We start from the raw sequence: 144,179 nt of genomic DNA on the forward strand, positions 1-144,179 counted from the left end.
GATTCTTAGAAACATCTTTTATACATATGCCTTTATATCCTTTATTACATGCACCACCATGTGGTGAGCACATTCTTTCACTGAACTAACCCAGTCCTTATTCACATATATAACTAGCATTCTAAAAGCAAAAGTAGACATGTGGGACTACATCAAACTAAAAAGCTTCTGCACAACAAAGAAAACAATCAACAGACTGAAAAGGCAGCCTAGGGAATAGAAGAAAATATTTGCAAACGGTATATCTGATGAGGAATTAATACCCAAAATATATAAGAAATCCATACAACAAAACAGCAAAAATAAATAAATAAATAACCAAATGTTTCAAAGAGGCAAAGGGCTTGAATAGACAGTTCTCCAAAGACCTACAAATAGACAACAGGTATATGAAAAGATATTCAATATCTTTTTTCATCATCAGGGAAATGCAAATCAAAACCACAATGAGACATCAGGAGGGAGGGGGGAGAGGGGCAGAGGAAAGTAGTGAGGGGAAGGCGGAGACAAACGTATTTGAAAAAATAAATTAGTTAATTAAAAAAAATTATAATTGTTGGCAAAGATGTGCAAAAATCGGAACCCTTGTGCACTGTTGGTGGGAACAGAAAAGTGTGCAGCCACTATGGAAAACAGTATGAAGGGTCCTCAAAAAAGTAAAAGTAGAACTACCATCTGTTCTGGTAATACTGTGAAAGAATTGAACATCCTTGAAGAAATATCTTCACTCCTATATTCACCTCAGCAATAGTCACAAGATTAGGAAACAACCTAAATATCAATGGATAAATGGATAAAGAAAATGTGGTAAATACATAAAATATTATTCAGCCTTAAAAAAGAAAGAAACCCTGCCATATGTGGCAGTCTAGATGAACCTGAAAGACATTATGGTAAGTGAACTAAGCCAGTTACAGAAGGATAAATACTGCATGATTCCTTTTATATGAGGTATTGAAAATAGTCAAACTCATAGAAAGAGTAGAATGGTGGTTGGCAGATGCTAGGGGGAAAGGGAAATGGGGAGTTGCTGTTCAATATGTATCAGTTTTCAGTTATGTAAAAAGAAAAAATTCTATAGATCTGTTGTATTACATTGTGCCTACAGTTAATAACACCATCCTATACATCTAAATTTCTGTTAAGAGGGCAGATGTCATGTTGTGTTCTTACCACCGTAAAAATTTTTAATTTTAAAAAAAGTTTCTAAGAATGTTAATTATATATGTGAATAGGGACAGCCTTCGTTCAGTGAAAGAATACATTCACCACACTGTGATGAATAGAATAAGACATTTTTTGGACTATATATAATTAATAAACTATATTGTATATTTAATAAAATATTTTTACTGTCAATAATCACAAAATGTGATTTTGTATACTCTAAACTGCAGCGCTCTTACAAATTCTTCAATGGTTTCTATTGCACTTAGAACAAAATTCACCTTTCTACCATGGTCTATATGTTCCGCATTATGTGGGTTCAGCTCATTTCTCCAGGTCCCTCTGCTAGACTCCACCCCATCTCACCCGCCCCCGCTCTGCTCTGGTTTTAGTTCCCTGCAGAAATCAGCTCTTCTCCTACCGTAGGCCATTTGCACATGCTGTTCCCTCTGCCTGGAGTATTTGTCCTCCCCACTCTTCACTGACATTGGCACTTTTCTCTACCTGAATTCTCTGCCTGAGCCCTTAATTCATTTACTCATAGCTTTTTAATCTCACAATTATTTTACAGTTGATTTTGTGTCTTCCTGTGACCCAGAAGTTAATCTGCACAGGACCGGAGCTCTGCCTCTGTGTTCCTAACTATTTCAGCGCCACCTAGGACAGTGTGTGTAGGCAGCCAAAGTATATCTAAAGAATGAATGAAACTTGCAAAAGGTATGTCTTATTTTTTTCCTTACTGTATAAACTCACAAGACTATATTATTTTGCCGTGTATAATGCACACTTTTTTGCTCAAATTTTTGAGGGAAAAATAAGGACGTTCATTATACATGAGTAGTACTAATTCTGATCTATATATATATATATATAAATGTTTTTAATTCTTTTATTTGTGCTTATGTATTAAAAGTGTAAGTCAAGAAAGCAATAATAATATCCATATGCAATATCATATCCTGGAATACAGTAATCGGTCTTGTTTCTAAATAAGTAAGAATTGAATTAAAAAATCAAAATGAAAACTTTTTTCCTAAAAGTTTGGGCCAAAAACATGGGTGTGCATTATATACAGCAAAATACCATATTTTTAAAATTGTATGTTCTAATAGTAGTCAGACTCCATCCATAAAAACCAATGACCACATATTCTTTTCCACAAAATAAAGGTGCAAACACACCCTCACTCTCCCTGTCCCCCTTCTTTATCTTTCTTCTTCCTCTTCTTCTTTGAGGAACAGGAAAATCTTAAGTTTGTAAAGAGCAACAACCCTTTTCATGAGCATGTGACAGGTACATTTACATATACACTTCATCTCATGTATGACATTTTTTATATTGTCTATCCCATAATAGCAGCTTTTTCTAATCCCAGATATTTGGACCATGATCCTTACAATGGGGACCAGATAAGAGTGTGAAGCAGGTTGTGCAAATCAATCCTCTGTACGAACAGTACAAAGGAGGGGTGTTGTCTTGCTGATTTGATAGAGAGCCAAGAATTATCCCAAGGTATATCAAGTCTGTAATTAGAAATTTTATCTTTAGAAATCTTCAATTCAATCTTCTAAACTTCAAATGGCATTCTACTTCAGCAAACTCCTTCACTGGCATAAAGGAATGTTTTTATATTTATCTAAAAAGATATACCCTAGTTTACAAGCTCTATTCAAGATTATATCTTTCTGATTCTGAACTAGACACTTTAGAAGAATTCTTTTAATGATAAATGCTTAATTACACAGCTAACATCCTAATAAATTTCCATAACAATATTTGAAATAAGTAAACCAAATTAATTTTTCCACCAACCTATACCTTGTCTTCTCTAACCATTTTTACGCCTGTGATACATGTATTTAGGAATGCATTTTTTGTATTTTACTGCAATACTTTGTATTTTCAGCTTGCTTTTTTCATATTATATCTTGCAAATCAGTCTGTGACAGAATGTCATATTTTGTAACTCTTCCTCATCATAACAATATGGTTGTTCCTAAGTTAATTTTTCATGTCCTACTGCTGGGCATATAGGTTAATATCATAAAAAAGAGTGGCAATGTCATAAAGCATGCATGTTTAAAATTTAATCAATGCTACTAAGTGTTCCCTCAATAGTGGTTGTATACCAATTACTAACCCCACTAGGACTCAAAATAGACAGTACATGCCTTTACCCACATGCAATATTAGCAATTTTTTTAATTGTTCATTTTGTGGGGATAAAATTCAATTAATTTTTATGATAAAATATATTACTGAAACCTATGCATCTGTTTGTTGACCTTTGGTGTTTCATCTTTTGTGAACTGTCTTTTCCTATCCTCTGTCCATTTTTACTGGATTACTGAAATTCCTGCTAAATATTTGAAACATTTCATTTTAGAAATCCTAGATTTCTATCTGTCAACATAATAAAAATATTTTCTGCATTATCACTTATATTTAACTCTGTTGGACTGCTTGTTCACATATTGTTTATCTTAATAGAATCAAATTTCTTATAAAGAAACTGCCTGTCAAATTCTATTTAAACACCTATTAGATCTTTTATTGGAACCACAATAAAATTATATATTAATTTACAGACACATAATATACTTTTAAAAGATTAGTCTTCCAGTCAAAATGGTATATCCTTACATTTTGGGCACGTTTATATGTCCTCCAGCAATTTTTGAAAATCACAACAATGTTTATGTGATGGTACACCACCAAAATAATGCAATATACAAATAAAGCTAAGTGCAGAATGGTTACATTTGTTTCTTTAAGAAGCAACAATTCTCATTTCTAGTAAAAACAGACATGACCTGAGCACAGAGAAACAGGTTGGTCATTAGTTTAACAATTTTTCCCCAAAATGACCTATGGGTGCATTCTTTTCTGATCATTCATAAAGTCTAAAAAGACAGCTAAAGAAAAACTTTACCTTCCGGTTCTTACTGTTTGAAAGATGTTGTAGTGTATTGTAACAGGGCCAATATATGGAACAATGCCTATTTTTAAAGGTTATTTCAAAAATGAAGCAGTAATGAGAATCTTCTTGTTAAAGTCTCACTACATGAGACTAATAAATTCAAAATGATAAAAAAAAATACTGTTATAAAAACCCTCTCAGAATATTTTATAAATATAGATTTTTTCCCTTTATTTTGTGCATTTTTAAACAAGATGTCTCAAAAAATAAAAGCAACTGTCAGGCTAAATTACATTACTGTATGTGTTACACTGACTTACAGTGTATTTGAATTACAATTATCCTAAAAAATATCAGATTGCACCACAGCTAGGGAAATGTATCCTGAACTAAAATATTCTGGCATACTTTTGTTTTGGAATATCATGCAAAAAGCCAAATCATCAAAACACAATTGTAAGTTGTAGAGTAAAATGTGCTTTTGTATTCAATTAAAGCCAATTGTTAATTTAAAAATAAAAAGAAAGGAAAAGTAAGAAAGGTAATTAGTATTGCTTTCTTAGTTCACAGCACTCTACAACCTTCGAGATACCTTGTTCTCCTTATGAACAACATCGAACACAATAATAAATTCATTCTTAAAAGAAAAAAAAAGGGAAGGAAACCCTGCTGTGTGTGATGACACAGGTGGGCCTGGAGGACATGGTGCTAAGTGAGATTAGCCAGGCACAGGGGACAAATACTGCACGATTCCACTTACGCGAGAGAGCTAAGCTACGAAGTCATACACACAGGAACAGAGGGTGTAGTCCTGGCTGCCAGGGGTTGTGGAGGAGAGGAGACAGGAGGCTGCTACTCAACAGGTAGGGAGTTTCAGGCATGTAGTATAAATGAGCTCTGGAGACCTGCTGCTGCACTGCATTGTGCCTATACTTAGCAATGCTGTATTGTGCACTTAAAATTTTGTTAGGTGTCCTTACTACAATTTTTAAAAATATAATTTTTGTAAATCAAAGGAATAATAATAATAACCTATTTATTACCCATTAGATCAGCACAAAGTTTAAATGGCAACAACACTCATAGCTAATGAGGAAAAGCCATCCTCAGATTTCATTCATTTAAATGAATTGCTAAAAATTAGGGAAAATGATCTAGAAATGTGTGTTAAAATTTTAAATATACATAATTTTTAATTAACAATACTGCTTTCGGGACTCTATCTTCATAAAAATGCATGTATCTAAAATAAATGTCTAAAAATAGGTTTTTTAGAAAAGAGTTTTGAAATTCATTGTGACTGGGTTGTGTTGGCAGTATTTTCATTCCTTTATCAGCTTCTCAAAAAACAGATAAACTGGGGGTCAGTATGGGCCAGTATAGACACATTGAGAGAAAGCCTGGGTACTATTAGAAAGGAGAGACACGGTTGCATAAAGAAGCAACAAATATGCACTATGACACCAATAGGCCCTTTCAAAACATTAAGAGCAGAGGGAAAGGTACTATTTAACCCTCCAGCGGAGCCTGAGTCTAACAGGACCTTTCCAGTGGAGAGTTAAGGAATGCTTTCTCTCACTTGGATTATGCAACTCCTATGTACCTGCATATTTACATTTAACATATTTAAACTTAATGCTTGAAAAACTATCCAGATATATTACACCTTCCACTCAAATTATTACAGGTTGAGAAACATAAGTTTAGAGATTTGGCCTAAGATCTCAAGCTCTGAAAAGGGCAGACCTGAGATTTAAAAGTTGTGGCACAGAGAGAGAGAGAGAGAGAGAGAGAGCGTGCGCTGAGGTAACTTTACTTCCTGTGCGAGGGCAGAGTACGAGCACCACTGCTGGATGTCAGGAGCTGACTACGCCCTCCTCCACTTACAGGTTCCCTGAAAGACAAGCTCACACAAAAACACCGCTAGACAACGTGTCACTTATTATATACCTAGACAGGGAGATAAATGAGAATATTCACTGAAAATAATCCACAAGCCTTTCTGTCTTCTTTTTCCCCACCTGTGCCCTGTTTCATGAGTTTCACCTGGCTTCCTGTCAGCTTTCCTCTCTGAAAACCATATTTTTTACATTATTCATGCAAAATGGCATTATTGCGCCTGGGAGACCTGGGTGTGGGTGGATCTCAGCCCTGGAAGCTCATTCTCTTCCTCCAGGGATCCTTGCTGAAGCTGCTCTGAACACAGGAACAGCTCTCCTACAAGGAATTCTCCTTCTAGCTGGCAAGAAAATAAAACTGTCTCCTTAAGGTTGCTTTCATTCTATGTTCACCAAAAAGTAATTTTACAAGAAACACTGTGACCTTAAAAAACAGAGGGGGGGATCTTGAGAGTGAAGAAAGAGGGATATAGCAATTATTGAAAACCAATCTATTCTTCCAGACTATAATAAAGATATAAAAATAAAATAAAACATCCTAAAACTCCATATGAGACAGAAAAGAAACCTGCCTCAAAGGGGCTATTAAAATTGGTTCCTTATTTCACTTAGGGTAAGCTTTACTGTTAAAGTATTTCAGTCAGTATTTCAGCTTTTTCCCACTAGATTACTTCAAGCATCATTTATAGAAAACTTATTAAGTGCAGGACAATCTAATGTTTGAGGGAAACAACTAAGTACATGCAAGTTATAGTCCATAGTTCAGTAATAACTCAACTCACTAAAGATAATTCCAAAATGAATGTTAAGGGTAGAAAACACTCAATAAATATTAGTTATTACTGTTATTGTCATTATTAGCATCTCTCTTACTGTTCTTAGCCTTCATATTCAAAATTTAATACCATAGCAGTGGTTTATATCCAAGGCTACAGACTAATAATATATAAGTAACACATAAGTATTATAATCATCCTACAAGTGAAAAGTAATATAGTTGTGGGTATCTCAAGGCACTCCATAAACATTTGGCAAAAAAAATGCTTACAGTCTTGATATGCTTTCTGAGGTCAAACAATTGACATTTGACTTTGTCTCAAATTGTGAATTAATTTTAAATTAACAGAAATTAACCATGTCATATGTGCTTTAGAGATATTTCTGAACTTTCCTTTTCTTTTATTCATTTTATCACTCGTTCACGCCCTGTCTCATTACCAGCTCTTTTGGAAACTTGTTTTCCAGTATAAAGTACACCAAACTCTGTTTTCCTTGCTGTGGATATACTCTATTTCTCAGGAAATATGAAGTCCCCTGAGAAACCCTTTCTGAAGCCCCTGTCTGATTTTGATGTCTTTGTTGTTGTTGCTCACGGTATCTCCTGGATACAAGGATGTTGACATTTTCCAAACCATGGATTTGGACTACTTAGTGGGTTATGAAATCAATTTTCTGGATTTTAACCAGAATTCAATTTTTAATGGAAATAAAACAGTATGGTGTAGAAAATGTCCGAGAATATCACATGCGTAAGAGCGAATGTACTTGTGTGAAATTTTTGTTTAAATTGCTTACAACTATATATTCTCATATATGTATGTATGATGGGGGCTTTAAAGTAAAATACATGTCTTTCTATATGTCATGATCAAAATAAAATTTTAAACACTGATGCATATTTAGTAAGTTTTACTTTTCCCTATTGGTAAGGCTTCTTAAAGAAGCAGACCTCTGGTTCCTATAACCAACAATGAATGACATCTGCCCTTAATCGAGTTATGACTCTGTGGACCATGACATATGTTTTAATTTACAACATAATTAGCACATAGCCCAAAACTGTCCACACCCTCCCAACCCCCCTTTCCCTCAAAGGAGGAAGAATGGTGCTACAGGTTGGTCAGGTGCGAGCCTATTTTTACTACAGCCCTACAGTACGGAGCTTTCACCATTCTGGAGAAATGGAGATCACAACTTAGGATCTGCACAGAGGTGGGCTCTTGTGTGATTCTTCCTTCGGTTGAGAGGGAGACAAAGTTTCATGAGTTTGAGGAACAGAGTGAAGGCCTGGAGAACAGAATAATGGGAGGAGTGAAAAGAAGAGGTGTTGGTAAGAACTAGATCATCTAAAGTTTGTTTTTATTCTGGTTGCAATGGGAAGATCTCAAATGGTTTTAAGCAGGAGAGTCATGTAAGGTAAGAATATCTTTAGAACACTATCTGCTGGTTGGAAACTAAGTTGCAGGACAGCAAGATTGGAAAGTACTTAGACAATTGGTATAGTGGTCCACGTGACTGAGGATGGCGGCTTAGACTAGAGTTATTATACAGAAGATGACGAAAGGTTATCATATCTCAAACATATTTTGAAGATATCTAAGCTTACTCCTGAATAATCAAGGATGATTTGTAAATGTACCAAGTCACAAGTGAATGGTGGTGGTATTTGCTGAGACAGGGAGACATATGGATAGAGAATGTCAGTTTGGAGGGGATATGCAGTAGTTCACTGTGAGCCATATCAAATATGGCATATCCAAATGGAGACTCAGCAACCTACAGCTGGGTTGGGATGAGATAACCTACAAAAAGAGTAGGTGGAGAGGAACGCTGAAGACAGATGACAGGTCCTCCCATTTCAGGCTGGATGAGTAAGAGTAGGACATTAAGAAGGAGCAGCAGGTGAGATAGAAAGAAAACTGCTAAGTGAGTGTGATATTACAGAAGTCACTCAGAAGAGGATTTCAAGAGTGAAGGTGAAGTCAGCTATGCAGAACCTTGAACAGAATCATTACAATGAGAACTCAGTATTGGCTACACATTTTGCCAAGACTTGCATGATCTTGTAAAATGATTTCATTACAGTGGTGGGCAGCAGAAAGCTTGATAAACGTGGGTTAAACAACATGCAATTAGAGTCCATTGGATCCAATTTTCACTTCTGAATTTCTTTTTTGCACAGTTCTGTTGTAAGGATTCATATTTCATATTTTAGTCTTTCTTTGAGGCCTTCCAAAAAAGAAACAAAAAGTTTACTATTTTTAATAGAATAAACCCATTCTATATGAATTACAATATGAATCTATTGAATCCTTTTATATACCTAAGGTATATGGTGGGATCTTACTGATCTTATGTTTCCTGCCTCTTGAAACACTTCACTACTTCATAATTCTAGAATTTACTTCACCACTATTCATCAATTATTTATATATATTTTTTAAAGACTAAACTATAAAAATGGAAGAATACTAAGCTCATTTAAAACAATAATGCAATAATGAAGTAAGTCATCATTTTTCAATTTTCTAATTGTTTTTCCAAGTATTGCATCATCATTTTAGAAAGTTATTTCAAAAAGCCTGGAAAAACTGTCTTTGTAGACTGTTTTTATTTCTCATTGAACACAGTTAAGAATTTAGATTTTTTTTCCTGCCCATAATGGCAAAGAAAATATACTAGACATTTCACAATTTTTAGAAAAATGAAAAGTTGAATATATAGAGACAGCAACACTCTGGATATAATGATGATGATGAAATTGATCATTTAAGTGAAATATCAAACTAAGCCTTCAGATGGTATCTTATAGATGATCTTCTCAAACTCAAGAATCAACATATGAACAATGTTCTCTTTATGGACAAAAAGGAAATACTGTATTCTCCTCCAGTTAGTCATTTAATAGGGAGGACGTTAACAAACAAATTTTTTTGTGACAAAAACCTGGACCATCCCTTTTTGCTTCAAGAGTATATGACAATTTTTATCGTTTATCGAGATGCAGGTACCAAAAATTATTTGACATAAAGAGGTTTCTATGTTTAAATATTTTGCAATTTTAAATAGTTATCCTTCACTCTTCCTTTCCTCTTCTTGCTTTAAATTATTTGTAAAAATAACTAGCAAATATTTTAAATAGATAATAAATAGTTCATTAGATCCCGACCGTAAATGCTGACAATGCTTTTTATTGGTATACTAAGAAAAAAAGTGAAATGAAGAAATGAAGATTATAAGTATACATTTTAAGCAATATTTGCAGAGATATTGCTGTAAGAAATTACAGAGAAATAGGCAGTAGTTGGAAAGAGATGCGGATTTAAGAAATATTGAAAAATGCTATCACTCAACTAATAATGTTGGGTAATGCCAAAACTCAGCATTGGAAAATGACCTATGCCCTGACCCAACAAGGCCTCTTGACTATTAAAATACAAATGGAGGCTGAAGTGGCCATGGAGCAATGGCCCTCAGTCCTAGCTGCTGTGTCCCAAGGGTGCACCTGTGGAAATCTGATGGCCCTCCATACATATGGAAGTTCTCTGAGGGCTCCTGTGATTGACCCTGATACACTACAATTGCTCTCACTACCTGAATAGGTCAAAATAAATCATATCCTGTGATATAGGTAGTAGGGATAGGAACTATTCTAAACACCGCTTATCCCCTCTCCTTAGGCAGAAGGTGGGCCCTGCTACATAACAACACACAAGGGAAACCGGTCTCAGTACAAACCTGTAAGATGAGGCAGAGTGAGTGGCTTTGTCCCATTAATTTATAACTCAGAAATAAAGATGTCATGGCCAATTGTAATGATTCCTATCCTTGATGGTATCTTGTATATACGTGCAATGGTGGGTTCTGTTGGGAAGACAAAGCAAATACCTCTGACTCTCCCTGATTTGTTCTGTAAGGAAACTGAATGGTGCTCTGATCACACTGTGATATGGCACTGTGGTTAAGACTCAACCACCTCATGATTTACACGTCTTATGGTAATGGTGACACTGAATGAATTGGGAGAATGACTTGGAGCCTCCTCAGGAGGTACTGTCTATGGAAAATGTCTGGCCTGAGGAAAAACTGAGTCTGGCTCACCATCAGCTGATTTTCTATGCTAAGTGCTTCTGAATAAGCTTATCATGAAGTATAAATAGCAGTAGACCAAGGAGAGGAGGAAAAATAATCAAACTGCAAAAAAAAATATAAAGAGGTACGTAATGGCATTATAAGACAAATTAGCTGTATTTTTAAATCTTCTATAGCCCGCATTGGCTTCTCCAAATGTTAGACATATTTTGATGGTAGTATTGTTATATGCGTTCTATAAATACTACACCAAATGAAAATGCTCTGAAAAAAATGATCATTTTGCTGTAACAGGGCCAAGGTCTGAGACCAGAGGATGCACTGTGACATACTAAGAAATATACAGTTGGTCTCTGTCCAGGCACAGAACTCCTGAGACCTTGTAATTTCTGAGTAGTTGGGGTGCTAGGAGCATCTTTTTTTTTTTTCAACATTTGATATTTGACTCTGGTTCCTGACACAGAGCTCCTAAAACCCTTGTAACTTCTTGACTGATGGGGATGACAGGAGCATTTTACACAGAGTTCCGAAATCCCTTAGAATTACCTGTGATAGGGATATGTTTGTTCTAAGGCAATTTTTGCTGAGCTCCTGGAGGGAGCTGGTCACCAGAAAGGCCATGCAGGATTAGAAGTTTGGAACTTTCAGTCCACCATCTCCCATCCTCTGAGGAGGGAGGGGAGGGGGGAGGTTAAGTTAGTAATCAATGCTGCCTGAGTTTATCCAAGGGGAAAAACACCCCTGTGCTTGGGGCCCTTCCAGACTTTGCCTTATGTACATCTTTATCCTGCTGCTTATCTGTATTCTTTTTTATATCCTTTATAATGAAACTATAAATGTAAATAAGTGTTTCCCTGACTTCTGTGAGCCATTATAGATTAGGCAATATGAGGAGAGGATTATGAGAACTCCCAATTTACAGCCAGTGGGTCAGAAATACAGGTGACAACCTGGGACCTGGGACTGGCATCCAAAGTTGGGGTGGTCTCATACTACTGAGCCCTTCCCTTAACCTGTGGGTTCTGCATTAATTCCAGCTGGTTAGTATCATAGCTGAATTGTAGGATACCCAGTTGGAGTCCAGAGAGTTGGAGAGTTGGTTAGTGTGGGAAAACCACACACACATTTGGTGTGAGAGTGCTATGAGTATAGGAAAACGTTTTTTCCCTGAAGGTAGACATGCACTTCCATGAATTTATAAGTAGAAAAAAGAGGTGGAGCTTATCTGATCGCATCTCCCTTACTAAGACTTATGGAGCAATTCACAGTAAGGAATTTATCAAAGGTCACACAGATAAATCAACGGTTAAGAAAAGACTTGAAGGTAATCTGGCTGCAGAGTTCAAATGCTTCAATAGTGCACCATGACTAAGTAAATGTAACTGCTTATCTTTAATATAGTTAATTGTGTGCTCAAGGTCTCTTTCATATTTTTGTTATAGCAGTCACCATATTATTTTGTGACTTGTTCATTTATTGTGTGTCTTTTTAAAATTGCTTCTCAGTGCCCACTGTGGCAACTAATGTACCTGCCAAACACAATGTGTTCATCTAAAATTTGGTGAATGAAATTAAGAAAGAAGGGAGGGAGGGGAGAAAGAAGCAGGGATTAGTGGAAGGAAGGGAAGTGAAGATGGATAACAATTATAGAAATAAATACCTGGTCCTGATTCTGCTATACTGGCTTGTAAATGAGGAGATCATGTCCCAGTTCCAGCATGTATAAATTGAAAGTTTTGTACCAAGTCAACATTTTTCAAACTCTATTTTTCTACGTAAACTCCCTTTAAATAATACCTGATCCAGACTGTAAACAAATAAAAGACTTAAATGCTGTTGTGATTGATAGGATATGAAGAAAGTCTAGTTATTCCCCTCTGCCCTCAACTCACCAGAGTGACTGTACCAAGCCTCAGATCTCCTAGAACTACCACAAGAGCATTGGAAAAATGCTGAACAAGGTGGTTTCCATCTTTAAAGATTGGTCAAGCCCCGAGGAGGGGGGTGGCAACCCTAAGAATGGCAGGGGGCAGGGGTGATTCTTTTCCCATAAGATGCTTACTTCTCTAGCACCACCACCATTTACCTGAATAGCTTATTTAAAAGTGAGACAAAAAGACATTTTGTTTCATTCATCAAAACACTTCTATTAATGTAAAAAACCATCAGCTTCATTACAGTAATTCATAAATTAACCTCTACCTCTCATGAGGCATATGTTCAAGGTATAGTTTGCACAAATGTTGGTGTGGCAAGAAAAGCACAAAGAAATTTCATTTAAAATTTTGTAAGCCATATGATTACATTTTTTAGAGCATGTAAAACCATGCTATACTAGAGCTTTATTTGTATTGGGTTTTTTTTTTAATCTTTTTGTCTATTTCCATATTCTTCTATGTATTCTATATACAGATAACTATTTTATGAGTAACTAAAATTTACTGTTTTGTATTCTTTTTAAGCAAGAGAAAATTATGAGCACTTTATCATTATCTTTCTTTTATTCTTTTATCAGTGTTACTCTATTAAGGGTTTTGAGGATTACTTTCTGTTATAGCATCAAATCAAATTAATTACTCTAAGGCAGTTTAAAGTTAAAGATAAACTGAACAGCTCCAAAGATAAAAAGTGCACCCACATTCTCCTGAGAAACTTCTGTTCATCAAATTTGGACTGGCTCTTAGCAATAACAAAACCGCATCTTGAAATAGCAACAGACAAGAGTACAAAAGAGAGCAGGTCATTCACGGAAGGGTCTTCCTTTGAGATTGCTCTAAATTTATTTCCAAAGCTTTAGGCAACAATAAACCTCTGTTCCTCCCCACATTTGCAGTAGTATTAACCCTGTGTTTCCATCATAATAGGATGGTGTTGCAACTACAAATTCTTGTCATTAAAAAGCTCCGATTCAACTTTGCTGCGGAACACACACTGCATATAAAAGCTCACTTCGCAAGTCTATCCCAAAAGAAATACATCAGGTTCCAAGGGCTTTTCCTGGATTCACTGGCCTGTATAGTTACAAAAATTTGCTCTATTCACCCACCTAAAGAGTTAGGTAACAGGAAACAGTATTATATTGAAAATGTATATTCATAATCATCACTACGTTTGGGTGAGCCACAGGACCATGATTGGCAATGATATGTAACTTCGTTGAGTTGTGTGCCCTCTGAATATGAAGGAACAGGTCTTCCTCTTTCCATCACTGGACACATAAAGTGTTCCTTGGAAAATAACCACAGTAAGAAAAAGAACCAAAGGAAACACTTTGAAGTAGTTATTTGTGAAGCAAAGATTATATAGAGAAAATTCACAAATCTCAGCTACACCTAGGATTCAAGCTAGAAGCAGGAACTTGTAAAATTATTTTCATATTTATGAAGTCTAAAGATCCTGTTTTGTATTCCTCACCAGTGTGAAATTTTGATTCCAAATATGCTTATTATTTTTTATCTGTGTATTGGAGATATGAAATTGTAGCGATTTTTCTGAAATATTTTCACCCAAAAAAAGCCCCCTTAAGCTTTCAACTGTCAAGAGACTCAAACTATACATTGTGTTATGGTTTTACCTATATATTCCCTATCAAGCTTTATGTAGGTTCTTCTATTTTTAGTAATGACTATTCCTATATCAAGTACTGAATTTGTTTTCTTATAATTTGCACTTTAATACAAAATGGAACTGTGTGTATGCACACATACATACATACATATATATGTATATATGCCATATTTTTATATATATGTGTGTGTGTGTGTGTGTGTATGTCTTGAGATATATACATATATCGAGACACATTTAGTTGTGGCAGGAAAAATACACATACACTTGAGACAAACAGACTTGGTTCAAATTCTGACTCTCTAATTCTTATATTGCGACTAATTTTTGAATTGTGATGATATGCAAATCAAAAGCTACTTTTTCACTCAGGCCAGGTTGCTCAGTTGGTTACACCATCATCCTGATAGGCCAAGATTTCAAATCCCATCCCCAGTCAGGGCACATACAAGGATCAGCCAATGAAAGCATAAAGAAGTAGAACAACAGATAGATGTTTCTCTCTTTGTTTCTCTCTCTGAAATTTAAAGAAAAAAATACATTTTCAATGGATATTTTTGGTCTTTTGGTGACATCTTATTTATGGCAAGAGAGAAGACAGGTGAAAGCAGATTCAAAGTATTTTGCAGATTTACAAAATGCCTGCCCATAAATCCTAATCAAATGTGATCTTTATTCTTTAAATCTACTGGGAACATGACTGTTTGCTAGTGGAGTAAATGAATTTAATGCAAAACAAAGGTCTCAGCTCTATCAAATGCCTCTCCCCACTTTACACACAAATCTGGTAATTTTCCTTGCTTGATACAATCTTCAGTACAAATTTTGTACCCTCGATACTTTATAAATTTATGAAAAAAGTGTGAACATTACAGTATAATAAATATATTTAATTTTAGCTTTAATTTACTATCCCTGTCTCAATAATAAGATACTTAGTGCAAATGCAGGTAATATGTGACTGGTAGCTACTGACAAAAACAAAAAACAAACAAACAAAAAAAACACCTTTTAAAAAAAGCCATCTTTACTTTTAAAAAGAAAAAACTGGGTCTTGGAGACTTTGTAATTTCTTAAATTTCTACTGTGTTGCTTCACCAACTACAACGTAATTACAAAGTGTTGATTCAAACATTAATGTTGATCTAACCACTTATTAAAAGATAGTTGACATACAATATTATACTAGTTTCAGGTGTACAACATAGTGATTCTACATTTACATACCTTATGATGTGATCACCACGATCGTCTAGTCACCATCTGTCAACATGCAAAGTTATTACGATTTTTAGGTGCATTTTTAATGGCAAGCGCAGTGATATAAACCATCTTTAGTGACTCAGCCCTTTGTATTATTTTCTGAAGCATTCATGTTGCAAGTGGCTCAGTGAGTCCCTATGATTCTATCTGCCCTATAGTTGAGAAGAAGCATTTCAGGCTTGAATCCATTTCCAATTAGGGAAAATGAGGCAATGGGCAAGGTTGAAGAAAGTTTTGTGTGAGGAATACGTAGAATCTCTTAATGAACCTTAGCTGTTTACACAGTTGCTGATCTCAGTGTGGAATGGCAGGTGTTCTGAGTTCATGCTGCAGGAAGCACAGGAAAGTTTGTCTTCTAATAACTATTAATAATATATGTTTATGACTCAACTTTCTATAAAACATCCAGAGTACAGCTTAGAAAGTAACCCCGTCCTTTGCTTACCAAGCACCTAAACAAATGGACATGGTTCTGTGTCTACAGCTCGGTGGACAAGCACTGTTGAGAAAGAATGTAATGCCCTGGACTTTCCCTAATTCTAATGTATACATTTTCTTATCTATCAAAACATTTTGACTTATGCTCCTCACAACTGATTTTTCTTGCCTCCTATTTCATTAAGAAAAATGAAAGTGAACATACATGAATACACTCAATTTTCTACCAACAAATCTATGTGCCTCCCTATCCTTGAATCCATTTCCTTCTTCCTTTCTCTCACAAGGGAGTAAGTGCCCCATATACTCACAGGATATCTAATACTTTCCACAATCTAATACCTAACACCTTAGATTCCATCTCCTGACCCATTCCAAACCTGTCCCACATGTGGTTATTCTCTCTCTCTCTCTCTTTAAATTGGACTCTTTATTTCAACAAACTCATTTAAGCTTTTATTATCTAATAATAAATACAACTAAATTAAAATAATATCTATATAACCACATACTCCTATAGCTTATGTCTCATTTCTTTGTTCCCCATTATAGCAAGACATCTCAATAGAGTTATCTCTATGAATTCCTTAATTCCTAATCTTCAACGCCCCCCCCCTCCCCAGTTCTCAACACACACCATTCTTGTTGGGCTCACCAGTGACCTCTATATTTCTTAAACCCAGTGTACATTTCTCCCTCCTCACCATAGTTGATATTTCAGCAGAATTAAAATGAGTATATTAATCTCTTATTGCTGTAAATTCTCCCCTGAATTTTGTGATACCTCTTACCTGATTGTGCTCTTATATGGTAAGTTATCCTTTCTTAGCATCCAGTCTATCCTTTTCTCTCTTATCTTGAATGTTGGAATTACTCAGGGGTCACTGCTGAATCCTCTTTTCTTCTCTCCCTAGTTTAAGTCATTCGTTCCCAGGGATTTAATATCATCCACTATGTGGTGAGTCTCATAGCCCTATCCACACCTCATGTATATATTTCTCTGAGGTCTAGACTTGCACATCCAGGAGTACAACTGATTCCTCAACATGGGAGTCTCACAGCTCTCTCAAACTTAATACCTGCTCTTTCATCAGTTAGTTTTGGAGTTACATCTGAGTGACAATAATCCAAATAAAAGTTTCTTTAAAATGACAGAATATTATCTTTTTCTCATATCCATGAAGTATATAGAGACAATAGAAACAGAGGCATGGATACATGGAACAGACTGACAGCTGGCAGAAGGAGTTGGGGGACTGGATGAGAGAAGGTAGGGGATTAAACAAAAAATTTTAGAAATATATGTGCATTACACAGACACAGACAACAGTGTGGTAATAGCCAGACGGAAAGAAGGGTGGGGGTAGGTGGAGGTGGCCAAAGGGGGAATGGGAATGGAAAGAGACTTGGCCTGGAGAAATGGGTGCATGATGCAATGTGCAAATGATGTTTTATTGAGTTGTACACTTGAAACCTGTATGGTTTTGCAAACTAATATCACCTCCAATAACTTCAATTAAATATACAATTAAAAAATGAAATTAAATGAAATATAAAATAAAATAAAAGTATAGAGTCAAGCAGTTCAGGCTAGTGTTCCAATACCCTTTAGCTTGATGCTCCCGTACACTTAACAGATGATTTCCACGTCGTGATCCAATGTGACGGCTAGAGCTCCAGTCATTCTACCCATATTTCAGCAAATACAAAAGAATAACAGAAATCTCCCTTTTAAGAAGACTTAACACAAATTTTCACATATCACCCCCAAGTTTCATTGTCCAAAAAATAGTAATCTGGCCAGATCTAGCCTCTAAAAATTTGAAAAATGTAAGCTCTATTTTGGTTGGCCATGTGCCAAGCTAGGATTAGAGCTTTCTACTCTTATGGCCCCTAGACTTTGGGGAACCGTTAACAGTTGTATCACACTTCCCAGGTCTGTTTGTCTTCTCATCTTCCCTGGGAGAGTGACCACTATCACTATCCAATCATTTGCCCAAGCCAGGAACCTCCCCAGTAAGCCTAACATTTCTGCAAGTAGAGTTTATTCTACTGTCAGAACATACTTTGAATCCCTGTACCGGAATCTCCATCTTCACAGCCACCACCCGAGCTTGCCTGAACTGCTGCAATACTCTCCTGAGTTGTATTTCTGCTTCTACTCTTGCTCCCTCCAATCTATTTTCTACACCTTAGCAAAAATAATCTTAAAGACAATCCCTTAATTGCTTCCTGTTTTGCTAGGATATAAACTCCTTACTATGGACAACAGGGTCTGTATAACTTAGTCTCTTACTGTCCTCTAACATCACCTTATATTATTATCATCCTCACTACAGTACATGCTGTAACACACTCATCTTCAATTACCTTGAATGCCCAACAATGTTTATAGCAGGCCTCTTGTATATGTTATTTTTCTCTATCTGAAATGTCCTTCTACTGACTCACACACAGATTTCATCCTTTTCATTCTTTATCTTTTATCTCAAATATAGCCTACGTAAAGTTTTTCCAGCTCACCTCATTTAATGCAGGCTTATTTCACAAATCCGTTCTCTGTTTTAGTCATTTGCTTCCTTTATAGCACTTAGCAGCTATCACAATTATTTGTCTCCCCCACTAGAACATAAGCTCCATGAAAGTGGGGATAGCATGGGGGTGCCTGACACAATAGATGCTCAAACTATTTTGTTGCATGGATTAATGACGGAAAGATCTGAAGTATTTGTAAGCATATCCCCAGTCTGACAAACTGGGGTGATACGAGAGGGATACACTAACCAAAAAACGCCACCCTTACTGAAGCCTAACCTTGGTCCTGGAGTTGTACAACTCCACCATCAGGCTGATCTTGAGGATTCGACATGGCCCAGTTCCTCTGACATGGAAAGAGGAGCAAAGTAGGAAGCAGTCGATCTACTACTTTAGCATGAATCTACTACTATAGCATTCCTGAAGCACAGCAAATAAGAACTTATTGGTGTTGTCTTCTGTACTCAATTTTAATCCCCATGTGAAACCAAAGCACATTAGAAAACAGTGGTGATGTTTTCATGGTTGCTGAAACAGAAGGTTGCAGCAACAGAAGTTGCTGAATCTTTTTTCTGACCAATGATGCAATTTTTTTTTAAAAAAAGTGAATAGATGAAATACTATGGAATGGTGCACTTGAAACCTACATAATTTTATTAACCAATGTCACCCCAATAAATTCAATAAAAAATGTTTAAGTGTGAAGACAAAGCGGGGACAACTGTAATAGCATAAACAATTAAAATAAAATAAAATAAGCTTAATTAAAAAATTGTTTAAGTGTGAAGGCTACCATATGGTGTGTGTAGCAGGCACTTGCCCACAGGGCTCTTCGCAACTGTTGGTGCTGCTCACTTCGCCCTGCAGGTGGTCAGCTCGTACACAAGATAACCAGCTAGGGTTGAGGAGAACCAAAGGTAAGTGTCCCAAGGAAGTCGAAGTCCCGCTTCAGCCTGACAAGCTACAAGTGTTACTGGAAACCTCATGCTTTTGTTGCCCAGCTGACCATTCATAGTAGCCCTCCAAAAAAGAAGAGCTGAATAATGGTTCAGATTCCTAAGTTACTCTGCAGCTGAAATGAAAGAGACTGGCTCAGAACCAGACAAGAAGTTAGGAGGGAGTAAATAGAAAATGAAGGTAAATACAAGGCCCCAAGCAAAGCCAGGAACATAATCAGGAAGGCATAAACATAGAATGTGCCAAAGACAAGCAAGATTTGCAATGATAACAAGATTAAATCCACTGACTCATTCTCCAAAGCCCAGGAGCATTTTGAACATGGACATAGAAGTCAATTAGTTGTAAGAATCTTTACAAGGTGGGGAAAAAGTAGGTTCACAATTGTCTGTATGGAAAATAATACAATGATAAACAATAATACAAGAATAAGCTCTGTGTTTTGTGTACTTAAAACCATAAGCCTACTTTTGCCCCATCCTGTATATTAGACTTTTTTGAAAGGATATAATCTTCTACAAATTTATCAACTCTCTGCAATAATTGCTTCTATATACTTCTATATATATAATTCTATTTTAAACACTGTTTATTTTCAAATACACATACAAATGAGGCCATTGAAATTACAGTATTAAAATAATAAATTTTGGTGCACTTGTGTCTGTCTACATAAAAATTAGATATTTTGTATAAATAAATATAGCTCTATCTACAATTTGCAAAAATGCCGCATTTTCTACCGTTGGCACTGTTCTGTTTTGTGTCAAGCCCATCTGCTGCAATTATCCAACTGTCTATTTTTATTATTCAATTTCCCAATAACATGTGTCTGCCTTCCTTGTCCCATTAACTCTCTTTTATGTGCTTCCTATAGAATAATCAGCTCTATTCACTATTTTCTACTGCCAAAAAAAAAAACAAAAAAAACATTTTAGGAAAGAAAGAGTATATGGATAAAGGGCAACTTTATATCAAGGTCTTTGATAAACAGTACCTATTCACCCTTCAAACAAGACTGACCCAAGCAAAATAATCTTATCCTAAATTGGTATGTAGTAGCAGTAGAAAATCAAAAGTAATTGTATTTACCATTGCACCTAATTTGGTTAAATTAGGTTGTATAACATAACACCCTCAAAATTTAAAAAACAGATGAATAGAAAGACTTAACTTAAATATGGGACTACGGTTGTCACAGATCTCCCCTCCAGATAGAATGCATGCTCCTTCTTCCTCAGGTGCCTGTCTTTGTGTATTGAAGGGTCTTTGCACCTGCTAATGAGCAAACACATGAACACTTTTCCAGGCTCTTCCTTATTTTCAGAGTAGGAAACAAAGTATCATATTCCCCATCATCCTCTCTACCCAGGTAGAGATCCCAGACTCATTTCTGGTTTTAGAAAACAGAGCTGAGAAATCTCATAACTGGGTGGAGCCCCCAACTGACTTTTTTTTGTGCTACATTTGACAATCCTCCCCAATGGTACAGCTCTATAACCAGGGCACAGGCTTTCATCTGACCTACAAAATATGCCAGAAAAATGTGAAGGATCAAATGGCCTCCTTTAAATAGTCTCTTCAAAGAATAAATGTTCCTGAAAACAAATCTATCAAGAAAACATGTTTTATTTTGACCTTATTTACCTTAGTTCTAAAGTCAAACAGCTTATGAATAACAATATAAAGTAACAGAAAACTACACTTGGTGTCTACTTCTGGTTCAGATACTAACTATAGTAGTTCTCCCTTAGGGAAGAGATTTAACCTCCATTGATTTAAAATGTAGTTATTGACCAGCGACTGTATGAATATATATCAGGTCGAGTCATAGGCCTTCCTGGTTTTTAGGACCCTCAACTGATTAAACTTTTTATTTTTATTCAATTGTAAAATTCTATGCAGTTTATTATATGTTACAAGATCTTGAGTCAAGGTAGAGTCTGTCTTGTGCATTGACAGCAGGTGCAGGAAGGTGAAGACACATTCCATGTGTCCTTTTAGCCAAGCAACCACCGAAAGTAACATTCTTTAGAACATAAAAATAACATCTCTCAAGCTACCTTTTATTTTTCTAATAAACAAAAAAAAATAGTTTTATTTTCCACAGGAACAGAGAGAATATAGTTTTAGGCCTCCTCAAGCACTTATTTTAAAAACTTTGCAATTTTTGTTCAAAGTGTATTAAAAAGATATCATAATACCCCTCTTTGGGACAAGCTACAATCAAGCACAGGTCAGGACCTTCTTTCTACTGGTACAGAAATAATTTCACAGGAGAAAATTCCTCTTAAAATAAAGTGAACAGTTTACCATCAGATCATATCAGTGCTAATAAAAGCATAAAAAGGATATATAAATAGTATGTGGTTTTTGTAGGTGACAAACATATTCTCTCTCAAACCCTTCTTATAACTTATCCCTTCAGCCAATTATCCTGGCTCACTCACCAAAGATGATCTGATAAGCTAAAGAAATCTTTATCCTCATTCCATGAGACATAATTTTTAAACCACTTTACTTGAGGTATAACTGTCATACAAAAAGCCGAAGATAAGTATACACCTGCAAAACCACGGTGAAACATAATTTTGAAAATAATTGTTTCCTGAATCATGGGGCATCTCCTCATCTTTTATCTTTCAGTTCAAAGAAAACGTAAATCTTAGGTTATAAAATATAAGTATTTGCTCTAAAAGTACTAATACCTGCTCTACAAATGTATTTTGATGTCACTTCTTGAATTATTTGCATAATTAAATATGAGAAGTACAGAAATAATGCTCTTTAAGTTACCAACTAGCAAATAAATTTCCAAAGCAAAATATAAATTCCTCCAAATTACACGGTGCTGCAAAAACAATGCAGAGAAAACAGTCCCTCTGGACAAGTAATGCACATGGCATTGAGAACAAAGACTTTCTACACTAGCTATCAAGAGGAAGAAGAAATAGGATCAAGGCAAATGAATAACAAGGCTATAAGGTAAAATTATTCAGCATTTTGTTTATGAGATGTATGTATCTTGTTGCCCTGTAGAGAGCATTAGAAGGTGTGGAGATACCACAGTGTGTTTTCTGTTCATTTTACGATTGATATAATTTGATACACATTTGGCTTGTTTCTCTAGTTTGGACTTTTAAGGTAGTGTGCTCTTAACATTTTCAAATGTGTCCGTGTGTGAGACACACATAAGCATTTTGGTTGAATATTGAACTACTAACAAAAATTTTAGATAGTTGGGTATGCTTATGTTCAAATTTGGTAGAAATGAACAGATGAGTGCTTTTCAAAGTGGTTTATGTCCATTTAGATCCCCATCTCTCCATCAGAAGTAAAGATTAAATTAATCCGCATACTCTTAAGCATTTAGTATTTTTTTTTATTTTAGCCATTTTGATGAGTATGCAATGATGGTATTGCACTGTGGTTTAAATTTACGTTTCCCTGATGACTAATAAAGCTAAGAACTTTTGCTTGTGTTAATTGTCACTGAGGTATCTTTTCATTGAAAGTGATTATTCAATTTTCTTTGCCATTTTTTCATATTATCTGTCTTTTTATTGATTTGTAGTTCTTTACATAGTCTGGATATGCAAATTTTTTAAATTATATGTGTTATAAATAACTCTCCCTACTCTGTGACTTTACTTTTGCTATTTTTTATTATATCATTGGCTAAACAAAAGTTTTTTCTTTTAATGTACTTTTATTTCCTTTTGGATTAGTGCCTTTGTATAATTACAAATAAACTTTTTATATCCAAGTTCAAAAAGGTATTTTCATATAATCTATTCCAGAGACATTACTGTTTCCACTGTCATCTTAAGATCCATGAACTATTTAAAATTGTTTGGGATTATGATGTAACAGAGGAGTCAATTTTTTTTTCCCATTTGGGCATCTAACTGGCCCAGGACTATCTTTTGAAAATAATTTCCTTTGTCACTGCAAAAGTACACTTCATCTTTAGCCCCTATACCGTGGGCTCATTTTTGGACTCTATTTTATCCCAATGATCCAGCTGTCTATACTAACACCAATACCACACTGTACGATGTAGAGTAGCTTTATCACAACTATCATAATTTGATAGATTGATCCTTCCAACTTTGTTCTTCAAGACTTTCTTGGCTGTACATGGTTCTTCAATCGGGCTATATTTTAAAATGAACTTGTGAAATTTTGGCAACAATTTTGAGGCTGAATTAATGAAATCTATAAATATTTGTAGGTGAATACTATTATATAATATTGAAACTTCCTTGCCATGCTATATTTCAGCTTTCTATAATTACTCTCATAAATGTTTTATAATTTTATTTTAGATGTTATATTTTTGCTTTAGTAGACCTATTCTGGTGCTTGGTATATTCTTATTTTATTACCAATGGTATTTTTGACCACGATATTTAACATTTAAAATACAATTTGTTTGACTTAATTTGTTCACAAATCATAAATGTTCCCTATTTTTTTACTAATAATTTGTCTAATGTGTGTACTGAGTGGAAAAAATCATAGCTATGGGCACAAAGATATTTGGCATAAAAATGTTTTGTTATTCATCTTTGTCTTGTTATGAAGGAAGAATGGAATGTTGAGATTCATCACAAGACAGATGGATACTCAGGGAGCTTTGAGCCATTATGTGAATTCAAAGGAGAAAATACTGTGTACGGGGGATCAGACACTGAAATTTTGGTAAATGTAATTATATAAGTTCTATCACTAATTTCACAAAAGGAAATTTTCTAAAATCTACCTCCAGGAAAATTCTCACTAAGTGTAACTGAGTGTCTACCCAGAGGGCAGTCCATGGCTCACTGCTGGTAGAGAAGTAGCTTTCTTGTCTCAAACTTAAGATCTATAGACAGATTAATCTTTCTTTGTCACTGAACAGATTCTAGGCAAACCCAGATTCAATTCTTTGCTTTGTCCCACATTCACCTCCAAGTAAGAGCAGCCAGAGTTGAATTGAGGGGAGTGCAAGACACAAACTGAGTAGCTGAATCTCTCAACACACATTTATAGCTTCTATCTGGTAATCCCACATTGCATGTTCCCCCAGTCATCAGAAAAGAAGCATTCATTGGTTATATCAATATCTAAGGTCATAGCCACTTGGAACTTCAGTATGTTTGGATTCATCTGTAGAATAGGCCTCAGCTGGGGCCCTACCTAGTTCCTTGATCTTGGTAAATCAATTCTTCTATCTGGCAAGTGAGCCTGGCATCACTCTTCTCAGAGACCAAAGAGCAGAAAAGGCATGATAAATTCTCCCCATTGAGCTCCTTCTGCAGTAACCTGATGCACTGGAGGCACCAGACATATCCACATTTCAAGTACATGGGATTTTTCAAGTAAATTAGACGAGATATCTACTTGTTTCTTTTTTTGTCTTCGGCCATGACAATGGTCTCATCTCTTCTGGTCTCCAGCTGCTTCCTACCAATTCTGGTGTTGGATAAACCTACAAGGGGCTTTCATCAGAGAGGGCCTCTCCTTTTTAATCTAATCAGATTTTTATTTAATTCTGGTATAAGTGAGATTATTTTTTAACTAATGTCATAGAGAGAAGAAATGTTAAACCAAGAAAATAGTTGTATCTAGAGAATGCTATTTTTCTATAATTAGTGTAGACAAAATATTACCCTATTGTTATTCTGGATTAGATCTTGAATATTATGTCTGTTGGTAACAAGGGGTAGAATTAGAATGGAAATTAATTATTTGGCACATTATTAACCCTTATAAAATGAATGAAGCTCATTTAAATAGTTTTTTACCATAAAAGTAAAAAAAAGGTCATACTTTGATCAAGGAAATTAAACCTACTAAGAAGTCTTTGCTAAAGTCACATTCAGTAGACCACAGTCACTTCTTCAAAGGGGCTTTTCCCCAGAATTGTGAATATCCTCATTTATAAGTTTGGTAAATAAACCCCTAGCTGTTCCCTGACAATCAGCCAGCCAGTCAAGATCCTGGTTTTGTTGTTGTTAGTTAGTAAATTAGTTAGATAGTTACTATATCAAAAATAAGAGATATTTTTGTAATCTTACACCCTTTACATCACAACATATATGAGATATTTTTTCAATGTTCAAAAATGTTCCTTGTGGACTCATGACTCACAGATGGAGTTTGAGGAATAAGAATGAAAATTTGAGGGATGGAGATTTGGGTTAGGGATAGAAGGGGGACTGGTTTACCTTTCAGTGATTAAATTCAATAATCTTGCTAGTGTTTGCTGGAGACTCTTATCATTTTATCAATACATCCAAATTAAAGGCACATTCCAATCTGTCAGGTCATACCACATAAATGGAAACAGAAAAAATACACAAGGCAAAATATGAATCGTGGTCCACGTTTTATTAGACATACTTTACACTGCATTTCTTCACTTATTCGGAGGTACCATAATATGTACATAAATATGTATATATGTGTTTATATTTCTTAATATTTTAATAAGCTTCCATTAACTTATTTTATAAGTCCCTTTAGAATGTTCTCACATTTTTGGAACTATTTTCAGGTTTGTAGTTTAATGAACTTGCTCATGGAGGATTGTTCCCTAATGTGTGTGTGTGTGTTTTAATTGTGGTAAGAAGCCTTAACATGAGATATACCCTCAACAATTTTTTTTTAATCTTCACCTGAGGAACTGTTTTTATTGATTTTAGAGAGGAAGTGGGGAGAGACAGACAGACAGACAGGCATCAATGTTAGGAACATCGATCACTTGCCTCCCATATACACCCTGATCAGAGATCAAATCTGCTACCTAGATAGGTGCCCTGAACAGGAATTGAACCGACAACCTTTTGGTGTGCAGGATGATGCTCCAACCAACTGAGCCACATGGCCAGGACTTAACAAATTTTTTTAAATTTTAACAATACTAGCATTCTTTTTATTTTCATATGTGTTTCTGTGTGATATTGTAATTCAGTATCTGTATACAAAAGGATCACCTCAAAAAGTCTTGTTACGACCCATCACCATACAATTAACCTCCTTCACCCCTTTTCTCCCACCCCAAACCCTCTCCCACTTTGGTAACCTCTGATCTTTTAGCTCTAAATAAGAATTTATTTTTGTTTGAAATATTTTTCAATTTGTTTGGATTTTTTAAATTGTTCTATATATGAGTAAAACCACATGGTGTTTGTCTTTCTCTTTGTGACTTATTTCATTTAGCATTATACCCTCAAGGTCAATCCATATTGTCACAAATGGCAAGATATTATTCATTTTATGGCTGTGTAATACTCCACTGTACATATATTTCACATCTTTATCCCCTTATCCACTGATGGATACAGGTTATTTCCCTATCTTGGCTATTGTAAATAATGCTGCAATGAAATAGGGGTGCATATATCTTTTTGAATTAGTGGTTTTAAACTACTCATATAAATAGCCAGAAGTAGAATAGCTAAATCATATGATAGTTCTAATCTTAATTTTTTGAGTAATCTCCAAACTATTTTCCATAGTGGTTGTACCAATTTACAATCCCACTGACATTGTATGAAGAATCCCTTTTCTCCACATTATAACACTTAATCCTTGTCATTTTTAATTATAGCCATTCTATCATTTATGAGGTAATATTGTGGTTTTGATTTGCATTTCTCTAATAATCAGTGATGGTAAACATTTTTTCATGTGCCTGTTAGCCATCTGTATGTCCTCTTTGGAAAAATGTCCATAGAGATCCTCTGCCCATTTTTTACTTGGGTTGTTTGGGGATTTTGTAGTTGTTGAGCTACATAAGTTCTCTATACATTAACCCATTATTGGACAGGTCATTGGCAAATATCTCCTTCCATTCAATAAGTTGTCTTTTTGTTTTGATGATGGTTTCCTTTGCTGTGCAAAAGAATCTTTTTAGTTTAATGTAGTCCCATTTGTTTATATTTGCTTTTATTTCCCTTACCTTTGGAGTAAGATCCACGAAAACATTGGTAAGACCAATGTCAAGGACTTTACTATGTCTTCTTCTAGAATTTTTATGGTTTCATATCCTGCCTTCAAGTCTTTAATCCACTTTGAGGTAATTTTTGTGTATGGTATAAGACAGTGGTCTATCTTTCATTCTTTTGCATGTGGCTGTCCAGTTTTCCCAACACCATTTATTGAAGACACTGTCAAAGCTCCATTATATATTCTTGGCTCCTCTGGTGTAAATTATTGTCCATATATTAAGTGTGGGTTTATTTCTGGGCTCTAAATTCTATTTCATCTTAATAAATTTTTAAGTACACAACTCAGTATTAATCATAGACACAATATTGTACTACAGTTTTCTCTATAACTTACTCATCTTACATAACTGAAACTCTATAGCTGTTGAACAGCAACTCCATATCCCCCCCTCCAGCCCCTGGCAACCACCATTCTATTCTCTTGTTTATATGAGCTTGACTATTTTAGATACCCCATATAAGTGGAATCATGCAGTATTTGTCCTTCTATGACTGGCTTATTTCAATTAGTATAATGTCCTCAAAGTTCATCCATGTTATCTTGTATAGCAGAATTTTCTTCTCTTTTAAGTCTCTATTGTATGCATATACCACATTTTGCTTATTCATTTATTCATCAAAGGATATTTTTAGGTTTCTTCCATTGGCTATTACGAATAATGCTGCAGTGATCATGGGAGTTCATATATCTCATCAAGATCTTGACTTCAAATCTTTTGGATACATACCTAGAGGTAGAAATGTTGGATCAACAGTTCTATTTTTAATTTTTTAAGAAACCTCCATAATGTTTTTCATAGTGGGGGCACAATTTTGCATTCCTACCAACAGTGTACAAGGGTTCCTGTTTCTTCATGTTTTTACCATTATTTGTTAATCTCTTTTGTTTTTTTCGTGGTTTTTTTTATGGCAGGGGAGATTTATAATGCAATCCCAACTAACAAGTTGAGGTGATATTTCATTGTGGTTTTGATTTGAATTTCCCTTATAATTAGAAATTATTGAGTATATATTTTCATATACCTGCTGTATGTCTTCTTTGGAGAAATGTTCATTTGACTCCTTTGTCCACTTTTTAAATGGGTTATGTGTTTGTTAATTTTTTGCTCTTAAGTTCTAGATATTCATTATATATTTTGGAGATTAACCCCTTAGCAGATAATGGTTTGCAAATAACTGCTACCATTCTATAGGTTGCCTTTTCTCTCATTTAATTATTTCTTTTGCTGTGCAGAAACTTCTTCATTTGATGTAGTCCCATTTGTCTGCTCTTGCTTTTGCTTGTGCTTTTGATGTCACATCCAAGAAACGATTGCCAAAACAAAAGTATGAAGCTTTTCCCATTTTCTTCTCAGAGTTTTAGAGTTTCACATCTTATGTTTAAATCTTTAACACATTTTGAGTTGATGGTTGTGTATGATGTAAGATAAAGGTCCAATTTCATTCTCTGATACGTGTATGCAGTTTTCCCAAAACCATTTATTGAAGAAAGTATCCTTTCCCCATTGTGTATTCTTGGCACACTGTGCCATATCATTTGGCCATATATGCGCGGGTTTATTTTGGAGCTCTCTATTCTGTTCCACTGCTCTGAATGTCTTTTTTCTGTACCAGTATCACACTACATTAATTACTGTAGCTTTCCAATAAGGAAGTATGACGGCTTTGGCTTTGTTCTTCTATCTCAAGATTGGTTAGGCTATTCTGAATCTTTTGTGGACCCTTATACATTTTACGACTTTGTTTTCTATTTCTGTGTTGGTAAATGCCCCACCTTGTTTCAGCGACTGTAGCTTCCTGACATGTAAGAGGGCCCTAAGGCTGGAAATAATCACAGAGGCCTTGGGAGAACAGGCCACTGAGGAGACAAAACCTGTCCCCCTGGCAGGGGCTCACATCACCCTGCTGGGCCCTGTGATAGTCGGTTGTTGATGACGGATAAGTTCTCTCACAAGGAGGGACAACCTAAGCTAGACACAGCCAGTATGGGCAGCAGACAAGGACTTGGGGGACAAGGAGAAAGGGCACAAAGGCCTTCACCCCTCGGCTAAGCTTGGAAGTGGCAGGAGTCCTCATTCTATCTGAAAGGAGTTTCCTTAACTCTTGGTGGCTCTGCCCCGCCCGCCTGGCTCAGGCTTGAAACAATACTAAATTGGATTGGGCAGTTCCTGGGGACAATCAGGCCTAGAAGTAAGTTCCTCTAAGCATGCTTTGTTCTTCCCTCAAAAGGGATAACCTACTCTTACTGGGAAGGAGAAATACATTATTCATAAAACCGGACCTGAGGCAGATCTCTTGTGTTCCTCCAATTGCTATCTATGATCTCTGTTTTCTGTAAACATAGCCTTTTGTCATTGATTGATGAGATTTGCATCCATACCCCTGTGCATATGGTTCTCAATAAAAGGCTTTGGACACAAGGGTTTGTGGCCTTCCTTCTCCACTAGAGAGAAGTTGCCATGTCCCTTCTCTTGGCAAACGGAGAAGTGTTTGCAACGACTTGTATTTCTTCCCCCAATCCATGACAACCCCAGGACGGGCTCTGTGGGATTCGGAGCCCCGCTCCCTCCTCAGCTGGCTCCAGACAGTAACCCTCAGACCCAGGAGCGCCCGCACCCCTCGCTCCCCACAGCGTGTCGCCTCCCACACATTTCTGTAAAAATGGCATTGGGTCTTTGATAGGAATTGCATTGAATCTGTAATATCACTTAAATAGTGTGGACATTTTAACAATATTAAACCTTCCTATCCATGAACATGAAATGTGTTTTAATTTATTTATATCCACTTTAACTTTGTTCATCAGTGTTTTATACCTTTCAGTGTACAAGTACTTCACCTCTTTGGTTAAGTTTATTCTATAGCAGATCTATGACCCATTTTGAGTTAATTTTTGTGTAAGATGTGAAGGAGTCCAAATTCATTCTTATGTATATGGATATCAATTGCCCCAGCACCATTTGTGAAAAGATTTTTATGTCCCCATTGATTTTTTTCTATCCTCACCTGAGGATATGCTTATTTATTTTAGAGAGAGGGGAAAGAAGGGAGAAAGCGAGGGAGAGAAACAACAATGCAAGAGAGAACTATAGATCCATTGCCTCTCATACACACCCCAACCAGGGACAGAATACGCAATCTATGCATGTGCCCTGACCAGTCATTGAACCCATGACCTTCGAGTTTATGGGAAGATGCTCTTATGAACTGAGAAGAATATGAACCATCCAGGGCCTGCCCACTCAATTTTTAATTTGTTATTAATTTCATTTGTTTCAAATTAAATAGAATTCTAAATACCAGGGAAACTTGTAGAAAGGTGGACTGTGGCATACCAGAAACACTGAAAATTTATGAAAAGCCAAATGATAACCTTAATAGGAATTACATAAAACTTTTGTTTTCTCATTTTATTTTAGGCAACTGACTGTCTTAGACTCCAACCACCAAGGGTAATGTGGACTCAATATAGCAGTGAAATCAGTTTTCAAGTAATAGTTTATTTCACTGGGTTTCAAAAGCACTTTAAAGCAACCCCTTTTATCTGGACAGTCCACATAGAAAAGATGGTGCGCCACCACTCAAAATAACAAATCAGTTGGCTATATCTACTTCTACACTGTCTACTGACTAAGTCCCTTCAGAAAAGGAAATGTGCCGCATTATAATTTCAAAAATAGCCAGAGACTGAAAATTAATGCACCACAGAGCATGTTGTTTTGGTCTTTTGTCTAAAGGGCAAATGCAGACAAATCAGAGTATAAAGCTGTGTGCCATATATAGGGATTTGTTTCCTGCACAAAACTCCAAAGAAAACAGTGCATTCAAATGGTAATGAAGAGAGGGCCTGGGTGCAGATAATGGTATATTAAACTTGGATGAGCTAACTGTGCATTTTCATGTGAATCAGCCTCCTGCTAAGACTCATTAGGAATGCACATTAAAGATATAGACAAGTGTGCCTCCTTTTAATCAAGTGTCTTATTTCGAACAACACTATTAGTATTGTGAGCATTGTGGTAAGTGGAATTTTTGACTGAAATTGAATGGTAGAGCCTGGGAATTTGATTCCATTTCAAAGCTATAAGAATATCTTCACATGAGGGTAGAATGGGAAGAAGTGGGAGGAAAAAGAGAATGGCCTAGAATAGGAATTCATTGATTACTTTCTTTTCTCCTAAAAACTAAATATGCTGACCTGTTGAGCTGAATTCTTACTTGGAATCCATACAAATTTGCACAAAATATCAGTCTACAGATGGTGCTGAGAAAATGACAGTCGAGACCATAGCAACAATACTTAGGGAAAAGGAGAACCATTTCTGCCAGAGAGTGAGAGAACACACGGGGAGCTTCAGATGGAGAGACGTTATGTACAGGGCAATCTGCAACCAGAAGAGCAGAAAAATACTCATATGATTATGGTTAGGCATGTAGCAGGAGAGCGAAACATAATTTAGCTGATTAAGAATTTGAAATTCAAGTGGGTCAGCCTGAAATTCTAAATTTCCATGCAGAAGAAATGTTCACCTTCTTTCCTATTCATATTATACCATATTTGTAAGAGGCAAATACTTAAAATTTGGTTGCGTTTGATTCCAAAGTGTGTGAAAAGGAGATTTAAAAAAAAAAGACCACCACAAAAGATTTATCTTACAATAATATGTCTAAATATTGAAGTCATTTCTCTAGGACTCTAGGATAATAGCATGCTGATCACAGGTCACTACCCTCCTCCTACACCCAGCCGCCTCTCCAGAGACGGTGATAGACCCAGGAAAGCATGCTGCTTGTAGACCATGAAGAGTGCATCAGAAATCAAGTCCTGCCAGCCTTTCCAAGGAAGGAAATCAAGGCATGGCTTCCTTCTCCAAGGGACCTAAAGTTACAGATGCTGTTCATATGTGGTCCCAAGTGGCTGAATCCTTGAGATCTCTGGAGGATAGGCAGCACATGTTCATCTACTTTCTGCAATGCTGACAGCAGCTACTCAATGATATGAACACTAATGGTCCCTGGTGGAAGGAAGTAGCACTTACGACCAAGGCCTTCATCTGGGACATGGGTGCCAACCCTTTGGAAAAAGAGAGCAGAAAGGCATCCTCCCCAGACCATATCAAAGGGGTTATAATCTACCCGGGTCATTCACTCTGAGCCCACACAATAACTACCATGCCTTACATCACCAGCTAATTTGCCACAGTAGAGAAGAATATAGTATGTCAAGGTATACAGATAAAGAAATATACATAACTTTGTCTACGTTTAGGAAATGCTTACATAATCTTTTTTTATCCCATGACTTTTTAAAAGGAGAGAAATTGAAGATACAAGAAATTGAAGTTAAGCTTATGAAAAATATAAAATCTCAGAAGAAATTTAGATATAAGGACAATTGTGAGATAACAATTAAAATCTTGGGGGAAAAACATGAAATTTGATCCAAGAGACAAATAATCTCAACAGACACATAATTATAGAATGAACCATTAATTAAACTTCTACCTTTAAAATGATCTCATTCTAGGTTGTTTTATAGCTGAATTCTATCTTATTTTGAGTTCTAATTTTATTTTTTAAGATTTTATTTATTAATTTTAAGAGAGAGGGGAATGGAGGAAGAAAGAGGAGAGAAACTGATCATCTGCCTCTCACACACCCCATCCAGGGACACAAAACCCAGGCATGTGCCCCAGCTGGGAATCAAACCAGCAGCTTTCGCTCTGTGGGACAATGCCCAACCAAGTGAGCCATGCCAGTCAGGGTACTACCTAATTTTAAATAATATTTTATTATTTCTGTCCAGGTCATAGGAAAATATGGAAAAAATTTCAACTCATCATGGAAAGCTAGCATTTTTTTTTTTTTTTTTTGCTAATGCTATTAAAGAAAACTCCAATCTCACACAAGCATAAAAATAAATTTCGTGGTAAAAGTTATAAAATTTTTTCTAGAGAAAAAATTTTTTCTCTAGAAAATTTTTCTAGAGAAAAAATTTTATAACACTCTGTATTAATCAGGGTTCTCCAGAAAAACAGAACCAACAAGAAATCTATATAATAATTAATATATAATATAATGTATGAATATATTATTTATAATTATAAATTTTATAAATTATATAGTTATATATAAATTACATATTCTAAATTATATATAATTATATAAATTATAATTATTAATATTTATAATTATAAATGTTAATATATTATCACATATAGAAATATAGACATAGATATATATGAAGAGATTTATTATAGGAATTTGTTCAAGCAGTTATGGGGGTCAAGAAATCCCATGATCTGCCATTCACAAGCTAGTGAACCAGGAAAGCTAGTGGTGTTAATTCAGTGCAAGAGGCCTGAGAACCAATCAGGGTTGATGGTATATGTCCCAGTCAGAGTCCAAATGCCAAAAAGAAAAAAAAAATCCAAGGGCAAGAGAAAATGGATGTCTCAGCCAATGCAAAGGTGGAACTCTCCTCTTTTCTGTCTTTTTGCCCTTCATCTTCTTCTATTCAGCCCTTCAACGGATTGAATGAGGCCCATCCACGATGGGGAGGGTGATCTTTATTCACAGAAGAGAATATGTCAATTCAAATGCTAACGTCTTCTGGAGTCACCCTAATGCCCAGAAAAATGTTTTGGGCGTTATCCTTTAGCCCTGTTAAATTGACAAATAAAATCAACCATCACACATACCAAGGGGACCTTCTTAAGATAACCCTATTTTATTATATAAAATAACCATTTTGTCAGTATATCTGCCAATATATAAACAAAAGCAAAGGTTAAGCAATAAACTGGGGAGAACACTTAGAATGAATATCACAAGCAAGGTAATATTTCTAATTAGTAAGTAACTAAGTCTTTCTAATTAGTAAGAATAGATTTTAAAAAGCAATAGAAAGTATAGCAATGGATACTAGAAGGCAAGCCATGAAGAAGGACATACAAATGGTCATTAAACACAAAAGGATTTTCACTATCATTAGGCATCCAAATTGCATCATGAATAAAGAACACTTTTTCACTCATAAGATTAACTAAAGTTTTAAAAATTTATGGTACCCTGTGACAGAAAGAATTTGGGAAGAAAGGGCATGTCCACCATTGTTTTAAAAGTGTGGCTTGTAAAAATTTTTTGCAAACTAATCATGCAATATGTAAAAATTTAAAAGACACCTATCATTGGCACAAGCTATCACATTTTGGAAATTCTAGCAATTTCAGGCTTTCAACTTTTTGTTAAAAAACAAAAGGGAAAAAAGAAATGAATATGTGAGCACAGAGAAAGCTTTGTATGAATATTTTGCAAATTGTTAAAAGGCTTCATGCCCCTCAGCTCAGGGTCCCAGTGCCAAGAAGAGAAATCCCTGTAACTTCTGGCTGTGAAAACTGGCAGGGATTTTGGCTGAGGAAACAGAGGGCTGCTTGCTGGAATCCCAGGTTCCCCTTAAGGGGCCAGTGCACCTGTTTCCTCACTGACAGACTCACTTGCTCTGAGCTCCAGCATTGCCGCAGGAGCTTGAAGCAGCAGGGACATGCAGAAGGAACTGCATTGTCTGGCTTCAGAGAGAGGACTGTAGGAACAGCTTTCTCCCAGACAGAAGTACAGACAGAAGCCACTGTTTTGTCCTTGACCCTCCCCCGACCCAGCCTCCAAACCTATCAATAATTCCTTTAAATGTAAATGCTTTAAATGCTCCAATCAAAACATTAGTCTCCATTGATACACAAATAGCTAAAGAAAAAATGGTACATGTATACTATGGAATATTACTCAGCCATAAAAAAGAATGAAATCTTGCCCTTTGTGACAACATGGGTAGATAAACCTAGAGGGTATTATGCTAAGTGGCATAAATCAGACAGAGAAAAACAAGTACCATACAATTTACTTATATGTGGAATCTAAAATACAAAATAAATGAACAAACAAAACAGAACTAAATTCATACATACAGAGAACTAATTGATGACTACCAGGTGGGAGGGGGGTTGCATAGATGAGTTAAAAAGGTGCAAGGGATTAAGAAGTACAAACTGCCAATTATAAAAAATAGTCAGGGAATGTAAAGTACAGCATAGGGCATAGAGTCAATATTATTGTAATAACTACGGTGTCAAGTGGTTATTACACTTATCAGGGTGAACACTTCATAAGGTGTATAAATGTCTAATCACTATGTTGTATATCTGAAATTAATATGTCAACTGTAATTTAAAATAATAGTGATATAAAAATAAAACTTTCCTCAAAATTACACTCTCTAAGAGAGGATCAAATGGTTATTTCCACAATCCAAAGATAACTGTTTTAAAAGGGCAGAGTTTGAAAACTGGTACATTTGCTTGCAATTTATATACTGGTGGGCAGAACAGTAAAACAACACAGGATTTACAGTCAGATCTGACTCTGGATTAGGTTGGGCCCTTTTATGAAGGTCACAGCTTCCCTATCAACTGCCAAACTTCAAAAATAATAGTAATTACCTTGCTGGTTGCACAAATGCACTAGTCTTGTTGGTTACATATATGCATTAGAAACAATGTAAGTTAAACTCCTAGTCTACGGTCTTGTGGTTGTTGATTCATTCAATACATGGTAGTTACTATTACTCCTGTTAAGACAATAACTGGTCATGTATAGTGGGAGTGTCTGAGAATGTCTCCCCACCTAAGACTAAAAATTGACAATATTTTTCCTGGTTTTATGGTATTTGTATTAACTATTTAAAGAAATGTTAGATAGGAGAAAGATTTTACATGTCACATGATGGCTCTGGAGGGTAAATTAGGAATAGTGTGACAGTTACCAACCTGATTCGAATTTAGTAAAAGAAAAATTTACAGTTGCCTAAGGATGGAGGAGTAAGTGATGCTAGAACACAGGAGTTTTCTTTAATAGACGATATGGAATCAGGTGAGGTAAGCCTGGTTATTTCCTTTCCTGAGATTCTGATTCTATGCCTTGCACTCTGCTGGAATATTCAGTTAGGGAGACTGCTAAGGCAGAGAGTGTAGTGTATGAACAAGACAGATATAAGACAATGCTCCTAAATCAAAAGAAGATTATACCCTCAGAGAATATCTGGACAACAATTAAATAAAGTTGGTTATTAGCTGCCATATTGGATTACACAGCATTCATGTGCTAGGATATAATTAAATTCCATAGCCTCATATAAAAATCTGTTATAGATTTTTGTTTATACTTTCCTTAGCAGTTTTTTAAATTATATTTTATTGATTATGCTATTACAGTTGTCCTGATTTTTCCCCATTTACCACCCTCCACCCAGCACCCCCCACTCCCTCAGGCAACCCCCACACCATTGTTCATGTCCATGGGTCATGCATGTAAGTTCTTTGGCTACTCCATTTACAGTATTGTACTTTACAGCTCCATGGCTATTCTGTAACTACCTATTTCTACTTCTCAATCCCCTCACATCTTCCCATTTCTGCACACACCCTTCCCATCTGGCAATTATCAAAATGTTCTCCATATCCATGATCCTGTCTCTGTTTTTCTTGTTTGCTTAGTTTGTTTTTTAGATTCAGTTATTGATAGATATGTATTTTTTGCCATTTTATTTTCATAGTTTTGATCTTCTTTCTCTTAAATAAGTCCTTTTAACATTCGATATAATAATGATTTGGGGGTGATTAACTCCTTTAGTTTTTTGTTTGTTTTTTGTTTTTTTGTTTTTGTTTTTTTTGTCTGCCCTTAGATTCTAAAGTATAGCTTTGCTGGGTAGAGCAACCTTCACTGTAGGTCCCTGCTTTTCATGACTTTGAGTATTTCTTGCCAATCTGTTCTAGCCTGCAAACTTTCTTTTGAGAAATCAGCTGACAGTCTTATGGGAACTCCCCTGTAGGAAACTAACTGCTTTCTACTGCTGCTTCTAAGACTATCTCTTTACCTTTAATCTTTGGCATTTTAATTATGTGTCTTGGAATGAGTCTCTTTGCATCCATCTTCTCTGGGTCATTCTGTGCTTCCTGGACTTGCATATCTATTTCCTTCACCAAACTAAGGAAGTTTTCTTTCATTGTTTTTTAAAGTAGATTTCCAATTTCTTGTACTTTCTCTTCTCCTTCTGGCATTGGACTTCTTGAAGTTGTCCTAGAGACTGCTTATACTATCCTCATTTTTTTTTTGGATTCTTTTTTCTTCCTGTTATTCTCATTGGTTGTTTTTTACTTCCTTATGTTCCAAATCATTTATTTGATTCTCAGCTTCATCCACTTTACTGTTGTTTCCTTATAAATATTTCTTGATTTCAAATAGTGTACTTTTCGTTTCTGACTGGATCTTATTTCTGCTGTTGAGGTCCTCATTAAGTTCCTTCAGCATCCTTATAACCAGTGTTTTGAACTGCATCTGATAGATTCCTTATCTCCATTTCACTTAGTTCTTTTCCTGGAGTTTTGATTTGTTCTTTCATATGGGCCATGTTTCTTTGTCTCCTTGTTTTGGTAGTCTCGCTGTGTTTGTTTCCATGAATTAGGTAGAGCTGCTTTGACTCCATGTCTTGGTACTGTGGCCTAATGTAGTAGGTGTCTTGCACGGTCCCATGGCACAGACTCCCCTATCACCCATGCTGGGTACTCAAAGTGGGCCCTTCGTGTAGGCTAAGTACACCATCCTCCTGTAGTTGAGCCTTGGTTGTTGTTGCAGATCAATGGGAGGAATTTACCCAGTCAGCTGCAAGGACTGGCTGTAACCACTTCCCAACAATCTCCACCCTCTTTGGAGGGTCAGCTGTGCAGAGACACGGTGGTGGTGCTCCAGTGTGGTCTATAGCCGTCCACTGGGTACACTGGCCCTGGGGTTTCCCAGGAGCTGCAAGCCAAGGTCAACACCCCCCTGTGTTTTCCCCAGGGCCACCATGTCTGAGCTATAAAGTAACCTAAGATGGCTGCTACTTGCACTGGGCTTGGAGATTCCCAGGAGAAGCCAAACTGTGAGTCTAGGCTGGCTGCTGCTAGTGCCGGGCCTGGGGCTGACTGAGGCCAGCTGTTGCTAGTTTGATAGGATTGAGGAAGTTGTAAAGCATGAGCCAACACCAGCCATTCATATGGAAAGTAGCTTGGGTAGGCCAGAGTGTCTGGGGATCTTTAAGGTGGGTCAAATGGTGTTAGCCAGGGTGATGGAGTCTGAGATACAGAACCAGCTTGCTGTCTCTGCGGTGGAAGGGTTTTAAGAAAGGGACAATGGCCTCTGCTCACCTTAATACCCAACATTTAAGTTCCTCCCTGTATGTCACTGGTGTCTTTCAAGCTGCTACTCTGGTCCTGGAGCTCAGAGCCCTAGAGGTTTCTTTCACCAACTCAATCCCTGCTGGGCTTTGCAGCCAGAGGTTGTAGGGACTTATCTTCCTGGCACTGGAATTCTGGGCTTGGGGGACCTGGTATAGGGCTCAGACACCTCACTCCTGATATATCCCTCCCAAATTTTTATCCACCACATGTGAATGTGGGACCAGCCTATTCCATGTCTGTGCCCCTCCCACCTGTCTGGATGGATGTGGTTTCTTTAATTCTGTGGTTGTCAGACTTCCATTCAATTTGATTTCTGATGATTTTTAATGGTGGTTGTTCTATAATTTAGTTGTAATTTTGATGTGGTTGTGCAAAGAGGCGAGCCATGTCTGCCTGCCACCATCTTAACCAGAAATCTCTTCAGCAGTTTTATCCCTTTAAATGGGATTTACTAAAAGAAGCTCAGCCAGTTGTTTTTTGAAATCCCTCTATGTTAGTCTAGACTTTTATGAACACTTATTTCACAATACTTACAACCATAAAAGCTAAAATTATGGTTTATTTCCTATCTTGAGATATAGATTTACCTGCACATTTTTAGCTTGACTTTCACATTTTTAAGAACTCAAGTCAGCTTTGCTGATTCTTCCCAGAAGACACTTGTGTTTTAATAGAAAATATGAACTGCACAAATGAGATTGGAATGCTCATTGTTCTTCATAATGGATTTCATTCCCATAAAGCTTGTTCATGCTCTAGTCTGCTCAGTAAAGACAAGGCAAGGCTATCATCTTTGCTTAACTCACACGGTGCCAGATTAGAATATCACACAGAGACTCAAGTACCTAGATACTAAGAAATGGAAAATCTCTGGTTAATCCTGACTCATTAATTTAGAAGGTCTCTACTGAATGGGACATGAATACAATATAATTTTTAAAAAAAGAAGAAGGAAATTAGGACCTCTAATTCAAGGAAGCAAGTATAACTAATTATGTTTTATCATTAAAATTGTTCCTTAACTTCTTGGAAGTCTGGATAGAAGTCTCAATTTTAAAACTGAGAAAGCACAAAAACTCCCTAATGAGAGTTTTATCTCGGTACTAAATTTTCATAGAAATGCTCACATAGGACATAAGTGTTTTAGAAAAGGTACATCCCTGACACTATCTTCAATAGCAGATTCATAATAACCATTTAAACTTTTAAAAATTATGTTTCTTTCATTTTTGTTTCTATTCATTTGTTTTTATTTGAGTTCTAGCAGTAGTCTTGCTCCTTTGTCAATTTTGGAGAACTCAGGCATTCCTGAGGAGAGCCTGCTTCACAGTGAACAATAGAATGCAGACAGAGTAGATAAAATGCATTGATTATGCAGGTACTTACAAAGAGAGAAAATCCTGTTTGTATTTGTGTTTATACCCTCATGCAAGAAACATTACAATTTTCACAAAAGTATTCTTTAGTAAGAATAGGAATGAAAGAATAAAGCGGTGGCTTTTAATGATCATGGACATAGGCAATGAGATTATAATTTATAGTGAATATAATGTAACCCTGCCATCAGTAAAATAAAGAGCCCATGATCAGGAAGAAGAGATAGGAGACTGCTATATAATTTTAGTTCCTGATTTAAATACTAGTCTTTCATTAATGATAAAATAAATTCCAACTCACCATGTACCAAAAAAAAAGCCTCATTCTATCATACTTCTAAGTACATAAACCTTGCTATAGTGGACTTTATGTCACTGTTTCATGCAGTGAGATTACATTGATCTCTGTTAAGAATTTATATGGATTTGTGCTTATTTGCTTAATGTCTGGCTCCCATTAGGTGGTAATGGCTAGGGCTATTTTTATTCATTTTAGTAGCCACAATACCTGACATCCAAAAATACCTAATATTTATTGCTTTAAGCGAATGAATTAATACATCTTGTGTACCCATCACCTTTTTTGATTACCACTTTCACTTTCTGTATATTTCATGTTACAAAAGCTCAATAATCTTTAGTTTCACATTCCTCAAACTGTTCCGAACACTGTTGTCAGTTAAGTTTTCCCAAAATATAGCTGTATCATGTCACAATTTAACTCACATTTTCCGTGGTTCTTCATGATGCAGAGTCTAGACCAGCCTTTCTCAATCGGGGCTCCCAGAGAGCATTAAACCCAAATGCCCTGAGCACCCATTGTGTGTAATGAATTAACTTCTCTCCTATGCATCTAGATGGGTGATCGCTATGTAGTAACTTTTGGAGGACTGAGAAAATAATTACTCAATTTATTTTATGTAAGCCTTAATTCTCTAGTGGAAGCCCAGATGAGAAAGCCTAATTCCAGGAAAACAATTTGGACCTGACTTAATTTTCTGGTCTATTCTCCCACAACTCCTCTTCACACTTCCTTGGTGTTATCCAAATTGGACTCTGCACAGTAACCATCAGGCACTTCTGTCTCCCATTAACATTCCCACTTCCTCGTGTATCCATTATGCATCTCTTTAGATGAAACCTTATCCAGTTTTTAAGACTAATAAAAAATACCACAAGATTTATTTTACTGCCCCAGTGTTTTCCCCACTTTGGGCTTCCTGAGTAGCGTGGTACTTGTTAGATTTAAACTTAGCATTACAGATATTTTGTGTATTTTGACCTCTATTACAAGTTTCTTGAAAGTTGAACTTCTGTCCACAAAAAAAAAGCATCCTGTCCTTTGCAAAGTAGATTCTAGGTTCAGAGGGCAGACCATCTTGCTGCTGAGGGAAAAGATCTAAGAACTGGAGAATTATGGAAAAATACAGGAGAAGGTACAAGTGTGCTCTGATACAAAATGTCAGCTTTCCACCACTGCCTGGCATGAAGAACCAGAGCTCACCAAGAGCAGCAGCGTGGCAAGGAATTAAACATCAGGAGAAAATATCGGGAAATTATCAGGCACCTTGTCTTTGCAGATTTATGTTTTCAGTAAAAATGCAAGAATCACACACACACACACAGATGGACAGATGGACAAACTTTCTAATTATAGAGAGAAAAATGCTCTACACTTAATCACTATTCCTGAGAAAGTGAGTGGCCTAAGTGCATAACTGAAAAGAAGGTGAGGAAGTTTGTTTCAAGATTTGATAGTAACACTGTCCTTCAAAATTCAGGATATTCTCTCTGATTTTGGTTGAGACTCACTTTCTTGAGAACGTTGTCCCTTTATTATACAAATATTGTAGTCTTTTGAACAACAGTTTACTAGTATTATATGACTATACTGTTCTAAAATGTTGACACTGACTCTTTCCCTAAATATATATACTACATGTGTGTGTGCAGGTATGTGTGTATATATATACATACACACATGTATATATGTAACTTCGAATTGACAGCCAATTTCAATTTCCTATATTTAATTGTTAACTTTGTGAAGTTCACTGTAATATACATCCCATGTCTGCAAAGCTAACTATAATACTTTTTTTTATAAATGTCTTCTGACCATTTTTTATTTGTGATATTTAATACATTAATGTTGCAATATGCTAAATGGCCCCCTAATGAATATTTTTTTTAGTGAATATGCATTTTTAAGTAACTACATGACAGTCAATGTTTTATTACAAAATTCTGCTGTTAGCTTAGAGGTTGGTTATTAACCATATTTAGAAAGGCATCTATTTTTTGGAAATCAATTTAATTAAAAGCTTTCTATTTTCAAACGTGAGCCTAACAGAAACAAAATATTCAGGAAAACTTGAAAAGTGTGTTTTAAGAAGTCATTCTGAAAATCATCTCTGCTGGTGCAGGTCATTCCAGCAGCAAGTCGGCTGCAGGCCTTCATTTTGCCTAGAGTGTCATGTCTGCCTATAAAGCTGATAAACTGGAGGCCACAATGTAATGTTGGCCCTACGACTTCCTTTCATTTAAAGTTAAAACAAATATTAATAAGGAAAAATATAAAGGTAGGTATATGGGTGTGTGCAGTCATAATTTAACATTACAGCAGCCAACATTGAAATAATTAAAAATATATTCCCTAAATCTTAAAAAGTGTTATAAATGAATGAATAAAACAAAGAAAACAAAAAATATATAGCATAAGATGTCAAACAAAAGAAATATAAAAACAGAAGTTATAGAGTTTTATAAAGTTAAAAAGCTGAAAAAGTGATATATCACAGTAAATGGAAATAAGATAAATTCCATATTAAACCTCTGAGAAACAGATAACACAAAAAGTTAATTCACACACATAGGCAGCTTAATACTAAGACCTTTTCTAACAGAAACACCTTACAGTTGTATCAAGAACAACTCAGGTTCGCCCCAACAGAACAATAAACCCTATTTTCAAGGGAAAATTGAATTATATTAGAAAATGGGTAAATTTTCAAGACACTCTGTATGTGGAGACCCTAAGGCTGTGGTACAGACCATCTTGTTTTTAAAAAATAGGCCAGAAAACAGGATGCTACATGGAGGAAAAAAATGCAGCATAAAAATATCTTGCAGTTTTGTAATATTACCAAGGTCCTAGCTCTTGAGAAAACTGAAAAACTAGAAAATAGATATTAGAAACAAGTTAGAAACCAAAAAGACTCTTCTTACAAAGAATAAGAAGTAGCATGGCACAAATACTAAGCTGAACTAGCTATATGACTTGCGGACATTTAACTTCCAGTATTCAATCATTTCACTGTAAATATAATAAAACCATTTTTAATATTACCTTACCAACTTGTGTCTCTTTAGACTATTACACATTCTAAGCCAGTTGGCATACAACACTCACATACACGCAAACACATACACAGTGAGGTGGAAGTAATGAATAAGGTCTATTGTTTCCTTGGCTTTTTTTGGTAGGGATTTTTTTTTGAAGATTGAAACATTCTTTTTTAATTATATTTTATTGATTATGCTATTACAGTTGTCCTACTTTCCCCCTCATTGTCCCCTCTGTCTAGCACTCCCTTCTCCCTCAAGCAGTCCCCACACCATTGTTCATGTCCATGGAACATACATATAAGTTCTTTGGCTACTCCATTTCCTATACTGTACTTTACAGCCTCATGGCTATTCTGTAACTACCTATTTGTACTTCTTAATCCCCTCACCTCTTCACCTATTCTCCCCCTTCCTCCTCCCATCTGGCAACCATCAAAACGCTCTCCATGATTCTGTCTCTGTTCTTGTTTGCTTAGTTTGTTTTTTAGATTCAGTTGTTGATAGATATGTATTATTGCCATTTTATTATTCATAGTTTTGATCTTCTTTTCCTTAAGTCCCTTAACATTTCATATAATAATGACTTGGTGATGATGAACTCCTTAAATTTTTCTTGTCTGGGAAGTTCTGTACCTGCCCTTCAATTCTAAATGATAGCTTTGCTGGGTAGAATAATCTTGGCTGTAGAAAAACCCTGCTTTTCATGGCTTTGAATATTTCTTATTTTTACAAGTCCATCTATACATATATACCTGGAAAACTGGACTAAAATGCAGAACCTACAGAATTGTGCAGATCAAATGAGATTACAATATAAAACATTTAGCATTGTACCTTGCATGCTTAGTAAATAATAAATGGTGGTCATTATTATCACCATTGACTCCTAACGCCATCCATGGTCGGCCATGAAAAATGCTAAGGGTAATGCTTGAGCTATGCAAAGAACAGTGGAATGCTATCATTTGTACATTTGATTTATGTAAATTCAAGTGTAGCTGCTTGAGGAAAAGAAGAGAACCAAGAGCAAGTATTGTCAATCTACTCTACATTCCTCTCAATGAACATATGCCACAGCGCAAGTGGGACCCCAGCAACAGAATCAGCTGTTTTTTCAGTCAACCCATCTGCCTCCAATATTGTATCTCAGCTCACAGAGCATGATCCTGGGTTAAACGTACGTATTTTTCTATTGCATGATGTCAAAACACAAGCCAAAACTTCATCTGATACTCAGCTGAAGAAATGATGATTGGATCAATACTGCAAGAAAAGCTGTCTGGCTGTTCATTTTTTTGGTTATCCATATCTATGTGTTTTACATTTTGAGTGATTTGTGGGAACTTTCAAAAGGAACATTATTACTATATTCCAGTTCCACCTTATAAAAAAATCTTTAGAAGCCTCCTCTGTGTAGAATGTTGTTCCACTTTATAAATATGGAAGGGAAAAATACCCACAGGGAAAAGACAAGAAATATTTTTAATGATCCCACTAAATCTGGGGTTTGCAAGAAAACTCAAATCCAATCTAGGAACATAAACACTGAAGATGGTTTGATCAGAGTGAGCCAGATGAAAGCTTACTTAGTTAATTGTTACAACATATTTTAAGAGAACAGAGCAAAGGTGTTATGGGCATCAAAAGCAAACTTAATCCTTGCCAGAAGGGTGATGCAGGGAGGAATCCTGAGAAATGCAAACACCAACCCACAGACTGGAGAAATGGCTAAAAGCTCAGGAGGCAGAAAAAACCTAGGAAGCACAGGTGGTTATTTTGCAGACAAATGCCTTTTCATGTATGTTGAGGGGCGGGGTGGTTGGTGGTATACACATGTACATATGTTCCAGGTCACAAGAGAAATAGTAATGAAAGTGAGGATAACAGGAAGACTGGAAAAGACTACTGGAAGCTACTGCCAGATAATATAGCACTGAACACTTAGGGCTCTGCCACCCGGCAATGGCAATCTGGGCTATATGGTGTCCTGATGCAGGAAAGGAATCTTGAACGTTTCTTTGGCTGGGCTCTCACTGGTCTGGAGGGCAGGGGAGGTTCACTAGGTAATTCTCTCAGGCAGTTAGGGTTCATCAGTGTTATGACTATTAAATTAGCGTTTGTTAAGTAGAGCCCTAGGATATCAGATGGTGAACCAGATGGTTCAGCAAAAGACCACAGGGGAATTAAAATAGAGGAGTTTATTACTGACAGGTTGTAGAAGAAGTACAAGGCATGTCTTGAGGGCCCACAAGGGAAGGTCAAGGTAGGATGCAAGCAAAGAGAGCTGCAGAACCCGGGCACATGCTCCCTTACAGTCCACAGTCCATGTGTGGAGTGCTTGGCGGTTCCCAGGCTAAGGCCAAATTGGCCAATTCTAACAAAAAAGACTGGGGTTTTGGTAAACTGGGGATGGGGTCTTATCTAAGGAGAGCCCAAAGGGAAGGCCCTGGGAGGGAGGGGAGAATGTTTACCTCAAGGGTAAGTGATATCAGGAGCTTACCTTTATTGTGACCCTGTGGACTCTTATCTAGGGCATGTGCAGGGCGGGGGAGGGGGAAGGTGGGGGTGAGGCTTCCTTTCAGTTCAAGGCCCCTGCAGGCTGCTTGGCCACACAACACCGACACCAAGGCAGCGGTGTTATGGGGTAGTTTAGCTAAACCCTCAGCATCCAGGAATGACTAACCTGTCAAGAATGGAAAAGTAAGATACCAAACTAATACAACCCTTCCTCCCTAGTCACCTGGTTTAAAAGTATGCCTTGCTCTCAATGACAGGCATGGCGTCCAGGGCAATTTTCCAGCCAGGCGGTCATGAGAAGGGGTAACTGTGCACCCTGGATGCCCAAGATGTTTCTTTACAGGAATCTGTGATGACTACCAGCCCTTGGCTGTGCTGTTCAATATAGATTTAATCTCTTTCTGGAAAGAGATTAAAATCTGCCCGATAGTTGCTGTTGCTCTGCTGAGGGTGGGGTGAGGGAAAGTCGGGTGTGAGGCCCTATGACTCACACTCTATTTACAAGCATTTGCTGTGAAGATGAGGAGCTGGCACAGAGACAGAGATTTCTGATGAACCTCCATCGGTCCTACTTCAACAAAGGATTCAGGCTTAAAGCAAGAGAGAAATTGACAGTTACAAAGTCAATTTGGTGAAACCAGCTGCATCTTCATGAAAACGGTTAACTCTGTGTATCATGGATGCAACTTTCTTGTCATCAGTTTTTGTAACAACACAGGTTGGGAACACTGCCAGTAATCCTGATCCTACATTAAAAGGACAGCAATTATATCAAAAGAAGAATATATTGTCCATCTGCAACTAATATTGACTGCTTGCTATCCATTGCTGGCAAAAAGATACAGCAGAAAATATTCTGTAAGACAGAGAATTGCTAAGCAGCTGGCTAATCATGGACTATGCAATTATTATATTTTCATTCTGGCTCTGAAAGAGGAAGGCTTAAGATGAGTGAAATGTGCATCAGTGCCTTTAGCAATGAAATTAAGCCACCTTATTAACTGTACGATTTTTACAAAGGTTTCGAGTAATGCTCATTAGGCCTTTTGTTCGAATTGAATTTCATCTCCTGCCTCATCTTATTTCCTAGAATATAAAGAAACTCTGACTTGAACACCTTGGTTTTTATTGAGAGATGGCAAATAAAATACTTGGTCATTTTGGAAATAGAATATGTATTTTTATAAAGTCAGCATTAATTGTTTCATATGGTATTTAGATTATTCCTTATAGTGATTACCTTGTTACTACTATTATTTACTATTATCATCACTATACTCAAACCATTATGCTGGGTACTTACATAATATATCATGAATACATTTTAAAAAATAAGACAAGACAGGAACTACCACTGTCATTTACTAGGTAAGGAAAGAGTTTCAGAGTACAGTTAGCTTCCTGAAACCCTCACTGCCAGTAAGTACCAAAGCCTCTATTAAAACTCAGATTGGAATAATTCCAAAGTCTACAAGTATCCAGCCCATCAGTCTTGTTTCCATATAAAAACTTGTCAAGGATCAATGAGAAAATGCATAATTTATATTTTACTATTATATCAGTCAATCTAATAATACTAATGTAATGAGGTATTTTCATTAAATGTTAGCTATGTTACCCATAAAAGTTTTATAAATATTAATCTCAAGTTATTAAAGTCTCTAAATACTTAATATTAAATGCCTACACATGATTATCGCTTCCTCATCTTTAGAAAATCATCCAAGGAAATAATCATAAAAAGAGAATATTATTGGAAATTCTTTTATCACCAAGTTTTCAATCACTTTGAAATGATACTTGGAGTCCTCAACTAGAATTGTGCTATACATTCAATGAAGAGATATTGACTAAAAGGATTTACAGTAAACTCACAGGAAAGGAAGCAACTACCTTGAAAGTGTGTTTGATCCCTGGAATTTTTCTAGCTCCCTCCCACATCCTACAACCCCACCAGGCAAAAATAGAAGGAAAAATCAAATAGGTATAAAACAGCTACCTGTGCAATTAAAATCAAACTCCTACTATAAATAAGTATTAATTTGTCTACTTTATACTATACATACCTTTATAAAAAACCTTCTAAACCAGCAGACATCCTCCATGCCCACAAAGAGTCTGCAAGCAGACAGATAAAATCAAGGCTTCTTAACTGCAGCACCACTAAAGTGACTGAACTTCAGTCAGCTACAGGTGGACAACATCCTACCTGTGGACATACCATCAGCTCAGTTAATCTTTTGCTTAAAAGTCTCAAACCTATAGAACACAATAAAATTATTTATAAAGCCCATACTAATTATTAAAATATTAAGCACAGAATGTGCATGATGGAATTCACCCCACTCAAGCACTCATAGTTTAGATAGTGGAAAAGAAGCAAAAGGAAGTGAATCACCCAAGTAATGGGTGTCAATAATATTTAAGAGGTAATCGAAGATACTCTGGATTAGGAACTAAAAGATTATTATTATTATAGTCTTGGCTTTGACACAAACTATTTTTGTGATCTGAGATTGTTTCCCCACTTTGGGTCTCTATTTTCTCATCTCTGAGAAGAATTCTGAAATAGGAAGCCTGATGAATTAGGTTTAGAGTTCCTTGAAGTTCAAGTTCAGAAATCCCCAAATGACAGATACGCAAAATAAATTGTTTCCATGAGCTCTTCCTTTGAGCCAAAGTTTCAGTGGCCTGGGTGCAAAATATGGAGGAACACCACAGCACCACTCCCCATGACAATGTGCTGGCCTTATTGAAACCCTCATTCTCAACAAACAAGCCAAGGTGGGTTGATGTTATGTCTACACATTCCATTTGCCATTGTGTATTGGTTACACAAAAATGGAGATGGAGGGCGTATGCCAGGTTATACAGACATAAACACCACAGGCGGTAGTCCAGCTGATGACCTGCACAGCTTCTTCAGTTGTCCTGGGCTGAATATGATTGGAACATGCAGTATACTAGTCAGGATTGGATGTGGGGTGAATGGTCATGAAATTAAAACCTAATACATAAAATAAAAGGACAAAAAAAGGCACTGAGTAGAGTTCCAGTCAGGATGGCAGCATAAGTAAATGTGATACTAGCATCCCCCCACAACCACATCAAAATTACAACTTAACTATAGACAACGATCATTAAGAACCACCTGAAGTTGAGCTGAACATAAATCCTACAACAAAGGACACAAATAAGTCACATCAAGACTGGTAGGAGAGGCCTATTTGCAAAATTGTCTGACCCTACACTTTCTTGTGGTGAATAAAAAGCGGGAAGGAGATGCAACTTCTGGTCAAGATGGCAGCATAGGCAGACATGGCTCATCTCTTCGCACATCCACATCAAAATTACAACTAAATTATAGAACAACCATCACTCAGAACTGTCAGGAATCAAATTGAATGGAAGTCTGACAACTACAGAATTAAAGAAACCATATCCATCCAGACCGGTAGGAGGGGCTCAAACACAGAATGGGCTGGTCCCATACTCACATGTGGTGGATAAAAATTCAGGAGGGATACATCAGGAGTAAGGATCTCAGCCCCACACCAGGACCTCAAGCCTAGGATTCCAGAACCAAGAAGATGAGCCCCCACAACTTCTTGTTGCAAAAACCAGCAGGGATTGAGTTGGTGAAAGAAACTTTTAGACACCCAGGCAGTTCCTCTTAAAGGACCCATACACGGACTCACCTACTCAGACTCACTCCCTCTGAGCTTCAGCACCAGAGTAGCAGTTTGAAAGGTACCAGTGGTATACAGGGAGGAACTCAAGTGTCAGGCATCTAGGAGAGCAGGGGTCATTGTCCCTTTTCTAAACCCTTCCCTCACAGAACCGGCAAGCTGGTGCTATATCTCAGAGAATATATAATCTTATGTGTAGGTATGTGAATGTGTGTGCATATGTGCACTTCCTTTTTTTTTTTTTTAATTAATTTATTTACTTTTAAAGTACATTTGTCTCTGCCTTCCCCCCACCTCTTTCCCTTGCCCCCTCCCACCTTCCCTCCCTCAGCTCTTCCCCTTTGGTTTTGTCCATGAGTCCTTGCTATATGTTCCTTGACTTTCCCCTTCCCTTCCCTTTCCCTGCCCCACCCCCTTCCCTCTTGTCTCTGTCGATTTCTTTTCCTTTCAGTGTTGCTGGTCATATTTTCCTTGCTTCTTTGCATTGTTGGTTGGGAGAGCTGGATGGCTACATGCAAAAAATTGAAATTCGATCATCAGCTGACACCATACACAAAAATAAACTCAAGATGGATAAAAGACTTAAATATAAGTCGCAACACCATCAAAGTCCTCGAGGAGAACATTGGCAGGAAACTCTCAGATATCCCACGCAGCAATTTTTTCACTGATATGTCTCCTAAAGCAAGGGACATAAAGGAAAGAATAAACAAGTGGGACCTCATCAAAATAAGAAGCTTCTGCACGGCTAAAGAAAACATGTGCACTTCCTAATATATTTTTATACAATGTGCAAATCACTTAAAGGTCATGTATATGTCTATAGCCAGAACCACACATAAGTCTTCAGCTTCATAGAAATGTTTTTCCCACTGAATAATGAATTATGCCTGTGCACACAAGTAAGAATTTATTCTTGGTGATTTATGGAAGTAATTTAAACAAAACATGAAAAGACTTGGGTATTTTACCATATACATGTATATGACAATTTTTAACAGCTTTGATATGGACCTAGATATACAAAGAACAAATAAACACTGATCTCATAAAGAAAAAAATAGATAATATAACTGTACTTTATTTTTACGTAAAATGTTTTTCATTGTTTTTTATTTTATACAAATACATAACTCATAAATAAATCAAATCAATATAGTCCAAAAGTCAAAATAATACAAAAGGCAAATGATTTGCATTATTTTGTGAAGATTAAATGCTTTTAGAAATGACAAAATTATTATAGTGAGTAGTAGGGTGGCAATGATGCAGCTCTAATTTTTCAATGGTTATTGGGAAATTAGGCAGTTAGATGTTAATGTTCACACTAAATCCATAATGAGGAAGCGAACGATCACATTAACACACACCATATGTTTACAATCATTTCGCTACGGTTACTCTGCCTTCTCTAAAGGGACAGGAAAAGTTCAATTTAAATTGGGAGGAGAAATACGCGTGCATTCAACACTCAAGCCAGAGATACAAACAATTCTACCTTTTCCCTTCCACTGGGAATCTTGAAGCCTCTCTATTTTGCTTATTTTTTTCTTACTGAGCCATCAAATTCTCTTTATTTCTACAGCTTATCCACTCTTCTCTCTGTCCCCCAACAAGCGATCAGCTCTTTTCTCTCATTCTTATTGTTCTCTCTTCCTTGTCCTCAATTCACCCATCCCATACTTGCCCTTTCATCTTTATGGCTTAGCTTTAGCAATGTAACTCCGCCATGCCTCTCCACCATGCCTCTCTCCTGTTTTTTTGAAATGAATGGGACTTATTACACTATTACTCACAAGTCACACCCCACCCTCTATAACTATCTCACACTCACATGTTTAAATTCAAGAATAGCACAATCATGAAATAGTTGTTTTCCATTTAATTACCACCCCCCAACATGAACTACCAGAAATCTACATAATCTATACACATGTTGAAGGAGACATATAAGCAACCATCTCTGAGTTTTTAAACTTAGTTTGGGAACATACGCTCAGTATGTCCCTATGAAACATGACATGTAAATGACATAAGAATAGTTATTATTTATTAATATCCTTTCTATTGATGATAGCTGCTTTGGGCTGAATTTCTGTCATGTGACACACAGATTTATGTTGTCTCTAATACTCAGAGCAATTCTAGGAGGCCTCTGGTATCATTTTACAGATTAGGGAACACAGAATCAAGCTAATGAAGCATCTGCAGACCTGCGATTCCCACAGGGAAGCCTGATATTGATACCAGTGCTTTATTAACTTTTATTAACTATGGCACCAACAATGCTATCCCACTTTAAAAGTCAGCAGACTAGTCACACTTGATTGTACCATCCCTCTGTTTTTTGTGGTTGTTATTGTTATTCGGTTTGTGCTTATTTGTTTTTTTGGGAGGAGTGGAGGTGAGGAGGTTTGCTTATTTGTTTTTAATACCTATAACCATTAATATGGTATAAAGCTATCATGGGCATGTCCTTAATGTAGAAGTTGTGGGGATCGTGTGCATATTAGGGAACAAAAGGTGGGAAAAATCCCTTTTACCAGCCTCAAACTGATAACATTTTTAATGTTGTTAATGTATCCATCTCACTTTGAACAAGCATCAAAGAGAGACTGAATAGGTGACATCAGTGAAAATGACAGAGTAAAAACCTCCAAAATTCTCTCCTCCATGAAAGACATGAAAAAAAATTTTTCCAAAAAAAAAAGATCAGGATTAACATTTCAGAACTCTGGAATTAACCAATGGCTTGCAGCAATCTGCAGAGTGTTTATTAAAGAAAAATTGTTAAATTTAAGGAAAAACAAAGTTTTGTGGCACTTTTCACTCGCTCTGTTCTCATTCCCTCCATGCCAGCTTAATGACAGCCTTAAAAACAACAGCTTCACAATAATGTGAAATCAACTGCTTGGCAGCCATTGGAGAAACAACAGGATTGGAGGTCCTTCAATGCCCAATTCAAGACAATTTTCATTATTTAACCAGCCTGATAGTTCCCTGAAAGATTCTGCTTGCAAAGCTGTTTCTATTTTAACTGACTCAGTCCATTCAGGCTCTATAACAAAAATACCATAGACTGGGTGGCTTAAACAACAAAGATTTATTTCTCAAGGTTCTAGAGGTTGGAAAGTCCAAGGTCAAGGCACAAGCAGATTGGTTTGTGGTGAGAGCCCACCCCTGTGTTCACAGACCAAGGTCTTTTTGCTGTGTCTTCACATGGTGCAAGGAATGAGGAAGTCTAAAGAGTGTCTTTTATAGGTGCACTAATCTCATTCATGATGGCTCTGCCTTTATGACCTAACTACTTCTCAAAGCCCCCACCTGCAAATACCATCAAATTCAACATATAAATATAGGTAGGACACAGACAGCCAGTCTATAGCACTGACTCAGGGCTCACTCAGTGCAAAAAAAAAAAAAAAACTCTTTGGGAGGTGGGGAAGGATTGAGAGGAGAGAAATTTGTGGGGGGGGGAAAAACAGCAATTTTTGTCTGTTTTTGTTAACTGAATTTATTGGGGTGACAATGGTTAATAATATCATACAGGTTCAAGTGTACAACTCTATTACATATCATCTGCATACAGCATCATGTGCTTACCACCCAAAATCAAGTCGCTTTCTGCCGCCATTTGCCCTATTCCACTTCAACCCACTGCCCTTTCTCTCTGGTAATCTCCATACGATTGTCTGTACCTGTTTTTTTCTTAATCCCTTTTTTTTTTTTTTTTTTTTTTGCCCAAATCCCCAACCCTCCTCCACTCTGAGCATTGTCACTCTGTTCTATGTATCTATTATTTTATTTCTATTTTGTTTGTTAATTATTTTTCATTAGATTCCATATATACATAATATACAGTATTTGTCTTTCTCTGACTGTCTTATTTCAGTTAGCATACTACTACCCAGGTCTATCCATTGTGTCATAAACGGTAAGATTTCCTCTGTTTTACAGCTAAGGAGTATTCCAGTGTGTAAATGTACCACAGCTATTTATCCACTCATCTACTAATGGGCACTTGGGCTGCTTCCAAATCTTGGCAATTGGAAATAACGCTGCAATGAAAATAGAGGGTGCAAAGGTATCCAGCTATGTAATAGGAAAAATAGATACATTTATTAACAACATAACAAGATACAAGAAACATTATACATAGGATAATGACCCTCCAGTCCCCTTCAAAGTAGGCACCTTGGGATTTCACACAGTTCTCCCAATTGCCACCAGCTGCTCCTTCATATTTTCCTAAATTTCATCAACAGTCTGAAATCTCTTCCCTTTCAAAGGTGATTTTAATTTTGCGAAAAGCCAGAAGTCTTAGGGCACCAAGTCTGGGCAGTAGAGGAACTGAGTCACCTGTGTGATTTGATGTTTTGACAAAAAACTGCATGAAATATGACGCATAAGTGGGCGTGTTGTCATGATGAAGCTGCCAATTGCCAGTTGCCCATAGCTGCAGCTTTCTGAATCATCCTAATAGTTTTCATGGAAGAATGTTAGAGCTTAACACAAAATTTGATGCAGATTCATTGCTCTACTTGCTCAGTCATTTTGAACACGATGGCCACACAGTACACATGCTCACTCAACAAAGTCTACCACCCCCACTGACTAGTAGAGTGAGTCGTCATTGTTCACGCATTTGCATTTGGTCCACTCTCTTTGGCTGCCAGGTTACATCAATGTCGTACAAACTGTTCTCCCTATATTTACAATGGCTGGACTTTTTCCAGACAGACCTCATATACTTTCAAATCAGTGTTTTGGGTTTCTTCATATATATTCCCAGAAGTGGAATCACTGGGTTATATGGCATTTTGGTTTTTAATTTTTTGAGGAAACTTCATATGTTTTCCACAGTGGTTGTACCAATCTGCATGCCCACCAACAGTGCACAATTGTTCCGTTTTCTCCACATTCTCACCAACACTTGTTGTTTGTAGATTTATTGATGATAACCATTCTGACAGGCATGAGGTGATATTGCATTGTGGTTTTAATTTGCACTTCTCTGATGATTGGTAACAATGAGCATCTTTTCATATGTCTATTGGCCATCTGCATGTACCCTTTAAAGAAGTGTATATTCAGATCCTTTGTCCATTTTTTCATTGGATTGTTTATTTTATTGGTGTTGAATTGTATAAGCTCTTCATAAATTTTGGAAATTAACCCCTTATCAGATGTATCATTAGCAAGTATGTTCTACCATGTCAGTGAATTGTCTTTTCATTGTGTTGTTTCCTTTGTTGTGCAAAAGCTTTTTAGTTTGATGTAGTCCCATTTGTTTATTTTTTCTTTTGTTACCTTTGCCTGAGGGTATATATCAGAAAAAATATTGCTACAAAAAATGTCTGAGATTTTACTGATTCTTCCTGACTCAATTTTGAAAGATTGTACATTGCTAGGAATTTATCCAATTCACCCAGGTGGTACAATTTATTGGCATGTAGTTGTTTGTAATATTTTTTTACAATCCTTTGTATTTCTGCTGTGTCAGTTGTTACTTCTCCTCTTCCATTTCTGACTTTATTTATTTGGGTCCTCTCTCTCTGGTCTTTTTTTTTTTATAAGTCTGGTCAAAGGTTTGTCAAACATGTTTACCTTTTCATAGAACCAGCTCTTGGTTTCACTGATATTTTGTGTTGTTTTTTTTAGTCTTTATGTCATTTATTTCTGCTCTGATCTTTATTTCTTTCCTTGTGCTTACTCTGGCTTGTTCTTTTTTTTAGTCCCTTTAGGTGTGGGGTTAGATTGCTTATTTAAGACTTTTCTTGCTTCTTGATGTAGGCCAGTAATGCCATGAATTTCCCTCTTAGGACTGCTTTCACTGTGTCCCACAGATTTGGAGTTGTTGTGTGTTCTTTTTCATTTGTCTCAAAGTAACTTCTGATTTCTTCATTGATGTCTTGCTAACCCATTCATTGTTTAGTAACATGTTATTTAGCCTCCATGTATTTGAGCGTTTTTCCATTGTTGTTGTGGTTTTTTGTAATTGATTTCCAGTTTCATACCTTTGTGGTCAGAGAAGATGTTTGATATGATTTCAGTCTTCCTAAATTTATTAAGGCTTGTTTTGTTGTCTATCCTAGAGAATGTTCCATGTGCACTTGAAAAGGATGGATATTCTGCTGTTTGGAAATGAAAGGTTCTGTAAATATGAATTAAATCCATCTGATCCCTCTAAATGTGTGTCACTTAAGGTCACTGTTGCCTTGTTTATTTCTTGTCTAGAAGTTCTATCCATTGATATCAATGGAGTGTTTAAATCCCCTAATATGAGTGTATTACTGCTGATCTCTCCTTTTATGTCCACCAGGATTTTCTTTATACATTTAGGTGCTCCTATGTAGGGTGTATATGTTTATAAGGGTTATAAGTTCTTGTTGGATTGATCCCTTTAGTATTATATAACGTCCTTCTTTGTCTCTTTTTATGGCCTTTGTTTTGAAGTCTATTTTGTCTGAGATAAGTATTGCTACCCCAATTTTTTTGTTTCTTTCATTCCATTTGAATGGAATACTTTTTCCATCCCTCCATTTTAAGTCTATGTGTATCTTTTGTTCTGAGGTGGGTCTCTTGCAGACAGTATATATATATGGGTCATGTTTTCTTATCCATTCAACTACCCTATATCTTCTCATGGGAGCATTTAATCTGCTCTCATTTAAAGTTACTATTGATAGGTACTTATTTATTGCTATTTTATTCTTTATATCTATATTCCTCTGTTCTTTTTTCTCCTTCTTAAAGAAAGCCCTTTAACATTCCTTGCAATACTGGTTTGGTGGCAATAAACTCCTTAGCTTTTTTTTGTCTGAAAAGTTCTTTATTTTGTTTTACATTTTAAATGGTAGCCTTGTTGGATAGAGTAGTCTTGGATGTAGGTCTTTGCTTTTCATCACTTTGAATACTTTATGCCAATCCTTCTGACCTGAAGAGTTCGTTGGTTTTCTTTACTTTTTTATTGTTCAAATACATTTGTCTCCATTTTCCCACCACCACTTTCCCCTGCCGCCGCCAATCCTTTCCCACTTTGGCTTTGTCCATGGGTCCTTGACTTGACCTTTCCCTTCCCTTTCCCCGCCCCCCCTTCCCTCTTGATTCTGTTGGTTTTCTTTCAATGTTGCTGGTTATATTTTCCTTGCTTATTTGTTTTGTTGGTTAGGTTCCACTTACAGGTGAGATCATATGGTATTAGTCATTTGCCCCCTGGCTTATCTCACTTAGCATAATGCTCTCCAGTTCCATCCATGCTGTTGCAAAGAGTAGTAGCTATTTCTTTCTTTCTGGTGTGTAGTATTCCATTGTGTAAATGTACCATAGTTTTTTGATCCACTCATTTACTGATGGGCAGTTAGGTTGTTTCCAGCACTTGGCTAATGTAAACTGTGCTGCTATGAACACTGGGATGCATAGGTGCTTTTGAATTGGTGTTTTGGGATTCTTAGGGTATAATCCCAGCAGTGGAATCACTGGGTCAAAAGGCAGTTCCATTTTTAGCTTTTTGAGGAAATTCCAAACTGTTTTCCACAGTGGCTGCACCAGTCTGCATTCCCACCAACAGTGGACTAGGGTTCCCTTTTCTCCACAGCCTTACCAGCACCCATTGCTAGTTGATCTGTTTATGTGGCCATTCTGACCCATGTGAAATGGTACCTCATTGTGGTTTTAATCTGCGTTTCTCCGATGGCTAATGATGCTGAGCACCCTTTCATATGTCTCTGTGCCCTCTGTATCTCTTCCTTGGAGAAGTGTCTGTTCATGACTTGAAGAGTTTCTGTTGAGAGATCTGCTACGGCCTATGGGAGCTTCCTTGTATGTAACTAGCTCTTTCTCTTGAGGCACTTAAGATTCCCCTTTTTATCTTAACCCTTGCCATTTTAGTTAAGATGTGTCTTGGTGTGAGCCTCTTTGGGTTCCTCTTGTTTGGGACTCTCTATCCTTCTTGGACTTGTGTGTCTTTTTCCTTTACTAAGTTACGGAAGTTTTCAATCATTATTTCTTCAACTAGATTCTCAGTTCCTTGCTCACTCTCTTCTCCTTGTTATGCTTGATGTTGTTCCAGAGGTCCCTTAGACCACATTCATTTTTTTTTTAATTCGTTTTTCTTTTTGTTGCTCTGCTTGGTTTAGATGCAATTGTTTAATATCTTGAATGCCTGGGTATTATAGTTCAGACAAACAATAGGCTAATCATTAAAAGGAAAAGCTGGGGAATGATATCCAAAGAAAGGATTAAAAAACTCCAACACATTTCTGGAAATCTAGATGATCATACACATTTTGTAGGTCTGTACACAAGCCCAGGGCTCTACACATGCTCAGGAAACACCTGAGAATACCCTATGTTCTCACTTCTGGCTAACCTGGAGACCCTGCACAAGCAAGCAGTGAAGGCTAGGAAGTGTTATAAAATGACTGCTGGGTGTTGAAGGTATGACTTATGACATTCCTACATAAATAAATCTGAAAGAGTTCATTGCTAGAAGATCTGTCCTACAAGAAATACTAAATGGAGTTCTTCAGACTGAAATGAAAGGACACTAGACAGTAACTCAAATCCATATGAAAAAATAAAGGGCAGAAGTAAAAGTGACACTTTAAATCTACACAAGAGTTTTGGTCACCTGACCTTTGACACTTCACAGTTGAGATAAAGTTATCTACACTGTTTTTTTTAAATAAATAATTACACTACCTTTTATAAATAATTATGCTACCTTTATGGAAGAGTTTTTCAAGAAAATTGAAAATAATTATGAAAATACTACAATAATTTTAGAAAAATATATTGCATAATAAGTTTAGCAAAATCACACATTATATATGTATTTATATTTAAGTTAGTAAGTATATATGCTTAAAATAGCAGATAAAATAAATTGAGATGATTTTAAAGAGTTGATTTTCTTTTAAATTTCCATCTGATAGAAATCAATGAATTTCCATTTCATAAAAATATACTCAAGTAATGAAACATCTGACACTTTAGAATATTTCCCTAGGCAATAATGTTCAGGGACATAGTTTGTGAAACGACTTCTTTTGTCAATTTAGAGGTAAGTTCACTTGTGTTCTTTATTATTTGGAGATAGATGCTTTACATGATAATGTTTTATTTGTATCTTGTACCCATTTTGAAAGTATGTACTTTTAAAATTATTAGTTCTAGGTTAGAGATATGGCATAAGTTTAAAATAAAGCATTCCTGTGTGTATGTCATGCTAATATCAAATGCTGAGAAACAGGGAGCTATAAGGGGATATGAAGAGTCAGGAAAGAGAGAAATGTCATCCTGGATATTTCCATGATACAGTTCTTCACCCTTGGTAAGGATAAAGATTATGAATTGACTGGTAAATAACATCATCTATGGTCAAAAGTGTTGGACAACGTTAGTGTAGGCTTAAATAAGATGGACAATTACAGTGAAGCATGATTGAGATTTTGCCAGGCAAACCTCGAGAAAGGATACCTGCATGAAAAACTGAACAATATTTCTAAGAACTGAAGTTGAACCGAAGAAGAACAACTTAGAGCCAGGTATGAAAGGAAGTGGAGCAATAGGGACCTGATAAAATAACAAATATTCCCACATGTGCATAATCACTCTTGTGACAGCTTATCTATTTTATCCATGAAAATATGAAATTATATGCGCTTTGTATCCTAAATCCCAAAGCAGTTCCTCAGAGTTTCCAGCTCTGTTATTGGACAGACATATGTTCTTATCAAGTCATTAAATCAGAACAATAATCCTCAGGATTATGTTTACACAAAAGCATTCTATAAACTGTCACTGCTATTGCTTTGAAGGAAAAATACAGAAATGTATGACAATGTTACAAAGATACTAAACAACATAATTCCCTTTCCTTTGGAAGGATCAGGATGAGACAAGAACAGCTTAAAGAATTACAAACCTTTCCACAGAATTTAGGATCAAGCTAAATGGACTTTAGTCATGTAAAGTGGCAGTAAATTCTACATTATCATATAACTCATTATAAATTGCTTCTCAGACTATCAAACATTTCAGCTTAGTATTTATTTTTTATTTAGGGGCCTGAACATATATGTATTGGTTTATATACGTTTCTTACTTGATACATCATCTCTTAAATAATAAATATCATTTTGTATCATCTTCATCCTGCTGCATAGGGAAATGGAGCTTTGTGATAAGTGTGTTATAGCAATTCAAATAATTTCATCTGTCATAATTCAAGGTTTAAGTTATACATTCAAGAATTTTCAACAAAACAAAATGTATCTCTCTGTAACTAAGAATAAATACACAGATGACAACACAAAATTCAAACACGCAATTTAACTTAGAATACAACAACAGATGAACTAAACTCATATACCCTATTGCTTACTCATTTTACCTAAGCTGTTTCAATGTCTTGCCTTGGGGGACTAGAAAAACAGAAACACAAAGATCCAATGGACATATGTCTTGCAGAATAAAAATATTAAAATTTATTATCATAAAAGTTATTTCTCTGTTTTAAAGAAAATTTGGGTTCTAGCTTGAAAAGCAGAAACAGATTAATCTATGGTACTCTTTTAAACAAACTCAGTATTATAATCTTAATATAATACTAAGATATTAAAATACCTGTTAGTTAAATTGTAGAGAGTAGTAGAAGTAGATGACACTTTTGTTAGAAAGTGTCGATGCCACCAGACATTTTCTTCCTCGTGTATCAACACAAGCCAAAGCACTTATTAAAGCTTGCTCTGGTGTGTATGTAAACTTCCATGTGGACAAGCCAATGGAAAGGAGGTTTGTACCCATTTATACCAAAAGACCTGCTTCCAGCGTTGAATGCCTAGGTAGTAGGAAAAATATATTTTCCAATATACCAAAATGGCAATTTTTTAGTGATAATACCCAATGTTGGACATTTCTTATCAGCAGATGTTTTGCCTAGTTTAATTCAAAGGCTCTGTGTTTTGAATCTTAAAGATTTCTATGTCAATTTTAAAGTCATGACCCACCAGGAGTCATCATCACCATTTCCAATCAGTCCTGAGGAACCTCAATATCAAGACACTGGTTTTCATACCCAAGCAGTATTAGTACATGTGTATGCAGTTGTTGCTAAAGTTTCAATGACTAAAGTGAAGATCCTATAACACACTCTCATAGAAAATACAATAGCGTCATAAAATTTACTCCTATTATAACACAACACATTTCAAACAGCTCTGTAAAACCAGTTCAATGATGGCACTGGTATAAACACTTGACATTGAACTGCCCCACAATGCCGAGTATGAGGAACAAAATTGTCCTTAAAGAAGGGTGCCCTTCGTGTGTCTAGCTGCTGCAACAGAAGTCACAGGGGAGTATGTTGGTGCATGAAATGTCAGTTCAGGAGAACAAATAGTTGCCTCTACTAAGTGAATTCCTCCATGAAATAAGCTAGACATTGACTGTAATTCAGGATAGATGATCCTCTTCTATTGCTAAAAGGCAGTACTGTTTAAAAGAAGGGGGCAGTATGACTACAATTGTGAATACCTTAGCACAGTGAAGAAAGTTGTCAAACCTAAATGAAATACCAACAGCAATCGGGATTAAGTGCTCACAAAATGGGAAAGACTGTTGGTGAAACAAATATATTCAGAATATCAAAATAAGCAAGAAACATGTTATCAATAAAATGATCCTCAGGAAAATTAATAAGAGTGATACTCTTATAAATTGTTATTTTTTTCAGTGTCTGGTAGTCATCTACACTTGTCTAATTATTCTATATATTTATCTTTCATATTTTCCATAATCAAGCATGCCAGATGTTTTACTTTTTCTAAAGACCCATATTTGGGGGTATATTTATTCTTTTGACAACATACTTTTTCTATTTCTTTAATTTTATCTTTTATCTCACTAATTATTACTACCTTCATTCTTTCAGTAGGTTTTATCTTGCTTTTTATAATTTAAGTAGTCATTATATTTATTATAATGCTTTCTTTTAATAGAAATAATACTTTTCTCTGAATAAAGCAATGGCTGTCACAAGTTACAATGTAAGCTCATCTTTTGGCATTTGCTTATCTAGATAATTTATATTTTAAAGTTCTTCTTTAATTGAGGACTTGTGTTTATAATTACAAGTAGTTAAGATTTTATAGTAATTGTATTGTTGGTTTCTAGTTTTATGGGCCCTAATTAGAAATGTAACCTGTAAAATCTCCAAATTTTTAATGCTATGGTCTTATTCACTTTTCACCATTATACATGCCTGTGAACCAAAAAATAATGCTTGCTCTATGCACATAGGCTAAAATGTTTCTTTAGTACATATTGCCTTGATCTTTTAATTATAAAAATAAAACACCAGGTAGTCTGCCTCTTTTGTTAAACTGATCACTAATATTTTTCTAACAAGTTACATTAAGACCTACTAGTATGATTTTACTTGATCCAAGTCATACTTATTTTTTTAGACTTTTGTGATATGTTTGATGCATTTAAATAATACTATCTTGTTCATACCAATAATTATTCTATCTTCTTTGTACACTTTGCATTTTAACCTCCAATGAGTCTCTGACTTGTGTTGTGAAAATTCAATTAATATTTTTATGTATTATAATAATTCATATATTTGGTTTTAGTATTATAGTTCAATATCATTTGATCTATTTACTATTGTTGTGTTTGTTCTTCTCATTTTTACTCTTTCCAGCAAATTTATTTAGATTTTTTTCATGTTATTCCCCACACCCACCACTATGTGCCTGGCTACTTTAGAAAGATAGCTATACTTTTCAGTATTATTACTGGTTCTCCATCCACTCCTAATAGTTAGGATGAAACTTACAGTTCTCCAGTGATGAATCTAGAGTAAGTAGTTGTGCTGCCAGCCAACATGGTTTATTTCCCTGGCACCAAATAAAAATACTAAAATGTTTTTACTTCCAGTCTGTCTCCACTAGGCCAATCACCCACATCATATATTCCTATTATCCTCATCCTTTTAGATGACTCAAACCTTTCCTCTTATACTGGAATAATTTCTTATATGGGATAGCTGGGTTTCATACCAACTGAATCCTCTGATTTCCAAAAAAAATTTTTTTTCTAAGAGGATGATCCCTTGACTATGGGATCCCATGACCAGGGTGGCAAATGCTTTCTTTAATATGACTCAGGATGTATATATACGTATATATACGATCCTTAGAGTTCTGACCTTGAAGAAAATAATTAATTATACATTGCTCTTATATATCCCACTTGATATTTAGAACCTTTAATTTCAATGCGATTTGGGAGCCATTGAACCTTTTAGAGTTTTACATGTAAGTCATTCTTCTACTCAGAAAAATGTTCTATCCTTTCATTATTACCTATCCTCGATTTATTCTTCTTCCCTCTTAGTCATCAGTTAATTATCCTTCACTTCTGATTTCTACTTCTTTTTATTTTTCTCTCTTGTAAGCTACTTGTTCCATTTAATTTTCCAAGACAGTAATTGGGTTCTCACCAGTGGTCTGTTTGTGTGTGTGTTTTTTTAAATTCTTTTACTGATTATTTACTGATTTTACATGTTCTTTCAGGAACTAGTTTTTGTTGTTGTTGCTGTTGTTGTTGTTCCATTTCATCTCCTTGAAAGTTTACTCCTTTTTTTCTATGTTAATGCTCCATGTTATTTCTCCGATGGTTTTCCCTCAGAATTGATCACCTCTTTTAACTGTTGAGTGTGTTCATCCCGAGTCATATTAAAGAAAGCATTTGCAACCCTGGTCATACATTAGAAATACATGAGAAAATTTTAAGACATACTGACACCTGACCACAGCCCCAGCTTTTCTGATTTTATATTATGGTCTGCATAGCTTCCAGGCATAGGTACTTTTAGAAGTTCAAATGTGCCTCCAAAGCCTAGGATCCACTGTCTTACAAGAATGATAGTGACTCATGCAGGCTCATGGCTGTAATTCCTACATTGTTCACACAGGCTGCTAGGGTCTCTGTGGCCAGTGGGCAGAAAACAAATCAACAGCTCTTGCCAGAGAGTCAGAGCAATGAGCTGCTGCTCTGTGATGGAAGACAACAAGGCTTTCTGGAACCTTTAGGACACAGATCCCCTACCGCCACCCAGACATAGCGAAATGTTTGTCATTCAGCAACTCAAGCCAGTGGCTCTCTAGCTCTGTGCAGATTTAAACAATGAGGAAGCTCATCCCAAGGACCAGAGGCCATAGTAGCAGACTTCTCTTTTCTGAGATGTGCCCCCATCTGCTGGCAGAGGAGAGGCCTGAGCCATCACTCCAGGTAATTAAATCCCCCACACCTGCCCTCTTTTAGAGACATCTCAGGAAATCTCCCGACCAGAAACACACTCTCCAGGCTCCATCTGTGTGCACTGAGTGGATTCTGAATGGAAACTGTGAGGAAAGGAAGTCAGGTACACGCAGCCAGGACCTCTCGTTGGGCATGGCTGGGTACTCCACACGCAAGCACAATGCTCTGCCCAGAAGTGAGGAGAACATATTCACTAAGTCTTTGAAAGTATATTAGGTTTGAGTCATCCCTGCCTTACACAAACCTTGAATCCTGGGAAATCTTCCAATTCCAAAGTGATGTAGTGACTGTTTTAAGAATGCCTATCTATAAATCAATTAGACTTAGAAATCAATACTGACACTTCTTTATTCTTCAACATACCTTAGCCACTGTTGAATTTCCAATGTCCTGAATGATACATAGGATATAAGTAGCTGGTAAATATTTGTTGATGAAAAATTATGGTATTTCTATTGAGCACCTCTTCACAGGGGCACTGAAAGATTAAATCAGATCATATATGCAAAATGCTGAGTTTCTTGCACAGGTTAAATAATAATAAACTGCAGCCCTTGTTTTACTTGAACCAAATTCCTGCTTCTTTCAGAGAGACCTAAGTATTTCATACCATTTTCTCTTTGTCATTCCATCTTCTCTTTCAACTGATAATAATAATGGAGAATTAATAACAATACCTATTAATCATTTTATTATTTGACAATAGTCCCCTGTACTTTCTTCCCAGCTCCTTCTCGATAAACACTGTGTAAGTACAATGTTGTTATTTAAGAAGGAAAAAAATCTTTGAGTTTTTATACCATTTATTTTTACAATGGTCCCTATATTCCCCACACATTAAAAAGCAATGACAATGTCAGATTAAACTATAGTGTACCATGCCACACAGGAACTGGTCTATAGTGATTGTGCAGAATGTCAATAGAAGGTTGAGGATAATTAGGTAATTCACAAAGCTGACTCTCATTCTAAAAGTTAGCAAACTATTCTGAAACTCTCTTATAGTCACATCCTCCTGAGTTAAGCAAAATGGGATTAAAAAAATTAAAACAAAAATAGATTTGCTACATTATTTTACTGTTTTTCTATCTGTTAACATCTTGGTAAAAATCTTAAAGAGAAACAAATAGCTGACTCAATTTATTTATTTTCCAAATATCCCTCTGGCACTTTGTGATGATTATGTGAAGTACTAATGGCATTTAAATTTTATTTAGTCATTAGACTTCTTTAGAGCTTTAGCTCCAGAATCCAAAGTGCTTTATGAAGAATTGATAAGCTCCATTATCCAGAAAGTAAGGAGAAGAACTCATTTAGTTGTGCATAACTATGTACTGATGTTTTTGCCTATATTTATGGAGGGAGAAGGTCATAATTTCACTAAGTGTAATGTCATCAGCAGCATTAGCACCATCATAAAATAATAATACCATCCTTTATTGAGCCCTTACAAGATGACTGACAACATCCTAGATGTTTAACCTCACAATAACCCTATGAGGCAATGATTAGTAATTATATTTTACAGATAAGGGGACTGAAGTTCAGAGAGTTTCAGTAACTTGCCTAACACTGCACAGCAGCTAAGTGCTAACACCAGTATTTTAATTCAGGCCTCACTCCAGCACTTGGTATACTAACACATGTTACTAACCCCATGCTTATGCACGTGAGGCCTTTGATGTCCCTATAGCATTGGCACCCTGGGAAAATCACAATGTATAATTCCTTTCTTTCAAAAGTTTTTAAGCAAAGCTGCCTAAGCTTGTCTAGGCTGGTGTGAAGAGATGCCTCCTTCTAGACATACCTGGAATAGCGGGAGGGAAGTTAGGAAGGGGCAGTTAATCGAAGGAAATGTATGAAAAGTAGGAAATGCTTTCAAAGAAAAACATTTTTTCACAATTTCACAATAACTTCAAATGTTCAAAAAGTTCTGCCCATCAAAGGCCACATTTCAAAGATTAATCAGTATGTGTTTGTGGTAATTGCTCCTGAAAGGTTCTAAACAATTTGTATTTAAAGGTCAATAAAAGGTCTCATTGCAGGATTGATTCAATCAGGAGTTTGCTCAAGAAAATCTCGTTATATAATTGGTACGGAGAATACCTGTTTGTAAGCTTCTATCCATACAAGCACACAGTTTTAAGTCATCAGATTTGGAAATATATATCGCGTGCATGGGGAGGAAGGAAGAGATTTGATCCATCAGTTCTACTTCGGAGTTATCTGGGAGCTCCTAAGAATGTTGACTGGAAAATCAGAGGTCCTTATGACTCATACTATTTATACAGTTGGTTTTGCTGGGTGAAGGATGAGCCTCTTGAACCAGAACTGTCAGTTGTTTTAACTTTGACTTAACTTCCACCTACATGAGATATAAATTGTCAGCATGCAGAATGCTCCCTTGTGCCCTTTCCAGGCAATGTCTCCCATCCCAAAAAGTAATAGCTATGCCAACTCTTCTGCCTTCTGTTACTGTTGATTAGTTTTGCTTGTTCTTGAACTTCACATAAATGGAATAATACAGTATGACTAGATTTACAACTGAATTCTTGAGCTTTTCATTATATCTGTGAAATATATCAATATAGTCCTGAATAGCAAAAGTTTTTTTCTTTCTGTGCTATATTCTCTTATATAAATATACCACAATCTCTCCATTCTCCTATTGATGAGCATTTAGCTGCTTTCTAGAATTGGGATATTATGAATAAAGTTCCTGTATACAATTGTGTACTTGTTTTTCAGTGGATTCAGGTCTCTGTGGGTATATATGTATGAACAGATTTGCTGGTCCATAGGATAGGCATAAGTTTAGCTTTAAAAGATACTTCCAAATATGTGTGGTGATATTAATTTATATTTATTGATATCTCTTTTATGACTTAGCATGTATCTTGAAAGTTTCATGCCACTTGAAAGGAATGTGTATTCTAGTTATAGAATTTTGAGTATTATAAACATCAATTAGATCAAGGAAGCTGATAGTGCTATTCATGTCTTCTATTCTCTACTGATATTTTAGTCCTATTGTTGTATTAATTATTGAAAGGACATGCTTATATCTCCAGCTATGGTTGTGGAATTATGTTTCCCCTTTAATTATGTCTATTTTGCCTCATGTAATTTGAAGCTCTATTATTAGGCACATGTGTATTAGTAATTGTTATGTCTTTGTGATGAGTTGGCATCTTTTCATTATAAAGTCTCTCATCTCTGTCAATGTCTCGCAGTCTATTTTTTCTATTACTAAAATACCAATTCCATCTTTCTCATGTTTATTGTTTGCATGACATATCTTTTCCCACACTTAAGCTGTCAGTCTTTATCTGTTTTTATAATTAAACAGTGTTTCTATAAATTGGACTTAATTGGATCTTGCTTTTTTTTTTTTTTTTACTCTTGTGCAACAAGCTCTGTCATGTAGCTGGAATATTTATTCCACTTACATTGAACATAATATTAGATATAGCTTGATTCTCGTTCACCATTTTCCTGTTTGATTTCTAATTGTTCTATCTGTTTCTCTTTTCTCTATCCCTTCATTTCTATGTTATTTTGAGTTAGTAAAATATCCTTAGTATTTAATGTAAGTTCCTATATTGGCTTCTTAACTATCTTTTTCATGTTAACTCAGAAGGTACATTATGAATAATAAAATTATTACTATCAATTCCATATTAATAGTGTACTATCTTATATGAAATGTATGAGTTTTCAACAAAGTCCCTTAACCATAAATCCCCACTCTGTGCTATTATTGTGATGCGTGTTCTAGCTTCATATGTTTTAAACTGTACAATTTAGAATTATCAGTTTTGCTTTACACAGTCAAATGTTGAAAAATGTCATTGTCTTTCACATAGACCACTACAGTAGCCTATCAGCTATCTTTCCACTTCCATTCTTGCCCTCCTTTATAGGTCACTTTTTACACAGCAGCCAGAGATACTTGCTTTCAAGTGTACAATCCGTGATGCCATATTTCCCAAGCTTAACTTGCTTCAAGAACTTCCTAGGATAAAATGCAGGCCCTTGGAAGTGGTCTTGTGTTAATCTACTAGGGCTTCTATAACAAAATACCAGAGTCTGGGTGGCTTAAACAAACAAAAGACATATGTATAAAATTTGGGGGGGGGAGGTATTTCTTACAATTCTAGAAGCTAAGATCAAGGTGCTAGTAAATTAAGTTTCTGGTGAGATCTCTCTTCCTGACTTATAGACAGCCTCCTTCTTATTCAATCTATATAGTCTTTTCTCAGTAAGAAACAGAGACCTCTAACATCTCTTCTTCACTGTCTTGTAAGGACACTGATTCTATCACATAGAATGCCACTCTTATGTGCTCATTTAACCCTATATACCTCCATAAAGGGTCTATGTTATATACAGTCAAATACAGTCACGTTGGGGGTTAGGGCTTGAATATGTAAATTTGGAGAGGAGGGACACAATTCAATTCATGACAGTGCTGAAATGTTCTACCTGGGCCTAAGGAGATTGAAGATCTGGCTGAAACATATATAGCCCAGCACAACACACAGGCACAAACACAACAGCTAGTGCCTAAGAAGGGATCTGTATCAATGCAGGATGGACCTCACTAGGTCTCTTTGCATATACATAGTTTTTATGAACTTATAGACCATGCCTTTGAGAGCAATTTGAATTCTGCAAAAAGAAGTCATTTAACACGTGAAATTACAATACAATTTAATCTAACAATGATCCAGACAGAGCCAGTCAGAAATCTCTGTGCCTCCACATTATATCTCTGTGTGAGTCCTGAGTACCCCTGGATAAAGTTATGCATGCTCAGGAGGATCCCCAACACAAGATCCTAATGAACAAGTAGGTGGTATTCAGGAACCCCAAGAAGAGGCCTGGGAAGGAGAGATGCTGAACTAACAGTAAGTGAGCTGAAAAGATTATACTTGACCACTTATTTTTTAGAAGAGACAATTAACTGCAGAGGATGAAGCAAAGAAGTTGATACAAAACTTGATCTAATTGCTGGGCACATCATTTTTCCATGACAAATGATTGATTATTATAAGAAGTCTGAATGATTGCAAGTGATGTATTTACATGTGACATTTACCAAAAAACAAGAAGAAAACTATTTTACTAAAATAATTCAGACATTATTTTTTTAAACACTTCAACATAAAGGCTATGCCTCCTTTCTCCTAGGCTCGTCTGAAAATGAAGAGCTATACTCTACAATGACATACAAGAAGTCTAACTCTTGCATAGATGTGCTCTTCATTCATTATTTTAACTGACCTGGATGTTTGCCTAAGCTGGAAGTAATGGGTGTTTTCAAAATGTAAAAGCAATTACAGCTTTGCCTTACTCCACATAGCAGCTTGTTCCAAGTGGTTAAAACTGACCTATCCAAATGAGGCTCCTCTTGATCTTTTTCATTCATTCCATAACATTTGCATTCATTTCCTATCACTGCTCTAATAAATTACCACAGACATAGTGGCTTACAGGTTTGTAGGTGAGACATCTGATGTGGGTCTCACCAGGCTACACTGAAGGTATTACAAGGGCACACTTGGGAGTGCCGTTATTCTATCTGCCACACCATTGAATGAAGATCTTTGGTTCCACATATCAGGCATCTTGCTGCTGCAGCATTTGCAGGCTCTCTCCTCTCCTTCCTCATTATCATGCAGAAAAAGTCAATGTAAAATGCACAGGGGTTATTATTTTCACTTGCACTGGCTGGGTAGCCTGTTAGTTTTGGTGGACACCCTAAGGTGTGACTTAAGACTTTGTTCTCCAGTAAGACCAGCCTTTTGTTACCACCCCAGCTGCAGGTTCTCTACAATGGGTCCAATGCCATCTTTCTATTTTCCAATATTCATACTCAACACCTGCAGGACACAGCCCTTTTGTGAACTATTAATTTTATCATAAAATAAAAAAGGTGAGAGAACATGGCAATAAATCTTGGTGTTGATTACTTCCAGGAAAGTTTCTTCAAAAATTACGTCAAAACCAAAAGAATTTTTAATGACTGAATTAATATTAAAAAATAAAAACAAGCGGAAGGGAAGATTCCTCTTTAAATTAAATAGATGTTAATTAAACAATTTGTTAATTGATCTACCACTTGAATCACTATTAAAATCATACGCAAAGATTTGGTTTTTATATTGAAAATAAAGGTAATAGATATTCTTCCTTATGTCTGAATTCTTTCTAGATACAAATAAAAGTAAATGTTATAATTCAGCTTTTTAAAATGAGGTTCAGTATGCAGTCGTTTCCTTTTGAAAAATCTGCTTAAGACTAAGTGCACTGTGAAAGGCCAAGTGCCTCATCTCCACAGTTGTGAATCCATTTTCTTAGTGCCACACCTGTTCCATATGGTGCTATTCAGGATATAACCTGCAAACATGGAAAGTGCATTTAAAATAAGATGTTCCTATGACTGCCTAAGGTTGCCTAAGGTCCATTATATACCTCATTAAGATTACCTCTCCTCCTTCCCTTCTTTTTGTTTCTCCCTATCACTTACCATTTCAAATACTATGTAATAAGCTCACTTATTTGTGTATAAAGAAAACAGCTATATTGATATATAACAATGGCTATGGGGCTCCCTGCCCTTTGATGCAGCATGAGCAGTATGAATTGCACAGGCTGGAATGTTATATAAATAATGGTAATGACATCATAAAGCCAAGGCAAGGTATATAACATCTACTGTGAATGAATCATTATTCTTTAAAGGTTTTATGTGAATCCTTCTCTCTCCTTTTCATCTTAGGAGGAAAATACTTATTTGATTTGCTTATTGTCCACATATCTTCTGTTGCTCAGTACAATTTTCTTTCCCTCAAGTGAACTGAACACAGAAACAGCAAAGTACTGGACGGTGAAAGGGCAATTCTGAGTATCAATGTTAGCCAAGAGAAAGTGGCTCAGCATGTGTTTTTTGCATAAATCAAACTCATGAACTAATGTCCCTAACTGGATGGCTCCATTGTGAGTATTAAGTCATCTCTGAAGAAGAATACAAGTTGTTTAGAATGTTCTGCCTTAAATAAGTGCCCAGAAAAATCAATTAACTATTTCCAGACCAAGTTCTAATAGCATGGTGCAGCTTAGGAGCCATGAATTTCCTTCCCACACAAGCCGGTGGCTCTCTGGCCTGGAGTAAGTCCCTAAATTCTCGATCCCTGCTACTTATCTACGCATGTATAATGAACACTCTCCAGCAGAAAAAGTATAAGCTTTCTCCCAGATAGACTGTCCTATAATTTTAGTTATTAGGATGGGACGACCATTCTCCCATGATATAAAACATGCTTGGAATTCAAAGGCACAAAGGATCATAACCTAATCCAGAAAAAGGTTATTTTCTCCAGGTGGTATCTTGAGGTCCATTATATACCTACTTGATGAAGAATTCCTATTTCAGCCTATTATTCATCCTATAGATAACAGGAAGACCTGCGAGCAGCAGACTGTCGATCCCTTTTCTGTATAGCCTCAGAAATGAATATTTAACTCACTTCGACCATCATTTTTTGAACTCCAACTATGTGCCATAATGTGCCAATTGGTAAAACCACAATGAGAAAATAGACAACAGCTCTAATAATAACATTAATCCAATTAGTATGATTGAAAAGTATTTTTAAATACTACTTGCAATACAATATGCTAAGAGTGATCATTAAGTGCTAGCATAAGTAGTGTAAGGGGTCAGATGTAATTCATTTTGACATAATGCCTGCATGTTCAAGGAACTAGTAGCTATATACAAAAACCATGCAGTCGGAGAAGATAAAATTAACTGCCTCTGAAAAGCTCACATTGAAACAGGACCTATGCTTCGTGCTAAATAAAGACATCAGTTTGTCCACTCTTCATACATATGGTAAAATCACAAAGGAATGTAAAGGGAAATAACCAGTGTCACCCCAATAAATTCAATAAAGAGGAAAAAAATTAAAGAGAAATAAAAGTTAATGATTTTGGAACAAAGCTGATGATGCAAGTGCTCCGCTGGGAATAACAGACAAAGAGCAAGTTAGAGGGTTCTGTGAGATGAAGGTCAGTTTCCAGACCATTCTGCAGAATCAATACAGTGCCTTGGACTTGCAATAGGTCTCATAAGTCACAGACTGACTGGGTCATGTATCAGCCTCCACCCTGCACAGCTCTCAGTGCCTTCCATGGACAAGTACTGCTGAGCAAAAATCTGTGACCAGAATCTGCCCTTGGAGTGGAATATTGCCCACCTATAGACTGGCAGGGAAATGGAGTGGACAGCCAGCAGAAAAAATGTGCCATCACTTTCAGGAGACCATATGTCAATTCCAGTACTGATTTCCAAAGTTAAAATTGAAACTGCCATCAGAAGCTTCCTCTGAAATTCCACTTCGTAGATGAGATTTGTCTCAATAAAAATTGACGTTCTGCACAAGTGAGAAAGGTCCAGAGAATCATATTAATGTCCAACCTTCTTTGGGTATGATTTTCACATGGAAATATATTTGATGACATACAATAAGAAACAGAGAAAGGGAACAATAAGCACTAGAAAATAGCATTTATTTCTCCTACATCAATCTAAGTCAGGCACTCTTCCAGGCGTTAACAGTAAACAAAAAAGACAAAAATCTTTGCCCTCCTTGAGCTTATATTCTACCAAGAGCAAACAGAAAATAAATAAATAAGCATGCCATGCATAGTATACAATAATGTAATAAGCACAATGAGAAAAAAAACAAAAGCAGAGAAGGCAAGGAGATAATTTGGGGGGAGTGGGGCTGCATCAGTCAAGCTGATGTTGCAATCAGCTATGAAAGTGTGCTTTATTCGAGCACGGTTTTCTGGCACCATCACCCCAAAAGTGTTCATTGTCCAGGCAAAGGGAAGCCAAACACTTGGCTTCATCCATTCCTGTTTGTAGTTTGACCTCTTTGAGCTAGCAATTAAAAACTGTACAAAGCAGGCATGCTTAGGAAACGTTACCCAGACCCCCATCTCATTCTAGCAATTTATTTTCTGGGCCAGAAAGATATAAGTCTGGCTATAATAATAGGTAACATTTATATAACACTTTCATGATCATCCACATTCTAAGAGCTTACACATGCTGACTAACTTAATCCCGTGTTACTTGCATAAGGTATGTGTATTATCATCCCATTTTTTGGATGAGAAGACCAAGTGAGGTTCACTCTGAAGTGGATTTGGGATTTGAATCCAGGCGTTCTGGCTCCATAGACTCTGCTATAATTACCACTGCACTGCAATATGCGCCTGCATCTAATAGTCTACCTGATATCTCCAGTTGCACAGCAAATGGGCAACATGAAATTAATGTGCTCATCTGCTCCTCATTCACACAGCTGCTCAGGCCCAAAACTTAAGCCTTTATTTACTTGTTTCTCTCACACCCTTCATTTGATCTGTCTGGAAATCTTGAAAATATATCTCCAATCCAACAACCTCTGATAACTTCCAGGCCACTGTCAGGTCTCACCTACAAGACCGAAACAGCTTTCTAGCTAGTCTCTCTGCTTCCCTCTTGCTGCCAAGAGTCAATTCTCTCCTAGAAGTAGACGTGCTGTTCCGAAATATAAATCAGATCATATCATGCCCATGCTCACACCAGCCCAAAGGTTTCTATATTAGTCTGGGTTCCCCCACAGAAACAGAACCAATGCAGGGGGATGCATTTTAAGGAATTGGCTGATATAGGTGAGGGGGTTGGCAAGTTCAAAATCTGCAGGGTAGGCTGGCAGGCTGGAAATTCCAGCAAGAGTTGATATTGTACTCCTAAGTCCAAAGACTAGAAGCTCAGGCAGAATTTCTATGTTTCAGGTGGAGGAAAAATTCCTTCCTCTTCAGAGGACCTCAATCTTTTTTCTTAAGGCCTTCAACAGATTATGTGAGACCCACCCACATCATGGATGACAACCTGCTTTAATCAGTCTACTGATCTAAATGCTAATCACAGCTAAAAAATACTTTCACAGCAATGTCTAGACTGTTTTTGACAAACAACTGGGGAGCATAGACTAGGAAGTTAAAACATAAAATTAGCCACCACAGCTTCCCACTCTGATTACATTCAGAACAAACTTCATGGCCTATACATTTCTTTCTTTCCTTCTGTTCTCACCTTCTCCATTCTCTGGATCACAGAGCCTGCTATTCTTAGTATATGACATACTACTTCCTATCTGGAAAAAAAAAAAATGCTTCTTTTTTTTTTTTCCCTGATGTTCCCTGTACCTGAATGCTCTTCCTCCAGAACACCATGTGCAGCCCTCCTTCACTTAGTTTACATCTATGCTCCAGTGTCCTCAGGGAGGCCTTCCCTAGCCAGCTGATCTCAAACAGACCAGGATCGCTTTACGGCTCTCTAACCCCTCACATTATCTATCTGCATAAAACTTATTGGTGCATGAAAACATATTATACACTTGTTTACTGTCTACCCCTGCCCCACCAGAAGGCTTTATTAAAGCTCTAGTTTTATTCATTCTACATTCGAATAGTTCCTGCCATATTGTTGATGCTCAATGAATAAAGCTGAATGAAGGAAGGACATCATGAAAGAACATTTTTTAATCATTTGATAGAAAGGAATTGGGAAAATCTTAAAATATTCCAAATATGAGGGGGGGCCCAAAAAAACAGAATTTACTTATAAAAAGTTGTGTATTTATTCTCACATGTTTAAACTTCTGTCACCTTCAAAGTACTCTCCATTTCCAGCAATACACCTATCGAGATATTTTTTTCCACTGCTCAAAACAGGTTTTGAACTCATCGATTTTGAGGTCTTTTTGTGCTTCTGTCATTTTTTGTTTCACGTCCTCCATATTAGCAAAACATTTCCTTTGATCGCTTTTTTCATCTAGGGAAACAAACTAAAGTCACAGGGTGAGACTGGGTGCATACAGAGGGTAGGGCATGGGGGTAATGCCATTTTTGGTCAAAAACTGCTGAACACTCAGTGCAGTGTAGACAGGTGCACTTGTAAATGACCCATCATCAAATGGGCAAAGATGTTGAAAGAGTCTTCATCCAAAAAATTCAAGAAGAGGGAAGACTCCCAAACTCTTTTTATGAGGTCAGTATTATCCTAATTCTAAAACAAAGAAAGAAAATCACAGGCCAATATCTCTGATGAACACAAATGCTAAAACCCTCAACAAAACATTGGCAATCCGGATCCAGCAATACATTAAAAAGATCATACACCATGATCAAGTGGGATTTATTCCAGAGATGCAAGGATGGCACAATATTCACAAATCAATAAATGTAATACACCACTAATAAAATGAAGGACAAAAATCACGTGATCATATCAATAGATCCCAAAAAAGCATTTGATAATCCAGCACCCATTGACAATAAAAAAACAGTCAGCAAAGTGGAAATAGAGGGCACATACCTCAACATAGTAAAGACCATTTACAAGAAACCTACTGCCAACATCATACTCAATGTGCAAAAACTAAATGCTTTTCTCTTAAGATCAGGAGCAAGACAAGGGTGTCTGTTTTAACCACTCTTATTCAACATAGTACTGGAAGTTCTAGGCACAGCAATCAGAAAAGAAAAAGAAATAAAAGGCACCCAAATTGGAAAGGAGGAAGTAAAGCCGTCATTATTTGCAGACAACATGATAGTATACATAGAAAACACAGTCTCCACAAAAAAACTACTCAACCTAATAAATGAATTTGGCAAAATAGCAGGATACAAACTTAATATTCTGAAATAGAAGGCATTTTTATATACCAACAATGAAATATCAGAAACAGAAACTAGGAAAAAATCCCATTTACTATAGCAACAAGAAAAATAAAGTACCTAGGAATAAACTTAACCAAGGAGGTAAACGACCTGTACTCAGAAACTACAGAACACTGAAGAAAGAAATTAAGGAAGATTCAAATGGAAGCATATACCGTGTTCATGGACTGGAAGAATCAACATCATTGAAATGTCCATACTACCCAAAGAACTCTATAGATTCAATGCAATCTCTATTAAAATACTAATGACATATTTCACAGATCTAGAACAAATATTTCAAAAATTTATATGGAACCAAAAAAGACCCCAAATAGCCTCAGCAATCTTGAAAAAAAAAGAATTAAGTTGGAGGGATCACAATACCTGATATAAAACTATGCTAATACTCTTGTTTCTCTTAGGTCATGTAAATCTTTCGCCTTTTAAAGCTATGCTACAAGGCTACTGTAACCAAAACAGTCTGGTACTGGCATAAAAACAGACACATAGATCAATGGAACAGAATAGAAAGCCCGAGAATAAACCCATGTCTCTGTGGTCAATTAATATTTGACAAAGCGGGCATAAGCATATAATGAAGTAAAGATAGTCTCTTAAATAAATTGTGCTGGGAGATCTGGAATGATATATGCAGAAAAACGAAACTAAACCACCAACTTACACCATACTCCAGAATAAATTCAAAATGGATAAAAGACTTAAATACAAGACATGATACAATAAAAGTCCTAGTATAAAACATAGGCAGTAAAATCTCAGATATCCCACATAGAAATAATTTTGCCAATATATCTCCTTAGGGCAAGGGAAATAAAGAAAAAATAAACAAATGGGACTACATCAATTTAAAAACCTTCTGCATGGCTAAAGAAATTATCATCAAAATGAAAAGGTAACCAACTGTATGGTAGAACATATTCATCAATGACACATCAAACAAGGGTTTAGTCTCCAAAATATATAAAGAACTTATACAACTCAACACCAGGAAGACAAACAACCCAATTAAAAAATGGACAGAGGACCTGAACAGACACTTCTCCAAAGAGGACATAAAGAGGGCCTATAGACACATGAAAGGATGCTCAAGCATCGCTAGCCATCAGAGATGCAAATTAAAAGCACAGTGAGATACCATACCTGTTGGAATGGCTGTCTTTAATAAGTCAACAAACAAGTGCTCGAGAGGATGTGGAGAAAATGGAACCTTAGTGCACTGTTGGTGGGAATGCAGACTGGTGCAGCCACCGTGGAAAACAGGATGGAATTTCCTCAAACAATTAAAAATGGAACTACCTTTTGACCCAGTGACTCCACTGCTGGGAATATATCATAAGAATCCCTAACCACCAATTCAAAAGAACTTATGCAGGCCTGTGTTCATAGCAGCACTATTTACAATAGTCAAGTGCTGGAAACAGTCTCCAGTGCCCATCAGTACATGAGGAGATCAAAGAACTGTGGCACATTCACACAATGGAATAAATACTATGCAGCAGAAAGAAAGAAAGAATCCCTACCTTTTATGACAGCATTGTTGGAACTGGAGACTATTATGCTAAGTGAAACAAGCCAGTTGGTGAAAGACAAATACCATATGATTTATAAGATGAAACTAATGAACAAAATATACTAATGAGCAAAACAGAACCAGAGACATGTCAACATGGAACAAACTGACAGCTGCTAGAGGGGAGGGAGGAAGAGGGGAATGGTGGAAAGAAAGGGAAGGAACTAGTCAAAGAACATTTATGAATGAACCATGGACATAAACAATGGTGTGGGGATTGGCTATGAGAGCAGGGAGTTGGCTGGGCAGAGGAGGGCCAACAGGGGAAAACTGGGACAACCATACAAGTATAAACAATAATAAAAAATAATAATTTAATGTCCCCAAAAAAGAGTCTTCAAAAAAAATTCACTGAAGCCAAATGCAGCCTCTCACAACAATGCCAGCTGATACACTGATACAGTTGGGTTCCTAGAACACTCACCTAGCAGGGGAAGCCTGTACTACAATTTATATTTCATGCAACATGCTTTTTGTTGTTGGGGGAGGCATTGTTTGTCTGTTTTCCTCTAAGGTATTTGCCAATCCTTTGTGATTTTTTTAAAAATTTGAGGTCATGACACTATTTTTTTTCCTGCTAGAACAATACCCTTGGATCAACCCACCTAATCAAAGCACACTGCACTTGAATATCCACTCTTTAAAAAATCATGCAACTCTATGTTGTTTAGCAGATCTCTTGCCCTTACTCATCTTGTATAACTGTAATTTTTAAGCCTATAGGTAACAATAAATAGTGTTGTGCACTTAAAAACTTGTTAATAGGGTAGATCTCCTGCTAAGTGGTATCACAAAGTGAAGAAACAAAAGAATTCTTTTGGTCATGATGAATGTTTATTACCTTGTTTATGGTGATGGTTATCACAGGAGTACGCACCTGTCCAAACTCATCAAGATGCACACCTTAAATACATGCAACTTTTTGTATATTAAGTATATCTCAATAAAGTTGAAAAAAATCAGTAAGATTCACTCCTCCCCAGAGCCTTGACCTCCCGGCTCACTGTATGGCAGCTCTGCCCATACACCACCCACCCCTTTCTTTGTCTGAATATTGTGAATTGTAGCCCACTATATATCTTAAATATAGCATTCAAGCCAGGAGCAGAACCAATATTAAAAACATATTTATATAGTGACTAGTAGTAATGTTCTTTGTTTTTAAGGAAATTACTCATCATCTCATCATATGAGTGATCCCAGAGGATTTTGAGTATTCTTAATTCCAAGTTATCAAATTAGATAACCAAAGAAAAATTAATGCTACCAGATTCTGCACTAGTCAAAGAACAACCTTAGGAATTAGGAGGGACACTAAAGCAAATTTACTGTTTGACTCCACTGTGTTTGGCCGAGAAGGCCATTACTGAGTATTTTATAGGACACTTGTCCTTTTTCATAATAAACGAGATCTAGAAAGTTCAGTGACTGTTTGTGGTCATAAGGATGGTGTCTTTGCAGAGTCAAAATTCAGCCCTAGGATGTTCTCACTCCAAGCCTGCGTTCCTCTCAGTGGTCTGGCCACCTAGGGGCAGAACCCCAAGATTCCACAGGTGGATGCTGGACACTTAGTCAGAAACTGCAACCTCTGACTCTTGGGAATGTTTTCAGAAAGACTTCCACTACAAGTCTCTACTGCAAGAATCCCAGTGAAGCTCTTAGACTCTACATCTGTAAGTCGAGTGTGAAATGAAATAGTGAAGTCTCTGGGGAGGCCAGCAGTTCTACTTGGCCTCTGGTACCAGGGCTGTAGCCTCTCCCTCCAGGGGCTAAGGATTGGACACTCAGCATGAACTAGAGAGACCTCTTGTTGCTCAAGGGAAAGCTCTGACCTCCAGCAGGTGGATCTTCCAAAATCACGTAAACATTTTATAAATACTACTTTTTCATCTTTCCTCCAGCAATAAAAAAATACATAAACAAATCAATGAAGTGGGTATTTTATTTATAAAGTGGACATTTAGTTTATAAAAGAAATGATACTTCTAGAGAGAATTCTACTAGCAATCATGTGAATCAGGTGAATTTCATGCACCAACCTCTCTGAGCTTTACTTTCTTCAGTGATAAAATGACAAGACTGGGATTCTACAAAATCCATTTCAACTGTAGGGGTCTGGGAGCTAAATCAATTAAAACCTGCTAGTTTTTCCTCTCAGGTTTCACTTTACCTTATTCATTTTTCTCAGTTAAATTTACTAATATTCTATTGAAAATAAGCTCTTCCCCCTTGTTAAGAAACATGCCTTGTCTTTTCATTTTGTTTCTCCTCTGTACATCCCAGCAGTCGCCACTTCAAGTGCTGCTCTATTTTGTGCTGAGTTTTATTTCTGTCAGGTTTCCTCTTTCTCTGAACAGCAGGTGCCAGAATAACAAGGCAGTGTGAAATTTACGGAAACAATGTGTTTATACAGTTGGCTACCTAATCTAAAATGCAATGCTCTTCGACTCCAATTGGATATCTTGCCAGATACTGCAAGGTACAAAGAATACTGTACCTCTATAAGACTAGAACCTATCATTTTTTTTGCACAAAGCGTGGAGTCCCAAAATTACTTTAGTGAAGAAAAAAATTTATATGAATCTTTTTGCTCTATCTTTATATAAGAGTGTTTTTAAACACTCTTAAATTGAAAGTATTCCCCATTCATAGAGTATTTAATAAAGTCCCAATTAAAAACTAGTCACAGCATTAAGAATTCTTTGATTTAAGTATATGAAAACACTTGCATCGTATTGGAATTCCTCACAGAGCTGGGCTATAAAATGTAATTTATTTTGAACAAATAAATAGAAGACATTTCAAGATCACCACCTTTCCTTGTGAAATTTACTTTGTGATTGTTTCTGTGATGGTCCTCTCTCAGATGAATTTGTTTTACTTTAATTAAAGTTGAACAGAAAAGGTTTTTTGTTTTAAACCAACAAATATGACCATATAGAAATCTACTATTTGATTCTACTGAAAGATATGTTTGAACTTCTATATTTAGAATATTAGCCATTGCTTGCTACACACCCAGGATCAATACTAGGAAAGCTGAATAAATAACTGTATTTTCCTGTTTTCCTACCCCACCCAAAATGGGGTTGAGTTTGTATGTTCCAGTGAGGGCATGATAGTAATAGTCATCCCATGGGTTCAAATTCAACCAATGCTCTTACAGCATAGATGGGTTTATTTTAAATCTAATTCCTGCAACATGGGCTCCTTATCAGCAATGATAACATCTAATAAATCAAGGTCTCTGCTAGAATTTAGCCTTGTGTAGCACCCACAAAGCCTGCATAATGCATCAAATTCAGTATGTTTATTATCCTGTATTCCACACTGGGCACCCTGGTGAGCACCAATGGTAAAATTATAAAAGATACATTTCTTGAACTCAATGAGCTTATTATATTGGGTTGGCCAAAAAGCCCTTTTGGGTTTTTTCATAAAATAAAAGACATGTTTTTCATTTTCACCAATAACTTCATTGATTTGGATATTTTTAGTATGTTGGCTATCTCCCACTATTAGCGTCTAGTGGGTAGAGGCTAGGTGTGCTGCTAAACACCTTCCAATGCATAGACAGCCCCACAGCCAAGAATTATTTGGGCAAAATGTCAACAGTAACAAGGAACTTTGCAAACCACTTTTGACACATTCAATCAGTCACAGCACCTTCGCTAGACACTGCACAAATCTTTTTTTGCATTTCAGTTGCATTTCTACTTTCTGGAAATAATAAAGCATAATATGCCAAAAATGTGTATTTTCTTCCATCTTCAATATTAAAATGACTATCAAAAATTCAGCCATTTTGATTTTTTAAATGCACACTGATATGACAGCTGTCACAATACAATCTAACAAAATTATTTTGAATGAAGTTAAAGACAACTAAGCACTACTAGAGCCATCATATGGAAAAAACTAAACAAATGTTTTAACCAACCCAATATTTTTAGGAGCCGAGGAAGACCAAAATATTCCCCCAAGTGGCCTGACCATGAGGCCTAAGATTACCCATGTTCCTCATTCTTTTGGAGTGATCCATTGAAAGCAAATTATGAGGACACCAGTATGCAACCTCATCAACACTTGATAGGAATTATAGAATAGGATCCAGAAGGGTCAAACCATGGTTACTCTCAGTATTCTCTAACCCAGTATCCCCAAATCTGCTGATAATCAGGCCAACCAAAGTGATTTTTTTATTAACTCAATAGGCTGGACATGGAGCCCACTTATCTATATTTTTCAGCCAGATTTGGAAACTAAAACTTTGTTTGTTCTCTTGCTTTCTCTCATTCCCCTTCCTTTTCTTTTTCCCATCCTCTCCTCCTTCTCTTCCTCCCTCCTCTTCTCCACTTTCTCCTGCTTCTCTTCTACTTCCTCCTCCTCTTTCTCTCCCTTCAAAAAAATAAATACAGAAATAAAATATGGTAAATGTTGTGTTCTAATATATCTTATAGGTGAAGATTCTGAATGGGATGGCCAGAACTGTCCTACACCTCTATACTTTAACATTTGTTCTTAACTATGTAGTTTCTAGGAAGATTCAGATTAAATGTGTAAAATGTCCAAGAGAAACCTAATCTTTTATTTCATACTAGACATACTAAGCAAAGGCCTTTTTGTTTTCATGTAAATGCCTTACCACAAGCCAGAGGCCAACAAAGGGGATCTTGGGATGCTTAAACAGTCCTACTACATACAGGAAATTTAAAATATACTGTAATACTTGTTACATGCTAACAAATATTCATTGCCATTTAAATATCTTCCCTATTATTTCAGATACATTTCACTTATATATGTGTATTTCTGAAAGGGCTAAAGGGACTTCTCAAGGTTTGTTTGTTTGTTTTTAATTTCCACATAATTCTTTCAGAAATTGCTTGGTTTTTAATAACATATCTTAAGGCATATTTTATAAATGATTATTACTTTTCACCCATATTTTAAGGTTTTAAGACTTGAATATATATTAAATGAAGGTATTTAGGGTTTGGTTTTGTTTGCTTTCTCTCTCCAGAAAGCAACATATGCAGGTAATGATTTTGGTAAATGTTCTACTGTCGTTTATTTTATTGCTTACTTAGTTTGGCTTTGTCATATTGCTCCCATATCTTCAAGTCTAACAGCTAATTATTTTTCCCTCAAATTCCTTAGGATTAATTTAAAACAAAGTTGATATCTCATTCACTTCAATGTGGTCTACTTTATTTTATATAGTAAATATTTATTCCATTGATAAGTACTATACACAATATAAATCAAAATGCCATTACAAAGTAGGTATGTGTGGCTACTGTCTTAACAAGAGTACTCTGAATTTTTGTTTTTCTCTTTTCTGAAAATGTTTTTCATTTCTCTAAAACTTGTCAAACCATGTTATTTTAACTTTTTCAAATATTTTTTATCATTCAATACTGAAAACAATTTAATGTAAGTAAATGTAAACTACTTGTCCAACTGTTTTGAGATCAATAATACCAGGATAGGCATAGCATTAGGTTCATATTCATTTTTATTAAGTAAAATATGCTATAGAAATATACTGTATATACACTATACATAGAAGTATACTGTATAGTATATATATAAATATACTATATATGTATACTATATATGTATACATATGTGTATATACATATATGTGTATACTATATATACACATATTGTGTGTGTGTGTGTGTGTGTGTGTATAGACAGATAGATAGATATAGATATAGATATCTGTCTTTGGTCCAAGGCTCCTTCCTTCCTTCACCCTGGCCTATTACACACCTAAAAGAAAGTAGGCAGCAGAGACAAATGTATTTGAAAAAAATAAATTAAAAAAAAAGAAAGAAAGAAAGTAGGCAGGCTCAGCAATATCCAATTCAGGAAAACTCTTCTGATCTCAAATACAGTGTACAAATCAGGTCCTCAACAAACATTGGCAACCCCCTGTCCTTTAGCCATGTGTTTTCTCTGAACCTGAGAGTGACTTGAAGAAGACATGCTCATACTTTCCACTTAGAATCACATGCAGAGAATAAAAATGTGAACAAGTGTTGTCCTGAGTTAGGCACCGTGGTCATGGTTTACCCAAGCATGAAAATTATTTAAAAACCCTTTGGGACAGCTCCCAGCTATAAAAAAAACAGCTGTTAGGGTTGGAGTGTAGATCTTTAATCTTCTACAGGAGTCACACCTAAAAATCAGTTAAGTTCAAGTGGTACTAGCTTTCCTACTGGAAGCCAGGTCCAGTGCTAGGTGCTTATGCTATATTTCCCTCGGCGGCCTTTTGAAGTCAGGAGGAATCCAAACCACATAGAGGGATACTCCACAGCAGCAACTGAGTTATGCATGGAATGCACAGGGAAAGGGGCACTTACCGTTGTCTGGAGAAGTCAGGAAAAATTTACTGAGGGAAGACACTTGAATGTGCTAGGAGACCCACAACGTTATCCCCCACCACCAGTGATAACTCCTTAAAGCCTTAAAGGCCTCACTACCTTGCGCACCAAACCACAATGGACATCTAGATTAATAAACCCAAATTCCTCTGATTGTAACTCAACACCCTACTTAGCATTCAACTTGGTTCTCTGGATCTTTCCTTCAAGGAACACTAGTTTTCATCCCTTCACTTATTGTTTCTTCTGTGCTGCCACCTAAAGCACATTCTTTTCCTTTTGCCACTTGTTCAAACCCTCTATTTTTTCTTCACAGTCTACCTCAAGACTTGCTTCCTCCAAGAAGCATATGTCTACATACAAACACTTCCTTTCCTATGATTTCCTTCTCTATTGAACTGTCATAAATGTGTTCAGATGTTATCTTGAAAAAGTGTCAACTGCCTAAGATACCTTGTCTCCCTACAGGGATTAAATTCTAAAAGACAATAAATGTAGGGTTCTAGCAGATCATTTAGACAGCAGGAAGGCCCTGCCTGGCGTGGCTCAGTTGGCTGGACACAATCTCACAGAGCAAAATATCACGGGTTTGATTCCCAGTTGGTGCACATGCCTTGGTTACAGACCTGGTCTCTGGGTGGGGCACATGCAGGGGGCAACCAATCAATATTTCTCTTTTGCATCGATATTTCTCTCCCTGTCTTTCTTCCTACCTTTCCCTCTCTCTAAATAAATAAATAATCTTTTTAAAAAATAAATAAAAATTAAATTAAATTAAAAAGCAGGCAGTTGAGAGAGTAGCACCTCCCTTACTGACCCTAACTCGCAGGCTCAGCTACTTTCTAGACAGTGCAGCAGACACAGTCTTGGTTTCAATGAGAGTATGTGTCCCCTGTCCCCAGGATCTATACTCAGGAGGAACCCTTCAGTGCTGGGTTGTAAAGCACTTGAGAAGGAACATCAGGAAGCCCATGGTTCTACTTAACCTCCCAGGTTCTCCAGGTACAGGGAGGGTGGTCTCTAGGGGGATTCATCCAGAACTAAGGTATGTGTGTGTTAGTTTCCTAAGGCAGTGGCAACAAACTACTATAAATTTGGTAACTTAGAACTTTTTTCACTCAGTCCTAGAACCGCGAAGTCCAAATCAAGGGCTGGACTCCCTCTAGAGGTCATAGGATAGTAATCCTTTTCATGTCTCTCTCCCTGCTTCTGGTAGCGGGTGACGATGTCATGTTCCTTGGCTTGTGGCCACATCACTCGAGTCCCTGTCTCCATAGTCACACTGCTCCTCCCTCTTCTCTCTGTCAAATCCCTCCTATGTGTCTCTTATAAGAAACTCATTGCATTTAGGGCCCACCTGGATAATCCAGGGTGCTCTCTTTAGGTCATGATCCTTAATTATATCTGCAAAGACTCTTTTTCCAAATAAGATCACATTCACAGTTCCTGGGGATTAGAACTCAGGCTATCTTTCTTCAGGCCACCATTCAACACATTAAGAGTATCATAATAACCTAATGATCTGAATTTTTTTCACTGAGAATAGTGGTTTACAAAGCATACTCATCACTTAAGCTTATGTATAGCAAATCATTAAGTCCCTTCTGCTCCTGAACTATTGAAATGGTTTCAATGAGCATTGCTAGGTGCTTTTGGGTGGGGCGGGGAATAGATGAAATTAACTCTTCCTTCAATTATAACCTAGTAGGAAAAACAAACATGTACACAAGTGCAGGGAAGCTGAATACAGGTGAAAATACAATGCTTTGTAAGCAAGAATGAGGGAGAGTAAAGGCTGCTTATTCCTTTTCCTCTGTTTTTTCCTCAATATCACTCTTACCAGCAAGCACTCAGTCTCTTATATATATCACAACTACCTATTGGCTGATGTTTTAGTTTATTTCTTCTATGGATACTGAAGGCAAGTGGATAGACACCCGTTGTTAAATGTGATCTTGTGAAGTTCACATAAGCTCAAAATCTGAATCTGTCATATTAAAAATATAGATTAGTTTAAAAATACAGTTACACCCCAATAAACTCTCAAAGGAATGCCAAATATATAAGAGCTACAGTATTATTTCAAACTTATTTTCTTTAATAATGTGAAAGTCTTTGAAGAATATCTCTAAAAGCTACACACACACACACACACACACACACACACACACACACACACGGGAAAATATCGCCTACCCTTTCTAGAGCTCCAGCTGCCTCTATTCTATATAGGACTAGAAATAGATACACAAAAAATCATCCACCACTAAAATTTTTTAATAATTCTAATTTCTGCTTTGTGAGAGAGCCATCACATTTTCATTTCTTTGACTTTATCCATGATTGTGGGTCTTTATCCATGCAGAAGTAACGCTAAATCACTTTCACAGGAGGACTTAACATCTCCTGTCAGCGCAGGGTCAGCCATCATGGAAAGAAGTGCTGATTTACGGGGTTTTAAAGACTGGTTCAGGTATCTTAAAACAAGGCAAATATCCAAAAGGGGTCCACATCTTCCTAGTGGTTCAAAATTTCATTTACAATCGCTACTTCTAGCCAATTTTAAGGGACTAGTTTACCAATGGCAAACACCTGTTTTCTTTAGTTTAGGGGCACTTTAAGGGCAATCCCAGGATAATCGCTACACTATGGATATGCAGTAAGAGAGAGGAAATCAGGAAACGGAAACAAGGACAGTGTCCTCAGGGAATCAGGTGATACACAATGAAGTCTATATCTGGTCATTATATTTAAGGGAGCAGATGCAAGGAAGAGCACAGCTGGAATGTACTCTTAAGAAACATTCTGAGTTGCTTAAAAAGGAGGGCACGTTGTCCAAACATGGGTACAGAATTTTCCACAAAGGGCTCCTATGCTTAGAGCATTCATCTTTCAAATCCCCAAAGCTTAGTGCAAGTTACATAAGAAAAATCTTTATCATCAAAGTTAAAAAGAAAATATCTATCCATTGCATGCCTTACCTCCCTGGTTCCCCATATACAGGGAGCACTTCCTAAGTGGAAAAATGATCTGAAGTGGTAGAATTTTTTAATGAATTGTTCTCACTCTAACAAACTACCAACAAGGATTGAGAAGCAAGCAGTCCGCAAGCCTACTGGATTTGAGTTATTAGCTCAAAGCTGATTGCCTAACAATTTTTTCTGTAAACATAGCCCAGCAGCTATAGATCCATAGAATCCACCCTTCAGAAGAGACCAGCAGTTTGGCCCCGGTGAGCACACTGTGCTCCCACAGCAACCTCAACTGGAGCCAAGCTCTGGATAGCTGTTCAATATCAACTGCAAGGCAGTCATTTGGAGAGTCAAAATTGAATTTGTATCAACCTATGTTTTTTGAATCAATACGATTTTCCTGTTGAATTCTTTTAAAGGCTGTACCTCATGGAGCAAAGTGCAGTTTTTTAGAAAAATATCTATAATATAGCATGTTCAAGTTTACAGTTACTTTCAAACAGATACTAATCCAGATACAAAATCTTTCCAGAGAAAGTTTATCAACTTATTTGCCCTGAGGGGCATTCACAGAGATTTGGAAGGTGAAAAGACACAGCCAATGATTCTCATGAAGCAGTGATGGACAGAGTGAGGGTTTCAGAAAATGGCAGATGTGACAACGTGCCAAGCCTTTCAGAATGTCCTTCTGCATGTCACCCACTTCAGGGATATAGGCAAATGGATGCATTGGGAGAAGTAGCTTGACATTTTTTAACTTACTAAAGACATTTTCTCCCCCAGACCATCCATTTCTTCTGGAAGCCTCTAACCTCCTGTATTAAATCCCTTCCAGTTTGAAATATCTACAATAATTTCCTTTCTCCTGACCAACTCTTGACTAATCCAATAAGAAATACAAATTATTCTGTTTATTACTTTGATATTTAAAAAGTGATGTTTTAAAAGTGACGCCATTAATTTCATTTAGTCTAAACAACCAAGATTTCATTTAACATTTCCTCTGAGTCAGATAGTAATGATCATTCCCAACCACACCGCATCCTCTGACATAACCTGGGATCATGTGATCATATGGCTGGTTGATTCACCAGCACCCATTTGACCCTGAGCACTGTGTGTCACTGAATGCTGACAAAAACCCTGTACATCATTAATATATCATCTCCAACTTATAGCTGAGGACACCAAGGCTTAGAGATGTTTCATGATTTGTCCTAGACCCCACATCCAGGAATTAGAACAATTTGAAGTCAAACCAGATATTGTCTTATGCCTAAACCTTTTCTGTCATGGTAACTGGTTTTTCACCACAGATGGAAGTAATGATAAAAAGTAGTCATTGTGAATATTTTTCGTAATCAATAAAAGGCAACCAACAATATACACTGTTTTGTGACAGCATCTACATTCTCAAATCTCTCCCTTCTAATATTGTAGAAATTTCCCCAACCAGCTCATGGTAGTAGATGTGTGGGTTCTGAGGTGCCATGAGAACCTACTGCCACGTGGGTCCCAATAGAAGGGTTTCTCAAAAATTAGAAAAGCTCTAACAAAGGGGATGACTAAAGGAGATGGATTTAATACAACAATAATAAAAACAACAATCACAAAAATACTATTCATCAGATGTCATGTCAGTAGAAGACATGCTAACTGCATTCTCCTGGGCCTTCTATGAAACGCACATTTTGATATCTTTCTCCCAAGAACCATCAATTCCTTCAACTTCCTTAACCCAATTCTGGAAATTCTGAGACTCTTACAAAAAAGATTTGCTTTTGCTGGGAACAACGTAACAGCAGAGCTCTCTCTTTGGCCGGCAGCCTATTCGAAGTATGCCCACTGGACTTCACAGGGGGAGGTTTGGCTTTACAGTAGGGGATGGGAGGAGGCAATTGTACCAGCAGTAATTTTCCCTGCCAGTCCTTCTATATGACAAAACACATGTGGATGCAAATAACCTAATCCTTCTCTGGAAGAGTAAACAGCACCAGCAGTCAACTTACAAGAGCTCCAAACAGAGAAGATTTAAGTGGGGTGCCTGAGAAATTGCCACAAAGCAGGCTGGGAAAATCCCCATCTGGGACGCCTGAATAAAACCTCATCATCTGCTAAGATAATTGGCCCCTGAAAGAGATATGTGCTAATAATAGATGAAGTCATAAGGTTATTGGACTACCCAAGAGTTAGGACTGTTTGCCTATTGATTAGAGAATTCCTGAAGATGGCAAAGAAGCTACAGAATTTCATATAAGCGAATCAAATATAACTGTACAGAAAGAAATTTTGCATCCTGTTAAGTGATAAAGAAGCTATTCAGGGATAGGTCATCCCCCTCAATAAACAGAGCGTAGAAAATTTTCATACAGAGCCAGATTGATCACTGTCACCAAGCCACCAAATCAATGATGTCAGTACAGAATATAATTAGCAACAGGAAGATATTCTTAAAAGGATTTGTAAACATATGTACTAACTCATGTTCTAAAACATGCTCCTTTAATTTCTCCCTCTACCCTGAATTTTCTAATAGCAACAGGTAGTTTTTAAAACATGTTTGTGATATAATTGATAGTCCTCCCATAGAAAGATAGTTTATTCCCACTCCTTAAATACAAGTGACTTGCTTATAACCAGTGGGATGCAAGGAAAGTGATGCTGCATGACTTCCAAAGCTAGGCAAAGGAAGACAATGAAGCTTCCATCTGGTTCTCTTGGAATACTCATTCTAGGGGAATTCAGACTTTATTTATAAATGACTACCTTGGGATCACCATGCTAGAGAAGATGAATAAAGAAGCTCTTACACACAGCCCCAGCTATGGTCCTAGCTTACCACCAGCTTCAACTCCCAGTGATGGGAGCAAGCCATCTTGGACATCCAATTAGCAAGCTTTAAAAATGACATCAGCACAGTCAATATCTGATCACAATTGCATAATAGCTACCTAGCCACTTCCAAATTCCTGAGCCATGAAAGTATGAGCAAGTAAAACTATGAGTTTCTCATACCACTCTAAGTTTTGGAGTAATTTGTTATGTAAGATACTGTTGACCATTCCCTGAAACTTCCAACAAATAATAGTTAACATTTTGCAATGCATTTCAATTGTGAAAGTATAGTCATATAATCTCATTTAATTTTTCTAAATATCATGTGAAACATATAATTAGCATTGAATTGCAGAGACTGAGACAAATGTTTAATATCAAAGTTAGGACTCAGATCCATGTCATCTTACTCCCATCTTATTCAACTCTGTATCAATTCTCAGATGTCATGAAAAATTTTAAGTGGCCAAAAATTTTATCTATTCAAAATGCTATATGATAATCAAAAAACTAAAAGCATTGATCTTTTGCTCAATTTTTCCAGAAATACTGTCTCTTCATATATTTACATGTTCTTATAAAACTTAAATAATAATAAAGCAATTCCTGGAGAGTCTAGATGGCAGCCAATTCTTCTATCTCTTTATATTTGTAAATAACAGGGTAATTTCTCTGTAGTTGATCTTCAACATTATAAGGAACAGACCAGGTTCCAGGCCATGAAATAAAGTTAAATTTTAACCAGACATAGGGAGACTTATTTTTCACAACTCTCTGGATTTCATAAATTAACTGAGATCCTTAAAGTTCACAATTTGCTAATCCTAAAAGAGTTTGCCAAATCTGGCATGTCATTTAGGTATTTTTGGTTCCCTGTTAAATTTTTACAATGGATGAATCAACAAAAACATTTACTTGTTCCTTTTCAGGGCACTAATGTAATGCAAAGAGGTATAAAACGTGCTTCCAGCCTTACAAAAGCTTACAGTCTAGTTGGGGCTATTCAGAGATAAAGTAATATGATGTAGAAGAAAACATACTGTACTAGGACTATATTTCACTACATACCTAAAAATGACACTATCAGGATTAAGAATGAAAATGCTTTATAATTCACAAAACACTAAACAAATTTAATGTGAAATATATGTGTAAATTAAAACAGAAAAGTTTTATCTAAAATGGTCATTAGATCCCATGGTATTTCTGTTGTTTTTGGAAATTACTAAATTGCGTCCTCCCAGTTGATTCCACAGCGAAGACGCTAAGCTGCACATTACTAGCTGATTCCGAAACAGTAGCCGATTGCTGACTGACTACTAATCTCTTCTGATTACATACATCACATTGGGGGTGGGAAAAAAAGTGCTTTGCAGGAGTTGTAATGAAGGTTGACGTTAGTGAGATTCCAGGAACTCACCATTAATTATAGCCACCATAAGTCAAAGCCAAGCTGAGATTTATTAGCATAGATAATGCCTAAAGTGAAAAAGACAAAAAGAATTGTAAGATATATAAATCAGCTACATAAAGATACATAAAATTTGTATAAATTTCTTGGAGAAATTTATCTAGAGTTTATGAGAATAAATATTTGCATACTCTGTAGTTGTTATGAAATCTTAATTTTTCTTGTTATTTTTTTCTATCATCACTAAAATATGACATGTTCCAAAGAAATAAACTGGAGAAGTGGGTATAGTCCTTTTGTACCTGGCACCTAATTTAACGCTATGAGGAAAATACTGATAAAAAATATGAGAGTCTCTCACCCTAGAGGGTATTATGCTAAGTGAAATGAGTCAGACAAAGAAAGACAGATATCATATGATGCCATTTATATGTGGCTCATAAAACCAAAACAAACAAACGAGCAAACTGATGGTCGCCAAAAGGCAGGGGAATGGAGGGGTGGGTGGAAAAGGTGAAAGAGATTAAGAAGTACAAACTTCCAGTTATAAAATAAATAAGTCACCGGGGTAATGTACAGCACAGAACATAGTCAATAATACCATAATAACTTTGTACGTGACAGATGGCTACTAGACTTATCGTGGGGATCACATCCTAAGATATATAAATGGTGAATCACTATGTTGTACATCTAAAACTAATAAATATAATGTTGTATGTCAACTATACTTTAATAAAAAACATTTTTAAGAAATATGAGTGTCTCCTGAAATATTAAGAACACAGAGGAGAAGACGCCTGTTTCTCTTGACGGCTATGTTTTAAAACAAACCAGTGGATGAAACTGCCCTACTTAAAGTGATTCAAAACACCAGCAAGATGGGAAACTGACTTGTAAATCAAGACACCAATAACGTGATACTAACTGCTACCAAGGTGTACTATAATCTTCTGGCTCGCGTCTGGCCTCAGTTTCCTCTCCTGTTAAAAGATACAACAGCAGTGGAATACATCTGAGGAGGTTCCGGTTCAAACCCGCAACGAACTACGTCCTCCCAGGCACACACCGAATCTACAGCTATGGATGGAACAACTTGTTCTGCGGGGGTGGGGGCTACGCAAAACAGGCTGGGACTTCAACGCCTCAGAGGAAGCAGAGAAGGCCCACGTGAATGCGGGTACGGGAGGCTGGGACACACTGTCACCGTAAACCCCACAGGACGAGGCGCAGCGACCCCACAGTTCGGAGGAAACTCAGAACGCAGGGCTTCTCCAAGGCATCAGGAGTTTGAAACCCACACGCGGCACCACCAACCTGTAGGACCTGCACCTGAGAGACCAGCTGCCATTGCATCTAACTCTGAAAACCAATGATGCTCCCTTCCCTGAGACCCACAAGACGAACCATCTGAGAAAACGCTCTTAAAGCCGGCGCGCACACGCACTCGGACTCACCGCCCCGGCGCCCTGACAGGAAGCGATCCAGGGACACGGGCCTCGGTGCGGAGGCGGCTCATTGGCCTGTCTTGGAGCTCCGGTCTGAGGGGCGGGCACCTGACTGGACTCGCTTTGGGGAGCCTGGTAGGGCTCTCTTCACTGCGGAGACTGGCCGGCAACGTCACGCCCTCTCCAGGCGCCCGCGTCTCCGGAAGCAGAGCTTCATACACGCCTGGGGCCCAGGTTTTCTGTCTGGCGCCGGCTTTACGTCTGGTGCCTCAGTTTTACGTCTGGTGTCTGGTTTTACGCCTGGCGTCTGGTTTTAAGTCAGGTTCACTGAATTTACATCTAGTGGCTGGCTTCACATCTGCTGCCTGGAATTTATTTCTGTGTCCCCATGTTAAGTATGTTGTTGGGCTTTTGCGGCTGCCACTCGGGACCACCTCTGTATCACCTGGCTCTGGCTGCCAGTGGGGCTCATCTTCGCAACTCCATAGGACTGTATGTGTTTGTATGCTTTAAAAACTTGCTACCTGAGGCGCTGCCTTCCAATCGTCCTGAATCTAGGTGCTGACTGAAATCCCCACCTTTGGGGCTCAGACAGGGCTTGGCACACCCTCAACTACTGGGAGACATTAAAAATAAAATAGGCCTCTTGTACAATCACAGAGATTTGAGGGACAACCAAGAACTAGGGCAGGGTCAAACAATAAAGTTCATCTGCTGCACGGGGCCACTCCTTCAAGAATGGGATAGGTGACTCTTTTATCTAATTCAGAGAAACCAACACAGAGAGTGAAGCAAAAATAAAGAAACAAAGGAATTCGTTTAAAAAAAATAAGAAAAAACCTCGGGGTGGGGGGGGGGGGGGAACTTAATGAAACAAAATAACTTACCTGGTAAAGAAAATCTTACTGAACATTGATCAATGTAGTAAAGAAATGGAGGTGACAGACACAGGCAAAGTGGAGAAACACACAAGAAAAAAATAAATATATAAGAAAAATATCAGATACTGAAAAGTACTATTAAGAGTACTACTCATAATAGTGTAATAAAATAGTAGTATTAAAATAAAGCTGATATTCAAGGTTTCTCAACCTTCGCACCCACATTTTAGGCTGGATAATTATCTGGGGCTGGGGGATTGTGCTTTCTTGTGCATGGAGGGGATTTTTTATCAGTATCCATGTTCTCCACCAGCTAAATGTAAATATGGCCTCTCCAGTTGTGACGACCAAAATGTCTCAAGACATTGTCAAATGTCCTGGAGAGGGAGAGAGAAATGGTCCCAGTTGAGAACCACTACAATAGACTCACTAGATGATGATAACATTTAGCTCCACATTTTATCATCTGTTGGTAAACGCCCTGTCTGGTTTCAGGAACTGTAGCCTCACCAATAGGCAAGAGGGCCCCGAGGCTGGAGATAATCAAGGAAGCCTTGGGAAAACAGGCCACTGAGGAGAAGAAACCTGGCCCCCTGGCAGGGACGCAGCCCCTGTTTCCCTCACATCACCCTGCTTGGCCCAGTGATGGTCAGCTGTTGATGACGGGTAAGTTCTCTCAGGAGGAGAGACGACCTAAGACAGACATTGGCCCATATGGGCAGTGGGAGAAGGACTTGGGGGGACACGGAGAAAGGGTAAAAAAGCCCGCACCCCTCCACTAGGCTAGGACATGGCCAGAATCCTCATTCTATCTGAAAGAAGTCTTACCTCTTGGTGACTCTGCCCTGCCCGTCTGGCTCAGGCTTGAAATAATACTAAAGGCAGGTACAGCCCTAAACTGGATCAGGTGGTTCCGAGGGAAAATGAGGCCTAGGAATAAGTTCCTCTAAGCATGCTTGTTCTTCCCTCAAAAGCAATGATAACTGGCTCATACTGGGAAGGAGATTTACATTACTCATAAACCCTGACCTGAGGCAGATCTCTTGTGTTCCTCCAATTGTTATCTATTTGTTTTCTCTAAACACAGCCTTTTGATATTGATTGAAGAGCTTTGCATCCATACCCCTGCGCATATGGTTCTCAATAAAAGCCTTTGGACCCAGGGGTTCGGGGCCTTCTCCCCTAGAGGGAAGAGCCATGTCCCCTCTCCTGGCAGAGAAGTGTTTGCGACAACTCGTGTTTATTCCCCCCATCCGTAACAACCCCAGGACAGGCTCTGCGGGATTCAGAGCCCGCTCCCTCCTCGGCTGGCTCCAGACAGTAACCCTCAGATCCAGGAGCACCCGCACCACTCACTCCCTGCAACGTGTTGCCCCCCGCAACAATCATCATGATATCAGACTAGAGCACTATATACGCTGCACCTGCCCTAACGTCCCTTTCAACCAACCTTTGTGATTATAGGTGCCATCTTCCTCTGTACCCAATTGTAAAACTTTGCTGAGCTGTTTGCCTCAATAACATTCCAACCTATATTGTAGGAATTAAAACCACTGTCAAACCCTGAAAAATAGATGACAAGGTGTCCTGAACTATTGACATAGTTAAGAAACTCGATGAATAGAGCTTCTAAGCTATTATCTGGAGGCAGACAGGAGTGTTGTCGTCTCTCCAAACAAAAGCACTCATCTGCACAATCATAAAAGATAAGCCATTACCATGGCAGGAAATCAAAACTGCAATAGATTTCAAAACAGAAGAATGAAGAGGAGGAGGGACAAAGGACTGGTAGAAAATCTCAAGTGAGAACATGCTAAACACATGCAGACCATCACAGCGCTGCATAGGCAGTGACCTGACTGCTGGAGAACAGGGAGGCCCTTCGACAACTGGTGCAAATATGTCAAGAAGATCTAGGCAGTAGAGTTTAGACAAGCCATTCTCTTCATCATCCAAATCATTTTCAAATTAAGTTGAAACCATGACAAAGAAAAACCTTTGTACTTCATTCTGGCTACAGAGATATTCTATTTAGAAGCTGTTAAATAGCTCATGAAATTAAAACTCACACATGAACCGAAAGCCCCTGTCTTCTTTTATATGTGCTAAAACTTATTTTCCATAAGAGATTTTGAGCAAAAAACTTTAAAAACACCAGGAAATATGTTTAATGAGCATACAAAGAAATAATTGAGATTTTGGATATTTACAGCAAGCAAAAATTGGATATCATGAGTTATCTTTTCTATATAATGCTTTTATAGATTCATTAAAATCATTTTTAATGGGGAATTGACATGCCCCTCCATTTATCTTCCAAAGTTATCTGTTTTGCTTATCTACTATTCAATACATTAATAAATTTTAAAGAAACAAAACACAGGAAACTTGAATAAAAAAATATGTTAAAGCAATTGCTTTTCTTTGTTTTCCTAAAGAATTTATCACAGATTCCCCTTTAATAAGAAGTATAGGTTGGGCCCTGGCTGGTGTGGCTTAGTGGATTGAGTGTCAGCCTGTGAACCAAAGGGTCACTGGTTCAATTCCCAGTCCAAACACATGTCTGGGTTGTGGGCCAAGTCCCCAGTAGGGGATGCAAGAGAGACAACCACACGATGATGTTTCTTTCACTCTCTTTCTCTCTCCCTTCCCCTTTCTCTAAAAATAAATAAACAAAATCTTTAAAAAAAAAAAAACAGAAAAAAAAGTACAGGTTGGAAAGGGCACAAAAGTCAGATGCCTTGAAATATCTCCTCTACCACTCACCAGCTACACGATTCTGGTAATTCACTCAACATTTCTAACAATCAAGTTTCTTATTAAATATAACAATTAACACTGTTTGTAGGGTGACTGAAAATAAAAAGAAATGACATATGAGAAACTGCTTTGCAAGCTGTAAAGTTCTATCAGGTGCCATTTTGTTATAATCTTATTATTGAATTAACATAAAATGTGACCACAGTATGGTTTACATAAAACTTTCCAGCATGCAAATAACCAAGAGGGCCCTAAGGTTCATCTCAGCTTGATTAAACTTGAGACAGGTTTCTTCTTGACCCTAGGCCCTGACCTCCCTTTCCACAGAGGATATTCTTTAGAAAACTGATAAATTCTTTCTCTGCCCCTTTGATATGTAGATCCTGTTTTGTATAACCCAGGTAGGTCTCCATTAAGGCGCTGGGAGCCATCTCTTTGAAATGTTAACATCAAGGGAGAAAGCATCTCTGTCTCCTGGTGTTTCTGAGAAGGTAGAAAACTAACTTCCGTGGGCACTTTGCTCGACTTATAAAATTACCCTCTGTCATGAACTAAGAGAAAGTTTACTTTTCCTTTGGGTAAGACCCATCAGCAAACAGATGGCCTCTGATCCTTCCATACTCCAGCTATTAAAAACTCTCCCACCGTTTGTTTCTGAAGAGTTAAGTTCAGACTTTAGTTCTGACCTCTCTGCCCTGTTGCAACAACTTCGAATAAAATCTCCCCTGCCTATTAAATTTTGCCCTGTACAGCTCTAGCTTTAAAATATATTTGCAAAAGAATGAAGCTACCTTGGGTTCTGTTTGCGGCAAAATTTAACAGACCCTGACTCCTTGTGATTCACACTAGTTACGTCTCACACGAGTCTCTGATAGAATGTAACCTCCTGGAAGAGAGGAGCTAACCTAAAACCTGACCACGTCTAATAATGGCCCCTCTATATAAGTATGTACTCATATATACAAATCAAAATACTGTTTCTAATACCTGAATGTATCTCAGCATGTACTTTAGTGTTTAATTTATTAGAAGCTGGAGCTCTTGAAATACTTCCACAGGTGGTTGTCATGGTAATGCTACAAAGCAGATTGCAAAGTAAATGCATTTTTTAACCACTTTATTGAGATCTGATTGACATACCAAAAGCTATACATATTTAATGGATCCAATTTGATGAGTCTGGAGATAAGTATTCAGCCATGAAACCATCACCACAATCTATGCCATAAATATATCCATCACTTCCAAAAGTTTTCTCGTACCCTCCTTATTTATTACTTGTGTGTGTGATAACACTTAACATAAGATATACTCTCTTAGTAAAATTTTAAGTATACAATACAGACTTGTTAACTATAGGCACTGTGCCATACAGTAGATCACTAGGACTTACTCATCTTATAGCATGGAAATGTTGTTCTCTTTAACTAATATCTCTTTGTTTTCCCCTCCATCCCTGGCAACCACTATTCCACTCACTGCCTGTGTGATTTATATTCCTCATGTAAGAAGTATCATGTAGTATTTATCCTTCTGCACCTGGCTTATTTCACTTAGCAAAATATTCTCCAGTTTCATCCATATTGTCACAATCACAAGTGACAGGATCTCCTTTTTTAAGGCTGAATAATATTCATATATATTTTATTATTATAATACATATAATAATATAGATATTATTCATATATATATATATCTGTACAGAAAAAGTCCAGCCATTGTTAATATAGAAAGAACGGTTTGCATGCCATCAATGTAACTTTACAGCCAAGGAGACTGGACTGGAATGCATATGCGTGAAAAATGACAATTCACTGACTAGTCAGTAGGGGCAATAGTCATGGTTGAGTGAGAATGTGTACTGTGTGGTCGTCACATTCAAAATAACTGAGTGAGTAGAGCAATGAATCTTCATCAAATTCTGCATTAAACTTGAACATTCCTCCTCAGAAACTATCTGGATGATTCAGAAGGCCGCAGCTATGGGCAACTGGTGATTGGCAGCTTCACCACAACAATGTGCCTGCTCAGGCATCACTTCTCATGCAGAGTTTTCTGACTTACCATCAAATCACCCAAGTGACTCAGCCCCCATACAGCCCAGATTGGGTGCCCTGCAACTTCTGGCTTTTCCCAAAACTAAAATCACCTTTGAAAGAGAAGAGATTTCAGACCATCAATGAGATTCAGGAAAATCTGATGGCAATTGGGAGAACTGTGTGAGATCCCAAGGTGTCTACTTTGAAGGGGACTGAGGCATCATTGTCCTGCGTACAATGTTTCTTATATCTTCTTCAATAAATATCCTATTTTTCATATTACATAGCTGGGTACCTTCTGGACAGACCTTTGTATATATTACATTTTCTTTATTCATCCATCTCTTCATGGACATTTAGGTCGTTTCCATGTCTTTGCTACTATGAATAAGGAACATAGGGTGGCGGGGGGTGCAGATACCTATTCAAGACAGTGATTTAATTTCCTCTGGATGTATACCCAAAGTGGAATTGCTGGATCACATGGTAGTTCTGTTTTAATTTTTTGAGGAACTGCATATGATTTTTCACAATGGCTGTACCAAATTACATTCTCACCAGCAGTGCACAAAGGTTCCATTTCTTCCATATGCTCTCAAATCTTTTTGGGTGTTTTTTTTTAATAGCCATCATGGTGGGTGTGAGGTAATATATATCATTGTGATTTTGATTTGCATTTCCCTGACAATTAGTGATGTTGAGCCCTTTTCATATACCTGTTGGCCATTTGTACATCTTTCAAAATAAATGCATTTCAGTGCAACTTTACAAAATGATGACTTTTAAAAGTGTATTATAGATACCTACATGTACAAATCTCAAGAAATAGCAATATCAAACAGTTGTCAATATTCAATATAATTTAAACATAATTAATATAACTTGAAAATGTTTTTGCTGAAAGATGCAGAACGAATAGATGAGGAAAAAGCGTGTCAAATGAGAGGAGTAATTGTATCTTAGGAAAAAAGGCTAGAGAATGTAAAACTCCCATCTTAAAATTGTTCATTAGTTTCCAATTACTTAACACATAAAATAGAAGACCTTACCAAAAACTTTGATCAAATCTGGACCAGATCAAATGCCTCCCCTTTCTCTCTTTGCAGCTGTTCCTACATCTCTTATACTCATTGTCTTCTCATGAACATAGAACTGCCCCTTACATCTAAGAACCTAAAGTAGCCAAATCTACTAATATGATTATCTGAACTCTTTGTTTATGTAATAACATTTGCAAATGGGTAACATAATCATTGTGTGTGTCACATCCAAATCCAAAAACCCAATGAAATCTCCTTAGTCTCGATACGATTAGTACTCTTCCTTTCTCCAAACAAATTCACAACTGTTATCTTTACTATCACCAGCAGAGAGTTAAATATTACTATTAAGTCTATTCTACTAGTGAGAAACTTTATACTGATAGAGTTGTGGGGGTTTCTTTTGCAGCTTCATGATGTATAATTAATACACAAAAAACTGTACATATATAATATATACAATTAGATGCTGATTGTAAATGTCTTACTTCTTTGTCAAGATAGGAGTTAAGAAAAGCCTTAACCCCATTTCTGTGTGGGATCATCATATCTCAGGAGTGATAGAGCCAATCTTTGATTCCCTATACCCCATTGTATGTTCCCAGAAGAGTGCTAAGACTTAAGTGCACTCAAAGTGATAAAATTTGAACATAACATCCCAGGGCAACAACAAGGCAATTCTTTTTCTTTTTTGGGGGGGTAGGGGTGGCACAGGAGGCACTTGGATTCTCCAGGGCAGCAGGTGAGCACATAATGCAGATTTAGAATGACAGGTGCCCCTCTGGACAGTCACAGGAACATAAAGTCCATAGGGGCAGAATGGTCTTATTCTGGGACTCAGGTTGGACTTCCTGAAAAAACTGGCTCAGAAGTGCGTCTCTGCCTTGCAATTGTCCCTCCAAAAGGAAGAACGCTGCTGAGTCTCCAGCTTGCCATAGCCATCACTGTGCAGTTAAATCCTTTATCCTTTTCTTACATTAAAGGGATTTGTGTCCTTTGCCTGGGCCTGTTGATATCTCACTGTCAATCATTTTCTGCCTTGTGAAAAACATGCAGAGAATCACAAAACTAATAAGTGGTAGATTCAGTGGTTCAGAAATTCCAATTGCATATCCAATACCCTTCTACTGTCTGCTTAATATTTAAAGGAATCCTATAATACAAACCTTAGAAATCACAGAACCAATCCCAAAGTTTGTGACTAGAAAAGAATAAATGCTTTAAAGTTGTTAGGGGAATTCTCTTTCTGATTAGGATGTAGAATGGTGCAAACGACCATCATTCCCCATGGAAATGACAAGGGGAAAAAACGCTTCTCCATAAAGCTATCAAAGAGCAGAGGACACGAAGAAGCCTTACCGAGCTATATTCCAGAGAGAGAGACAAGCAAAGAGCTGCAGATGCTTCCATCCACAGTTAGCAGCAAATACCAATCTGACTGTGGATATGAGGAAGAGCAAAAGTTGGATAGATGGACGAGGGAGGGATGAGGAGAACCCAGCCAGGATTGAACAGTGAGAGCCAGCAAAGAAAGTAGAACCTGTAACAGTTCAAATACAAAAACAATTGTTCGGGCCAACATAACTCCACCCCTCCACTTCCCAGGAATTTTTCGGATAAAGCATAAGCGATAGTTATGAGGACGGAAGCAAAAAGAAAGAAGAGATTTTGGCTATCCGGTGGCACAAGCAGATCCCAGGGCCCTCAAAATTTGACTGCACAAGTGAGCCATAGCTGACTGAAAGGAAACGCTTTCAAGTTGAAATCAAAGGAATTTACTTGTCCCTCAGTTGTAGCAACAATAGTAAAGAAAGTGGGAGTTTAGCTGAAAGACAAAGTGAGATCTCCTACATCACACTTGAAATCAGACATAAATCCAAATAACAGCAGTTGCAATCCAGCCCTGACCCAAGTCGAAGTACGCGGGATCTAAAAGAACAGACCCCTCTTTGGCTGCCTGGCAGGAGAAAGTTCCTGTACCCTCTGGGGGGAAAAAAAGAAGAAAGAAAAAGTGTCATATCTCACTTTCCACCATTCTTTAATGACTAGTACACAATAAAAATTTATGAGATGTAAAGAAGTAGATAATTGACGTATAATCAATATTTTAAAAATTCAATAAAGGCAGACCTACTAATGACTCTGATACTGAAATCTGCAAACACTTTAAAATAATTGTTCTAAATATGTTAGGTAATTGAAAGAAAAAGAAATTGAATGGGTGAGGAGACAATGGGTTTTATGAGGGATCTGTAAACTTAAAAATAACTAGAATTCAAATTATCAAACTGGGGGAAAAAACTTTTAAATAATCGAATTCTGCTGGTGGCTGCAGTCCCTTCCTGTCGCGCCTCTTCCCAGGGGCCTCTCCACGGTGCTGCTTGGGCTCCCTCACAGGATGGAATCTGGGCTCCAACGGTATGATTCCCAAGACACAGGAAGTAGAAGCTGCCAGTTTCTCATGTCAAAGCAGCCACAGAACCCAGATTCAAGGATGGAGACAGAGACCTCAATTCTCAGTGGTACGAGTGTCACAGAATTTGGGGACCGTTATTAAACTCACCACAGGAAGAGACTGGATAAACAAACATGGTATATCGACACAATGTATTTTTACTTAGCAATAACAAGAATGGGCTAATAATATACACAACATGGATGAATTTCAGAAACAGTAGGTTTAGTGAAAGAAGCCAGACTTCTAGGAGAAAATGCTAAATCACTCCATTTATATGAAATTCGAGAACAATCATAACTAATTTTTAACAGTAAAAATCGGAAGAGGGGCTGCGTCTGAGGGAGCATTGGGCTGAAATGGGGCACACAGAATGTTTAGAAAAGATGACATATTCTGTATCTTCTTTATATGTGTACGAAAGCTCACAGTACTGTACACTTGAGATCTTTGCATTTTACTGTATATAAATTAGAGCAAAATGGAATTGATCAAAACACCAACAAAAAATCATTGAAACACAAGCACCTGTGTGGTTCTGAATTAGATACTGATTTGGACAAACCAGCTGCAAAAACATAACTGAGACACTTGGAAATAATGTATTGTGTTTCAGGTATTAAGTGAGATAAAATTTATTAATCTGTAAAGACTAAAATATTCAACCAGAAAAAGCAGTCATGAAACAATGTGTACAGTATGATCTTGTATTTGTTAAAAATATATCATAGAGGATTTTTAGGGCAATGAAAATACTCTGTATGATACTATCATGGTGGATGCATGTCATTATACATTTGTCCAAATACATACAATGTGCAACACCAAGAACGAACGGTAATGCAAACTATGGACTTTGAATTATAATGATGTGTCAGTGAAGGTTTATCAATTATAACGAATGTATACACTCTGGTGTGTGGGGGATGTAGATAGTGGGGGAGGTTATGCACGTGCTGGGAGAGTAGGTTTAAAGGAAATCTCTGTATGTTCCTCCTAAGTTTTCTGTGAACCTAAAACTGCTCCCAAAAGAAATAGTATATACGAGTATTATTGCTCACATATATTCACAGAAAAACTGTAAATGGATCCCCTCTAGGGTATTACTGTGGTAATCTCTGTACCAAGGGGATGTATGGGGCTTTTTTGTTGTTTTTGTAATTTTATTTTTCAATTACAGTTTACATTCAATATTATTTTATATTAGTTTCAAGTATACAGCATAACGATTAGATAATCATATCCTTTACAAACTGTTCCCCACGATAGGAAATGTATGTTTTTATTTTGTATTTTTGCTTGTATGGCATTTTCTGATATTGTACAATGTACAAGTGTTGCTTTTATAATAATAAAACTTTATATGAATAACTTGCATTTTGTGAAAACAGTGCTGAAAATCTTTTCTAAAAATCTGTCCCCAAAATATGCCATTTTTATTGGATAAGGTATAACAACAGGTAAGTTTTATTAAACACTTAACGTATATTTGATCCTTATTTTTAATCCCTGCAACAATCTTATAAGAAAGATGCTATCAGTATGCCCACTGCAAATGAGGAGCCTGAGACAACATAGTCGTACTAACAAAAGTCAGAGTTCTGCTCTGGCCGCTGTGACTCAGTTGGTTGGAGCTTCATCCCATACACTAAAATGCTGGGGATTTCATTCCGAGTTAGGGCACATACCGAGGTCGTAGGTTCGATCCCAGGTTGGGGCACATATGGGAGGCACCCAGCCAATCAATGTTTCTCTCTCACATCGATCTTTCTCTCTTTCTCTCTCTTCCTTCCTCTCTAACTAAAATCAATAAAAATATTTGTTTTTAATTTTTCTAAAAAGTCAGAGTCCCCACTTGTCATCACTCCTGACTATGGAATCATTCATGGTGTTAATGCTACAGTCGCAACATCTCCTTCATTCTTAAAGCACTATTTTGAAATTGCAGAGGTTCAGATGGTGAAACTGAGAAGACGAAGACATGAAGTAACTTGCCCAAGGTCACAGCCAGCCAGTGGCATAGCCAGTAATATGAAAGCAGGTGTGTCTGCTATTAACCAGCAAATGCCACACTGAATCCCCGGTTTTATCCACAGGATGCAGTATTTTCACATGAAGCCCTAGCAGAGACTGTAACTCCACGCCTCCTCTGTACAACTTATAAAATGTCCAGATAAGAGAAGTGATATTTGTGAAGGGTTATTTGAAGGAAATGAATCCATCCACTTCTTTATAATCTAGAACTAAAGCCTGGTCATCAGAACATTTCATGTTCAGAACACTATCTTGGCCAGCTGCAAAACTGCTTTCCCTGAGTTCAATGCTCTGTCTTCTGTGTTTATTGAGGGTTAAGTCAAGAAAACATTCCATAAATCCCACAAAAATGTTTGCAATAGAGAAGTCATAAGTGAACATTTTTACCTTGCCTCTCACTGTCTTATTGATAAGATGAAACTCCCAGTGAGAACCATCTTTTAAAATTAGGTACTGAGTGAAACTTTACATTCTTTGAGATATTGCCTTAGCATTTATTTTATTCTTTTTTTCTTTTATTTTAAAAACAAGTAAGTAGTGCTTACTTAGTGCCAACCACTTCTAAATACTTGACTAATACTGGCACAATTGACTTAATCCTCATAACATACTTATAAGGGGGGACCCGAAAAAGCCAGAATTATCTTCTGGAAGGTGGGCCCCTTATAGTACAGGCTTCCCCTGATACATGAGTGTTCTAGGAACCCATCTGTATCAGTGTACCAGCTGGCATTGTTGTGAGAGGCTGTGTTCAGCTTCAGTGAATTTTTTTTCTAAAGATTTTGTTTATTTATTTTTAGAGAGGGGAAGGGAAGGAAAAATGGAGGGAAACATCAGTGTGAGGTTATCTCTTGTGCATCCCCTACTGGGGATCTGGCCTGCAACCCAGGCATGTGCCCTGATTGGGAATTGAACTAGTTATCCTTTGGTTCGCAGGCCGGCACTCAATCTGCTGACCTACAAGAGCCAGGTGAATTCTTTTTAAGACTTTCAATGCATTTGCCCATTTCATGGTGGGTGGTTTACAAGCACACCTGCCCATACCGCACTGAACGGTCAGCAGTTTTTGACCAAATATGGCATGATCCCCTTGCCCCAACTTCCCTATTCACCTGATCTCAGCCCGAGCAAATTTTTTTTTTTGTTTCTGTGCATGAAAAAAGTCCTCAAAGGGAAACATTTTGTCTATGTGGGTGAGGTGAAACCAAAAAACAGCAGAAGCACTAAAAGGCATCAAAATCGATGAGTTCAAAAAATTGTTTTGACCAGTGGAAAAACATCTCGACAGGAGTATTGCATCATATGAAGAGTACTTTGAAGGTGACTGAAATTTAAACGTGTAAGAATACACAATATTTTATAAATAAATTCCAGGGGGGGTTTTTGGTTCCCCCCTTGTATTATAAAGAAATTACGTCTATCATTCCCAGTTAACTTATGAGGAAACTGAGACATGAAGTAATTACTTAATTTGCCCAAGATTATACAGTTAATATGGATTTTTTGTTTTTGTTTTTTTATTTACAATAGTCTCCTTGCAAACAAATGAACTTTCTTACTGGATTTGCTAGGAGGTTCAGAGGCAGAACTTTTGCCCAACTCTAGCAGCTCTGTAAGATAACTATCACTTGTAAATATGCATTTTGTTTTCCTTTGCAGTTCTGATATCACATTATATTTTGCATTTCCTTTACTCCTGGATGAATAGATATAGGAGTAAAAAGAAGGATGGAGCCAATGACTAAGCTCTAGGTAAAACTACATTCAGGTACATAATTCCTATATGCGAAGACAAATATTTTGCAACATTAAATCAAGGAAAACAAATGACTTCTGTGTTCGATTGAAGGTTTAAAATAAGTTCAAATTAAATTTTGAAACAAAGATGTGAATGAAATTAATTTAAATAGGAGACTAAATATGTTTAGTCAAAAAGAAAAAGGAGAGTCATTTTTTTAATCTGCTGAGCAAATTCAATGGGTCTAGAAGAAAAGCAAAAGTATGTACAGGAGTTTGTCATTAAATGGCCCAGAATTTATCTTTCTCAAGTAATTTTTTCTCCTATAGAGTCCAGAAAAGCAATAAATTGAACGAGATACAGGAAAGCATTCAAGAGCCCAAGTACATTAACCACTTGCTAGAACACAGTTATACTAAGAAATACCTGATTTGTTTGTTTTTCACATTTGCAGTCTTACGCTTTGTGGTTTATTAAAGTTTTTTAATTATTATTGAATTTATTGGGGTGACGTTGGTTAAAAAAATTATATAGGTTTCAGGTGTACCTGTTCTTGTCTTTTGTTGCAGCAGTTACAGATTTTCATTTGTAATCATTCACAATTTCATTTTAGCACTGAGGTGAGAGTTTAGCTCTGCAGCTGAATCGAAGCTACTTCACACAGTGAAGTATTTTTTCAATTTTGTCTCTATGATATTCCTTTGTCAGAAAAGTGATGAGAAGAACTGTTCCCATGGGCAGTGGATGGCTTCTGTGAAAATAAAAACCAATTTATTCGGATGCTATTTCTTTATAAAGATGCTTATTCACTTATATTCTTCTAGAAATCATGCTAAAGATGCTGCCAACATTATCATATCAACACAAGAGTTGAGAAGCCAGTTGAATGTTTCCCTAGGAAAGGATCACGGTTACAGGGCGATGTCCCACCTATGTGTGGGAAGCAGGTAGGACTCTCATTCTGGGTATACCTCTGTCTTTTTGTTATCTTGGACTACCATAATAAATACCACAGACAGGGGGTGGCATAAGAAAACAGAAACTTATTTTCTCACAGTTCTGGAGACTGGAGGTCTAAGATCTAGATATTGGCAGGTTGGTTCCTTCTGAGAGCTCTCTCCTTGGCTTCTGTTTCTTCTCCTGTGTCTTCATATGGCCTTCCCTCTGTGGATGCCTGTTTCCTAATTTCCTCTTCTCATAAGAACACCAGTTATTTATATCAGATTAAGACCCATCCTAATGACCTCATTTGGCTTAATTATCTCTTTAAAGACCATATCTCCAAATCCTGTCACATTCTGAGGCCCTGGGAGTTAAGACTGCAATTCCATATATGAATGAAAGGGTACATAATTCAGCTCATAACACTATATCTGGACACTCACGCCTCCTCTCATCTCTCTACTGCTCATGTTCTGAGCAGACTGGGTATTTGGGGGCAGAGACATCAATCGCAGCTGCCCCATTTCTTAGAAGCCACATCAGTGACTTTAAAAGTTGATGCTTTACTACCAAAATCCATTTGAGCAGACTTAAGGAGAGAAGGACTTCCACTACAAAATAAATTAGGATCTCAGTTTTTTTAAACTCTTGTGTGACATAAATGTGAATTGTGAAAGTACGATGAACTAGAATTAGAAAAATAGGAATAAAGGTGACATTTTTAATTTCTGAGGCTCCAGCAAGGCACTTAGAGAGAGCTCAAAGAATAACAGCTAAGAGATGAAAAAGGGAGCCACTGCACCCGAAAAAACACTTAAAATACAGTGACAATAACAATATATCACAAAACTTGCCATGACAACACTTTCATCAAATCAAGGAATCAAAATAAAATTGGAAAGGGCAGATTATACATAAATCAATGCAGCCTTCCTAATAGTCAAAGAAGATGCTGCTGATGGTGTTTATAAATAAAACAAGAGGAGGCTCATTAACCTCCCTATACTCACTCTGCACTCTGAACATTCCAGGGTTTCTAACTGTTTGCACAGTCAGATCCAAAGGAGTTCAGACTCATGAAATATGAGCCATTGTTGCATTTCATTAAATCCAGGTCTTTCTGGGGATATACATAGCATGATAGAGCCAAAGAAGACATTACATTTATGAAATTGAGTATCCTTCAGGTGGTCCATGCAATGTAAATAGATTTCTCAGAATGGGGTTTGTAATCCAAAAGTTTGGGGAATGCAAATTGCATTGTCTTTTGTTTGTTGTTATTATTGTTATTGTTGTCGTTCGGCCCCAACACACTGTCCAGAGCCCCATGGTTGCTAAAATAGTTGTAGTTTAAATACACTAAGGGACTTTGCAGCTTTTTACAGCTTCTTTGGCCCCAGATGCATGGTTGCAAAGACGGCTTTTAAATGCCTTACATTTGCAAAATAGCCATGGAGATGTGGATCGCATCGTGGGGAGTGCAGTCAATAATGTCAAGATGACTGGATATGGGGCCAGGTGGGTGCTTGGGACAGCGAGGGGACCACTGTAGAGTACATGGTTTTCTATGTATCTAAAACAGGTGCATAATAGTACTGAATATAAACTGTGGTGGAAAATTTTTTTTAAAAGGTACACCTTGAGAAACAATTGTAGTCCAGTTGCCTCATTTTATAGATTAAGTAGCAGAGTCACATGCTGAGGCCATTTTCCCAGAGGTAGCACCAAGACCAGGACACAGATATCCTGATTCCCAGTGTCCTTTCCTCTACACCGTTGAACTTATTCCTAACGAACACTGGTCTCTGGACTCGGGCAGAGGGCCAGGACAGATATCCATTCAGGAAATATGACTTAGATTTGGAATGTAACTTTTGACATGAATGATGCAGTTAATCTGCATAAAATTTGCACCAAATACTATGCAAAGATTTGACTTAGGCTTGTAATTGAGGTATTTAAGTAAATCAAAGAAGTCTTATAAACTGAACAAGTTTAAATTCACACACTGAGAAAAACACTTCCACAAATTAACACAGTCCAGTTCCTACATATTATCATAGACAGATGTTCACAGAACTCTAAGAAAGAACATGGACAAAGTAAACAAAAAATTCTCAGCCAGAATAATGAATATAAACTGTAATTGAAAAAAAGCTTAAAAAATTTTTAATTTGATTTCACATTTTAGAATTATCGTGCATGTGTGTGTATGTGTGTCTTACTGCCTGATCTAACATCCATCCAGATTTTACTTAATGAAATCCTTCCAGGGCATGTATATAAGAGTCTATCAACATTAAAGTAACCATTATTTATCCATGAAACCAAGATGAACATGATTCTTAACTTTTCTAAAACAACTAAATGTTGTACGCTCCAGAAAACAGAAACCTCTGCAGACTAGCGTCATCTAAAACAAATCTTAAAAGATGAGGATAGGGCAGCCGGGGGTAATGATCCATGCAGAACTCGCTTTGATAGGCACCCAGTTTGAAAAGAGCATTGTCAAGCTGACAGAAGCATTTGTCTCAGTAAGTATTCTTCTTCATTCCTAAACCATTCAACCATGAGCAGGTGAGCAGAGACAGCGGTCTAAAACTCTCTAATGAATACTTGTAACACACAAGCCAAAAAATTCTTGATCCATCAGCCCTTCGTGAAAAATAACAAGAGTTAGAAATGGGGTTAAAAATGAGGGAGAGGCTTCTACCTCCAACTAAGATGGGTCAGCCTGCAGCAAAATGAGCCTCTCACCAAGAATATCTTTAAAAGATGAATAAAATACAGAAAGCATCAGGTTGAAGATATCAGAGAGCTACAAGGCAGCCAGGACTTAAGAAACCAAGTTGCTAGAGAAATATGAAACCCCAAAAAAGTAAACTCAACATTCTGGGCCCCTTCCCTTATTATTTAATGAGGCCAACCCAAATTTTTTATTAAAATATGAAAAGAATGTTGCATAAAAGTGAATTACAAACTAATTTCTATAATGAATATAGTAGTAAAATTGTTTTTAGTGGAATACATAAATATGTAAAAAGACAACATATCACAATCATTTGAATTTATTCCAGGAATACAAAATTGTTCCCACATTAGAAAAACCAAACAGAAAAAAAAAAGAAAAACAAAACAATTTACCATATCAGAAGGAAATAAGGATCTTCTCAATAGGTACCAGAAAAGCACTTGAAGAAATCATTATAAAAACTTAATCCCTAGAAATAGAAGAATATGACATTAATTTGAACTCGATGGTCTACAAAATACCTACAGCAATCATCATACTTAAAAGTAAATTATTGAACTGTTACCTACTAAGATCAAAAACATGGCAAAGCACCCTCCAGCATCACTTCTATTCAACATGGTAGTTTAGATCCCTGGCTTTGAACTACCAAAGCACAAGGAATGGAAAGTAAGTATACCTGTGATTAGTCACAGACAACACAGTTGTTTATGTGGCATATCCAAAAATATTACATAGGAAAACTATTAAAATAAGTCTAGCAAAATTGCTCAATAAAGTCAGGATGAAAAACTTTCAATGTTATTTACCAGAAAGAAATAGAAAATTAGTTTTTAAAATGGTAGTTATAAAAGCACAAATAATACTTAGGGATTACCTTAACAGAATATGTGCACTACTTCACAGAAAACTAAGACATTATTGAGAGAAAAAAAAATATCTAAACCAGCAGAGGACAGTATCTATCAATGTCAAGATAAAATATAGACATAATAATTCCTCCTAAATTAATATATGCACAAATATCTAAGATAATTTTGAAAATAAACAAAATTGGAGGATATACATTACCAGGTATTAAGACATTATAATTAAGACAGTAATTAAGACCAAGAAGAGCAAAATATTCGTTAAATAGAATAGAGTTGAAAAGCACAGCTACACAAACATGGACATGTAGATTTAACAAACATGACATTCAGTGAAGTACAAGAAAGAATGGCCCTTTCAAAAGAAGATGCTCTATCCTTGGATTTCAACATGGAAGAAGTATTCTCAACCCTTCCTCATATAAAACACAAAAGTATTCTAGAGGTATTTTTTTAATTTTTCAATTACAGCTTACATTTAATATTATTTTGTATTAGTTTCAGGTGTACAGCTTAGAGGTTAAACAATAATATACTTTACAAAGTGTTTCCCACAATATTTCCAGTACCCACCTGGCACTATACATAGTTATCACAGTATTATTGACTACATTTCTTATGCTGCACTTTACATCCTTGTAACTATTTTGTAGCTACCAATTTGTACTTCTTTTTCTTTTTTCTTTTTTTTTCTTTTGGTCTGGATACAGTGAACTTTATTGACAGTGCATGACAAGGTAGGGCACCCTAAGCCCCCTCCCCTTCTTCACAGGGTCCGGGGTGGAAACCCCAGGAGATTCTCAGTGTGTTGGGGGATTGATTTGGGACAAGGGCTTCCCAGCAGCTGAAGGCCTTTCTTCCTCTCACTGGGGCTGGTGGTCTGGGGGCTCTTACTCCTGGGAGGCCAGGTGGACTATAATATCCACCACCCTGTTGCTGTAGCCAAATTCATTGTCATACCAGGAAATAAGTTTGACAGAGTGGTCAATGAGGGCAATGCCTGCCCCAGCATCGAAGGTGGAGGAATGAGTGTCACTGTTAAAGACATAGGAAACGACCTGATCCTCAGTGTAGCCCAGGATACCCTTGAGGTGGCCCTCTGATGCCTGCTTCACTGCCTTCTTGGTGTCATCGTATTTGGCAGCTTTCTCCAGGTGGTAGGTCAGATCTACAACCAACACATTGGGGGTAGGGACACAGAAGGCCATGCCAGTGAGCTTCCCATTCAGCTCAGGGATGACCTTGCCCACAGCCTTGGCAGCACCAGTAGAAGCAGGCGTGAAGTCCTAGGCAGCCCCTCGGCCATCACGCCACAGCTGCTCAGAAGGGTCATCCATAGTCTTCTGGGTGGCAATGATGGCATGGAGTGTGGTCATGAGTCCCTCCACAATGCTGAAGTTGTCATGGATGGCCTTGGCCAGGAAGGTCAAGCAGTTGGTAGTGCAGGAGGCATTGCTGACTTTCTGCATGGAATTGTCATATTTGTCATGCTCCACACCTATCACAAACATGGGGGCATCTGCAGAAGGGGCAGAGACAATGACCCTATAGGCTCCACCCTTCAAGTGAGCCCCAGCCTTCCAAGGTAGTGAAGATACCAGTGGGCTCCATAGCATATTCAGCACCAGCATCACCCCGTTTGATGTTGGCTAGATCTTGCTCCTAGAAGATGAAGATGGACTTCCCATTGAGGACAAGCTTCCCATTCTCAACCTTAATTGTGCCTTTGAACTTGCCATGAGTAGAATCATACTGGAACATGTAAACCACGTAGCTGAAGTCAATGAAGGGGTCATTGATAACAACAATATCCACTTTGCCATGGTTGAAAGCAGCCTTGGTGTTCAGGCACCCAATGTGGCCAAATCTGTTCAATCTGACCTCCACCATTGTGTCTCAGGGTTGCTGCTGGCACTGTGCAGAAAGATGTGGCTGTCTGTCAAACAGGATCTGTACTTCTTAATCCCTTCACCTTTTTCATCTACCCCCCAAACCTTCTTCCCCTCTGGCAACCATCAATCAGTTCTCTGTTTCTATGAGCCTGTTTCTATTTTGTTCATTCATTTATTTTGCTTTTTTATATAAGCAAAATCATATGGTATTTGTCTTTCTGTCTGACTTATTCAATTAGCATAATACCCTATACGTCCATCCATGCTGTTGCAAATGAGCATTCTAGAGGTTTTAAAGATCTAAATAGTAAAGGTAAAATAATAAAACTTTTACAATACAACATAGGAGGAAATATTAACGAGCTTGAGGCAACAAAGGGAATGAGAGAAGATATTCCCCAAAATATAATAAATGCCACAGATGGCTCTTAGCTAGAGTGTTTATATGTGAGTGTGTGTATACAAGCTATATAAAAAGACAAGGTAATGCAATAAAAAAAATAAAAATACACTTTACCAAGAATAAGGATATACAAATGGCAAGTAAACAAATGAACAGGTTAAAACCTCATCAGTCATCAAGAACATACAATTGAAAATTAAAACCACAATGATACATCACTGTACACAGGCTGGGATATCTAAAAATAAGCAATGTAAAAAAATATTGATGTTCCTGAAGTGCAGGTGAGGATGTTAACAATTGGAAATATCACGCACTGCTGGAGGGAGTGTTAATTGGCACCACCACTCTGGAAAACTCTCTGATACTATTAATAAATTAAAACAATTTTGTGTGTGTTGTAGGACTGCACAAATGAGTAAATACATAGACATTACTGTGAGTCATGTTTCCCACTACAGAAGAAGTGAAAAATAAAAAAATTAACAAGGGAAGTTGAAGAATAATCCTAAGTGATTGGACTGTAATTAAAAGTAAGAGAAAAATATGATTTTTAGAAGTTTCTGCTAAAAGTACCATAGCCAATGATACCCCAGGTCTCGGTTTCTAACTGCCATCCCTCTTGAAGGAAACAAGGCTCCTTGGAAAAAGCGTGGGACGGCTAGCGGATGAGCCTGGAGCACCTGCATTACCAGGTAAGAATCATGAGTGGTTGTTAAATTTAAATTGGGAAAAGGTTTGAAGAAAAGGAGGGTATTTATATATGTTTCAATTATTTTCCCATACCTTTTAGCTAATTATAAAATAAAATAAATTTATAATAAAGAAAGTAGCTAACAACTTAGCATAGTCAAATTATTCAACAAATAAAGCAAAACATCAACAAAAAGAGGTATATGTGCTTCCAGACATAATTGTTTGAGGACAAAATCATATGTAATATTCAGACCCCAAATACATAACACCAGTTCTTTCAAAAGGAAACACCAAGGAACCCAGACTGAGGAATATTCTACAAAACATCTGGTCTGTATTTCTCATGTAAGACCAAGGAAGGCTGATTAAAGGACACTACTAAAGTGACATGACAATTAAATACAGCACCTGATCATAAACTATCCTTTACTGTAAAAATATAGTTAAGAAGGATATTATTGGAACAATTGATATACTTGGAATATGGCCTATAGAATAGGCAACAATGTCATTTGATGTTAAAATCCCTGAATTTAAATAACTCTACTATGGTTATGCAATCAAAAATATGTACAGAGGTGGTAAGGGCCGTAAACAGCCTGGCGCATGCAATCTACTTTTAAATGATTCAAAAATATAAAGTTCACAAGGTCTTGCTATATGGACAGATAAATGATAGGTAAATAAGTGATTGGTTCATAGAGAAATAGATAATAAACAGAGAGAGAACATAAATAATAAATTTCTTTCATTTCAGTTACTCTTTTTTCTGACCTAATTTACTTCTTCCTTTAATTTTTATCATCTTGTTTGTTTTTCTGACTTTCTTTAATGTCTCTTATTAAATTTTTATTCAAATATATTCTCCCTTGGGACCATTTTAATTTATTAGCCATTCCTGACATAGTCCAATCTTTTATTTCAGTCTCTTTCCTAAATTCAGCCAACTCTAGTGACACTTCTTTTTTTGTTTGTTCTTTTATTTTGGTCATTTTTGTTCTTAGCTTTTCAATATCTGATTTTAGGTGTTTTCTTTTTAAAGTATTCATATTTGGGAGGGATTTGTGGTATAGTTTTATTCTGCATCAGGAGTGATTTTTGCTAAAATCTTTATCAAGTGAAATGTGTTGATTCTCAATCTTTATTGTCTTCTCATATTAGTTTTGAACAGAGTTGGTCTCATGTTCACTTTCACTAGGTATTTCACGTGGAGAGTTCCTACAGGAGTCCCTCTGCTGTTAGTGTAACCTGTTACACTTTCCTCATAAATTAATACATTTTGGGGAGTCATGACTGATGCAAAGGTTGGAATATCTTTTGAGCTCCTGTAAATTTCCCCACTTAACTGTATGTCCCACCTATTTGCAGTATGGTATAAGGAAGTCAAAGATACTATTCTTAACTATAGCAATTTTTAAAATATATATTTAAGAATTAACATAAAAAGAATGAAAAATAAAATATATCCCTTAAAATGCTGAAAATATAAAAGGCAAGATATTTCACATAGCACTTGCACCAGGTATTTACTCCTTTATTTTTGTTGGATCACAGTCTCAAGTTCCTGAGAATAAGCACAAGGTACATCCATTTCTCTAAGTAATTATATGTTTTAGTATTGTCCATATGCTGTAAGACATAGAGTTCATTAGAGTATAGAATTGAAGGTTGAACACCATTCCTTCAGAATATCATAGCATTAATTTATTGTTCTATAATACCTTGTTTTGTAGTTGAAATTTGTGATTCCCTTCCCTCCTGTCGGTGACCATTTTTTTTATCCCTAGAAGCTTTTATAGGCTTCTATTTAATCAATGAAATGCTTAAGTCAGGTTTTTTCTATTAATTTTAATGGAAAACTGCATATACACAATCTGAAGACGTAGGTCCTTTTGCTCTTAGTGAGGACTTCGTTTTCTTGCTTTGATAATTTCTCCTTTACCTCTTTCCACTTCCTAGAACATCAATTACTTGTACATAGAACTCTTAAGATAAATCTATATAATGATATTTTAAGAGAAAAGAAGGTTAGCATTATTCTCACAAAATATTTTAAAGTATGTTTAATTTATGGTAGACTCAATAGGATAAAAATAATTATAAAAGTAGTAGAGATTAAGTTTTATTTGAAAGGACTTCAAAGAGTGAAAGGTATTAACATGTCAGACCTAAAAAAATATAGTAAAGTTAGATACCTGGCTGAAGGGAAGTAGGTATTGAGAATAGTCACCTCTCTGATAAGGTAAAATTTGTTTAACTTTTCCAGTTTTTACATTAAATAAAGTCCCCTGTTAGACTAATTTTTTAAAAAATATATATATACACAGAATGAGCAAATGCATTTCAAACATTGACGGGAAAATATTAGCAAAATGGACTAGCAAAAGATATTGTAAAAACCCTAAGTCTCTGAGGTACCCAAATGTGGAATGCCATAGAGGCCACTTTTAACTCCATTCTCTCCTCTCCTTCAACATATGTTTAACAATAACAGGGGGCTTGTAACATTAATCAGTTAACATGATTCATAACCTATCATAAGTCGCATTTTCACTGCATAATCACTTGGACAAATCAAATGTCTTTTATTAGTTGGGCTCCCATTTACATAATTTTTCCTTCCATGGGTTGTTGGCCATGTGAACAATTATCACAAGAATAAAAGAATATGTATTCTCTTATCAGAAATCAAAGAATGCTTAAATTTCAAACATCTTTTATATACATGAAGAAGTCAATGCCATAAATTATTTTCATGTGGCTTTTCATCTCATTGCAAATAAAATCAAAGTCCTTACAATGGCCTACAAGGTCCTACATGATCTGGCCCCTCCCTCTGTCTCATTTCTAATTATGACTACCTCATTCGTGCAATCTGATGTACTCATGCTGACCTTGTTGTTTCTAGAATATTCCAGGTGCACTTAAGATATTGCACTTGCTCTTTCTTATGGGATCTTCACCCAGATACCTTTATAGTGTTCTCCCTCTCTTCTATCAAGGCTTTACTCAAATGTCAGCTTCTCATTGAAACCTTTCTTCCCTGCCCTTTCTGTATTTTCAGGCTTGTATGCACATACCCTTCCTTGCCTTATTTTTCTCCTTTGCCCTTATCATCATTTAATGCACTATATTATAATCTTCCTATCACTCTTGGTTACTGATAGAATATAAGCTCCAGGAAGGCAATACTTTTAGCCAGTGTTGTTCACGCAGATCCCAGAACAGTCCTCAACATATAATTGCTAAATGAGTGAAAGAACTTACAAGTAAAAGAAGAACTGGATGAATGACAGTTAGTGGGCAGGGCTGGAGAGTTAGAGGACTGATGATGCAGGGCTTATAGGTCAGGTTATGGGATTTAGGTCTCCTTCTAAATGCAATGGCAAGTCATCAAAAGTTTTAAGTAGGAAATGATATGATCAATTTATATTGTAAATTTATAATTATGATGAGAGTAATAAACAGGGGAAGCAGAGAGAAGGCAATAACCCAAAGTTGGTGGCTCCAGTCGGATGATGGCTGCGGAACTAGAATGAAATGGGATATTGTCACACTTGTGTGGTATCTTGGATGCCAGCAGGAGGGATTGCTTTAAGGAAAAAGAAATTGAGCCAGATGTTCCCTTAAGATAGAGGGGGGTGTAGACTGAAGAAGGCTCATTGCATTTAATGACACAGAAGTCCCTGCTAACATTAGCAGAGAGGGAGAAACATTAAGGCTACTCACAGAAGACAGGGTCTCAGGAAACCAGTCAGAGAATACGTGGGAAATCAGTAGTGTGGACAACTTGGCTTTGAGAAGAGATGGTAATGGTTTTTAAATCAAGGGTATATTGCTCTCACAACAGAGGTTGGGAGAAAGAGGCTGGCATATCAAACCCTGTTCCCTTCTTACACCGACTTATGAACAGCCCTCAGTCCAATTCCACTCTTCCCGGCAAAATGCCCTTGAAAAACAGGAAGTAGGTTAGCCTTCCCTAAGTAACAATTCTACTGTTTAACCCTAGCATTCCAAACTAATGCCCTTAAATCCTAGGTAAATCCTCCACACTGCAGGCTATTTTAGGACCATAATCTCTTCTCACTGCAGGATCAAACCAACTATCCAAATACAGTCAAGTGTTGCCTTACATTTTTAGTATAACACATTGAACGTAAAAGTTGAAATAAGAGTCTGAAAGGGTAATTGTATGTAATTATATATTTTATCACTAATTTCAAAAGCCCACATAAGCCATAATTTGCTGTCTTTGCAAGCGTTATCTTGTATTGCTTATAATCCGTTAATTATTATGTTGCTCAAATACTCTTCTTGTAAATTTTCTGGATCTGCCTATTTACCTCATTTGAAAGTTAATATCATGTACATTTCCTTATAACCTTCAATCATCTCCTTGAGTTTTGATGTTACTAAAATTATAGTTTTTTGGAAAATGAAAGAAAACCCGTAATAAGCAATGATAGATATACTCTGAGATCACCTATCAGTATACTCTCATATTTTACTTTCCCCACCCATATTTTATACTGTATTTGTCATGTCTCAATTTTGCTATCTTAGGAGGCTCAACATAAATTAATTCACTTCCTAATTAGAGTGCTCCATCATATAAAAGGAAGATATTTTCAATACCCACAATACTTAAAATTGTTTGAATCAAATACAATTAGCATGCATGTCATTTATCTTATTTATTCCTATGCCTGGCGCATATTAGATACTTAATAAATGTGTATTAAATGAATAAAGGAGTGAATGAAAACATTTCACAAACTTTTGGCAGAATGGTTTAAGTATTCTGATATTAAAGGGGTAAGGAAATTACTCTGTGCATTTTGAGGTAATTTTTTTAAAGATTATATTTATTTTTAGAGATGGATGGAGTAAGGAAGGGAGAAAGAGAGGGAGAGAAAATTGATGTGTGAGAGAGAAACATCAACCAGCTGCCTCATGCCCACGTTCAGGGACATGGCCCACAACCAAGACCTGTGCTCCGACAGGGAGTCGAACCAGCAACACTTCAGTTTGCAGGACAACACCCAACCCAACAAGCCAAACTGGTCAGGGCTGTAATTTGTTTTAAGTCAGTACTATCCTATAGAAACTTCTTAAGAGGATGGAAATGTTCTACATCATGCTGCTCAATGTGGTATCGGTTAACCACGTTCAGCTTCTGAGCACTTGAAATGTGACTAGTGTACCAGAGGAACTGAACTTTGAATTATATTTAATTTTAACTAATTTAAATTTAAATAGCCACATGTGCCTATCATGGTGAACAGTGCAGCTTTAAATGAATCAGTACATGTTCAGTCCAGATATAGTATTTTGGTCCTTTTAACAACTAAAAGCATGTTCTTGAGGGACCCATACCAATGCTAAAAATGAACTAATTCAAACACCAGTTTGGGGTATTTAAACCAGTTTTATACAATAGAGTCAAAAACTGAGGCAAGAATAGGGCTGAGTAGGCTGGACAGACACATTCTTTGCCAGTACCCGCCCCCCCACACACACACACGCACTCCTCCACAGTGATAAGACACACACACACACTCCTCCACAGTGATAAGACACACACACACACTCCTCCACAGTGATAAGAATGAGAGCCAAGCTAGAACCTGGGTGTTCTCACTGCTCATCCAGTGCCTGTGTATTATATAAATTCAGATGCTCCTCAACTAACGACGGGGTTATGTTCCATTAAAACCATCAAAGTTTCAAAATACTGTAATTCAAAATGCACTTAATGCACCTAATCGACTGAACACATAGCTTAGCCTAGCCTGCCTTCAACATGCTCAGAACACAATCCCAAAAAACTGGCAGCACAGGTGCACTGTGCGCGCCCAGTGTGGCGGCTGAACCTTGTGACCGCGTGCCCGGTGGGAGCTGCGCTGGCTGCCGCTGCCCAGCAGCACAGAGAGTATCGTGCCGCATATCACTACCTGGAATAAGATCAGAATCCAAAATTCAAAGTCTGATTTCTGTTGAATGTATAGTGCTTTCACACCACTGTAAAGTTAAAAAAGTGTAAATTCAACCATCCTAAATTGGGGACTGTCTGTATAGGCAACTATTTTAACTTGCTACTCAGGAACTTTTAGCAAATGGACCATTATGAATAACTGGTATTTACAAAAGTTGGTTTTTCACTGGCACTTACAACAAACCAATTGCTCAGAGTGACTGGAATCAATATCATTCTCCCCTGGAACTTGGATTAAATAAGATGGTAGAGAAGATGAGAAGGTATAAAACATAGGGGCATGAATTTTGGCTTCAGGATACTAATTAGAGGCAAGGTTTCACAGTGAATTATTTATATCTCTGCCATCTGAGGACTTCCAGGAGACAACCAGGCTAATTCACATACTGTAACTCACCAAACATTCTAAGCTTTTATTTTCTAATAAACTGTGGAAAGTTTTCAATTGGTAATTAGAAAATGATTATACCTTGTCTGTGGAAAGCACACTTCTTTGACTATATTGTGTGTTTATGCAATTGCAGTTCAAATTAACTTGAACAGCCCTGGCTTGCGTGACTCAGTGGATTGAGTGCCATCCTGCAAACCATAAGGTTGCCAATTCAATACCCAGTCAGGGCCCATGCCTGGGTCGCAGGTCAGGTCCCCAGTTGGGGGCGCATGAGAGGCAATCGATCGGTATATCTCTCCAACATCGATGTTTCTCTCCCTTTCTTTCTCCCTCCCTTCCCCTCTCTCTCAAAATAAGTAAATAAAATATTTTTAAAAAATCAGCTTGAACAATGTACAGCGCAGCAATCCTAATTTTGGTGTGATCTGCCAGGTAACTTGGGCAGGGGCCAGTGTAGGGGCACCATACATGGGAGCACATTGTTCCTGGTTTTCAAATGGTTTCTCAATTCCTCTAGAGCTGTTTGCAACACAAAGCCACAAAGCAAGCAGCAGTGAGGGTTTGATCTCATCATTGTCTTAATTTTGTACATAATTCTTTTTTCATTACGACTTAAGATCTTAACTTGGATGCTTGCACAGGCAAAATCCTATCCTGGAGAAAAGAAAAACCAGCAAAGCTTTTTCTGGTCATGCAGTGCTGATATAATAGTAGAAACAGCAGAGATTCTTTTCATGGAAATTTAGTGCTGGTTCTGGTTTGTAATAAAAGCTAAGAATCTTGGCCAAAATATTTTAAGAGGTAAAGTAAAATGTCCTATAGTCTTGAGGGACATAGGGAATAAAGATCCAGCTGGAAGAAAACACAAAGCTGATCTTTCCAGTGAGATCTTTTTTGGCGGGGGGCGGGGGGGGGGGGAGGGATTAGATTCTGAAACTGTTAGAGGTGAGAGGTTAGAGCACTGGGCTGGAAATTCTGAAGGACAAGACAGATAACACATCAGGCTATCAATGGATATTTATCAGTTCCATTGAGCATTCTGATTACTAGAGAAAAAAACATATATCATTATAAGATAATTCTGTTTTTAATTTTTACTGAATTTATTGGGGCAACATCATTTAATAAAAGTATGTAAGTTACAGGTGTAAAATTCTATAATAAATGCATCATCTGTGCATTGTACTGTGTGTTTGCCACACCGGGTTGTCTCCTTCCATCACCGTTTATCCCTATTTACCCTTTTCTATCTAGCCCCACCCCCTTTCCCCTCTGGTAATCACCATACTGTTGTCTGTGTCTGTGAGTTGCTTTTTTTTTCCTAGTCCCTTCACTTTTTTCACCCAGCCCCCAATCCTCCTCTGCTCTGACAGCTGTGAGTCTGTTCTCTGAATCTGTGAGTCTGTTTCTATTTTGTTTGTTAGCTTATTTTACAAGTGCATTAGATTCCACATACAAGTGAAATCATATGGTACCTGTCTTTCTGTCATAGGTATATTTCACTTAGCATAATACTCTCCAGGTCCAGCTATGCTGTAGCAAAAGGTAACATTTCCTTCTTTTTTAGAGCTGAGTAGTATTCCATTCTGTAAATGTATCACAGCTTTCCTACCCACTTATCTACTGATGGTCACTTGGGCATTTCAAAATCTTGGCTATTATAAATAACTCTGCAATAAATATAGGGATGCATATATTCTTTTGAATTAATATTTCAGGATTCTTTGGATATATTCCCAGAAGTGAAATTGCTGGGTCATAAGACAGTTCTATTGAAAAGACAACCCACTAAATGGGAGAACATATTCGCCAATGATACATCTGATAAGGGGTTAATATCACAAAACTATAAAAGACTTAATAACAAAAGAACAAACAGTCCAATTAAAAAATGGGCAAAGGTCCTGAATATATACTTCTCTGAAGAGAACATACAAATGGCCAATAGACCTATAAAAAATGCTCAATGTCACTAATCATCTGAGAAATGCAAATTAAAACCACAATAAGGTATCACCTCATACCTGTCAGAACGGCCATCATTAATAAATTCACAAATGACAAGTGTTGGCATGGATGTGGAGAAAAGGGAATCCCTGTGCACTGTTGGTGGGAATGTAGATTGGTACAGTTACTGTAGGAAACAATATGGAGATACCTCAAAAAAATTAAAAATGAAACTGCCTTATGACAGCGATTTTACTTCTGTCGGAGGGGTTGCAGAGCTGGGTGAAAAAAGGTGAAGGCATTAATAAGAAAAGCCCTCACAGACACAGACAACAGTATGGTGATTACCAGAGGGGGAGGGGGTTAAGGGAATAGGAGAGGGCATAGGAGGATAAATGGTGATGGAATGAGACTTGACTTTGGGTGGTGAACACACAATACAAAATATAGATGATGTATCATAGAATTGTACACCTAAACCCTATGTAGTTTTGTTGATCAATGTCACCTCAATAAATTCAATAAATAAATAAATAATATTTTAGGCCATTAGAATTCGGGGACTGCCCTAGCATTTGATCAGTTCTCAAGGGGTCACCACTAAAAACCTTAAAATATAAATTTTAGGGTAGCATTGGCTTAGAGCATAAGCAGTCAGAAAAATCATATTACAAGCTAGAAAATAGCAAGCCACGTTATGAAGTAGCAAAGTAACAATTAACATGTGGCAATCTCTAATATGACTAGTTCATGTACCTAGTCATATTGTAGTTCTACGGGAAGTAATTGGAAAACAAAATATTAATAACGTAAGTTTCTTATATTGGATGCATTTGACAAAGTAATTCAAGAGAGAAAAGAATTTCCATTCATAAGAAAGAATAAAAGGGAATAGAAATAGTCTAAAAATTCTAGGATTTACAAAGTCAGAAGAGGCAACAGCATCTCATCCCAGCTGGTGAAAGATTAAAGTAGAAAGAGGCTTTTTCCCCTTCCTTCCTATCTAATTTGGTTTCTCCCACATTGACTCAGCAATAGTTGACACAGTGGGTGATTCCTTCAAAACACTTTCTTCACTTCACTTCCAGATCATTCCATTTTCCTGTTTTTCCTCCTTTATCACTGATCACTGATTTCAATTTTTCTTTATGGTTCTTCCCAATCTCCCTGACATCCAAATATTGTAGGCACACCAAGCTTTGCCCAAGAACATCTTTTGTTTCTACATGTACACTCACTCCTTGGTGATTTCATAACTTTCCAATGTCACAAGTGCACTGACAATTCCCAACTTCTGCCCAAAATTCTAGCTGTGTACTTGGCATTTCTACTTGGATTGCAAGTAGACATCTCCATTTCTGTGTCTAAAACTGAGTGCGTCTCCCACCCAAACAAACAAACAAATACCTAATCTTTCAAAGATGGTCTTCCAACAGGCTTCTCATTTTAGTAAATAGATATCCCATACTTCCAGTTTCAGTGCTATCAATCTGGGTGTCCCTCTTGTCTCCTCTCCTGGTACAGCCACATGCAATCCATTAGCAACCTAATTAGCTGTATTTTTCAAAATACATAGAGAATCTGACCCTTTGCCACTATCTCTTCCATTAATGCCATAGTGTTAGCACCATCATCTCTTTCCAGAATTACTGTCACAATCTCCTAGTTTTTCTGCCTACTTCCACCACCACTTTACAAGCCACCTAGAATCTATTCTCAACACAGCAGACAGGCGGACTTTTGAAAAGATTTTATTTATTCATTTTTACGGAGGGGGACGAGAGTTAGAGAAACATCAAAGTGTGAGAGACACATCGATCGATTGCCTCTCATTTACCCCCAACTAGGGACCTGGGCCATAACCCAGGCACGTGCCCTGACTAGTGATCAGGCTGGCGACCTTTTGGTTTGCAGAACAAGAGTCAACCCACTGAGCCACACCAGCCAGGACCAGGCAGAATCTTTTAAAACAGGTCAAGCCGTGTCACTTTCCCAGGCCATAGAAGTGATTCCCAAATGACTCAGAGAATAGGTCATTCTCTTTCAATGACCTAGATGCTGACTTCATCGTTTATTCTCAACCCTCCCCTCTCTTTGTATGGAATAGCTTTTTCTCTTTCTCTTGCCTTCTTCAAACTGTTGCTCAAATGTCACCTTCTTTTGTCTATTGTCTTCACTATGGTGCTCCAGCACCTAAAAGAGTCTACACTCTACAGCATAGCAGACTTCCATTGTATAATATGTGTGAAAGTCTACACACCCAGAGAAAACACACTTAATATCAACCCTCTTTCTCAGTAGATTCAGAAGATGTTAGCCCAGAAGATATCAGAGGCTGAACGCAGGGTCCTCATGACTGGATGATATCTCAAAGCCAGACAGCTTGTCCAAAGCAGCGCAATGCTTGGTGGCTAAAGCAGAGAGTCCACATTGTAATCCATTCAAAGTACTGCACAAACATGCATGTATATGGGCACATGCATTCATGTACACATATAGACAAGGGTGGGGGCAAAAGTAGATTTACAGTTGTAAGACAAATAAATAATACAATAAATAATAAAGTAAAAATAAACGGTTTTGCATACTCACAACTGTAAACCTACTTTTGCCTGCCCCTGTATATGGGTATACCTACATATATGTATACACATATATCTGTGTGGGTATATAACCAGTTTCTAAATCTCCTAAGAAACAACTTGCCCTGGGTGACCCCGCAACAACAGGTAGCAACCCCTCAGGCCCTTGATTTCCTTATAAACTCAACATAGAAGCTAGAATCAATAATATCTAAAAATAACTAATTTTCCTTCCAGAACTAAAAATAAGATATCTATTTCATATTCCAGCACACGCTTCAGAGTTCAATGCTAGGATAGACATTTGCACCCTTAAGCAAATATTACTCTTTGGATCACCTTAAACATGTCACGAGGCCTGCATTTGGCTCAGCAAATCATCTATTAACGACCCTGCTCTTTCTACAGTGTTATCTCCCGACACCAGGGAAGGTATTCTTCCCAATATTTCAGGATTCCCCACGTTCGTGTTTTAAGATGTTTTTGCAAATTGCCTTGCACTAGTTTTAAGATTAGATTTCCATTTCAGAATTCATATTGCAGTGTAAGGAAAACTAAATCCTCTTACAAATTATGTGTCAACAACCTGAATACCATCAAGGTTGAATGTAGCCATCTTAGAAAGATAAGTAAGTATATGCTCCTAGAATTCAGTAAAACAGCTGACAGCATCTCATAGATGATACGCTCTGATAGACAGGTACTTGGAAGATCTCAATTTGAAATCTTATCTTTTTTGTTAATAGACTCCCTCATAATAAAATGGGAAACAGAATTTGGAACGAAAGGAGACATTTTAGTCACTTCTCTTGCTGTTCATAACAGGGTTGTTTTTTTTTTTTCATGTTGCCCATTTAGTATGTTTTAGTTTAATGTACTCCAAAATCAGTAAGTCCAAACTCAAGTGCATTTTTCCATTAGCTAAGATGCTACCTGTACACACTCAGGTTTCATTTAGAGTTAGCCACGCAAGCAAACCAAACCAGCGTCCATCCAGTTATGCCTCTGTCCTACATATAAATCCCCCTTCGTACACTGTTTGCCATGAACACCGCTGTGCTAGAATCAGTGACCTAGAAATGCACAACCATCGCAAGCAAGCTGAAATAAACAAACCTCACTTGCACCCTGTAGTTGATGTGGTGGTGTGTGCCCAATATACTCAGTGCCTAAGAAGAAAATGGGCTGTGAATATCCATTTGTCCCAATTCTGGACTCCATTAAAGTAATTATAAATCTGTGCCCCTGGTGTGAATGGAATACATAATGCTCAGAATGATACTCCTTTGGGGAACATTATATTCATTTTATAACCACCCCAAACACATAAAGAAAACATCCTTCCTTTCATTAGTCTGGGAAAACAACTCATCAAACTCTCTCTCAGATGAACCAGTGGAAACATTTTACTCTAATACACTGTTTTGGAGTTTCCACCTTTAAAGCTCAAACATTTTCCTGTTATGTGCACTCATGCAGTGCTGACATCCACATCTCTGTGTATCCCCATGTCCCAGCACGGGCATCTCAGCCAACCTTTACCCAGCCTCGATGGAGCTGCAGCACGTTTGGAGAAACAAACGGATGTAGCTGGTACATGGGAACTGAGAAGTTCATTTTCTGTGAGCTAGTAAACTCCGTTTAACGTTTCATGTCCCTTTTACTATTCTTAATCATTTATTTTATCTATCAAACACAAACTAGTTTGCTCCATTTCTCTGGCAGCCCCAAGGAAGTAAACACACAAGTTACTCCATTATGTCACTGCCTTCCCCTGTATCTCTAGTAATTGATCCTAAAAGAATCAATTTTGGGAATTTTACTAGACATGGTCCCAAGATGAACCATCACCTATGGCTTTTCGTTTGTCTTTTTTGTTGTATAGGCAAACTACCTCCCAAAGCCCAGTAACGACTGGGCTTTTTCCATGCACCCAGTAGTGCCCTGCAGCCTTCTGAAGACATTAAATGTTTGGCTTTTTTATTATGACTTAATCTTATACATATGGAAATATTGCCCCAAATTCTAGTTTCTTAAAGATATTTGATCATTTTATTCCAATTATGTCTTCTTTAGTGCAGAGCATTGAGGAAGAGTTAACATAAATATTGAAAGCATGAAGGAATGAATGAGTAAACGAGTGACCAAATTGTGTCTTTGTTAACTGCCAGGATGTTGCATTATTTGTTTCCTTCAGGGAATACTCTGCTTTACTCACTGGTTATGTATGCATGTGTCTGTGTGTATGACTGTGTGCGTACATCCATATGTGTAAATTATTTCACATTCTACCTCTGACTATAGTCTGGTTGTAATCTGCAAAACTCCCTGCATTTTATCTTGGGTGACAGCTTGCGAGCTGCCTCATCCTCATTCTTGGTTACAGCCAGCCCCTTCTACTATACCCGGCTTCTTCACAGGTTCCAAAAGTAGAGGAAGCCAAGTCCTGAGTAACTGGAGATTCAAATGAAGTATGAAATGAGCTCAATAGATAAGGGGAATGAGAGCACTGGAGAGAGGAAAGATGGCTATAAAAACAGATCCTATAAAACTTTTATTATATGCAGTCATCACTACGCTACTACTTTGCCACTATATAGCCTTCTTGTCTCCAAATTATTTTCTGTAGATCAATTAATTAAAGCTAACAATGTTTTGAGTCACATCACTTGATTTAGTTTGCGCTATCTTGGAAATAGTCATCTGAACCAAATAAGGAATTTTACCAGCCATATTTTGGAAGTAATTATTTGAGCCAAGTCTCAATTTTCCATTTCCAGAATTTTATCCCTATCAGTAAAGGACACTGCATCACAGGAGGAGATTGGGGAGAGGAGGCATACTTCCATCCTGTATGTGTTAAAACAGGATTCAGCCTCCTTTAATGCACTAAGAAAGGACGAAGTGTTCTGTCAACCACGTAGAAAAACATAAGCCACTTTTACTCTCAAACAAATATAAAAGGCTTTTTTCCTTAAGATGTAAGGAAAAGAATATAAATTATTAATTTTACTGTACAGATAACTGATCCATAAAAACAATTATACATAATCTTCCAAATGTCTTGCCCCCCCACCATACAATAACCCCATTTAATTAAAGTTGCTATCTTTGATTTTTAAATACTTTTTTTTAGAAATAGAAACATGAACCCAACACATAAATAGCCAAATTTGGATGATTTGAATGTGTTTAAAATGTCGAGAATCTATTTACATTTTAATAAGACATTTCCTCAGTGCAGGTCTCAGATAAATCTCCATAGAGATGAGACTAGGACACAGAATTAAGAAGAAAGAAGTACCCTTGACAATTTGGAGAAAAGGAAAGATAAGCAGAGCGGTGTTTAATAGAAACAGATGTGGATGTAATCCTTTTACGAAGAAAAAAGTTGTACAAATATAACATAGGAGGAGGAGAAATGGCTTTAGACACACATAATGGAAAAGCCTGGGGAGCTTTGAGAACTCAAGCTCCGAATGAGTTCATGACTCAGACTCTCTCCTAATTCACAGACCAGCAACTGGTGTGTTACGCGGATAACTTAAAGACAGACATGGTGTTCAGCACAATGTTATTTGTCAGAAAGATTAACAGAAGTTTCTGAAAATGGCAATGAAGGGGCACAAAGGAGGATTTATCATCCTAAAAATGTACAAATTATATATATAGTCACAGCTATGTAGGCTGGTTGGCACATCTCTAATCTATGACCTGCAACAATTGTTCAATACTTCAGCAGGAGGGATTTGAGTAAACCTAAAGGAAAACCTGTTGACTAAAGTTTGAGCATTAATATATGTTAATGGATTCATGACCATCTATAGTTCGGCAATGCTTGGCATAGGCTGCAGGAGAACAAAACAGGCCTGGAGTTATAATCCTACCACCAGCTGATACACAGTTAACTGTTAGGTAATAAGGAGAATTTGGGGGAAAGTTAGGTAGAAGAAAATGTCTCTCATACATTGAGCCAGAACAGCACTTACTTCCTCTTCAAAGATATTCTCTCCACCTCCGAGAAAATATTTTCCTTCCTGCGTTAAAAAAAAAAGTCATAAATGCAGCTGTTTCAAAATGGAACCAGAGCAGCCAATCCGGAGGACCTGCACTAGGTCAAACCTATAAACTGGGCTAAACTGTGATTGTTTTACAAACAATTGTTTGTTGAGTCAGCAGAAGGCAACCGTCCTAACTAATCACAAGGACTGACAATTATGGACCTTCTGTTTGAAGAGAAAAAACCAGTAACCAACCATGTATAGCCAGGAGTAGCTCAGCTTATCAACACCAATAGAGATTTTTCTTCTTTTTTTTCTTTCCTTTTTTTCATAAAACCCCTTGTTTTCACACTTTAATCAGGACACTATTTGGAGTTCTGCCTGAATCTGTGTTCCCAGATTGTGATTCTTTGACCCCAAATAAACCATTTTCCCCTCACATTTCAGAGGGTTTTTTTTAACTTTAGATTAACACCTGTGTTTTATGTTTTCCTCAATTTTAAGGAATTGAGACCAAGTGACTCTCCACCCTGCTCTTTAGAGAAAAAGAGATGAGCAGAGACGGTGTCAAGGAAAACCTTTACCTGGGGAAGATTTAGAGGCATAGTTATGTAAATATTTGCTAAAAGTAAAGAATAAAAAGTAGATTCTGCATCCTCTAAATCTTGACCCTTAAGCCCTATGTCTCAGGCAAGAACTAAAAACTCTAAACACATCTCTCAAAGCCAAACCACATCATTTATGGTTATCGTTGATAGTTATTACTAAAAAAAACCCACACTACTGTGAACAGCATCACAGTGATTCAGCTAATGCCAGCGATTCAACTAATCCAAGGCTTAGCAATAGCTTTAAAGAACTCTCCATAAAGGTTAGGTAAAATTTCTCCACCAACAAGTTGATTCTACATAGTTGTGTCTACAATGTGGTACAAAAGCAATATCCTTTGCTAGTGCAGGAGAAGTGGCAGAGCTGCAGAATGTGGGATATATCCTCCGTCTGAACCCACCGGCAAGCCGTTTTCTCTGCCTCCTAAGGCAGGCACAGCAAGGCAAGATTATTTAGGTGGAAAGACAATGGCAGGGCCAGGCAAACTGAAATGTTCCCTGAGCTAACAAGTGAAGAACCAGCATTTCATGAAGCAAACTATAGATGGGTAAAGACTTTAGTAGAAGCAAATTTATTCTTTTTATTTTTTTCCTCTTCATTGAATTTACTTGGGTGACACTGGTTAACTACACTGTACAGGCTTCCGGTGCACAGCTCTGCAACCCCTCATCTGCACACTGCGCTGTGCACTCACCACCCCAAGTCAAGTCTCCGTCCATCACCGCCCATCCCTCCTAAAATCTCCTTCACCTCCCTCCACCCACCCCTCACCCTGGGAATCACCACACTGTTGTCCGTGTCCCTGAGTTCTCTCTCTTTTTTTTTCTTTTTTTTGCTCAATCCCTCCATCCCTCCTCACTCAGCCCCTCCCTGAGAGCTGCCAGTCTGCTCTTTATTATTCTTTTTAAGTATTCAAGTTAACTTTGATTATACATAGATTCAGAGTAAATTCTCTACATACGATCATTATTACTATGATTACTATGGTAAGAAGTTTCAGAAACTCAAAAAATTATTTCAACATCGGCATAAAATACTGGGTTAAAAAACTTCACCCATACTTTTAAAAATGTATAGTGGATGTTATCTATTATGCAGTGAGATACGGGTATACAGGGTGGGCCAAACTAAGCAAAGAGAGCCTTTCCAGGATCTGTGTTAACACTGATTATCTCTGTCATTTAGTGTTTTTTCTTAAATATTCTGAGTTGCTTTAAACAGGTCTTCATGTTTTTTTTGGTATTTATTTCATTAATAGTGTAATGCAGGAGCTCCAAACTGGGGAGCTGCTTAAGTGTTCGTAATCTTCTGAAAAAAACACCCGAAGGACTAACCGATATAGACATGCCATTTATTATTCACATTACAGAGAAGTGCACCTGCCGCCATCCGAGTATCACGAACACTTAAGCAGCTCCCCGATTTGGAGCTACTGCATTATAAATGGTATTGTATACCTGCAGTGCCTAGCACTTTGCTAGTTATCACAAGCAGTTGCAGGAAAAGCAAATGGCATTTAAGATGAGTCCATTCACAAGAGCCTAGATGTGGACACCACACATACACACACCCCCCCTCCCCAATTGCGTGTGTGCATCCACGTAATAGTGCAGGTGTAAAGTCATTATGTCACTTTTGCCTCGAGGGATAGGAGTGGGAATGGGAAATGTTCCTTAGATAAGGTACATTGGAAAACAGAAGGCAGGTGTGGTGTGACTTTGGTGCCTGGAAGCAGGAGCTCCTGCACTGGGGGAAGAGGTAACAGGCAGGTTTTGGACATCCCCAGTTAGTGACTGGACCAGGACCTACCACCCAGAGGCCTGAGGCTGCCATTCTCTGATCAACAGAAAGCTGGGGAGTCTACATGTTCGTGCAGATAGAGAGGTGCTTGAAACCGTGAGAGTGTCAGCCCAATAGGCCTATTATCTCACAAAATGAGACATTGCCACATCATCACGACCACATAAAGAGATTTTCCTTCGTGTTTACACAGTCTAGGGAAATCCAATGATTTAACACTTGACTGCATATGTGCAATATACACACCTTGGATTAGCCTATTCAAGAAACTATCATTTCCATTTGCACCTCTTTTCCACTCCTTCCTCTCTGTTTCCAGTAACAATCTCATTCTGAAGCTCACTCCCAGAGCAAGAGCTGTGCCCAGCAGACCTGCCTGATTCACATTCTCCACATAACTTGTGGGAAAGTGGCCAGAATGATTGAAACACATTAAATACCTGTTGTGAATTTAGAAATCACCAAGGAAAATATCACATATAGAATTCTCACCAAATATTTCAATTTAGTAGTGACAAGTACAGTCTTCTTATCAAAATGGATTTTCTCTTCCTGGAGAGGTACTTAAGTCAAGATTCCTAATTCATATTCATCTTTCCTCAAAAATTAGTGGCTCTTGAAAAGGAAAAGGGATTCATGGATGTGGACAACAGTGTGGTGATTGAGGTGGGGAGGTGGGTATTAAGGGGATAAACTGGTAAAGAAAAAAAATAATAAAAATGATTTTTAAAAAATTAGTGGCCCTTAATAAACTGTATTGATCAACTCAAAAAGGACCTTTGATATGGGCTAGCTTCTTCCTGCCCTGTCACCTCCCTTCCCCAGCTCAGTGGAGAGCTGAGTGTGTGCCATGTTGCTAAGCAACGCCAAAAAGATTTTTGAATCTTACTAATTAATTAATTAAATAACTCTGAAGGGCTCTTGGACAAAATAGATATATCCTGTCCAATCTAAGCAGGGGAAATACTCATAAAGAGCAAGCAGCAGCACACAGTACTAAGACCAATCACAGAAGGAGCTGGGTGAACGCTGTTCACGCAGGCAAGATTCCTGGTCATTTGCTACAACATGGATAGATCTGGAGGGCATTATCCTAAGTGAGGTCAGTCAGACAAAGACATGCAGTTGACCTTTGAACAACATAGGTTTGAACTGTGTGGGTCCACTTATACATGTCTTTTTTTTAGTAAATATATTGGAAAATTTTTTGGAGGTTTCCTAACTACTATGAAGCAATCATACTGATTACCCTTGGCTACCATAAGCAACCATAATGCTGCTGCTTCTTTATCAATGTATGAATCATTATATCTTTGAATAAATATGAATTTTTTTCACATTGTCTTTTCATTTTTCATGTTTAGTGTTAGTAATGTATATAACATCTACAGTGTTTTGTATCATTAATAAGACAACATTAATGTAGGTACTGACAGATGGTTCATCTTGTAAACAGATGATGTACACTTACGGTTTCAATACAGGACAGTATGGTAAATGTATTTTCTCTTCCTTATGATTTTCTTAATAATATTTTCTTTCCTCTATTTTACTTTATTTTGAGAATATCGTATATAGTACATGTAACATACAAAATATGTGTTAACTGTCTGTTTATACTATAAGTAAGGCTTTCTGTCAATAAGCTATTAGTGTTAAGCTTTGGAGAGTCAAAAGTTACAGACAGATTTTCGACTGCATAGGGAGTTGGCGCCCCTAACCCCTACATTGTCCAAACTCATAAAAACAGAAAGTAAAATGGGGCTGGAGATGGGAAACATAGAGAGATGTTGTTTACGATACAAACAGCAATTAGTAGTGATTATAGTCAACAATACTGTATTACCAACTTCTTCAAAGTTGCTAAGAAATTAGATCTTAATTGTTCTCAGCACAAAAAAGGAATGATAATTATGTGATGTGATAGAGATGTTAGCTAACACTACTGTGGCAATCACATTGCAATCTATAATTGTATCTAATCAACGCATTTTACACCTTAGATTTATACAATGTTATATGTCGGTTTTATCTCAATTTAAAAATTTTTTAAATAAAAAGAATGGAACAGATATGAGTGACAGCATATGGTACTTGTCTTTCTCTGACTGGCTTATTCATTTAGCATGGTGCTCCCCAAGTCCATCCATGCTGTCACAAATGATAAGTTCCTTCTTTTTTATAGCTGAGTAGTATTCCATTCTGTAAACATACCATAGCCTTTTCATCCACTCATTTACTGATGGACACTTGGGCTGTGTCCAAATCTTGGCTATTGTAAATAATGCAACAATGAACATAGGGGTGCATGTATTCTTTCTAATTAGTATTTCAGGATTCTCCGGATATATTCCCAGAAGTGGAATTGCTGGGTCATAAGATGGTTCCATTTTTTATTTTTCAAGGTAATTCCATACACTTATATGTGGAATCTAATGAACAAAATAAACTAATAAACAAAATAGAAGCAGTCAATTCGTACTCACAGACACAGAGAACAGATTGACAGCTGTCAAAGTGGAGGGATGTTGGCAGGTAGATAAAAAAGTTGAAGGGACTGAGGAAAAAAAACCCTCATAGACATAGATGGCAGTACGGTGATTACCAAAGGGAAAGCAGGAGTGAAGGGTGGTACAAGAGGGTAAAGGGGGCCCAATGGCAATGGGAGGAGACTTGACTTGGTGTGGTAAACACACCCTACGATACACAGATGATGTATTATAGAACTGTACCCCTGAAACCTATGTAGTAATTTTAGTAACCAATGCCACTCCAATAAATTCAATAAAAATTAAAAAATAAAAAGTAAATAAATAAATGAAACAGAAACAGAACCAGAGGGGTAAGAAAAAGCAAACATAGTTCCCACATACCATATACCCTGGGAAGACAGCAGAGTAACAACTAAATTCTCCCAAATATGTCACAATCTGGGGGGAGTATCATATAAGATCATATTATAAGAACTCAGATATTCAATTTATTTCTGAAGCTTCCCAGTCTTTGTCATTTTTCAGCAAATACTCCCAGTAGACCCTGAGCAGGCTATATTGGCAAGAGTACCCCTTCTGTAGGCGGGCCCTTTTTCAACCTGTCTCTCTCCTCATGATGTTTAAATTCAATGAGTGTATGCTTACTCTTTTTGTTGTCATTTTTATGTTTAATTTTGTTTTCCTTTTTGCATGTTTGTTTATTTTATGTTATTTTTATTGTATTTTTTTACCATTTATCCCCATAAGCCCCTTTTATTTTGTTTTCATGAGTACTTATTTTGTATTTTATTCAATTAAAGTAAATGCATGCCAAAATATTTTACTGATAAAAGTAGAATTGATTGTTTTTGTTTCTGCTCTCGTCATTGTCAGTGAGCAATTAACATCATTTTGTACATCAATTTTGCGCATTTTTTAGCACTTTTCATTCTTTTGTGTGGATCCGACTTACCATCTGCTATGATTTCTATTACACTTGAAGGACTTTCTTTAACATTTTTGTAGTGAAAGTCTGCTAGCAACAAATACTACACACACACACGCGCGCACACACACACACACACAGACTTGTCCAGAAAGTATCCATACAGGTATTATGAAAAATAGAGGCATTTATTGAAAAAGATACAAGAAACATTGTACATAGGACAATGACACTTCAGTCCCCTTCAAAGTAGGCACCTTGGGACCTCACACAATTCTCCCAATCACCATTAGCTGTCCCTTTGCATTTTCCTGATCTTATCAACAATCTGAAATCTCTTCTTTTTCAAAGGTGATTTTAGTTTTAGGAAAAGCCAGAAGTCTCAGGATGCCAAATCTGGGCTGTAGCGAGGCTGAGTCACCTGGGTGATATGATGTTTTTCAAAAAAACTCTGCATGAGATGTGACGCATGAGCAGGCACATTGTCCCGGTGAAGCTGCCAATCTCCAGTTGCCCATAGCTGTGACCTTCTGAATGATCCGAATAGTTTCCCAGAGGAATGTTCAAGCTTAATGCAAAATTTGATGCAGATTCATGCTCTCCTCACTCAGTCATTTTGAATGCAGCAACCACATAGTACACATGCTCACTCAACAGTGTCTACTACCTTCACTGACTAGTACAGTAAAGTTGTCATTTTTCATGCTTGTGCATTTCAGTCCACTCTCCTTGGCTGCCAGATTACATTGCTGTTGTGCAATCCATCCTAGTTATATTAAAAATGGTTGGACTTTTTCCGAACAGACCTCATATTTACTGAAAAACTCTTTAATTTTTCCATTGTTCTCTGACTTGAATAAATATTGAGAAGACATCTGAAATTATTCTTATGGCTATTGCCCATTTTGTAATATTTATTTATCTCTGATCTGTATTGACATTTTTCAATCACCTGTTTTCAGAAATTTGATTATCACATAGCTACATCTTTTTTCTTTTTTTGTATTTATTCTGCTTGGTTGGGTTCATTGAAAGTTTTAGATCTATGGGCCTGTAGAATTCATCAATTTTGGAAATTTTTTAGCCATTATTTCTTCAGAAATTCTTTCTAATCCCATGTTTCCTGAGGCACCAATTAAATGTAATTTGTTAATATTGTCCCACAAATTACGAGGTCTCTGTTCTTTTATAATATGTTTACTTTTTTCTGTGCTTCATTTTATGTAATTTATCTTTCATCTTCAGATTCATTGATCTTTCCTTTTTCTATGACTGTTCTTAATCCTAGTCAGTATAATTTTCATTTCATACATGTACTTTTATGTCCACTGGTTAATAGTTTATTTTTTATATTTTCCATTCCTTTACTAATTATATTGAATGTGAAGATCTTACACATAATGATTTAAAATAACTGTTTTAAAGCCCTTGAGCTAATTCCATCACCTTTGCTATTTCTAAGTACATGTCTATTGCTTCATTTTCTCTTGGTTAATGTAATTATACATATGTATATATATTTTAATAATATAATTTTATCATATATTTTATTTATATATTATTCTTTGCATATCATAGTTTTTTAATTTAATTTAATTTATTTTTTTATTTGATTTTAAATGTTATGTTATTGGGAGTCAGCTTTTTGTCTTTGCATAGTGTTGAAATTTATTTTAGCAGGCAGTATGTAACTTTACAGTCAGCATAGTTTTAAGTTTTATAAGGGCTAGATTAGAATAACCTTTACACTAGAACTAGTTTAAGCCTTACCACTAAAGCATGACCTTTTAGCTGTCTCTTGAATAATCACCAGGTTGCAATGAGGTCCCTCTACTTTGGCTAAATGGAACTGGTTTCCCAGCCCTGGAAGGTGTTGAGCTCATAGCTCCCCAATAGTTCTCTGTGTTGCCTCATGGAATTTCACCCTACACATATGAAGTTTAGTATTCACTAACATGTTCAGGAAGACCCCTACTCTGATTTCTGGAGCCATTTTCTGCATAACTCCCTCTTTTCTAGTACTCTGCTCTGCAAATTCCATCCACTTCATCTTCCCCAAACTCCAATCTCTGTTTCCTCAACTCAGTGAGAATATTGTACCCTGCCTGGGCTGTCCTTTCCTATGCCATGGTCCACCAAGGATCTCCAGGTGACTGTAACCAGAGCAATTGTAGGGCTCATGTCATTAATATACTTTTCTCTGGATCACAATCCTTTACTGTCTGTTGCTAAGTTTCTGAAAACAGTTGCTTCATATATTTTTCTAATTTTTCTAATTTTTACCAGAGAACAAATCCAGTACCAGTTACTTCAACATGACAAGAAGTGGGAAGTCTATAATTTTAGTGGGTAAGGACTTCAGAACAACCTGAATGGGTACTTCTAATACAGTGTCTCTAATGAGGTTACAGTTGACACGTTGACCAGGACTATAACAGGAAGGCTCATGGGGCTGAAGAACTGATTCCAGAGAAAGTAAAAACAATGGTCTCCTACCATAGAAGTTCACACCACAAAGTCAGGAAATCAAGACAGATTAGCTTAAGAAATAGAAGCAAAAAAGAAGAGTCTCACAAATAATGGGAAGACAAAGAAATATATAACCCCCACTCAAAGGGAAAGGAGGAATCCCCAGAAAAAGAACTAAATGAAATAGAGGCAAGTAAACTATCAGATATTGAGTTCAAAACAATGGTTCTAAGGAAGCTCAATGAGCTCAGTGAGCTCAGAGAGAATTACAAAAAACTACAGGGAAACTATGAGAAACTTACTGCAAACTATATCAGCATGAAAAGGGACATAGAAACTATCAATAAGAGACAAGAGGAAATGAAGAATACAACTTCTGAACTGAAGAACACATTGGAAGGAATCAAAAGCAGGCTAGATGAAACCGAGGATCAAATCAGTGAACTGGAGGACAAAGTAGAAGAAAGCTCCAGGAAAGAACAAGAAATGGAAAAAAGACTCAAAAAGAATGAAGAGGCATTTAGGGAAATGCAGGACAACCTGAAACATAATAATATCTGTATAATAGGGATACCAGAAGGAGAAGAGGATGAGAAAGGGATAGAGAACCTATTTGAAAAAGTCATGATGGAAAACTTCCCTAATTTGAGGAAAGAAAAAGTCACACAAGTCCAAGAAGCACAGAGGGTTCCACTCAAGAGGAACCCAATAAAATGGCAAATATCAAAGACAAAGAGAGAATCCTAAAGGCAGCAAGGGAGAAAGAGGTAGTAACGTATAAGGGAGCCCCAATACGGCTAGCAGCTGACTTCTCAACAGAAACACTGCAAGTCAGAAGGGAATGGCAAGAAATATTCCAAGTCATGAAAAGCAAAGGACTGCAACCAAGACTGTTCTACCCAGCAAGGCTCTCAATTAAAGTGGAAGATGAAATAAGAAGTTTCCCAGACAAAAGAAGGTTAAAAGAATATACCTCCACCAAACCAGCACTGCAAAATATGCTAAAGAGACTCCTTTAGATAAAGAAAAAGAGTCTATAAATACCCAGTTCCTTTCACAGTTATAAATACTTGATATTACCAATCTTTTTAATATGTATTAATCTGATTGTGAAAATGATGTGTTATTTTAATTGTTCCTTTATTATTTGTTGAAACTAAACTTGTTTTTGTATATTTCTTGCCTGTTTCTATTATTTTTTTTAATTTATTTACTTTTTAAATACATTTGTCTCTGCCTCCCCCCCACCTCTTTGTTTCTATTATTTTTAAAAAGCTTTAAGTGACTGTTTTGGTATTCTTTATCCATTTTTTGATTAAATGTTTGTAGAAATTTTTCCCTAAAAAAAAAAACAAAAAAAAAAAACACAAAACCATTAACCCTTTTTTAGATGTGTTGCAAATACTTTCCTATTCTATTACTTGTTTTAACTTTTTGTATATGTACATTACTGTATGGTTTTAAATGTTTAATATAGTCATATTGTCAATATTTTACCTAATAGCTTCTGGGTTTGAATATTTAAAAAAAGAAAGAAAGAAGAAGAAAAAAGAGAGAAAAAAAAAAGAATCGATTCCAAAGTGACTCACTAATGTGGATGGCAAGTTGATACTGGTTGTTCAAAGGAAGTCATAGTGTCTCACTTCATGGACTGCTCAAATGCCTTCAGGGCACCACAGCTGGCTTCTCCGAGGGCAAGTGATCCAAAATCTACCTCTGCTTTCTGTGACCACCAAAACACATAAAACAGAGGAGACAACATCTTAGATTATTAGTAAATGACAAACTATTGATATTATCTTTAATACAAACCACACTGGATTAGATTCAGCACATGGAGGAACCATACCCAACAAATTCTTCAATTAATTTTTATTATAAAAAAACTAACCAACATTCAATTTGGTAAAAATAAATAAAACCCTCAAAGAAATTTGAGCATCATCTCAACACACCATCTTCCCTTTTACAGGAAAGTTGTTACATTATTTCAGAGATACTAATTGAGAATGTCCCTCAGGACTCTCGAGAGGGCCAAGAGGGTTTTGCTTGGCACACAATGGCAGGACCCCCACTTAACTAGAGCCCCGATACGGCACTCCGTTTGCACATATCAATGTACTTGGCTGTCTTTACTGCCCATTTCCACAAGGCTGAAGTCAGCAGCCTCTTTATTAGACTTCTGCCAGTCCATGCCACCACCTCAAAAACATTATAAGAAAGCCCTTTCTAAAGAGGCATATCCCAAGTACTAAGAAAAAGATGATCAAGCAGATGCTGACTTCTCAGTTGCTGCAGACATGGTCAATTTAGTAAAGGACAGGGCTCTCTCTTTTTTCTCTTTTTTTTTTTTTTGCTTCTAAAGGAAGACCACCTGCAAGTCACATAACATTTTAAAATACATGCATTTCCTTAGACTTTTTATGTATTCATTCCAGAAAATTCATTTCTCTTCCAAGTGTATAAGACTCATAGCTCTTAGCAATAAATTTAGCATTTAACATGCAAAAGTCTAAGACGGGAAGTCAACAGAGGGGAGAGATTCACACTGAACTTTTCTGGCTCACCCAGAAGTGAAAAAATATATTCATATTCTACATATAATTTCCATTTAGCTTTTCTTGATAAGAATTAAAGCAATAAACAGATGCAAAGTCTAGCATTCAGTTCACAAGCTTTTACTGCTGCCTGCTATTCACTGCATTTACTGCTGTATCATTCACTGTGCAGGATGCTGGAGACATATTGAGCTGCTCACTTTCAAAAACTATAGACTAGGCAATGTGCACACAACTACCTACTCCAAACTATTCAGTATGTATCTAATTCTGACATTAATATGGTCCAAACACAATAAACAAGAATTGGGGCAGAAGGGGGAGAGGGTGTAAGGGGTTTCCATGGTAATGGAAAAAATACAATAAAGAAATTTTTTAAAGAATTGGAAAAGGGACATTAAGAGAGTCATTGATAGATACAATGTCTATAATTTCTATGGCTTAAAATGTTTGCCTAGCATATGCTTCTTTGTTGACAGTCTGAGACTTAGTAATTATGAAATACCATACAAATTCTGTGCTAAGATGTTTTTTAAAAATGAAGAATGTCATCATTCGTCAGCCTTATTTATGCTTTCATTAATGTGCTCTGGCATTTATAATGACAATTTGTAAATACTCTTCTAAATATCTCATGATCACATCCTTCTTTTAGTGTCTTAATTTTTGCAATGTATACCTGTGTTTTCTAATATGGTAGCTATTTAAATTTAAACTTATATTATCTAAAATTTTAAAAAATAAAATATAATTCACTTTCTTGGTCTTACTACTCTCATTTCAAGTGCTCAGTGGCCACTGTATAATAGAATATTTCCATCATCATAGAAAGTTCTATTGGACAGAACTAGTTTATTAATTTCTAATGTAAGATAATAATCTTTCAACTCAAATTATATATTTTTTCCAAGCATGTTCCAATGGCATTTCATTTGTTTATTGTTTATCAATAAGTAACTTTTTGGACTCCAGTGAATAAACTCAATATTATCCATTTTATGGTTACCAAAATAGTAATTGATTAACAAACATGTCCCTTATACTGTTTATTCTCTCCCAAATAACATCACCATTTGAGGACACCATATTCAAAGTAACCCTTTAATTTTAAAATATTAAATTTGATATACCATTTAAAATTAAAAATTGAATACAATAAAATTCAATCAAACACTTACTTTCTTCATGAAACTCTCCATGGAGGGCACACTGAAAATGCATCATCCTTTCCTTCTTAGATGATTGCAAACTACTTGTTAATGAAAATTTTGGAAGTTCTGGATTTTGTACAATATGCTTCTAGATTTTGTTTTTCACAGTGAGAGAGATTGAAAGAGGTGCATTTATATATACTTCTTCAATTAAAGGAAATTTCAGGTTGTTTTTTTAGAACTCAGACTGACATAGCATCAAATATGGTGATAATTTACTTGTTATTGAACAAAAGATAATTAAACTTAATGATAATTGGACTTACTTTCCTACTTGGATATTTTATTATAATTCTTCATATTGGATAACAGAAAATTTCACAGGATAAATTTAAATATTCCACTAGACAAGGGGTGCTAGATAGTATTGTGTGGCCTTGTTCTTTTTGTGAATAGACTTTCTCTTTGGCTTCACCCATAAGAATATCTTTTGTTAAGAATTTAAGATGATCTTACCTAATTTATTTGGCAGATAAATGTAGTTCTTCTATGTTACATCTCAGGTTTACATCGATATTCTTTTACAGTTTCTGAGTTACTCAGTTAAGTTTGGTAACATATCTGTACTTTGGGGATAGTGCAAAACTCTCTTCCTAGTATGAAAGACTACCTCTCCTCAAATCCCACAATTGCATTAAAATTTTAAATACACTGTCAATATTACTAATTCTAAGAGGAAAAGAATGTCATTCCTCAACCTTGAACACCACAGACAACAGTTAACTGTGGCTCAGGTGAACACAAAGGTGGTCTATGAAAGGGACATGTTTCTTATGTGGGGATTTACTTCTTTATGCTTAAGTCATTTTAATGGTCAGTAAAAACTAGTTTACTAATATTTGAAGAGGAGTATCTACAATCCTTAGACTTTTGATTTTCCATCATTCTCACCATACACTTTCTCCTCTTCAGATCCAAACAGATACATGCAGAGATCAAACACCAAGCCCCTGATCAAAATAACTGTCATTTTCCTGCTAGAATGTCTTTTCCCTCTGTCTACCAAAGGATTGATATGATTTTCCTGTCAAATATGTCAACAAAGTCTTTAAAGGTGTCTGTCAATTGCCAACATGAGGTCTACCAAACAAGAGTGCTGCCTTCAGGAAGGAAGCAGAAAACTTCCAGAGTTATAAAAAGCAGTGAAACTCTGAATATCCAGGGAAGTAACACTCTTATCTGAATCACAAGTCTGGATTGCGATAAGATGTGGAAATATAGGAAAGAAGCTTCTGCAGAAGCCTTGAACGAGGGGATGGATATTCCTTTATTTCCAAAACAAGACTAACAGTTCATTAAATTCAATGTTCTATATGGGGATGAGGAAGTTCCCCATGAATTTGTATTTCTTAACAAATTTTCAAGGAACTGGAGACTTCCCACTAGGATAGACTTCCTACCTATAAGAATCTCTGGCCCTGGCTGTGTGTTCAGTTGGTTGGAGCATCATCCTATATACCAAAATGGGTGAAGGTTCAATCCACAGTTGAGATGCCTACAGGAGGCAGCCAATCAATCTCTCTCTCTCTCTCTCTCTCTCCCTCCCCCTCTTCCTTCCTCCCTCCCTCCCCCCCATTCCCCTCTCTATCACCCCTCCTCTCCCTCCAAAATCAGTAAAGCATATCCTCAAGTAGAGTTGTAAAAAGGAATCTCTGCTTTTTCTTGTCTCAACTATATAAAAGGCAAGCCTATATTTAGGATGAGTCATTGAATATAGGAATGGAGATACAGTACTAAAGTGGTCTAGAGACTTCTCAAAACTAAGTGTCCCATATTGCCACTGCTAAACAGGGAAGGCTAATAAAGAGCTACCTCAAGTAGCTGATCTATATGTCATGTTTCAGCTGTACTGCTGATTCATCACATACATTTCTTGCTGTGCACAAGGGCTTTCTGCCTAACAGAATGAAGTCTGGCTTAGAAACCAGAGTTCAGAGTGCTGCATTTTCTACCTTTCATGATATGCTCTCCTAAAAGTCCTGTAATAAACAGACCAGCTGTCCTTGCCATCATCCTCTTATATTTTCTAGCAGAAGCTAAAGAGGCACAAAGCTGAGATGTGTATCAATCTTATAAAAGATCGAGAAAAAATGCAATAAATTTAATTTTAAAATAGCAGTTATATGATAAGTTCCAAACAGTCTCGATGGGGGTATGATTAACAAAAATCAAGAATAATAGAAAATGGCACTGCCTTGTGACCCAGCAATCCCACTTCTGGGAATATATCTGAAGAAACTCGAAACACTAATTTGAAAGAATATATGCACCCCTATGTTCATTGCAGTGTTATTTACAATCGCCAAGATTTGGAAGCAGCCCAAGTACCCATCAGTAGATAAGTGGATAAAAAAGCTGTGGTACATTTACATAATGGAATACTGCCAAACATAAAAAAGAAGGAAATCTTGTCCTGACCAAGTGGTTCAGTTAGTTGGAGCATCATACTCTACACCAAAAGGCTGTGGGTTTGATCCCCAGTCAGGGCGCATATGGGAGGTAACCAATCAGATGTTTCTCTCTCTCTTTCCATTCTTCTCTCTTTACAATCAATAAACATATCCTCAGGTGAGGATTTTTTTTAAAAGGAAGGAAATCTTACCCTTTGCAACAGTATGGTTGGACCTGGAGAGTATTATGCTAAGTGAAATAAGCCATTCAGAAAAAGAGAACTTCCATTTCATTCACATGTGGAATCTAATGAACACAATAAACTAACAAATAAAAAATTTTAAAAAGAAAAGAATAGAGTATGTGAGGAAAGTATTACTGGTTTCTTCTAAGATGACAGTAAGTCAATAGATTAGTTATTCAGAAAATGTCCAAGAATTTTTGATCACTTAAGAATAAATTAAAGTAGAATGCATGCTTTATGGAAGTGAAAATTTAGATGATCATCTGAAAGTATATATTTGAATAAGTGAAAAGTACTTCTGTATACTGAAGAATAATAACATAATGTTTATTTATTCTATGTAACATTTACTCAATAGAATATATTTAAGTCAAACTAAATGCCTATTAACAGATGGAGAGAGTATATATACACATACACACATAATTACATATCTGTGTATATATTTCAATTATATAAACATATTCTATATTTATATATGTGAATATATATGTGTTCCTCATTATGGAAAAATAACTGTCCATTTTAACAAAAATAAAAGGTTCTTTAGTAATTTTTAAAAGTGAGTTACAATAAATTATTTAAAATAAAACAAAAGTTATCACCCAGGGAAGACCATGAGCACAATTTTATATATCATTTTCCAGCCTTGTGTTCAAAAGGTACCTTAATGTATGCCTCTTTTCTGAAGAATTTGTCACTCAAATTCTGATAAATCACCTTTTGCATGTTGAAAATATTCCCTTTCAATAATTTCACATTGTATTCAGTTATTGGTTTTAGTATTATGTATTCAGCTTTTGCAGAAGAAGGCAGAAGAGGAGGAGGAGGGGCAGAGGTGCTCCAGAGCACTGCCTCTGGACCCCTGCACTGGGTACCCTCATAATTGATATGGGAAGTAGTTAATAAAGTGTTTTGGTAATCAAAGAAGTCAATATATTTTACTTCCCTGTTGTTCAACTCAATATGCCTATTACTTAACAAACAAAACATGCTATACATACAGTGAATAACTATAAACACATCAAGAGAAGTATGAGGTTCTAGGTAAGCCTTTACCTCCAATGTGCCAAAGAATTTTCCAAGGCTGGATTTTTTTCATGAAATGTCCATGTTTATTTATACTTACACTGCCAATGTGTTCCTGGATTCTATGTTTTTGTGCCCCAGGAATAAGGAGAGGATTTAAATATCATTAACATATAGGAACACTATGGAAAATCAAAGTATAGCTAGTGTACATATTAGTAGCACAATGCCATATCATCACTCTGCTCGAAGCCAGTCACTTCTATTTCAATAACTGAGTATTAAATTTTTTTAACATAGAAAAATGGAAACTCTTCTTGGATGTTTTTCCAGTCAGTCAATATCACACACACTTACCGAATGGCATCTATATATGTGTCAGCTACTGTTGTTGGTACAGGCGTTTATGGTAAATTATTCTATCTCCGCAACATGTTATTTGGAGGCAAA

At 36.8% G+C, this 144,179-nt stretch overlaps 2 pseudogenes; both read right to left on the minus strand.

The window, feature by feature from the left end:
• Positions 1 to 24,227: 24,227 nt before the first annotated feature.
• Positions 24,228 to 85,193, minus strand: LOC129075123 (ret finger protein-like 3; annotated as a pseudogene).
• A 25,774-nt stretch (positions 85,194 to 110,967) lies between these two features.
• On the minus strand, positions 110,968 to 111,984 carry LOC129075050 (glyceraldehyde-3-phosphate dehydrogenase-like; annotated as a pseudogene).
• Positions 111,985 to 144,179: the final 32,195 nt, after the last annotated feature.

Source organism: Pteronotus mesoamericanus, unplaced genomic scaffold (genome assembly GCF_021234165.1).
Source record: "Pteronotus mesoamericanus isolate MK-2021 breed Mesoamerican mustached bat unplaced genomic scaffold, CSHL_Meso_final contig_52, whole genome shotgun sequence".
In the NCBI taxonomy this organism is placed as follows: domain Eukaryota; kingdom Metazoa; phylum Chordata; class Mammalia; order Chiroptera; family Mormoopidae; genus Pteronotus; species Pteronotus mesoamericanus.